The sequence below is a fragment of the Gobio gobio genome, assembly GCF_949357685.1.
Source record: "Gobio gobio genome assembly, chromosome: 23".
Lineage (NCBI taxonomy): Eukaryota > Metazoa > Chordata > Actinopteri > Cypriniformes > Gobionidae > Gobio > Gobio gobio.
Window position 1 is genome coordinate 34,605,742 of NC_137119.1, and position 144,179 is coordinate 34,749,920.

At 37.9% G+C, this 144,179-nt stretch overlaps 1 protein-coding gene across 2 annotated transcripts; it reads right to left on the reverse strand.

The window, feature by feature from the left end:
- Window positions 1-28,078: 28,078 nt before the first annotated feature.
- Window positions 28,079-106,172, reverse strand: mmp16a (matrix metallopeptidase 16a (membrane-inserted)). 2 transcript variants are annotated; one of them, XM_079805620.1, is made up of 10 exons: window positions 105,721-106,172; window positions 83,546-83,694; window positions 82,244-82,366; window positions 70,585-70,889; window positions 51,973-52,134; window positions 48,345-48,562; window positions 39,234-39,372; window positions 32,973-33,123; window positions 32,784-32,899; window positions 28,079-30,090 (listed from the first exon to the last, which is right to left on the reverse strand). In XM_079805620.1, the coding sequence occupies exons 1-10, from the start codon at window positions 105,829-105,831 to the stop codon at window positions 29,762-29,764; spliced, it is 1,803 nt and encodes a 600-aa protein (XP_079661746.1). In that variant the 5' UTR covers window positions 105,832-106,172; the 3' UTR covers window positions 28,079-29,761. The 2 variants fall into 2 exon arrangements, with proteins under 2 accessions (XP_079661746.1, XP_079661747.1); XM_079805621.1 differs by having other exon boundaries at window positions 83,536-83,694.
- Window positions 106,173-144,179: the final 38,007 nt, after the last annotated feature.

Consider the following 144,179-nt stretch of genomic DNA (forward strand, 5'->3'; position numbering starts at 1 on the left):
GCAGCGCACGTTCGTCGGCGGCAGCGCTGTTGCGCGGATATTCACCTTTTGCAGTTTCATGCGCCCAAATTTTTAAACAGCGCCTAATATGGACACAGTCTATGGAGGAGGGAAGGTCTCTCTCGCTTTGGCCTGTCAATTCAGAAGACAAACCAATGGGCCGCTGTCCCTGCATGATGGGCCAGTCCGTGGCAAAAAATAAAATAAATAAATAACCTTGTATTGTGTGCGTCGGCCCACCGGGAAAATGCCCGGTATGCCAGATTACCAGTCCAGCCCTGACCGTTTATCCCGCTCCTCAGATTGAGCCCTGCCAATGGTGAGTTCCCAGACCCAACAACTTGATGTGGGTCTGGTTTGTCAGGCTAGCATGAAATCCCTTTCCAGAACATTTTCATCCACCGTTCCTTGGTGGTGGAATGATCTTCCCACCTCCATCTGGAACGCAGAATCACTGACAACACTCAAAAGACAGCTGAAAACTCATCTCTTCCGTGAGCACTTAATCTCATCTTTAAATATATATATTTTCCTCTATTCCCTCCCTATTCTAGCTCTTACTATTCTGGAAAATGTCCAGAACCTAGTATTTCAGGCACTTTATGTGATTGTTCGCCTCTTCATGACGGATCGCTTCCTGTATTCCTCAGCTGTAAGGATAAAAGATAAAAAGCGTCAGCTAAATTAATAAGTGGAAAAAGTAAATGGAACAATAATAATATTTATTTTAATTGTATTATTAATATATTAAGCAATATCTTTTAGAATATATTTTTAATTAAAAAAAAACAGCAATCAGAAACACAAGAAATGTAAGTCACCTGAAATGTTAAATACACATTCATAACTCACAGTGCCATAAGTCCCTGCATTCGTTTTCTTGTTAACTTGAGTTTTGCTCTCATGAGCGGGTAAATCAATAATGATTGAACTTCCGAAAACTAGAAATCAGCAAACTGTCTGTGTGATAAACCGGCTCGTCAACTCTATTAATATATTTAATCAATGACTAATGAGGCGATGAGTCAATTCTTATTTATCGGACGTGCTGTCTTCACACAAACTGACAAATATGACAGGACAATCCCACACAGTTTACTAATATTTATCAGAACCGACAGGAGCCATAAAGGCGAGGACAATGTGCTGACGTATCACATCTGCTGGGAAGCAAACAGTTATTTAATCAAGTGTTTCCTGCTATCATCATTTCTTCTCTTGTCAGGTGTCTAATGTGTATCAAACACTTTCCTAATTTATTCTCCTTCCTCTCAGAAATTGCAATTGGTGTGTTTCCGATTAACAAGACGACCAGGAGTCAACTCAGCTGATGAAGAAGCCTTCAGAGACCGCAGCCAATCAGAGCGCAGCTCCTCAGTGCCTCCTCTGTGTGCTCTGATTTGCATGAGGTAACAGGTGGAGTCTGGCATATGTGATGCAAAATTACTTGTGACTTTATTTAGAAGTAGAGATCACCTACAGAGTGGAAAAATGAGATGGGAGAACAGTCACGCTATATTTTACAAATATATTGGCTATAAACGTCATACTGTGAGCAACAGGGGTGGGAACCATTCAGAACTCAATTGAAAATGCAATTTGATTTGGAATATAAGGAAGAAGAATTGAAATTTAAAGAAATTCATATAAGATGTAAAAGAATAGTCCACCCAAAAAAGAAAATTCTGTCATCATTGACTCACCCTCAAGTTGTTCCAAACCCCTTGTATGAATTTCTTTCTTCTGCTGAACACAAAAGAAGATATTTTGAAGGATGTTGGTAATTAAAATGCCATGCTTAAAGGTAGGGTAGGTAAGAATGATCTAAAACACTTTTGTCCAAATTTGTTTAAACTTTCTTTATATGTCAATACATAATTAAAATGTAAGTACTCTGAAAAAGAGAGTATGAAAATCGAGTGACTCTAGACTTTTTAATCTGCAATAAACACCGCTCATTATTTTCGTTCGGGCCAAAACAAGTGATTGGCTTGGGCGACTGTCACTCTCTCTGGCTACAATGGCTACCGCCGCTTTTGCTACAGGATCTGCCCACATGCGCGCACCCCAGTGTTGCCAAGTCGGGCTACTTTCAAAACTGTTGCCGCGGGCTGTTTTTCATGTCCGCGGGTTGAAGCGACCCCAATTATGTGATATTTTGCCCCGGGATTTGCGAATTTTAGCAGGCAGCCCTACCAAAAAGACATATTTTACCCCCCAAATGCGATTTTTACCGGAGAAAAACGATTGGGCTTGTTTTGGGCTAGTTTTGAGTAGCAATTGGGCGGATTTTGTTGTGAAAACCTGGCAACCCTGGCGCACCCGTTTGATTTGAGGAGTTCAAGAGGCTGTATTTCTGCTGGACAGGTAATCTTTCATTTTGATTATAAATTTTTTTGGTTTATGTTTTCATGAAGCATGTCTCACTAGCACACGTAGCTGCCTAATATAGCTAACATAACATTACTTAGCATAAAGTTACAATGTTATACACTTAGCGAGCCATTAGTAGAGATGATAAATACTCAATATGCTTAGATCAAGTTGATCGCTGTCGTGTTGAATTTCGCAAAATGTAACTTTAGATAACAAAATGCATGTGTAAAAGCTAGTACACCGCATCCAGGAACTTTTTTTAGAACTAAGTGAGCTTTAGCTACTACCCACTGTCTAAACTCTTTTACCATGTTCACCGGGAACTTTACCTGCACGTTTATTTCGGCCCTTGGTTTGTTTTTATATACTCTACCAATGTTAACTGATGATTTTATCTTGTATCTGTGTGTGTCGTAGACACTGTGTTGTGTGTGTATTTTAAACTTTACCAGTATCGTTATTCTAGCTTGATAGTGAGTACCAAAATACATCTTATTTGTTTATATCCATAATGATAAATTTAGATTTTTTATTACATGTGATTCTGACATGATGTCACTACATGCACTTCTTCTCCGCTCGTCTCAGGTAAATAATGCGTCTTTCAGCTGAGCTGATCGCGGTCGGCGTAGCGCGTTCATGTGTTTTGGGGACGTGGCTTTGGAAAGAGCCCAGAAGGGAGAAGGTGGAGTGAATGGAAATAATGAGCTGTCTTTAAAACAGTCGTGAGAGCTCTACAGACACTCAATTTGTATACAGTGCCTTGCGAAAGTATTCGGCCCCCTTGAACTTTGCGACCTTTTGCCACATTTCAGGCTTCAAACATAAAGATATGAAACTGTAATTTTTTGTGAAGAATCAACAACAAGTGGGACACAATCATGAAGTGGAACGAAATTTATTGGATATTTCAAACTTTTTTAACAGATCAAAAACTGAAAAATTGGGCGTGCAAAATTATTCGGCCCCCTTAAGTTAATACTTTTGTAGCGCCACCTTTTGCTGCGATTACAGCTGTAAGTCGCTTGGGGTATGTCTCTATCAGTTTTGCACATCGAGAGACTGAAATTTTTGCCCATTCCTCCTTGCAAAACAGCTTGAGCTCAGTGAGGTTGGATGGAGAGCGTTTGTGAACAGCAGTTTTCAGTTCTTTCCACAGATTCTCAATTGGATTCAGGTCTGGACTTTGACTTAGCCATCCTAACGCCTGGATATGTTTATTTTTTAACCATTCCATTGTAGATTTTGCTTTTGTTTGGATCATTGTCTTGTTGGAAGACAAATCTCCCTCCCAGTCTCAGGTCTTTTGCAGACTCCATCATGTTTTCTTCCAGAATGGTCCTGTATTTGGCTCCATCCATCTTCCCATCAATTTTAACCATCTTCCCTGTCTCTGCTGAAGAAAAGCAGGCCCAAACCATGATGCTGCCACCACCATGTTTGACAGTGGGGATGGTGTGTTCAGGGTGATGAGCTGTGTTGCTTTTACGCCAAACATAACGTTTTGCATTGTTGCCAAAAAGTTCAATTTTGGTTTCATCTGACCAGAGTACCTTCTTCCACATGTTTGGTGTGTCTCCCAGGTGGCTTGTGGCAAACTTTAAACGACACTTGAAATGGCTTTCTTCTTGCCACTCTTCCATAAAGGCCAGATTTGTGCAGTATACGACTGATTGTTGTCCTATGGACAGAGTCTCCCACCTCAGCTGTAGATCTCTGCAGTTCATCCAGAGTGATCATGGGCCTCTTGGCTGCATCTCTGATCAGTCTTCTCCTTGTATGAGCTGAAAGTTTAGTGGGACGGCCAGGTCTTGGTAGATTTGCAGTGGTCTGATACTCCTTCCATTTAAATATTATCGCTTGCACAGTGCACCTTGGGATGTTTAAAGCTTGGGAAATCTTTTTGTATCCAAATCCGGCTTTAAACTTCTCCACAACAGTATCTCGGACCTGCCTGGTGTGTTCCTTGTTCTTCATGATGCTCTCTGCGCTTTAAATGGACCTCTGAGACTATCACAGTGCAGGTGCATTTATACGGAGACTTGGTTACACACAGGTGGATTCTATTTATCATCATTAGTCATTTAGGTCAACATTGGATCATTCAGAGATCCTCACTGAACTTCTGGAGAGAGTTTGCTGCACTGAAAGTAAAGGGGCCGAATAATTTTGCACGCCCAATTTTTCAGTTTTTGATTTGTTAAAAAAGTTTGAAATATCCAATAAATTTCGTTCCACTTCATGATTGTGTCCCACTTGTTGTTGATTCTTCACAAATAATTACAGTTTCATATCTTTATGTTTGAAGCCTGAAATGTGGCAAAAGGTCGCCAAGTTCAAGGGGGCCGAATACTTTTGCAAGGCACTGTACTTTCTTTTTCAGAGTACTTACATTTTAATTATGTATTGATATATAAAGAAAGTTTAAACAAATTTGGAAAAAAAGTTTTTACCTACCCTACCTTTAATTCAATGTTACTTGCCGTTTCTTTGCAATTGTTTGTGAAATTATGAAATCCATACACCCACCCACCCATCCTTCCTTCCTTCCTTCCATCATCCATCCATCCATCCATCCATCCATCCAGCCAGCCATCATCTATCATTCTTCCTTCCATCCACCCACCCATCATCCTTCCATCTATACATCCATCCTTCATTCTTCCTTCCATCCACTCACCCACCCACCCACCCATCCTTCCATCCATCCTTCGTTCCATCCATCCATCCATTTATCCATCCTTCCATCCATCCACCCACCCATCTATCCTTCCTTCCAACATTCCATCCACCCACCACCCATCCATCCATCCATCCATTTATCATTCTTCCTTCCATCCATCCATCATCATCCATCCATCCATTCACCCATCCTTCCTTCTAAACTAAACTAAATTAACCATTTAAACTAAATTACTGATCAAATTATTGATCTAAAGCCCACACTGTCACTGTATGATACTTGAAATTTTTCCAGAATGGCTATACAGCTGAATAAAATTATGCTGCATTATTTTCCTGTTTAACACTGTAAAGCTGCTTTGAAACAATCTACATTGTTAAAAGCGCTATATAAATAAAGTTGACTTCTATCCATCCTTCCATACATCCATCCATTCACCCATCCTTCCTTCTATCCATCCTTCCATACATCCATCCACCCACCCATTCCTCTCTCCATCCACCCACCCATCCATCCATCCATCCATCCATCCATCCATCCATCCATCCATCCATCCATCCATCCATCCATCCATCCATCGTTCTTCCTTCCATCCAACCACCCACCCACCCACTCATTCATCCTTCCTTCCATTTATCCATCCATCCATTTATCCATCCTTCCATCCACCCACCCATCCATCCTTCCTTCCAACCTTCCATCCACCCACCCACCCCCCACCCATCCATCCATCCATCCATTCATCATTCTTCCTTCCATCTATCCAACCACCCATCCATCCATCCTTTCCTCCATCCATCCATCCACCCATCCATTCTTCCTTCCATCCATCCATCCATCGTTCTTCCTTCCATCAAACCACCCACCCATCCATCCACCCACCCATCAATTCATCCATCCATCCTTCCATAATTCTTCCTTCCATCCATCATCCATCCATCCATCCACCCATCCTTCCACCCACCCATCCATCCATCCATCCATCCATCCATCCATCCATCCTTCCATTCTTCCTTCCATCTGGCACCTTCAAGTCAACTTCATGACAAGTTATTGGAAAAAAAATACTATGGAAGTCAAAGGAGCTCATTAACTGTTTGGTTACCAACATTATTCAAATTACTCTTCTTTTGTGTTCGGCAGAAGAAAGAAATTCATACAGATTTGGGGAAATGATGATAGAATTTTTTGGCCCAACAAAAGCTTGTTTAAAAATTTTGATTTAAAAAAAAAAAAAAACATGAAGTTTGAAGGTTTATAGGCCTGATGAATAGATGGATAGATTTCGCAAACAAATGCAAATAAACAGCAAGTAAAATTGAATTAAACATGAAGTTTTCAAGTAAAAAAGTATGTTCTTGTAAATCGTAGTCCAATAATCAGTTTTATTTACAACTTTGAAAATATTTTCTTTACAGTGTATGTAGATGAAGATCGATAGAGCCAATTTTTCTGTTTTGAATTTTGTACAACCCTGATGTACAACAGTTCAGTTCTGTCATTTGAGTTTTGGAGTCTTGTTTACCAGTGAACACCAGGAATCGGTATAAAAACAATTACATTTGGCAGTAGTAATATTTCCGCATTTCTACTAAATACAAAGATGTTTAATCAGAATTATGTTAATGAAAAGTCCACAGTTGGATTTTGCAAACATCACAGCATGAAAATCAAACAGCGATATCATTTTCTCCTCATTTTACCCTCTGACCAGCTCTCATTTATTCCCCATCAGTGGCCCCTGTGCTCCAATCAACATAATCGGTTTCAGTTTGACCCACATCTACAGCCAAAGAATAAGACTTGACTGAGATTTTGTCTGTTTTTCTCCTGTTGTGAAACAAATTAGAAATAAATCAACCCGCTCGTCTGAACGTCTGGTGGCCCGGGTAGACATATTAACGTAATTTACATGAGCACCACAGGAGATTCCAGTCGACCGCTGGCCAGGTCTCATTAAATTAACGTGATAATGTCCCATTCTAATTTACAATTACTCCCTGCCTTCAAAATGATGCTATTGAGCCCCGGATCCACCCTGCTGTCATTGAAAATCAATGATGTAACGTTTGCTTGAGCTCACAAGAGGTACAATTAGCTGATCACATTATCCTAAAGAAAACTCATTCCAGCTAATACAGTGTTTATCTTGGTCCTCTGAATGATTCACAGTGAACTCAAATGGTACATGATCCGTGCACTATTGGGATAATCACTGTTATGGTTGAACAAACCCCTGGGATGATCTGGGATATGTTTAAAAAGTATCTGAATATATTCCAGATTGTGCAACTTGTTGCCATTAACCACATTCAACTATGCAACACGCAGTACACTATCATTAAAAGGTTTGGGTTTTTTGAAGAAATTAATACTTTTACTAAGCATGGATGCATTAAATTGAACGATAGTGGCATTAAAGGGATAGTTCACCCAAAAATGAAAATTAGCCCTCAAGCCATACTAGGTGTATATGACATTCTTCTTTCAGACGAATAAAATCGGAGTTATATTTAAAAAAGTCCTGGCTAATCCAAGCTTTATAATGGTTTTTGAAGTCCATAAAAGTGCACCTATCCATCATATAACTGCTCCACACGGCTCTGGGGGGTTGATAAAGGCCTTCTGAAGCGTGAAAAGTGGCGCGTTTGTGTAAGAAAAATATCCATATTTAAAACTTTATAGACTAAAATAATTGACTTTTGGCGGATTGCCGTACGCATCAATTTCACCCATCCAACCATCCAAAATTGTGTTTTATAGTCATTAACACATTTTAAACTCCGTTTCATCGCATTCTACACTGTAAAAAATACCTGGTTACCTGGTTGCCTTAAAATTTTGAGTTCATTGAAATTAAAAATTTTAGTTAATACAATGAACATTTGAGAATCGACATCACCCTTTATTCAAATATTTTTAAAAGATTTTGTAAGCATATTGCATAATTTGTAATAATGCAGTGAAACATGCCAAATAGTGCTATTTTTCATGATTTTCTTTCATTTATGTGGTTCAGGTACAATAATATTTTGAGTTTCTATTTATTAAACCAATTTCCTTCGTTGTATTAACTCAAATTTTTTATTTCAATGAACTCAAAATTTTAAGGCAACCAAGTTAAACCAACAATATTTTTTTACAGTGTAGGGTTACTATTATACATAAAAACCCATATACAGCACTGATAGAAATTCTGAGATAAAATAATAAAATACAGAAATAAAGAAGAAAATACTGAGATAAAGAAAAAATACAATCAACGTTTGATATCAATCAGTGCATTATTCACTGTACTTCTGTAATTGCAACATTGTAATTAGATAGTTCATTGTGAGTATATGCATACCTAAATGCAGTGTATTATCCCACCGGTCACTATTGCTGCCATCAGCATGTTTACTCATTCTATGACCACACTCAACAAAACTGAATAATTGTGAATTCACATATTAATACTAGACACCTTAAAGATAATATAAAATAATCTGTATGTTAACATACTTTTGTTGCTTTGATGCAGCCATCATCTTCTCAGTAAACTGCTCAGGTCATGTGAATATTTGCACTGACCATGTGAAACTGCACATTTAATTCATTTGCACTAGAAAATGCACTTTTTATAAATGAGCTTTATAAATGAAAACATTCTTTACAGTCACTATTGTGAACGGTGGGATTCATTTAATGCAATGTTTTATAATATATAAGTGTCGTTTTGCAGTTTTGTGTGGGCAATGTGGCTGTAAATGTAATTCAGCTCAAGATATGAAACAGAACATCCTAGAAACCACCCAGAATTTCCAAGCAACCACATAGCAACACCTTGGCATCATGGCAGTGAAATCTTGTTCATTTATTCAGTTGATTATGTACCATAATTAGCACTTCACCCTGTAAAAAAAAGTGCCATTAAACATTGTTAAAGCAAGATGTTAAAAAAACAAGAACACAGTCTTTCAAAAGCATTTCATCCATCTGTTCGCTCTCCTCTTTTATGCCATGATATATTTTATCCTTGCCTATTTACTTTATGTCCACATTCCAAGAATAAAGAGTTCACATGACTGTAAAATGAGATTTGCTCATTACGAGTTACAGCATAGTGCCCCACAGGTCTAAAACTGCTCATTTAGTTTCATCTCTATCATTTCTCTCTCTCTCTCTCTCTCTCTCTCTCTCTCTCTCTCTCTCTCTCTCTCTCTCTCTCTCTCTCTCTCTCTCTCTCTCTCTCTCTCTCTCTCTCTCTCTCTCTCTCTCTCTCTCTCTCTCTCTCTCTCTCTCTCTCTCTCTCTCTCTCTCTCTCTCTCTCTCTCTCTCTCTCTCCTATAATTGCTGTCTCTTCCAAGGTCCTCTCTCTGTATCTGCTCCCTTGACTCTAACTGGATGAATATTTGTGGCTACGGATTGCATCGAGTCTCTGTTAGCTTTGACTGCTATATTTCAGATGACTACAAAATGACCCGAATTGCAAATGTTTGCATTGAAGCAAAGCCTTTTCTCATTTTAATTCAGCGTTAGATGATTTCTGAAGTGCGTGTCAGTCTGTTGATGCGGATCTAGTGCTGCTTAGATCTATTTTATATTTTGGTTTGTGCGAGTTAAATGTAACTGATGTAACTGTTTTGCAGGATTGTGTCGTCTATATTCATGTTTTTTTTAAATGTATTTATTCGCTCGTATAACCCAAAACCCAAGGCCGGATTTACAATACATGGTTCAGGTGACCCAATTCCGATTTTTTTTTCCTCCCATGTGGCACAAATCGGATATGCACGTGTAAGCACATGGATTCCAATATACTCAGATCAGTTTCATGCCTCATGTATGTGAAAATAAATTTGATATGAATCGGATATGTGCATTTTCGTCTGCCATGCAAGCGGACAGATCGGATATTCCCCTGTCAATGCCAAGTCATGCGACTGGCAAATTACATCAACTCAGGTGGACACTAGTCTCAGCCTCAGGCGTCACACCCACGGACCGTTGGCTGAACGTCTGATGCATATGGTACACTTATCTGGGAACACTTCAGGAGTTTCAAAGTCGTCATCTGATTGGTTTAATTCTATAGGTTGTCCGCGAGATGTGTGTGTTGCGTTCCTTAACGGCCCGCCTGGAAACAAATGCCCCTGACGCCATACTCCCTCGTGGAAGAAGAACGCTGTCATATTTACAACTGTGACAATAAGGGTGCGTTCACACTTGTAGTTTGATTCGTTTGGTCCGGACCAAAAAACAAAAACAAAACATATAGTCCTGGTCCGCTTAGCGTTCACACAGGCATTTTTAACAGCGAAAATAAAGTTACCGAACCAAAGGCATAGGGATATGGTCACAACCTAATTGGTCGGCTTATGACGTATATTTCACGACGGAGCTTGTTTACCGAACATTCAAAACAATGCTGTATGCTGGATTAAACGCAATAATTTTATGTGTGTACATATGGTTTTATTTTTACCAGCTGAGAACTCACGAAGAGCTCTTAAAATGTTCAAAACAGCACCAGGATTTCCTCCGTTGTATGCAGAAACGAAGATCTGCATATATTGATGAGGCACTTTACCTCCTCGTTGCTCCACGTTTGCCCTCTACTCATTTTGGATACACCGATCTTTCCGCATCGTCAAATCAGCTGACTTGTAGCGGAATCTTGTGACAGCACGTCCTGTTTTTGGTTCGTTTATATGTCTTTCGTCCGTGTTGCGTTCATATATCAATCGAACCGCACCAGAGTTCGTTTGGAAGCGGACCGAGACCCATCTTTTTAGCGGTCTCGATCCGCTTGTTTGGTGCGCACCAGGGTTCGTATGGCAGCGTTCACATATGTTCAAATGAACCGCACTAACCAAGCAATCGCACCAGGGTTCGTTTTAATCGAACCAAACATGACAAGTGTGAACGCACCCTAAGTGCTTAACAGGATCAACTAAACGCTGGATTTTCAAAAGTATGTGAAGTTTGCTGCTCCATTGTTGCAGTAAACTTGCACAACGTTTTTGAATGAATAATTTATAGACACACGCCGTTCTGTTATTGCAGGGACATCGACTATTATAAATTTTTTACGCCCATAAACATGACGTGGAACAAAATAAACTGTGATTGGTTGCGTTACGTGTCCGTCAACCGTCCTCTTGGGCGGTCCTTGACCAATGAAAGCTGCGATAGAGTCCAGACCAAGCGGCAACCTCCTGCAGTTTCTCTTGAAGCCAATACGGAAGTGACATATACTGCAATTCATCGACTGGTAGAGAGCAGAATCTCATTGAGCTCCACGTTAAAATGCCCAACTTTACAGCAGAATAAAACATGTTTACAGCCTGGTACAAATTGTGGTTTTGGTCTATACGGCTAATTTTGCCCTTCATGACAACTGTGAGGGGGGTGAATTTTTTTATAACTCATTCGTTTACATTATATAAAGCATTAAAGTTCTGCATAATTAAGGGCGTGGCCACTTTGAGTGACAGGTGGATAGCCATTTATCTGCTGTCTGTTTGTCATCGCGTCACTTCAGCTCCGCCCATGTCCCGCCTTTTTGCCCATTTTCTGTTATCCGGGAGTGACGCACGATGAAGCGCTACCAAAATGGCAACGGCCAGCTCGACCCTACTTTACACTTCAAAACTGCTCATCAGGATCCTATGGGTGATGTCATGGACACTACGTCCATATTTTTTTACAGTCTATGGTCCAGACCTTCTGCCATCAGTCTGAAGGTCTGGCTACGCGAGACTAGGTGGACACCAAGCGCGATCACATGTCTCTTTTCAGTGGCACAATGGAGGACGAAGGCTTAACCCAATGTTTTGCTGACCTGGGTTGCGTTCCAGTTCGTTTTTAAAATGCCCTACACTCAATAACTTCCCTCCGTCTCGTTCACTCGGATGTGTGTCATTGCTTGGGTTGCATGAGTGCCCCCTACTGGCGGAACCGTTGCAATGGGCTGAATTGGAACGTCCTAAGCCCTTGATCACTTGAAATCCACTATGGAGTTGATTTTATTTCCCGTACGAAATTGTTTAATGCACGTTCTATATGTATATAGGTGTTTTTGAGTTTTTAATATATCATAGCAATGTTTGTGGTGGAGTAAATTAAACACGATATGTGGTGACGTCACATTCGTTTTGCATTGTGGTAGATGGAGCTGCCTGAAGTGTACATATGAAGTAGACTCCCTCAAGGGAACAAGGGTCTGCCTATATAAACTTCCCTCGTCCACGCACTTCAAAATGGCAACAGGGATTCCCCGTAGGGAAGTTCTCAAGTGCGTGTCTAAAAGTGGAGTGGAACGCCGCCTTTGTGCGGAAAGCAAAAGCTTGTGTGGCCCTGTCCCAAATGGCACACTTCATGTGCCCTTTCGGTCTTGTGGACTTTAAAATGGCCGCTGCGTGCGCGTGTCCGTTAAGTCCACGAGACCGCAGGGTGTCCCATTTGTCATTTTAAGTCTTAGAAGGGTGATCGGGAGGATTTAGGGTGCCATTTGGGACAGGGCCTCAGAGGAAGACTGTGAGAGTTTAGGGTGCCATTTGGGACAGGGTCTATTATTTTGTCTGCGTCCATTACAAATCACGCCGTTTTGCTTCCTTTTCAGCCTGAGCTTTTCCGGGTCAGTACGTCTACCTTGGGTTGTTTCGCTAAGTGTATAGCGTAAATGCATATCAGATATGGGTCACTTTTAAAAGAAGTTGTCAAAAAAGATTGAAATTGGGCATTAAAACTTGCAGTATAAATGCGGCCAAAGTCTTCATCATCTTCACAAAATGTCAGTACTGTTTGTTCCCTGCAGGTCATTGAAGTCACACCTTGAACTAATATGCTTAAAAGTCTCACCGCAGCCACACTTTTGAAGTGATGGTTCCTTCACAGAACATTGTGCATCAAGAGTGCCAGGTCAGCTTCAATAAATCCCTCGTACAGGAAATAAAAAAATATTTTATTTTTTACCCTTCATCAATGACTCCAAATATTTGAACACTCGAGCAACACTTGAAAATATACGAATGTAATTGCATTGGATAACAAGTATCTGCAAACAAATGATGCTAGAACTTCTCTGAGGCATTTATTTAATGACTTTTAACTGGTGTCAAGGTGATTTCATCACAATAAATCTGAACGTGTGTTTTAGGGAGAAAAAAAAATCAATACTTTAGTAAAATAGTACTTGTTTTGATATGTTATATCTAATGCAAGGACATTTATTAAAGCTATAAGCTCCAAGAAGCAGTGATTTTCAGTGAATTTAGAACAGAAAATGGCCGTTGTTAGGTAAAACGTGGAGCGGAGTTCACTGTACATCGTGGCTTCATGGGGCTTATTGATTTTATAACGGTTGGTCCATAAAAATATTCTAATGAGGTCACAGGTGTATGTTTAAAGAGTAATTTACAACAGCTTGTATCGCAGCTCAACCAATCAGAATGAAGGAATGGAACCATCTGTTTTATAAACAGTGTTTTAAGTGTTGCCTCCATGCCCAAACAATTTCCAGGGTATGAAGCTAACACACATACAGTTGTTAATGTTTTTTTATACCATGGTCTGTCTGAATCCTCAATTCTGATTGGCTGGAAGGTGTGCAATAAAACCGTTTAATGCACAGGTAGTTCCAAGTCAGTTTAATCACATTCTATATTAACTCTTTACCCACCAGCACTTTTAAAAAACAAGTTGCCAGCCACCACAAGCGTTTTTGATCATTTTAACAAAAATGTCATGGTCCCCAGAATATTTTGTTGTATGAATATCTGAACATGCAATATGTCAAAAGAAAGAACAGAGCCTCTGCTTTTAAACAACAAAAAAAAGACTTTTGTTGCAAAGACTACAACATGCATAATCAATGCTTTTATCGTTTTTTTTTGTGCCTGTTTTGATCCAGAGATTCTCTACTCTTCCAGAAGATGTGTAATAGCGCCCCCTACCGCATAACAGTGACAAAATTCCGTCAGAGTCACCAAAGCAGTTGCGTTTTAGACCAAACATATAATGGTGAGTGAGTGAGACCTGGATGCATCAGTGAAAGGTGAGATATTTTGCTTAATAAAATGATCCTGCCAGAAGAATTGTGTGTTAACCTGATAATCTCTTGTTCTGTCTGTCATCTCGGTGAGCTTTTATGAGGTAACGCATGCACAGTAAGGTGAATATAGCGCTTTCCGATGTTTCAGTGTGGACAAGAAACTTTTGGAAAACTCTTGATAACGCTAGTGTGGACGGAGAGCGTTTTAAAATGAAAACGCCTTTTTCAAATGTATCCGGATTAACGTAGATGTAGCCTTACTTAGCAAGGATGTTAACATTGCTGTTTTTGAAGTAATTAAACTCAGCTCATTGTTAGTAGAGAGACTGCACAGACACAGGTAATTTGCATGCATATATCTCTCTTTCTCCCGCTCTCTCTCGATAGGTTACATTAAAGGTGCACTATGTACAATTTTTTCAGTAAAATATCCAAAAACCACAAGGCCAGTGTTATATATTTTGTTCAGTTGAGTACTTACAATATCCCAAATGCTTCCAACTATCTGTAAATCATGAGAAATTGCTATTTTAACCAAGGAACCAGGAGGTTCAGACGTGTGAGAGAGTCGCCTGTCGATGACATCATATCTGTGTTCCCCTCGGTTTTCGGTTTTATTTTGCAGAAACTCTTTAATGGCCCTGTCCCAAATGGCACCCTAAACCCTTGCGGTCTTCCTCTGAGTACGCTCTTTCACAACATAATGCCGCTTTGACTGCAAGGAAGAAGTCCGCTGCGTAACCCGAGCAGCCTTCTGAGACCTAAAATGACAAATGGGACACCCTGCGGTCTCGTGGACTTAACGGACACGCGCACGCAGTGGCCATTGTAAGTTCACAAGACCGAAAGTGCACATGAAGTGTGCCATTTGGGACAGGGCCACTCTCACTGCAGTGTGAACAAGTGTCATAGCAGCCGCCGAGCGAACGCACAGAGTAACGTCATAACATAATTTTCAACACACTCATGTGTCTAATATGATAAACAGAGCTGCGTTACCTCATACTCATGACCGGAAAAACGGAAATGGTGCCGGTGACTGTGGCATAATAAAAGTCCTGCCGGCGACTATGCCATAATAAAGGTCCCGCTGCTCGCGTGGCGTGTGTTGCACTCTTCTTATTAACAATCGCTCCTGCTTCTGCTTCCTACTACAATAACATTAATAATCACATCCATGAACATGTTTTCTGCCCAAGTCCTATCCCGATTCTTTTCCACTGGCTGTGAGATGAAGACCACATGTCCCAAGATTCTGCTCTCAAACTTGGCGCCAGCAAACTACGCCTTTGTTTTGAATAGGCGACCTCTAGTGGATGGAAAAGTTACACAGTGTAGCTTTAATATGATTAAATTATACAATTTATTTGAATGAATTAGCCTAAGCGGACATATTGCTGGATCTAACCAGTGGTAGCTGACGAAAATTAACCGTTATTTTAACTTCCAGTCAAATAGCGCTGCAAACATCAAAGACAGCTTTAGCTGGTCAATGCTGGCAAATGACCATGGTATAAGTGGGATAATAAAGCGGCAACCTCCCTCAGTTTCGCTTGAAGCCAATACGGAAGGGACTTAAACTGCAATTTATCGACTGGCTCCAGAAGGGAGCGGAATCTCATTGACCCTGATGTTAAAATGCCCAACTTTACAGCAGAAAAAACATGTTTACATCCTGGTACAAATTGTGGTTTTGGTCTATACGGCTAATTTTGCCCTTCATGACAACTGTGAGGGGGTGAATGTTTTTATAACTCATTCGTTTACATTATATAAAGCCTTAAAGTTCTGTTTAATTATGGTCGTGGCCACTTTGAGTGACAGGTGGATAGCCATTTATCTGCTGTTTGTTAGTCATCACGTCACCTCAGCTCCACCCACGTCCCGCCTCTTTGCCCATTTTCTGTTATCCGGGAGTGACGCGCGATGATGCCAAGATGGCAACGGCCAGCTCGTCCCTACTTTATGCTTCAAAACTGCTCTTCAGAATCCTATATGTGACGTCACGGAAACTATGTCCATATTGCTTTACAGTCTATGGGGATAATCCATGTCTAGCTGTGCATTAAACAATATAAATGCATTCTGTTTCATGTCAGGGGATTCTTTGCCTCCACATCTTGCATTAAAAATTCAATTTTATAATGCATTGCACAGCTAGCTGGATTATCCTTTACATATAAACTTGAGTCACAGATTTGTCTTTGTTTTACAGATAGTTACTGTAGTTCAAGGAAAATATAAAAAAAACTATTTCAGTTTGGAAACATGTTTAATATTTAATTCCACAAAATTCTATTTAACACAATGCTTAATATTTTTCCACACTTCTCACTTAGTTGGGATATCCTGGTATCAAAATATCCGAAATGGCTGATAAAGTGTTATTTCAAGTTTGGATATCTATTTGTTCTTCGTTACAGTGTATGTTTTAGGGAAGCTATTTGTAAACTCCTTTTCCTTTTTTCTTATTCGGTTACAATAGCGTGCTAAATTGCTTCTCTGTTCTAAAAGTGAAAATATTCAGAAATGTATTCTACCCCGCCACAAACAAAAGGAAATGCTGACTCCATTGAGTGCTATTAATTGCTTTCCCTTTCGTTCTGCTGATCTCCTGAAGATTAGATTGTAACGCTTTGTCAAACGGACTTGTGTTATTAATTATCATTCCACTGCAATTTCGGTCAAGGAAATTATATTTCGGAGAGAATCATCTGAAATGCAATAAGAGCTCTGGCCTGGGCATATCGTGCATTAGACATAAAGTGCTTAGGGCCTCTTGTAGACACACTACAGCAGTTTTGCAAACTATAATTTTTAAAGATAATAATAATAAATATGAATGTGATGTGATTTTCCACAGTGCGGCCTCAGACACTAAACAGCTGTCTTGTTGCATTGTTCTTCAGGTTGGACATCACAGGAGGTCAGTCAGTTATTTCCAAAACACCTCTGACATGTTTGGGAAGTGTTTAGAGATCATGAACACAAGTGCATGAACACTTCATGTGTTTTTCCCCAGTTGGTTCAGAACCACCAGGGAAATATGGAGGAACACACCTGCTGTGAACATCAGTCAAACATGAAGCTATGACTCAGATATTTATATAAGGTACGTTTTTCAAATGTTTTAAATGTTGGTTACAGCTGGTCTGTTCAGATGACTTGGAATCTTACAAATAAAGGTTTCATGGTCATGAACTTTAATGGAAATAAGCTGTGTGAAGATTTTTCAAAATTCTCGTTTTGTGTGGAGGAAAAATAGCAATAGGTTTGGAAAACTTGAGGGTTCTTGATTTTTGCAGTACTTTGATCAGAAAGTTGTATTCACCTCATTGTTCCTGAAAGTCTTATTACTTAATTTTGAATTCTGTCCTTTCATTCATGCCTATGGAAGCTTGTTTCCATAATAAAATAAAAATAAAAAAGGTAGACTAATTGCAACTTTATCTCACAATTCTGACTTTTTCGGTTTTTATCTCAGTATTGCATGATATAAAGTTGCAATTGCGAGATGTAAACTCGCAATTACGAGTTATAAAGTCAGAATTGCGAGATATAAACACGCAATTACGAGTTATAAAGTCAGAATTGCGAGATATAAACACCCAATTACGAATTATAAAGTCAGAATTGCGAGATATAAACACGCAATTACGAGTTATAAAGTCAGAATTGCGAGATATAAACACGCAATTACGAATTATAAAGTCAGAATTGCGAGATATAAACACGCAATTACGAGTTATAAAGTCAGAATTGCGAGATATAAACACGCAATTATGAGTTATAAAGTCAGAATTGCGAGATATAAACACGCAATTACGAGTTATAAAGTCAGAATTGCGAGATATAAACACGCAATAATGAGTTATAAAGTTAGAATTGTGAGATATAAACAAGCAATTACGAATTATAAAGTCAGAATTGCAAGATATAAACACGCAATTATAAAGTCAGAATTGTGAGATATAAACACGCAATTACGAGTTATAAAGTCAGAATTGCGAGATATAAACACGCAATTATGAATTATAAAGTCAGAACTGCGAGATATAAACACGCAATTACAAATTATAAAGTCAGAATTGCGAGAAATAAACACGCAATTACGAGTTATAAATTCAGAATTGCGAGATATAAACACGCAATTACAAATTATAAAGTCAGAATTGCGAGAAATAAACACGCAATGAGTTATAAGGTCAGAATTGTGAGATATAAACACGCAATTACAAATTATAAAGTCAGAATTGCGAGAAATAAACACGCAATGAGTTATAAAGTCAGAATTGTGAGATATAAACATGCAATTACAAATTATAAAGTCAGAATTGCGAGAAATAAACACGCAATTACGAGTTATAAAGTCAGTATTGCGTCGATATAAACACGCAATTACGAGTTATAAAGTCAGAATTGCGAGATATAAACACGCAATTACGAGTTATAAAGTCAGAATTGTGAGATATAAACACGCAATTACAATTATAAAGTCAGAATTGCGAGATATAAACACGCAATTACAAATTATAAAGTCAGAATTGCAAGATATAAACACGCAATTACAAATTATAAAGTCAGAATTGCGAGAAATAAACACGCAATTATGAGTTATAAAGTCAGAATTGCGAGATATAAACACGCAATTACGAATTATAAAGTCAGAATTGTGAGATATAAACACGCAATAATGAGTTACATAGTCAGAATTGTGAGATATAAACACGCAATTACGAGTTTTAAAATCAGAATTGTGAGATATAAACACGCAATTACGAGTTATAAATTCAGAATTGCGAGATCTAAACAAGCAATTACGAGTCATAAATTCAGAATTGCAAGATATAAACACGCAATTACAAATTATAAAGTCAGAATTGCGAGAAATAAACACGCAATTATGAGTTATAAAGTCAGACTTGTGAGATATAAACACGCAATTACGAGTTATAAAGTCAGAATTGCGAGATATAAACACGCAATTACAAATTATAAAGTCAGAATTGCGAGATATAAACACGCAATTACAAATTATAAAGTCAGAATTGTGAGATATAAACACGCAATTACAAATTATAAAGTCAGAATTGTGAACTCAATTCTAAAAAAAATAAATAGGAAAAAGCCTTTTTTTCCTCAGAATTGGACTTTATAACAAACAATTGCAAGTTTATGTCTCACAATTCTAAGAAAAGTAGTCAAAATAGCAAGAAATAAACTCGCAATTGCATGTTATAAAGTCAGAATTGTGAGAAAAAATGTTGCAATTATCTTTTAAAATGTTTTATTCTGTGGCGAAAATATGCTTCCATACATCCCTATTTCTCACTATTACACCATTTCCCTCGTTCTCTATTCCAAGTAAGCTAAATGTTTCAGCAACTAGCGTCTCTGTGGCAGGTTAAATTAGGCAGAAATGATCGCTCCTGGGAGACGAGAGGATGCGGATGGATGTGTAAAACAGAAGGAGGAAGAATCCCAGTACCTGGAAACACATGCTCCGTTCTCTAGAAACACAGCTGACTTAGGTATTAAAAGTAGAATGAAAAACTCCTCCATTATATAGTATTTGTGTTTGGATGTGTGCCGCTGATTAATGTCTCGCGGTCAAGTGAACCATGCCGTGTATTGATTAGTTCCCACAGAACATGTTTCCAGCCTGCAGGCCTCCAGTTAAACGCTGATCATTAGAGCAACAACAAAGGTTAGAACCATTAGCAGGGCCACATGCAATATTGCACAAGTCCCTGAGTGGACTAATCAGTTACTTACTGGTTTAATCTGGTTTTCTTTTCTAATGCACTGAGTAAGTCACTAGATATTTAGGACTTTTGTAGAAGGTGTCGTGCAAAATGCATGATGTGTTTGGAGGTGGAAAAAGTGAGTGGAGTCTGCAGTTTATGCATGTGCTTATTTGGGAAACGCGAATAATGCCTGCAGAATGAATTAAACCGAAAAAAATATGCATTAGACTGATTATGCAACAAGCACATGGATACCCCTTGTATTTTAATAAATATATTTAAAATAACAACCCAAAGGTGGATCTGTAAAGCCGGTGTTAAATTGGATTCTGTGACCGACCGAATTATGTGAGCGTTCACACACTCTAAAAAAGTTGGGTTGAAAATGGACTAACCCAGCAATTGGGTTGTTTTAACCCAGCAATTGGGTTGTTTTAACCCAGCGTTTGGGTTGTTTTAAGCAAACATTTAACCCAACCGCTGGGTTAAAACGACCCATTCACTGGGTTAAAACATCCCAATTGCTGGGTTAAAACAACCCAATTGCTTGGGAAGTTTTTAACCCAGCATTTTTTAGAGTGCATGATGTAGTGATGGTAGGTTAGGATTAGGAGGATTGTGTTTAGGATTAATTCAATACCGTGTCTACGTGTAACGGAGGCCAGCTAGAGGCTGCGGTCTTTAGCGTCCTTGTTAGCGTGCCCACCTCCCACGCCAGGAACCAAGTGTGCCGCACAAGTCGCCCCCATACCCTCATTCACTATTCCCTATTACTCCTCTAATATAGTCTACTTGGAAGGAGTGATTGAAAATGAGTGAGCCGCTTTTAATCATCATTTGACACGTACACTGTAAAAAGTGATTCGTTGAGGAAACCCGTTGTATTAATTCAATTAAGTAAGCATAGTTGTTCTTACTTAAACCGTTTAAGTTTTGTCAACTTAATTCTATCTGTGATCTGATTAAGTGTACTCCCAGAGTGAATTGCGGCATGAATAAATGAATTGATTTGTTTGACTATTTTTGGCTTTTATATACAACCCCAAATCAGTTGTGGACAGTATGGAAAACGCTAATAAAAAAAAAGAAGAGATTTCTAAATTTACTTTGACTTGTATTTCATTGCAGACAATATGAACACAAAATATTTCATGTTTTGTCTGGTCAAATTCATGTCATTTGTAAATATGCATCCTTTCCTGTCATTCAGACCTGCAACACATTTAAAAAAAAGTTGGGACAGGAGCAATTTAGGGCTAGTAATGAGGTAAAATGGTTAAATAATGATGTGATTTGAAACAGGTGATGTCAACAGGTGATTGTAATTATGATTTGGTACAAAAGCAGCATCCAAGAAAGGTCTAATCCTTTAGGAGCAAAGATGGGCAGAGGATCGCCAGTTTGCCAACAAATACGTGAGAAAATTATTGAAATGTTTAAAAACAATGTTCCTCAAAGAAAGATAGGAAGAGATTTGGATATTTCACATTCAACAGTGCATAACATAATTAAAAGATTCAAGGAATCTGGAGGAATTTCAGTGCGCAAAGGACAAGGGCGCAAGCCTAAGCTGAACAACCGTGATCTCCGATCCCTCAGGCGGCACTGCATCAAGAATCGTCATTCATCTATAAGCGATATCACCACATGGGCTCAGGACTACTTTGGCAAACCAATTGTCAAGTACCACAATACGTAGTTACATCCACAAATGCCAGTTAAAACTGTACTGTGCCAAAAGGAAGCCCTATGTTAACAGTGTCCAGAAGCGCCGTCGACTTCTCTGGGCTCGGAGGCATCTGGGATGGACCATCACACAGTGGAAACGTGTACTGTGGTCAGATTAATCAGTATTTGAGGTATTTTTTGGGAGGAATGGACGCCGTGTGCTCCGGACCAAAGAAGAAAAGGATCATCCAGACTGTTACCAGCAACAAGTCCAAAAGCCAGGGTCTGTCATGGTATGGGGTTATGTCAGTGTCCTTGGCAAAGGTAACTTGCACTTCTGTGAAGGCACCATTAATGCTGAAAAGTACATAGAGATTTTGGAGAATAATATGCTGCCTTCAAGAAGACATCTTTTCCAGGGACGTCCATGCATATTTCAACAAGACAATGCAAAACCACATTCTGCACACATTACAAAGTCCTGGCTGCGGAGGAAGAGGGTACGGGTACTTGACTGGCCTGCCTGCAGTCCCGACCTGTCTCCAATAGAGAATGTGTGGCGCATTTTGAAGCGCAAAATGCGACGACGAAGACGCCGTACTGTTGCCCACCTTAAGACTTGTTTGCAGGAAGAATGGGACAAAATTACACCTGAAACACTTCATCACTTGGTGTCTTCAGTCCCTAAACATCTTTTAAGTGTTGTGAAAAGGAATGGCAACATTACAAAGTGGTAAATGCTTTACTGTCCCAACTTTTTTTGAAATGTGTTGCAGGTCTGAATGACAGGAAAGGATGCATATTTACAAATGACATGAAGTTGACCAGACAAAACATGACATATTTTTTGTTCATATTGTCTGCAATGAAATACAAGTCAAAGTAAATTTAGAAATCACTTCTTTTTTCTTTTTTTTTTGCGTTTTCCATACTGTCCCAACTTTTTCTGATTTGGAGTTGTAAAAGACCTTCATCTAATAAATTTTTGAAGCCAGCATGGATGTATCCTTTGCTGCCTTTGATATCCCACAATCCTATGCGTTCCAGTTGAGCTAGAAAAAGAAAGATGGCGTCTGAAAGTTGCGATTGCTGGTCAGTTTGTGTGTAAATGTACGTTTTTGACCAACTTTTTTCCACTTCTGATGTCATTTCTAGCGAGAAATTACTTCTGTTGTAATTAAATTTTTTTTTTGAAAGTAAATCAGTTTCGTAAGGTACCTTTGTGAGGTACTTTTTTGTCATTTTTGTAAAAATGTCTGAATCTATATATACAGAAATCTATATTAGGCCTACTTGTCAGGAAATTAAAGCGATTGAATGCATTGCATTGTTGGTTACAGTATTCCACACTATAATCTCTTTGTTTTATTGGACATTTTGGAAAAATTAGTAGTTCATGCCGTTATTCTAGTCATAAAAATGTAGTTCTAAGTGAGCATAGTATAAAAATATGCCGTTTATTGGTAGCTTGTGTGGTTGTGTGCTTTTTTGATATTTCAGAAAAGTCAGTAAGGCGTGGAGAGTAGAATTAATCCCACGAGCAAGTCAATATTCTGAGAAATGGAGCTAATTTCTTCCTGCAGTTGGAATCACTTTAACACAGTCCGACTAATGAGGATAATGAGCTCTCACTGCAGTTGTGGCTCCTAGCTGGGCTGCATCGATGCACGTCTGCCTGGAGACGCTCGTAAAGACATTATGTATCAATGTTTTCAGAATCTCATATATAAAAGAACACTAAGTGCTTTAATTAAAAAGACTTAGTAATTACGGCAATGCATTTATAGCCTATTTAAGCCTATCACTTACATTACGAAATAGAACGTTTTCATAAAAATACCCTGGAAATGGTGTAGGAGGAAAGATATGGCAACATCTTAAAAAGCCTATTTTTGGCATGAAAAACATGCCCGATAGGAACAATGTAAACGTAAACTATTTCATTCTAGAATTATTGTCTTCCATTTTTCTTTCAGGAGAATTAGGGGTATGAATATTTTTGATAAAATTGTGCAAATGTTTTATATTTTATACATTCTCATATCAAATCATTTTTTTCTATTTTATTTGTTTAGCTTTTTTATTTAGCTTAGTTTAGTTGTACGTTTTTACATTATTTTCTGATTTAGTTTAGTTAAATAGTTCATTTTTATGAGCAAATGTTTTAGACATATTTTATACCTTCTCAAATAAAATACTTTATAGTTTTTCTATCGTTTTTTTTATTTAGTTAGTTTTTAGAATTATATAGTTTAGATTTTTTTTTGTTTTTATTTCTATTTTTTATCAGTTTAGTTAGTAACTTTTTTAGTGTAGGTGGTTTTTATTTGGACAAAATTAGTTAAAAAAATTTATTTGTGGTGATTTTATTTTTGATGTAATTTTTGGGCAAATGTTTTATATTTGATACATTCTCATAAAATATATTTTTTTATATATTTTTTTCTATTTTATTCGTCAATTTGTTTTTTTTATGGTATATTTTTTAGTTTTTGTTTCAGAATTTTTTAGTTTTTGTATATTCAATGTTTTGGTGAATATTTTTGATGTAATTTTTGTGAGCAGGTGTTTTAGACATTTAATACGTTCTCTTTTTTAGTTTTTCAATTTTTTATTTTATTTTATTTAGTTGTTATTTTTCTTTTTTTAGAATTATATAGTTTTTTTATTTTTTTATTTCTGTTTTTAACAGTTTATTTAGTAACTTTTTTAGTGTAGGTGGTTTTTATTTGGACAAAAATTAGTTAATTTTTTTTTATTTGTGGTCATTTTATTTTTTTATGTAATTTTTGGGCAAATGTTTTATATTTGATACATTCTCATAAAATAATTTTTTAAATATATATTGTTCAATTTTATTTGTCAATTTGTTTTTTTATGGTATATTTTTTAGTTTGTTTTGTTTCAGAATTTTTTTGTTTCAGTATATTTAAAAAAAATTGTGAATATTTTTGATGCAATTTTTGTGAGCAGATGTTTTAGACATTTTATACGTTCTCTTTTTTAGTTTTTCAGTTGTATTATTTTTTATTGTTATTGTTCGTTTTTTAGAATTGTATAGTTTAGATTTTTTTATTGGTTTCATGTTTTTATTTTTAATTTGAACAGTTTCATAGTTTTTTACTAAAACTAAAATTTTACATTTCGACAAAAAATTGTTTATAAAAACGTCATTCATTTGTGGTGATTTTGATTATTTGGGGTCATGAAGTGAATATTTAGCTTAGTGCCAGTTTTTACCGGTTCACAGCTGAGGGTGAGGGATGTTTGGACTAGGAATGATCCATAATGAATCAAGCAATGAGGAAACATGATGATGGTTAAGGCAGATGGACACAAAAATGCTCTGGGGAAATATGTTCAAATGTGTTTATTGATCAATGAAATGGATCGTCAACAGATACATCACAAATACAGGGATACAGACAGAATGAAAAAGTATAAACATGTTTTTCAGACTTTGTTTCCTTCATTTGGAATCGTTTAACATAATCAGTATGGCAAGATGATAAACAGGACAATGAGGATGATTGAGAATAGCACAGATGCTGATGAGTTCGAGGAGTTGAGATCATGATATCATGTCGCAAAGCAAACAGAAAACCACATCCTTGCTAAAGTTACAGAAACTGTAAACATGGATCAGGGTCTAGCACCAACATGTAGCCGATGGGCGGCACGACCTTTGACACCTGACTTAGCTTAAGCTTAAGGCCTTCACAGAACACACAGGAAATATATACGCGAGGTTTTAACACACTAAACTAACGCACCATCACGGCTAGTGCTACATGAGCGCGGATACATTATTCCTGCACGGACCGTCGTCAAATCAAGTGTAAGTCCATAAGGTCTAAAATAATAACAGCACCAAAAGATTACAGGATGATGCTCACCAGTGTAGGTCCAGTTAGCACCACAAGTTCTGTCGGGTAGACAGAAAACGTTCAAAGAGAGAGCAGACTGTTCTTACACCAAACACACAGAACCACAGATTAGCTTCTTAGCGAATACACATAAGCCTTGCACGCTCGTCTGTTTGACATTTCTCACTAATGACGATCAACTAGTCGACTACACATGCAAAAACTAGTTTAATGAGTTGAAATAAAAACGTTTTATTTGTGAAAGTTTTATATTTTTTGTTGGCATTTCGTTTTAGCACACTGAGCTTTATGGTAACCGTTTAGATGCTAAAACATAGCTTCCATCGAAAAACAAATTCATCACCTTATACAACACATTCCAAGATATGATTGTCAGATGAATATATATTTTTACTAATATAATGTCATTCTTAATATTGTATTTTTTATATTTGATGTCCACGACCATAAAACGTTTGGGGTCATAACGTTTTTTTTGTGTGTTTTTTTTAAGAAATTAAGAAATGTATTCAGCAAGGACACATTCATTTGATAAAAAAAAAAAGATATTTATAATGTTATGTCATAAAATATTAATCAGCAGAACTGCTTTCACCAAATCGAAACCTATTAGAATGACTTTTGAAGGATCACGTGACACTGAAGACTGGCATAGTGATGCTCAAATGCTTTGACATCACAGGAATAAAATAAAATCTAAAATACACTGAACCAAATTATAAACGCAACACTTTTGTTTTTGCACATTTTGGAGTGGCTTTTTACTGTGGCCAGCCAAAGGCACTGCAATAATCATGCTGTCTAATCAGCATCTTGATATGCCACACCTGTGATGTGGATGGATTATCTTGGCAAAGGAGAAGTGCTCACTAACACAGATTTAGACAGATTTGTGAACAATATTTGAGAGAAATAGGCCTTTTGTGTACGTAGAAAAAGTTTAGCTCATGAAAAATAAGGACAATAAGGGCAAAATCAAAAGTGTTGCGTTTATAATTTAGTTCAGTGTATATTAAAACAGAAAACGTTTTTTACTCTGATGTTTATTAACAAATAAATGCAGCCTTTGTGAGCATAAGATAATAAAATAATAAAAAATCTTACCAACCCCAAACTTTTGAATTGTAGTGTACATGCAATTTTTTGGCCTTGCGATGTATCTCGCTGTTTTTTTCTGTCGTGTTTTAATGTGGCGTGTCACGTTAAAAAGTTTAAAAAGTGCATTTCGAGATCCTTGCATTGTTCCTGTTGCGCTCCATCTAGCCATTTTTTGAATGTGAACGCTTCCCATTATCTGATTGGTGTCTGGTGGACATAAACCCTCATTCCTAACTCTAACTAGTCGACTAGTCATTCAGACGACCCACAAAATAGTTGATTTTGAAAATACGTAGTTTTGCGAGACATCAACATTGCAGGTCGGTTTAGAGTGATTAACGTTTGAAAAGCAGTCAAAGTTTTCCACAGACAGTAATTCAGGTCACTTACTGCTTTAATCTCTCATCTTAGCCATTATGCCGCAGTCTATGGCCGCAGTGATTTTGCTGAGCTAGATTTGATTTGGAACATAGATGGCAGTTGGATGCCCGAGCTGAACTCATCCGCCATGCCAGCGCTCCGAATGCGCATGGGCCGTGTCTGTCTCTATTTACTTTAGTTCTAAATGCTTCTGCTCACCGCCGTCGCATATTTTATGCTCTGATTCTTATCATACTAGCTAAATATAACCACAGGATACACACCACCTTTACGATACTCGATTTTTGGTATTATTTAATGACTGCCTTTTCCTCTCAGTTGTTGACTTTTGTTTGATCGGCTGGGATTCTGGGAGATGCGATCATATACACACACACACACACACACACACACACACACACGCAGTGAAAAAGAGAGAAGATAGAACCCTTACAAAAATGACTGTAGTGGTATAATGGGATCAGACATGAATACTATGGTAATTTTGAGATATACCATGGTGCTGGGTTTTATGTGGAATTGTATTTACATAGTACTACCATAATACATATTTACATGTTCAGAATACCATGATACTACCATGATAAAACGATACGGTAGTACCATGGTACATATTAAAAGTACCATGTCAGATGTCCAGATGGCCATGCATGGTACCATGTTCAAAATACCATGGTAGTACCAGGGTAAAATGTTTCAAATATAGTAGTACTATGATGTCGTGTTCAAAATATGTCTAAAATTCCATAGTAGTACAATGGTACTATTTTCAAAATACCATAGTAGTACCATGGCAAAATGTGTAGAATGCCATGCATGGTACCATGTTCAAAATACCATGGTAGATACCATAGTAGTAGTTGTATTATGGTACCATGATCAAACGTCATAGTAAAAATTCCAAAATACCATGGTACAATGCTCAATACCATGTTAGTATCATGGGACAATGCGCAAAATACCTTTTCATGGTAATCATGTTCAAAATACCATGGTTCATTTTTGTAAGGGAAAGAAAGGAAGAAAAGAACTGTGACCGTACCATGGTAATACCAAAGTGCTTTGATATATACTGTGATACTGAATGAATACCATACTAAAATACTGTGGTATTACCCTGGTATTTTTGTAAGTTTAGAGAGTAGATATTTTCCCAGACTTATTATTTAGGCAAAGTAAATGTGAACAAATCGCTAAAAGGCATTTTAATCATATACTGATTAATTTATTAAGTCTGTCAGGACGATTTGTCCCAAACCGAGTCATGAAGTACATGAACTTGAAGAATGTCCCATTTTTTTCCATTTTTTTCTTCTTCTTAAAACAATGAAAACGGAAAGAAAAGAGAAAAAAAAAACACAACCTGAAAAAAATCTAGCATTGATACAGACACACATTCAAACACTGCTTGCCAGAAACACGCATATGGTTTCCTTTAGAAGAAATCGAAAGGAAACGTGCCGGATGACAGCTTAGCACTTTAAGTACCACTTTAAAGTTGAGGTTGAGACCATTCGGTTTGTTCAAATGTACCAAAAAACAAACAAACATATAAAATGTTAATGCAAGCAAATAACTGTATGTTCAAACATCCGTTCGATGCAGAGGACCGATCTAGAGTCAGACTGCGAAACATGAACCGAACTGAGAGTTCTGACTCATCGCCCGATCCAATTGCAGAAACTTCCGATCACAAAAACGTTACATGATATTTCCATGATTTTCTTCTCGGTTGATAATAAAGACACAGGACTGGATGTGAATGCTTGCATACACTTTTGAATCAAGCGCTGTCCTGAGTTGCTCTGGTGGTTCTGGTTCATACTTCAAGGTTCTAGGATCCCATCCAGACCCAAAAACAAGGCAGTCCGAAGGAGATGACATGCTTGAACAGCAACCTTTCGGAAAAAGGGAAGATACGAATTCTCAAATCTCGAACACGACCGAACAAGTGAAGCGAGATAACGGTTCAAGCGCTTCCTTTGCAGTTGAAATTCCACCGTCGGACGGAAAAAGCGTAATAAAATATTCGTCGTTGCAGTGGCTTGGTCTTCCCTCTGTTTTGACTGATATGCTTCATGTTAGGCAGAGGTTAAGGAGTCCCGCCCCTGCTCCAGCGGCCGGGGCGACCCTGCAGTGCAGCCCCTGGCGCAAATGAGGTTAACCACGATCTCAAAGGGAGCAAAGCAATATTGCACTGCCTTTCCGACAGACGAACAAAGCGGTGCTCGAAAACAAGTGAATAAACTAAGACAAAAGCAAACAACACAATCCATAATTAAGGCTGTTAAAAAATATTGCAGAATATTTTGGCCCCTGTTTTGAGACAGACTGCCACAACAGTCAAAACTTCCCCCACTACATATCACTGCAAAATATTAAGAGCAGGGAGGGAAAAAAAATACGTATAGAAAAAGAAAAGAAAAAAAGATCCTCTTTGGAGAGAAAGTCTTTATTTGGTTTGGGAGTGCTTTAAAGGGAATCGTAAATATCTCTGAAAATAAATTATAGACCGGAGCCAAGCAAAAATCGGAAAAGATGAAACAAAACGCGGACTCCTGCGACGTTTTCATTTTTTTTTTCTCGTGTTTTCAGCGTGCACTTGTAAAACCTAAAGGTATAGCAATCAGCGATTTCCACGTCGAACAGTGGCACTGGACGTCCCAATGCACCGTGGGATCCTTGCAGTCCTACAGCGGGTGCACCGGGGCCAATGAGAGAAGAGAAGGGGGTTTTAGGTGGGGGGAGGGAATGCGCCCCTCATCTCCTGGAGAGGGGAATCAAAGCAAAGACCCTCGCTGTTCTCCTTGAGCGAGACGCAGGTCAAGAGCCAAAGTCCGCAGGTTCGGGGTGTTTACACCACTGTGTCTTGTGGCTGTCGGACTCACACCCACTCCTGCATGGAGCGTTTACAGTACAGTATGTGTCGGGGCGTACCCTTCCTCTTGAACTGAAAGACGGTGTAGATCAACACCAGCAGGCAGAGCGCCAGGACGCAGGGAATGACGATAGCGATGGCTTTGACCGTGCTGGCTTCGTTGTCCAGTTTAATCACGACGTCCTCGTCATCCGTCGGCTGCAGGTCGGGGTCGATGGGCGTGAGGTCGCATCCCATGAAGTCTTTCAGGATAGAGCGAGGGTAGCCGGACTCAACCCGCAGCCTGTGGTTGTTGAACTTCCAATATTCTTTACCCTTGTAGAAGTACGTGAAACCTGCAAAGCATCCACACAGGAGACATTTGTAAGATGGTTTTATATTTATGTGCGTAATTCATGTAAATATAATTTTTAGTAAATCTCAAGGGGAATATCGTTGTTGTTTTTAACTGTACATAATATTGTGATGCCTAAATCCACTTGTAGCATTTAAATATATAAATATATTTATTTTTGTGTATATATATATATATATATATATATATATATATATATATATATATATATATATATATATATATATATATATATATATATATATTAGGGCTGTCAAAAGATTAATCACATCCAAAATAAAAGTTTGTGTTTACATAATATATGTGTGTGTACTCTGTTAATTATTATTTATATATAAATACACACACAAGCATGTATATATTTAAGAAAAAAATATTATTTTTATATATAAAACATTTATATTTATATAAATTATAGATTATATAAATGTATATACAGTATATACATGCTATAGTATGTAAACCAAAATCAATGGATCCATTAAAAAATGTAATTATTAAAAAAATATTAAATTATGAAATAAAAAATTACATACATGACAATTATCATTTATTTTAAACCACAAGCTCAAGCCTGCTGGAATAGACAAAATGTTTATTTTTATAGTGTATAGCATTTTTACTTTCCTTTTAAAAGTTAATAAACCTATTAATTTTGCTACCATTATGATACATATTTTATTTATTTTTTATTTGATCCAAAACCACAAGTTTCTATCATTATGATATTTATTTTATTTGACTTTATTTTATTTTCCAAAACCACAAGTTGCTACGATTATTTTATTTTATTGTTTTATTTTATATTTTATTTAATTTTATACCACAAGCTCAGGCCTGCTGGAATAGAAATTGAGCCATGGTGCAAATGTGGGTGATGCAAGTTCCAACCAGACATTTATCCTGATCCCATATCTCCCCAATAATTTCACGTCACTCTCCACTAAATCTGATTAATAAAGATTCTAAATCCTTGAAATAAAAATTTTCTATGCTGGAACAGGGGCTCGGTGTGATTTGAAAGACACTAAACCAAAGAAAAAGGCTTATCGTAAGACCACTGTGTTATCGTAAAATCTATACTTGCAATAAAACAGGACTAAAGCTAAAAAGAAAGCTGTCCTTTCCGATCTCCCCATGATCGGCTGGCCATGATGACACATAATTAGGGTCAATTTTCTCTCCTCTGTCTCGCCCACAGAGGCATTTTGGATAACGTGCAGAGACAGGGCTGAAAGAAAGCCCACAATCACTTTCAAAGTGTGGTTGGCCAAACAATTTCCCTGGAATATCAATCCACCCTTCACGCTCAGATGATCGCCTGCGTCCACGGGCAAACCTGGCACTGGGGCTGAGTACAGATGGCATGTGTCGACCTGCGAGAGCCTGCAGCTATGGACTGAACTCATGCAAGACGTACCCACCTCGAGAGCCCCTACAGAGATTCACACTTGCCCTGAAAGGCATAACCCTTCATAACTGAGTTCTTGTATACAGAATGAAAATAGGGCAGTGAAAATGAGAATTATAATGTTTTAAACTGCTTCATAATTGACAGAAAAGATTCTGAATCATATGCAGTATAATATCAGATGCTGTTTTCTGCATGGGCTGTTATTCATGGACTGCCTGCAAAGGGAGTTATTCTCTATTTTACGAAACACACTTGAAGCAGTTGACCAATCACAACGACTCCTTTTTCGAAAGGAGGGGCTTCATAGAGACCAGAACTGAACAGAGCGTTACTGCTAGACTGTAAAGCGCCTGCAACAATGTGAAAATATGTGAAGAATAATGTGTTTTTTAACATTCAAGTGTGAAAACCTATTCTAGTAGACCCCAAAAACAACATCAAGACTTTGAAAAACCTTTAAATTAGTTTTTATAGCATATCATTTTCTGATTTTTTTGAGCATATCAAATCATTGGGCCCTATCATACACCTGGTGTTTTTTGACAGTTTCAGCCTGACGCTGGTCTGAAAATGAGGTGTGTTCAGGCGCATTGTTGGCGTGTTGCTATTTTGAGGCAACTGAAAACGACTCTAAAGTCAATGGCGCAGTATTTTTTTGTTATTTAAAGGGCGCGTTAGTAATATGCATCTATAGGCGGGTGCACAACGCACGTACAAATATTAAAAATGAAAGGATTCCACTCTGGAGAAGTGTTCTTCCTCTCACAAATTCTGCCATGTAATTAGCGAATCAGCCGTGGTGAAAGCGCAAATGGCTTTTAAAGGGAATGGGAGATGAGACTCTGATTGGTTTATTGCACGTTACACCCAAAACACACCCATGACTCATTAAGAGAATACGGACAGTTTTTTCCGTCATTAAACTAGCAAAATTCGGACACACCCTTAGTGCACCTGCGCCATGCGCTCAGATCGTTAAAATAGAATCTTATTTTAAAGGGTTAGTTGACTTAAAATGATTATTTTGTGACTATAAAAGTGGTCTATACGAACATATGAGCTTTTTATGTCATTTTTGAAGCCCAACAAAATCCGTCCTTATAGAAGAAACACAGGTTTGGGACGACAACGAGGGTGAGTAAATCATTTGAATCATTTTGGCATTTTTAAGTTTCGCAGTAAAAGCCTTGTTAAAATGGCTAACGGCTAACTTAAAACTTGATTGCATTAAAGATTACATTATAAAAGATGAACCACACCGTTAGCTTTGTCCACAAATGCTCCCTGCGGAGAATCTGGAACACCCTTCCATACTGTGATGGGCTTGGGATAACCAGGATCCATCGTTCTCATGTCTTCGTTATATCTCCAATACCTGCATATAGGTAAGTAGAGAAAGTTACACACACTCACACACACAAACAGATGAACGCTCGCTGTGCACATACCTATCTCCTTTGAAGAAGTAGGTCTTGGCTACGTCCTCCCACCAGACGGCTGTCTCTATACTCTGCGCTGGCATGCCGTTTCCAAACATTGAGATGTCCTGGGGGTAGCCAGGCTGTAGCATTGTGTCCTTGAACACCCAGAACTGCTTCCCTAGAAAAAGCACAAGAACAAAGGAGAAATCATGAGATTACAGTGTTCAGCCCACGGTACATTTTCACTGGGCCAAATGAGAGTGCTCAGTGATTTAGCTCAGTCAAAGGAAGAAAATGTAAATCATAGTTTCTATAAATTCTCTTTGACTTGCTGATTTGTTCAAGTTTTGCTCCACTTACGGCTGAGGGATAAGTTGAATTTGGACTTGATATTGATTATATATAATGATGATTTGAATGTGCTTTTTAGTTGGCCGTTATATCTTTGTTATTGATGACATTTTGATTGTTTCTGTGACTTTAGTATATGAGTGACAAGAGCATTATATGTTCATTGTTTTAGTGACAAAATAGCATTATTCCTATTTAGTGAATAACAGTGACTAAAATATGCCTTGATTGATTTGTACTGCATTTGTTCCATATTTTCCACGCTGGACTGTATTTACTGTAATGGCTGTTTGTTTGAAATGTTATTTATACAGCAACGTGTAATATGTATTTTGTGTGTGTGCGTGTGTATATATATTATATTCCATTAAGAATATTACAGCAAAAATGCATTATTCACTGATCGTTTTTAAATTCTTCTACATTTTAAGGACAGTTAAAATGGCACCTGTTAGTGGGCGGGATATATTAGGCAGCAAATGAACATTTAGTTCTCAAAGTTGATGTGTCAGAAGTAGGAAAAATGAGCGAGTTTGACAAGGGCCAAATTTTGATGGCTAGACGACTGGATCAGAGCGTCTCCAAAACTGCAGCTCTTGTGGGGTGTTCCCGGTCTGCAGTGGTCAGTATCTATCAAAAGTGGTCTAAGGAAGGAACAGCGGTGGACAGGGTAATGGGTGGCTAAGGCTCATTGATGCACGTGGGGAGCTAAGGCTGGCCATGCCTCGACGGGTGAGGGCTGTTTTGGCAGCAAAAGGGGGACCAACACAATGGTTAGGAAGGTGGTCATAATGTTACGCCTGATCGGTGTATGTGTATATATATATATATATATATATATATATATATATATATATATATATATATATATATATATATATATATATATATATATATATATATATACACATATACATATACATATATACATACATATACATATATACACATATACATACATTATATATATATATATATATATATATATATATATAAACAAATTATTGTCATTTTAATTTGACTTTTTTATGATTAAAGTAGTAGACCGATTGTACCATAACGTATAAATACTTATAATATATATATATTTGTGTGTGTGTATACAGTATATCCTGTTTGTGACAGTAAAAATTTGACTCGAAACGCTGATAATCTGACACTGAGGTTATTGATACGGAATCCCCAATATTTACATCATTTCCAGACAAATGTCTGCTTCAGCAAAACTAAACATTCAATTTCACAGATCGGGCACTTCCTGTTTGCTTTTAATTACCGTGACGGGGCCTTTGACCGTGCGTCTGCCACTGTTACTCAGACCTGACATGTTAATGCCCTCACTTTAAAATGTCAGTGTGCTTTAGTGCCGGTTATGGAGGAGGGAGGCGAACCGGCGACCCTCTGAGCTCAGGAAACCGTCTGTGATGCATGTCCACAGTAAACGGGTTAAGGGTGTCATGGTTTGTTTGGAGTCCGAGGGGTCAGAGGAGGACAGGTCCGTCATTTTTCCCTCTGGAAGAGGAAATGCCTGTCACGTCACCTGGGTCTTTCTCATGACCCTCTCAGCGGGGTCAGCGTCTCTCTGTGCCAATCGGCACCGTCCGACAGGGCCGATGGGTGCGAGAGAGCTCTGGTATGTGCGTTGGTTCATTTCGTGTCTGTGTTTTGCCAGTGATTGTGTGAGTATGTTTGTGAAAGCGAAATTGCAGGATGATTTTATTGTAAATGTTGGCTTGAGGTCGATGTTATCCAGGGCAACAGATTTAAATTTCCAGATTTGGCCATGCTTTCTGACCTACTTAAATGCTGAGATGTCAGTGTAAGTGATCCTCGCTGTGTGCTGCTTTCTACCGGCAATGAGTGTGAAAAAATGTGTTTATTTGCTTCCACATGGACCACACACACTGTGTATGTACTATCCCATGGGAAGGAAAATCACAAATGTGATGACTTTATTCAAACATTTCTCATCAATACCATATTATTGGATTCACATACAGCCCTTTTATTTGTATTATAATATATATTTAGGTCATTATAGTACGTTTATTTATTTTATATTTATATTTAACAGCAGTTTTTATTCGGATAGCATTTTCCACAATCCTTGTAGTTTGCAAAGCAGCTCTATATCCTTAAGATGTAGTATGTCAAATATTGTCTCATTTGTGTCTCGTGTATAGAAAAACGAATAGAAAACTATTAACGTGTATTTCTGTCTCAGAGTAAAAAATCAAAAAGTAATTATTTCTTACAATTTTAGGAGAAAAATCTGGGACAAAATTGATTCGGAAAGCTTGCACAATCACACAGCAAAACGCAGAAACAACTGGTAAATGTTCCATCCATAATTCAATCCATCCCTCTCTTTTCCTTGCTCTCTGATCTGGTACTGGAGATGTGAAGTGTACAGGCAAATAAATAATTAAGATGACAGGCATGGTGGGCTAAAAAGGTTCATTAAGCTCTCTGAACACGGGAGACCATTTGTCTGGTTGTCGAGGAACAAATGTGTGTGGAAAACTGCTGTGTTTGTGTAGGTGTGTGTGTGTATTTGTCATTATCTCATTTGGCCCAGCCTCTTCTTTTCCTATTTGGCTATTCTCTCTCTCTCTCTCACTGTGAATGTACAGTACTTTACCTTTCAGCTAAATACATGCATTGTGCATAGGTTAGCATTTACAGACACAACTGAAACATAAATAAAGTCAAAAGTGAATATTTATATTGTTTCTGTACAATATAAATATTCACTTTTGATTCAACTTGAGAAAATGAAACCTAGTTTCATTTGCTTCTTAAATAAAGTCCAAAATACTGTAATACAATTTTATTTGTATTATTACTTCACGATTTAAATAAGCATTTATTGCTTTGCAGTTATAAGAAAGGGTCTCATATTTGTGCATGTTGTTTCAAATAATATATACAATTATTTAAATAATATAATCATTTAAGCAATTTATATGAACATATTATAAATTATATTAACATATATTATAAATATAAATAATGTACTAGTAGTAATAATAGTATTATCAATTATAATTATTAGTATATCATTATAATTATTTATATAATAATAATAAATCATCAATATAATAATACAAATAATTAAATAATAATAACAAATATAGCCGCAAGCAGCAATTATCGAGGCCAAGCACAACAGAAGCAAACTAGAAAGCTAGCCGCAGACCAACTGCAAAAATGAGTAAACACATTTGAAGACAGTTTTAAGCGAAAAGTTTGAAACCTCATGAATACCTTGAGTTGCATAGAGCCAATTTCATATTTTGTTTAATTATAGCGCCACCGAATGACACAGACCCACCACTTTATTTGTGTCCTCAAAGTGTCCCCATACATAAGTGTGTTAAATTTTGTGAAAATATCTCATTTCGTTTAGAAGTTATAGACATTTGTATTTATGTGCATATAAAAAATAACCCACACCTGACTTTGATTGCAATTTTCTGCCACTTACTATAAAATTTTTGACATTTGCCCACTTACATTTAGTCAACCCACTAGGATTTTGATTTTCCTAGGGTGGTTTCGTCTCGACCGGACTAGTGGTTTCAAAGATATTCATGAAAGTTGTTTAACTCCTTAAGCTTCATGAGCACGTGCATGGGTTGAAGCGCTATTTTTAGCACGAGTGTAATGTTTGTTAATCACAATGCTAAATCACAACGTTAAACAAATCATTTATCGAAACCTAGCATGTTTGGCATCGTTGGACTTGGCAAGGATTCAGAAATCTAAGGATATGACTCCCGTGAAAATAGGTCAACCATATCCAAAGTTATAAGCATTTGAATATTTGATTTTACCACTAGTTGGTGCTTGTTCGAAACTTCTCAGGCTCTTTCAGGGCATCGTGCCAATGACCCATACAGAGTTTCATAACGATATGCTAATGCCTTCATAAAATACAGCCTTTTACTACAAAATTTGCAGGTGCTATAAATTTGTGTGCGCGTTATACGAAAATATTTGATGAATCGACTTGAATTCCATAACTTTTTGTTGGCATTGTCTGAAGATGATCTGGTTACATTTTCGTGCAAATCGGATAAGTTGTTTTTTTGGCTGGAAAATTTGGTGGAGAAATTGGCCAAAACTACCGAAAATGACATGATAGGGTGCAATCGAATCGTCTTCAGCCAAGGAATCAGAGGAAAAAATATAAAATTTAGTTTCTAGCCCTTACAGTTAAAAAGTTATTAGTATAAACATGAGTGCAAATTTGGACAATTGTTGGCACTCGAGGGATTGAGTTGGAGACTCCAAAATTGGTGTAGATAATGTTGGGCCAGTCCTCTACCAGTGTGCCAAATTTTATACGTTTCACACTAGTGGTTCTACGGGCGGCCATAGACTCAAGAGCGGAAGAAGAAGAAGAAGAAAAGGAAGCAGAATAATAAGAACGTCAATGGATACAATTTGTGCCTACGCACCTTCGGTGCTTGGCCCCTAATAATTAATATTATTATGACTACTGTGGCAAGCAGCGAGGCGAGGGACCGTGAGAGCGGGCTGGTGTTGAGTGATAATGAGCGCCAGCTGCGCGCCACACCGGTCTCGTCTCACGGCGGAGTGACGGAAGTATAAAAGGAGGAGCGACGACAGTGAGGACCAGGCCTGGATTTTAAGTTGTTTTGTTTATGTTTTGTTATGTGTGTGTGCGCGGCAGTCGTCCGTGAGGGGCTGCCGCATTTACTTTCATTTTATTTATTTATTTTATTAAAAAGTTGTTGAACGTTCGCCGGTTCCCGCCTCCTTCTTCCCATACGAACAAACCCCGTTACAACTACTATTATTATTATTATCAATAAATAGTGCAACATTGGTACGTGATTATTAGTATTTGAGACCTAATGAGATATTGAACTGAAGTAAAATGTTCTTAATTGTCAAAAAAATTGTCACAATGCAAAAAAAAATCTTAAGGCGGTAAGTGCAAATAGCAACAAAAAGTACTTTCTTTACACTAAGTGTAAATAGTTGCTAGATGCTATTTATCCTTCCTAATTCCTAATTCCTAATGTTTTTTTTCAAATAAATGCCTCTCTGAGCTGATATGCGATGGGAAAATGGAGAAGAGTGAGTTTGGAAAAAAAGGCGGATTCGCGTCAAAAGTTAGTGTAAATAGCCTCTGCTAACAAGCTTCATTTTCTGTAAAAAAAAATTTAAATACAAGAATCTTTACTTTTTAATTTTGGGTAAAATAAGACCCATGCTCTTGACAGGTTTTGTGAGATTCGCTCTGACACATGCATTCTCCTAGCCTAGAAATCTAGACGCACCCTAGCGGCAGAACATTTATTTTGCCGCGAGTGTAGTCTAGCAACTCTCGGTAGACCTGAGAGCTGGAAAAAACAAACTCTGGTCAGGCCAATCACAGCGTGTGTAGAGTCGGTGGGCGGGCTTAACATAATGACGGCCCGTCACGGCAGAGTTGCGGAGGTTCTGCGTGCTACTCGTAAACAAAACTGACGAACTGAAACCCTTCAACTAACGTTAGCTCGACTTCACGTTCTTCTTCACTCTGGTTGGTTGTGGCGCTCATGGCCAATTACGTGCAGGGGGAATTTGAAAGACAACCGTTTATCCCGCCCCTCAGATTGAGCCCTGTCAATGGTGAGTTTCCAGACCCAACATCTTGATGTGGGTCTGGCTTGTCAGGCTAGCATTCTCCTGTATTCACTAGATGAACTCCTAATGTTGTTATATTTAAAGGCAAACTGCTTCCCTTTCCATAAAAGCGGTGTAGATAAACCCAGTGAGAGCCCTACAGCAGTTGACCTCTGTAGAAACGAGGTTAAGTCTCATCTTCACGCTGTTCCCTCACTATCTCTAAACACAACTTGCCTCTTACACTCGTAAACAAACTGCGCTGAGGGACGTTGCTCTGATGTGTAGAAACCTTACCTTTGAAAAACACAAATTTGCCCTTGCTGTTCTCATATACGGCGTCAATCTTGGGTGGAAGACCCCTCCAGAAGACATTGATGAGCATGGGGTAACCGGGCATCACGGCATTATCTCTGACCCTCCAAAACCAGTGGTCCTTCGTAGATGGAAGAGAAAAAATACACAAAGAACCATTAGTTGCACGACATGTTTCGGGGTTTACAGCTCCAGATGGATCCCATAAGGCTTTGCATGTTGTCTCTTTGGTCAATACAAGGCTTTGGAGGCTTTGTCTTGTAAACAACCGCTATTCCATCATTCATTTTAGGGCGAAAAAGTACATTTTATTAAATCAAACCCAAACAGGCATCTTCCTACATGGAATAGTTTTAGTTGTGGCATCCTGCCCTTCACCTACTGTGTGCCGGCCACAGCTGCTCTCACTTCCAGCTTTGGAAAATCCCCCGTCACACATCTACAGCTTTGATGTCACTGCTTTGATGTCTCCAAAGCTTGTTTAAACGTTGGTGGCAAAACAGACAATATCTCCGTCATCACTCTGTGGTGGCTGTAACAATCCTTGCCTCCTGGGAAGTTCCTACTTGTGAGTCCACAAATCAAGATTATGATGGGATGTGCGTTCAAGTGAATAGACGCAGTGGGCAATTTGATATTTCTTTCTCTGTTTCACAGTTCCAGACAGACGCAGGAGGCTTTTTAGTTCTAGTGAAGAGCAAAGGATGCACATTAGGTGTTTAATTGATGCTTATCTGTGTTTTATCACTCTGCCACAGAGGATGATGGGAAATCAAGCCTGTCGCCTCATAAACTGGATAAACATCTAGCATTTTCTTGCAAGCTTTATCTCTATTTGTTCCAAACCTGTACTTCCGTTGAACATGCACGCACTCACACATACATATACACTATATTGCCAAAAGTATTGGGACACTCCTCCAAATCATTGAATTCCATGGCCACGGGTGTATAAAATCAAGCACCTAGGCATGCTCAGTGAATTCAAGCATGGTACCACTGATAGGTTGTCCCATGTGCAATAAGTCCATTCTGGAAATTTCCTCACTACTAAATATTCCACGGCCAACTGTTAGTTATATTATAACAAAGTGGAGGCAATTGGGAACAACAGAAACTGAGCCACGAAGTGGTATTAATGGTATTAAACGCAACTGGAATGATGTTGTGCTGGAAATGCATGACTTATGGTGAATGTATTGTACCTTTTAAACTGGAGAGAGAGTGAAATGTGTGTATCTATGATACTATGAATGTGTAATCAGTTCCTTTTCCATTATCTGACACCATACACAACTACACGGACACTGTCAGAGCTGTCGTTCAACCAACCGCCCACAGCAGGAGACTTTTGAGTGTGAAAGTAGTATTCTGTGTCCTTGGAGAAAATACTGTAACTGAAAATGTATCATACAGATAAATAGCAGGCTTGTTGGTTATTAGTGGTGTTAACAAATCAAATATCACTAATACTTTGGCTTGTAGTTTGGGTTAAACCCAAATTAAACTTTGGTGTGTAACTTGTCACATATTGTTTGTGATACAGACTTGAATGATAGCTCAAATTTAAATAGGTTCAGCCACCTAGCATTTGCATACCAACATGCCAACAGCCACTCAGAACACATTAGGGGGCAGTTGTGGCCTAATGGTTATAGAGTCTGGCTTGTAACCCAAAGGTCGCGGGTAGGAACAAGGCACCTAACCCCCAATCGCTCCCCGGGTGCCGCAACGAATGGCTGCCTACAGCTCCGGGTGTGTGTGTCCACAGTTTGCATTGTGTGTGTGTGTGTGTGTGTTCACTACTCACTGCTCCTAATGTGTGTGCACTAACTTGGGTTAAATGCAGAGGATATAATCCAAGTATGGGTTGCCATACTTGGCCTTCACGTCACTTCACAATAGCAACTGCGCACAAAGACAACACTCCAGCACATTTCCATATAAACGTCTACTTTTTCTCATCTTCTTCTATCATGAAACCAAAGAAAGACACACAAATTAAACGTACTACGTAATCACAGGAAGGCCCACACAGACAACGGTGACCTATGCACAACTAGTAAACGCGTGTTCCCGGGAGGAGCAACATTCATCTGCGTTGTATTATTGTTTGGCTATGAGAGAGGCTATGAGAGTTGTTTCTGTGTTCAGGTCCAAATGACTTGAAAGAGTGAGAAATGACAGGCCACGGGACACGTTACATAGCTTCAGTATTATCCTGAGCAAGAGAAAATGTAGGACTGGACTTGATTTTGACCATCGGGAATTGATCGGTTGGTTGTGGTTTGCTATTGGTCGATCTCATGAGTGACAGGTTGCCCCGCCCTCGCGCCAAGTGATGTCTTTGTAAGAGGGAGGGGAAGATATTTTGATTAAAGATTATGACGCCACATGAATAAAAAAATAACGATGTGCACAGATAAATCCTTTATATTAAATATGAATGGTGCATTTTGATTTCATGGTGACTTTTCAACCTTTCTAATTAATTAAGAGTTGCCCGAATTATTTGCTATAATTCTTGTTAGGGCTGGGTAAAAATATGAATTTCTCGATTTTAATCGATTCTCATTTTTACCAAATGATATCGATTCTTAAATACCAAGAATCGATTAGTCATCCTGTTTTCAGAAATGAATGAACGAAACAATGTAGCGCTCCTCCCATCCAATAACTCGCAATAAGCTTTGTGCTTTGTTACCATTGATATGAAACAAAGTCTCTGATTTCAAATTACGTCCATTTTATTACGAAATTCAAAAACAAAAATACCATTTTGGCGCTATGGCGTGAGATTGCTCTGGCTCAGCTGAGCTCACCTCAAGAGAAGCGGCAGCATGCACCGTTAAAGTATGTTAAAAGATAGAGTACATCTTACCGAAATCCGTATAATGTCACATGGAATCGCTCAATCAGTGTTTCAACCGTGGAAAGGTGTCAGTAAAACAGCTTACACAATGTCATGTACGTCACATTTACCTCAAAACTCATATCCAGTGTCCATAAACTCCTTAGTCAGCAATAAAAATTAACTCTAGAGGAGCATTTTTACTAAATATATGCACCATATTAGTCTATTCATTATAATTTTTAAAGTTCTTCAATATTTAATGCATGTATATACGAATAAATATGGCAAGTTTTTATGACTGACACACAATTTAAATGTATATATTTCAAAAAACGAATTACTCCCATTGTTTACACCATCAGTTAAGAGATTTGTTTCCCTTGAGAAAATTTGCCATGTATTGTACCTGATATATATCCAAAATAATCGATATCGAATCGAATCACAAGCTTGTGAATCAAAATTGAATCAAATTGTGAAATGTGTCAATACCCAGCCCTAATTCCTGTTACTTAACAATAAAATAGATTAAATAGTAAGTATTAAATAGTAAATAGAAGGCAGTTAAACATTATATTGTATCAGGGATATCTTAAAATGTAGGGTTGCATGAATTTTGGAACTTAAAAAATGGGTCATGGACCAAAAATTTATTCTGCTTTGGCTAAGAAAGACTGCCTTATGTGACCCTCTGTACCTCATTTTGAGTAACAGTCACTCTCAGAGAGACCATTATCTGGTACAAGTTGGACTGTCTTCAATTTAAAATATCTTGAATATGGAGGAGTGAAATGTTAAATATAATGTTGTAGTACAGGAAGCAGCGGAAAGATTCGAGAAATTGAAGCACATGCTGTTCAGTTATTAGGATCAGATGCTCAGAACTTCTTGTGAAATCAGAATGGTTTAGTCTAGTGATCTTATAAAAGCTTCACTACATAGGGCTGGAATTGTGTTTAAGTTATGATACAAGTTTGATATTTAATCAGTGGCGGCTGGTGATAATTATTTTTTTTTGGGGGGGGGGGGGGGTGATCGGGGTGGACAGTGTCTTCACTTTTATTTTTTTACACATTCATTTACCACATATAATTGAATGAGAAAAAAAAAAAAAAAAAGCAACAACAGACTAGCATGTTGACTATTTGAACATAAATTTTGCTCTCCTTTCTTTCTGGCCAGCAAATTTCTCAATGACTCTCTGATTAAAGTCCGTCATCTCAGTAGTGTCATGACATTTGCATTGTTCAGTCAGATATTTGAGGTCTCTTACCCCTGTTTTTGTCCACAAAACTTCAGTACCGACACTTTGAAATAAAAGACAGGGAAAGCAATAAAGGGCATTGCTAACAACACATCCAGCCAGCCACCTAACTTACGTTTCTCATAAGCGCGTGAAGCTCCGAGTGCAGCTGCGTCCTGTCACTGGCCTGCTGCTGGATCTGTAAATTGCGTTGGTCCGGTTCGGGATCTTCCAACGAAGGCCTTGTGAAAGAATTTGGTTTAACTGCTGCCATCTCTATGAAGGTGATCATCCTAACAAGGTTTTGGCGGAGTCGGAGTAACTGTGTCGCCCACGCACTTTCGCTTTAGTGGCCAAGAGCGGAAAGTTGAATGACAGGTGACGAGAACCAATCAGATTGGATAAAATATAACACGCATCCAATTCTGATTCGCCAGGGACGCTGCGACCTGCGTCCGGAGGAGGATCTTTAAAGGGTTAGTTCACCCAAAATTGAAAATTCTGTCATTAATTACAGTCGTTCGACACCCGTAAGACCTCCGTTCATCTTCGGAACACAAATGAAGATATTTTAGTTGAAATCTGATGGCTCTGAAAGGCCTCCATTGACACAATGCACGGTACACTCTCAAGACCCTTAAAAGGTACTAAAGACGTCGTTACAAAGTCCATCTCACTACAGTGGTTCTACAATAACTTTATGGAGTGACGAGAATAGTTTTTGTGCGCAAAAAAACCCTAAATAACGACTTATATAGTGATGACGATTTCAAAACACGGCATCATGAAGCTTCGAAGCGTTATGAATCAGCGAGTCGATTCAGCAGTTTGGATCACCAAATTTCAGCAGTTTGGCGGTTTGACACGCAATCCGAATCATGATTCGACTCACTGATTCATAACGCTTCGAAGCTTCATGATGCCGTGTTTTGAAATCGTCATCACTATATAAGTCGTTATTTAGGGTTTTTTTGCGCACAAAAACTATTCTCGTCACTCCATAAAGTTATTTTAGAACCACTGTAGTGAGATGGACTTTGTAACGACGTCTTTAGTACCTTTTAAGGGTCTTGAGAGTGAACCGTGCATTGTGCCAATGGAGGCCTTTCAGAGCCATCAGATTTCAACTAAAATATCTTCATTTGTGTTCTGAAGATGAACGGAGGTCTTACTGGTGTCGAACGACATGAGGGTAAGTAATTAATGACAGAATTTTCATTTTTGGGTGAACTAACCCTTTAAGAACCAATTAGAGACCAGCTTCAGGTCACATGCTGCCCGTATATTTTTGGACTTAGACATCCATTTGTCCGGCGTCCCTCGCCCATGAAACCGCATGAAACATATTGAAGAACATATTAGTTAACCGATCAAAGCCAGTTTTTATTAAATGCTGAGGCTCTTTCTAACAGCCGGCATATCGTATGAGTAAACTATTTTATTTTTATATAATTTTTGTATACATGTATATTTTTTTTGGAATTTTGAATGGGGGCTGTGCCCCAGCGCCCTCCATTGACCAGCCGCCACTGTATTTAATATATAAGTTTGAAACCTCATGAGGGTCAAAAAAGAAACTTTGAATCAGAAATGTTCTGATTCAAATGGTCTTTAATAGTTTCAGAATCTCTAAATTTCTCATAATTCCCTACCCTACAGCTATAGGGGAACTCTGTCAATGAAATTTCACTAATATTTGAATTTGTCTGAATTTTTAGGATGAAACCTTAAGTTACAAGAGCTTGGCATTAGGAGGCGAAAATACGGATTCCACGCAGAGCGTTCATGTGGTGTGTGAGGTATAGCCTGTTGAAATGAAACAGACCGTAACAACCAGCCAATACTAAACACAGGGATGCGTGCAAGGAGATGGAGGGATGAGAGATGCATCGGAAAGATGAAAGCACCCCAAGCAGTGTGGTGCTGGGCAGGTTGAGAGCTTGCAGCTGGGAGATCGGCTGCTATCTCTCTGCCTCTCACTGTTTCAGTCTACAGATCTCTCACCGGACTGTGAAACTCTCCTCACAGGACTGGACGGAAGAGATCTGCCATCGGACACAGACTTAAACCGCATCAAACACCAGCGCTCAGGAGACGGGCTGTCAGATGAGTGAAACACTCTCTCGTACACTCACACACTTACAGCGAGAGCGAGAGGGAGGGAGGAGGAGGGAACTGACTGTTTATATTACTAGAGAAATAATAGAGAACAAAGTGTGCTTTTATTTACATTGGCAGTAATTGTAAGTACAGGGTTTATAGACATACATTTTTGACATTTAAAAAAGCGTATTAAATATATTGTATATTTATTATAAATAAAATATTGAATATATTTTGATTTATATATTTAATATAATGTGTGTATATATATATAATTGTATATCATTTTCATTATTTGATATATATTTTATTGCCTTTTTATAAACGTAATATAATGTACAAGATTTTAATGTAATATTAAAAAGCATATTAAATATATTTTTATTGTATATTTATTATAAATAAAATATTGAATATATTTTTATTTATATATTTAATATACTGTATATATATAATGTGTATATATATATATATATATATATATATATATATATATATATATATATATATATATATATATATATATATATATATATATATATATATATATATATATATATATATATATATATATATATATATATATATATATATATATATATATATATATATATATATATATATATATATATAATTGTATATAATTTTCATTATTTGATATATATTTTATTGGCTTTTTATAAACGTATTATACTGTACAAGATTTTAATGTAATATTAAAAATAAAACTTTATTAAATATATTTATATTTTATATTTATTATAAATAAATAAACATAAAATATGACAAATTTTATATATTTATTCATATATTTATCATGAATCATATAATATTTATTATAGAATATATATTTTTTTATTGTATTATTTTATAGACTTTAGTGTACAGACTTCATTTTGACATTTAAAAAATATTTTTAAGATTAGGAAATAAAAGTGTATTAAATATTATATTTATATTGTATATTTATTATAAATAAACAATATATTAAATATGTGTATATATTTATTCATATATTTTTCATGCATTATATAATATTTAATATAGATTATTTTTATTCCAATCTAATTTCCCTGTAGGTCAGTGATATATATATAATTTTGTCTTTTTTAATATTTAATCACCACAATAAAGCAGTATCAGATTTTTTTAGCAACTAAATGTGTAATTAATCAGCATATCATGTAATTCATTTGTTTTTATATATATATATATATATTTCACCTAGTAATTATTTTCAAGTGGTTGCAAGAAATGATCTCGTATCAAACTTTTCCTGATGATTATGGATCTGTCAGTGTAAGTCTGTTGTCTCCTCATCTTTCAGCCAATCAGGTCGTCTGTCCACAATTGTGTGCCGCCAACATGAGAAAGCTGACACCGATATTACTCTGGATACATCTCAGAACTTAGATGGCAGGCTTTGAGCGTTTTACTGCACAGAAATATGTTTGTGTTATTGTCTAGCCGCGATGATAGACTACTCCAGTTTACAGCGTGTGAGAGAGCGAGCGACTGAGTGAGTGAGGAAATGTAACAGCATTCATGATAGATTTTGTTTTCCCAGAGGCTTCTGCTGTGAAACTGGGAGTGGAGACCAAGTGACAAGATTAGAGCCCAACAAAAACCCTCTTCAAGTGGAATAAATCTACACGTCAGTATGAGTTCGGCTATTCGGAAAAAAAGAAACTTTCAGCAAAGTCTGACAAATGAATGCCATCTATTTTTAAACCGAGAAAAATATACACAAAAACACTGGCTGTGTGTTATGTGAGAGCACAGTAAATCTTTGCAGTGTCCTTCAGAGAGATCAGAGAACTACAACACTCGAGTTCAGCCTCTATTCATATGCATCTCCTCAAGATCCATAAGTGAGATGGCATACAACACCTTCAGAGAGAATCGACTTTTTAAAAAGAGTTTCCATTGTTAATCTGTTTTAAAAGTTGTATCTTCTGCAAACCTCTTTTAGTGCCCCTGTGTGCAGTTACTGGACATCAACTTTTCTTTGTGTGTTCTGATTTCAGACATTTTATAGACTTTGGCAGGTATGGATTTTGGAGTCATAGCCTTTCTGAAAGCCTAATGAGAACATAAGCTACAAATAAAAAAGCATAACATTATGACCACTGACAGGTGAAGTGAATAACACTGATTATCTCTTGTTGAATAAAAGTTTTTTTTTAAATTCTGACTGATCTATAGCATAAAACCAGTGTATTTGGCAATATATTGGTGATATGCAAATCTATAACAAATTGATAAATAATATTAATACTAATGTTTTGTCTGTGTACTTCAATAAAGAAAACACTCAAGTAGCCTTCTGTTCCTATGGTTACTTTACTCTGATTAACATGAGCTTATGATATGCAATTGCAAGACATGCTGTTCCCTACAGTATATGTAGATCTAAACAGTTCAGTTGATCATCTTTCCATGAGCCTCCCTTTATCTTTTTCCACCGGTGAGGTTCAAGCTTTCATTAGTAGGGTCAGAGCTTCATAATCCACACAGAGATTGCTAACGCTCAGCTCTTCTGATACACCGAACTATCACACTAGAGGTTTAAGGATTCATTGAAGGCAGCTCTCAGGTTCAGCGAGCAAAGAAAAGCTCATTGGCTCTGACTAATAGGTCACTGTCTTTCAGCACAAGCTCAAGAGAACAAAGAGAAAACACCCACACACTGAAACATTTCCTGCGGCCGCCACGTGTGTGTGTGTGTGTGTGTGTTTGTCAGCTGAGGCTGCCAGCGCTCTAAACACAGTGTTGAAGCGGCAGTTATGAGACCATAAGCTTGAAATGAGCTCATTTCGTGTAGTAATTAAGAATCTGTGTGTATGTTTTGTGCGTTTCAGACAGATACTGTTTGTCTCATTCGTTGGCTCACCTTAAACACGAACATCTCCCTCCTGAGGATGGCAAGCGTGTTGAAGCCGCCGTCACAGATGTCTGGCTTAGCGTTCGGGTGCAATGGTTTGTCGCCGGTCGGTATTCGTGGAGGCCGCGTCTGCCTGTCGTTTTTGCGTGGATCTACGGGAGGGTGCGAGCGGACGGGGGGAACTGTTGGTAGAGGTCTTGTGGGCTGAGGAAGTTTATCTGGAGGTCCTGAAAAGAGAGAGAGAGAGAGAGATGAGGGTCATCAAACACCAAATGTTTTCTAATTTCTAGATTTTTTTTTTGTTAATAGCCAAAAACCTCCTTATAAACGGCAATATTTGGTCTCATAAGAAGTTTGGCTAATGTAGTCAATTGTTTTGCTTGACGGAATTATTAAGAATAATACATTTAATGATTCATAGAGTATTGTGTTTTATCATGATGCAGTTTTATAAAAGTTTTAGAGGCTATATTCCATCTCACTGAACACTGCTATATGTTTATTATTATCAACATATTTCTGTTGCCGCTTTTATAAAGACATATAACAAAATTATTTAATAAATATTAAAATTCAATGATACATTTTTTTATTAATTAAATAAATAATAAAATGTATATGATTCACTAAATTATTTACGTTTTTAATAAATAATAATAAATAAAATAATAATAATATTAGAAAAAAATAATATTATAAATCTTACATTACAAAAATAATTCATTTGTGTATTTTTCTTAATTATACACTCTAAAAAAAAGGCTCGTAATCATAGGGGAACCTTTTTTAGTGCTATATAGCACCAATTTTGGTGCTTCAGTGGTTCTTCAGCGGTTCTTCAGAGGTGCTATATAGCACCTTAGTCAAAGAACCGGTGAAGAACCGCTGAAGAACCACTGAAGCACCACTGAAGCACCAAAATTGGTGCTATATAGCACTAAAAAAGGTTCCCCTATGATTACGAGCCAAGAACCATTTTTGGTGCAATATAGAACCTTTTTTTTTTTGAGTGTATTGTATTATATTTATTACAACTATTTAATTAAATATATATATTTTATTAGCCTATCTTTAATTCATTTTATGGTTTTTGTGTTATTATATTAATAATAATAATAATAAATAATTACTTTGAAAAATGTAATAGTATTATTATAATATTTAATATTTATAATAATTATTATACTGTTTTTATTTTTATGTGTTGTACAGTGTCCTCGAGTGCACAGAGAGGCGTCTTTAAATAAAATGTATTATTATTATTATTGTTATTATTATTATTATTATTATTATTATTATTATTATTATAAATCTTACATTACAAAAATAATTCAATTATATATTTTTCTTAATCATATTTTATTTATTACAATTATTTAATTAAATATATATATTTTATTAGCCTAACTTTAATTAATTTGATGGTTTTTGTGTTAAAATAATAATACTAATAAATAATTACTTTTAAAAAATATTTGTATTATTATAAATCTCACATTAAAAACAATAATTCATTTATATATTTTTCTTAATTATATATTTTTTATATTTATTACAATTATTTCATTAAATATATATTTTATTAGCCTAACTTTAATTCAGTTTATGGTTATCGTGTTATTATAAAAACGGATCACTTTTTTGATACACTATTTTTTACAACGTTTGAATGGTCATCCAAACACCAAAAAAAGATTATGTTTAAATTAAATGTATTTATACTGTATATTTAATATAAATAAAATATGTAATATATATATTTTATTTATCATGCATTGTATAATATAAAGTATATATAATTTATTTGAATTTATTTATTTAAATTATGAATTATTTAAAAAATAAAGGTAAAATAAGTTAGATAATGTAGTGGATTGAATAACTGGTTTCATAATATTCATCTGGAGTGTTGGTATAATAATGTGCTCTCGCATCAATTATAGTCCAGCATCCACCTCGATTATCTATGGACTCATTATCACAGCAGACGGCTGACCCGCGCTGAAGAGTTCAAGCTGTTAGCACAATGAACTAAGACGTCAGAATTTTTGGAAGAGCCGACAGAACGCTACGAGCTGATAGATCGAGAGGTCAAGAAGTCCTCTGTGAGAATGAAAGGATAGGTGATTAAATAGCGAAAATAATGAATGATTTTAAGCATGAATCAAGGAGGAGGGCCTCCTGACAGGATTACCCCTCTGGAGATGTGAGCGGCCCACAGGACCACAGACTGTCTGAAATCGAATCTCCTGAAATAGAGCGAGGATTACAGCCCTTCATGTTGTATAACACAGGACGAATGAAACAGACAGATATATAGAGAGAGATCTGGTCTCGTGAGAGTGATGGATATTGAGAGAATGTGGTTGGGAATGTGTGCGTGATACATAAGATGCACGAGTATCTCCACCCTCAGCCGTCTCTTCCTGTGTCGGGGAGGAAAGAGGAAGACCGAAGGGACGGATGTTGAATGGGATCCAGGAAAGAGGATCTGAACATCTCACCAACATGTTATTCTGGATTGGTGTGGAGGAACAGAGGGAAATATAGATTTTACGTTTTATGAGGAAAGTGTGTCCTGCTGGTTTGGAATGACATGAGGGTGAGTAAATGATGACAGAATTTTCATTTTCAGAGTGAACTATCCCTTTAAGCTTACATGCAACCCACCCAACAACTTAGCAATGCTGTAGTCACCTCAAAATCTTATGTATTTTTTTAAATATAAAAATTTAGTTAATTTATATTCTCTCCACAGGAAAAAAAATATAAAACCAGAGCAAGATGACATCTTGGTCACATATCGGGCAAAACAACACTTATATTGTTTCATAAAATGTAAAAATGTTGTTGATTTATGCTCTCTCCACAGGAAAAGCGAATAAAATCAGTGCGGTATAGACAGATGAATCAAAAACATATAGCATCAGTTAATTTGTGAATCAAAAACACACACACTGCTACTTCCCTACTGTATAGTATGCGAAAAACAGTACGCCAAAAGACTGTAGTATGTCTGAATACATAGTATTCGAAAAACAGTAGGCGAAAAGACCTACTACTTCCGCCGTGATTCTGAAGTGCGCATTCGATGGACACTTTACTATCCCATGAGGTCATGGGAGAGGATTTATGAATGTGTGAAGAGACGCAACTGACTCTGGTAGGTCACATGACACTAACAACATGGTGGCTGTAGTACGTCCAAATTTCATTCATACTACCCATATTCATACAAACATACTTCTTTAACGGTCTCAAAGTAAATTCAAATTCAAATGTGTTACCTACTCAGACAGTACACGATTTCGGACACAGCAACAGTGTGTCCCGATTGATTTGTGACTCAAAAGACTCTCATGAGTCAACAGTGTGACATTGTGGTTTGATTCACAAATGAAGGACTCTTTGATCCATTTGAATGTTGGATGGGATTCAGTTAAGTGGATCTCATGAACAGAGGAAAAAAATAAGGCACTAGATTTTTGCATTTTACAAGGAAAGTGTGAATGGATGCCAGAGTGTTGCTATGTGGTTTCTATGGAGTTCTGATTTGAGCTACACACTGAGGTTTAATATTCAGTGTTTGCTGAGAAAAGGTAAGTTGTGAATTTAGTGTGTTCTGTGTGAATGTTACCGTAGATCTTCTGGATGCCCTGCAGATCGTCGTGTGGCAGTCTGAAGTTCTCTGTGTCCATGTACTGGTAGAAGGGGGCCATGATGGCAGTGGGGTCGTTGGAGTGCTCCAGGCCTAACGCATGACCCAGCTCATGTACCGCCACCAGGAAGAGGTCGTTCCCTACACACACAAAAACAACATACTGTGAAATTGAGGCCGTTAAAACTCTCCGATGTCACTTTTTAGATTTGCTAACATCGATGAAGTCTGATTCCTGAATCAGTGACTCTTATGAGCCAGTTTGTAAAAGTAAATAAAAAACATTGAGCAAGATATCAAGATGGTCCGATTCCCAAAAAATGGCTTGATTCATTTGAGGGGGGAACACACCCAGCACAAATGGTTTAGTTTGATTTGTGAACAATTTGATTTGAGCCTTTTCTTATTTTATGAATCTAAAACATTCATCAACCTGGCTCCATTCTGTAACGTAAACTCCACTTTTCAGGACCCAATCAACTACAATTTGTTTTAAAGGTGCAGTATGCAATTTCTGAGAATCGTTGTTGAACACTGTTGATATTTGAACAGTTAAACACACCCCTGCTTTTATTGCTCTGCCCCCAAAATGCACACACACGCAATGCAAGGGTGGATGTTTCTTTATCATAGCAGAAGTGAAGCAAATAGTGCGTTGCAAAAAATAAAGAAAAAGAGAAAATCTGTATATTAATATCTGGTTCAGACAATATGATTATCACTGCGATAACATTAAATGACATGAAACACAACCCAGTCTCTTTTTGTTAAATGGAAGTTTATGTATGATCATTAATACAAAAGTATAAGTAAAATGTATAATAAGCTATACATGAAATAAAGCAAACAATTCAGTCCAACATTCAAAGTCAGTGCTAGTCGGCTACAACTGTAACGTAAAGTTATAACCTAAAAATAAAAAAGTAATGAAACTTCACTTTGCCCTCAGACTAAACGATTTGCCAGGGAACAAATTATAGATCCATGAGACCAAAGATCGCCCGTTACATATACACAAGACGAATTATAGCTCGAGACACACCACAGAGACATTAGAGCCAGCGGTAGACGTCAGAAGGACTAGCCGAGGAAAGGCTGCTCTCGCCGGGGTTAACGAGCGCGGAGCGCCGCTGATCCACTGGAGCTCACAACTCCGAAAATGCCAGATAAAATGTTCAAATAGGCACTCTTTTTATAAATAAACCACAGATTTGAGCTTTAAACAACTACATTATCGCCTGAAAAAGTCTTAAAACTACGTTTTGTCACACATTAACGGTAGATTTGAACAAAAAAGACGTGTAAACACAGCCCATGTCAGCCATTTCTCAACGAGACGAGCCGGCTGGCAGAAGCCCCTCCCATGACGCGAATTCGCGTCTGTTGTGAAGTGAATGTCACGCGCGAATGAAGCGAATTTCACGTGAAAATGAAGCAAATAAACTCAAAATGTTCAAGCGTCCAACTTTGCGTAATTCGCGTCCGGTGTGAACGCTACATAACTCACTCTCTCTCCTCCCCCATCATGAGTGGACACGCCCCCTACTGCTGATTGGCTACAAGTTTGTTTTGGTGCTCGGTCTGATCCACTTTCAACAGCGTTTCTCAGAAGTCGTTTAATGCACCTTTAAGCAGTTATAACGAGGATCTAATTATGATATTGTAATATGTAACACAAAATATTGAATCATGAGAAGTGTATATATGTTCTAAACGAAAGAAAATGCCACTAAATTCACAACAAAGTCTGTATGTGTCAGAGCACATAATGATATGTCAAAATCAAAGCTGCAGTCTGTATGTGTGCGTAATTGTTATCCATCTCTGTTTCCACTCCAGAATAACTCATCCAGAGTAACCACAGCTACTGCTGGGATTCATTACAGAATGAACAGTCACTACACACCCTCATATCAAACATCCACACTGAGCATCTTCCCTCTGTGCACAAATGGAAAACCCCGCCCTGATCGCTCCGTGATGGTTTGGAAGTGGGACTTTACGCCACAGGCCAGACACCAAAGTAAGGCAGACGTTATGCGATGGAAAACAAGGGCCGCAGAGAACAGCACACCCATGACGGCCACATCAGCAGCTACAAGCGGTCTATCATTTCTCTTCTCCTTCTCCTCCATCTTTTATTTGCTGACACAAATGAATATGACACATTTTAATTCAGTCAACTTGTGTTTTATTTAAACTGCTCTGCGCTGATCAAATTATGCGTTTTGCATTCCTGGGTATTTAGGTCTATTTCAGTGCACAGAACGTTCCCCCGGAGAATTCGGCAGCATCAAAGCCGATAACTGTGAAACACTCCAAAATACACAACTGACCAAATGCTACTGAGCGAACAAAACACATGAGACGAGTTATAGTTCTGTTATCAGAGAAAAATATTTGTTTGGTAGGATTTTAGAAGGAAACAAACATAGGCTACATAACACAGAAGAGTTATTAAGAATTTATGATTAACGGGATGGTGGGTGTGCAAGAACGTAATCAAGAGAGAGACTTTGTAGTATGATAGAAAGTGGGCCGCACTGTAACTGAACTGTCTGGAATTAGAGCGATCAGTTTTTCAAAACGCTGTTTATGCTACAGATGTGAATCGCATTTCAAAGACTTTTAAGGGGAAATTTAAAGACTTGGGTGAGCTCTTTTGAAATAAGGGATAGTTCACTCAAGAATGAATCTGTCCAACAGGTTTTGAATGAAATGAGGGTGAGTAAATGGGTGAACTATCCCTTTAAGGCAGAGTGTAACCACCCAGCAACCACATAGCAACCACTCAGAACATCATAGCAACTGCTAATCAACTCCTGGGCCACCCCAAAACTGGCAAAACATTAAACATAATTTTTCATAAAATGTAATTTAGTTAATTTGCACTCTCTCCACAAGGATAAAGGATAAAACCAGGATAGAGAAATGTATCAAAATCGTAGCGCAAGACCAGTATAGTTTGATTCTTAATTTAATTTGAGTTATTTAATTTGAGTTCATTTAAGAATCAAAAACACACAGCATGGCCAGTGTAGTTTGATTCGTGAACAAATTACTCTTATGAGCTCATTAATTTTAATTACTCAAAAACCAATGTGAGTGAAATGTGAAATGTGTAGTTTTTTTGTGAGTGAAAATTGACAAATGAATCAACAACAGAGCAAGCCCAGTACAATTTGATTCCCGAACAAATGACTCTTATGAGTCAATTTGTGAATCAAAAACACACATCATGGCCAGTGTAGTTTGATTTGTGACTGAATTACTTTTATGAGCCAGTTTGTTTGAGTGAATCAGAAACAGTGCAATCATTGTAGCTTGATTCACAAATGAACAAACAAATGACTCAAAATGAACAAATGTGAATCAAAACGATTCTTATGAGCCAGTACTTTTTCAGTGCATCAAAAAAAACAAATACCAAATAAACGAAACGAAGTCCTACGGGTTTTGAATGACATGAGGGTGAGTAAATGATGACAGAATTTTCATTTCGGGGTGAACTGTCCCGCCACCCACACAACATGATTTTGCCAAGTAAGACAAATGGAACCCTAAGACTGCACAGTCCACACTTTCGTCAGGTAATGCTACTTTGACTGTCAGGTAGAAGTCTGCAGTGGAGCTCGGCAAAAGTGCGTACTGAGGGTGCTCGAAAGCACCCTTCAGAAACCTAAAATGACAAATGAGACACCCTGCGGGCTTGTGGACTTAATGGACAACACGTATGTGGCGGCCATTGGATTTACAAGAATGCAAGTGCACATAAAGTGTGCTTTTTCCATAAAATATAAAAATGTATTTTAATTTTTGCTTCTACAGAGAGGAGGATATAACCAGTGGGGGATAGATCTGGTGATGAGTGGAGTGGAGTGAAGTGTGCGTGTCACACAGAATCAGCCGATTCGAGCTCAGGCCCAGTTCTCCCAAGATGCTCCTGGTGAAGTTCAATCAGGAACAGCTGTGTTTGAACCATCACATCTCTTATGTAAGACCAGAGACCCTGATTAATTAGCAGGCAGCTGAAAGGCAAGTTCACACATCAAAAAGAGGGGAAAGAAAAGCAATGTGATGGGAAACAAAAACGGGATATATACAGTGGTACTGAATGATTACCATATTCATATCCCATGGTTTTTACATGGTACTCCATATCATGGTACTTAAGGATTATATTATTCATATGTTCCATGGTATTTATTTATATGGTACTCTAATTTACTTGAACAACATGTGATTACTATGGTGCATTTCCAATAAAACATGCTAATAATACTATAGCATCTTGATATACTGTATACCATGTTACTGAATGATTACCCTATTTATTTGCCATGTTATTTGTTCAAAGAATAATATGGTTTTACCATGTTAAATGTCCAAAAAAAATGGTAACACCATGGTACATCAATATATACCATGTTACTGAATATCTGCCATATTTGCATACCATGATATTTACAAGGTACTTTAGAGTTCTTTAACAAATAATATGGTTTTACCATGGTAAAAAAACAAAAACATGATGATGCCATAATACATTGATATACAGTATACCATACTACTGAATGATGGCCATTCATATTTAACTACCGGTACCATGGTATTTATATGGTACCCCAAGTTACTTAAAAGAAGGACATTTTGGTAAATGTTAAATGTCCAATAAAACATGGCAATACAATGGTACATTGATATACACTCACCTAAAGGATTATTAGGAACACCTGTTCAATTTCTCATTAATGCAATTATCTAATCAACCAATCACATGGCAGTTGCTTCAATGCATTTAGGGGTGTGGTCCTGGTCAAGACAATCTCCTGAACTCCAAACTGAATGTCAGAATGGGAAAGAAAGGTGATTTAAGCAATTTTGAGCGTGGCATGGTGGCATGGGCGAAAATGCCTTGTTGATGCTAGAGGTCAGAGGAGAATGGGGCGACTGCAAGCTGATAGAAGAGCAACTTTGACTGAAATAACCACTCGTTACAACCAAGGTATGCAGCAAAGCATTTGTGAAGCCACAACACGCACAACCTTGAGGCGGATGGGCTACAACAGCAGAAGACCCCACCGGGTACCACTCATCTCCACTACAAACAGGAAAAAGAGGCTACAATTTGCACGAGCTCACCAAAATTGGACAGTTGAAGACTGGAAAAATGTTGCCTGGTCTGATGAGTCTCGATTTCTGTTGAGACATTCAGATGGTAGAGTCAGAATTTGGCGTAAACAGAATGAGAACATGGATCCATCATGTCTTGTTACCACTGTGCAGGCTGGTGGTGGTGGTGTAATGGTGTGGGGGATGTTTTCTTGGCACACTTTAGGCCCCTTAGTGCCAATTGGGCATCGTTTAAATGCCGAGGCCTACCTGAGCATTGTTTCTGACCATGTCCATCCCTTTATGACCACCATGTACCCATCCTCTGATGGCTACTTCCAGCAGGATAATACACCATGTCACAAAGCTCGAATAATTTCAAATTGGTTTCTTGAACATGACAATGAGTTCACTGTACTAAAATGGCCCCCACAGTCACCAGATCTCAACCCAATAGAGCATCTTTGGGATGTGGTGGAACGGGAGCTTCGTGCCCTGGATGTGCATCCCACAAATCTCCATCAACTGCAAGATGCTATCCTATCAATATGGGCAAACCTTTCTAAAGAATCTTTTCAGCACCTGTTGAATCAATGCCACGTAGAATTAAGGCAGTTCTAAAGGCAAAAGGGGGGTCAAACACAGTATTAGTAAGGTGTTCCTAATAATCCTTTAGGTGAGTGTATAGCATGGCACTGAATGATTTCCATATTAATATACCATGCTACTCTAAGGTACTTAGGGTACTTAGAATAAAACCCCAGTAAAACCTTCAAAAATGAAATACTACCATATTTTTGGGACATTTACCATATAGGACCATGGACCTTAAAAGTATCATGTAAATACCATAGTGTTTCAAAGTACCATAATATTACCATCTCTATACCATAATACTGCCATAGTACATTTTCGTAAGGGAATGAACAAACAAAACATGGCATTATAATAGCATGATGTCCATGGTAATACCCTGGTACACTTCTGTGTGGAACAGACACACAACAGTAGGTTCATGTACATGTATCCCATCACGCAGGAGGGAATTAGTAAAATGTTCCAATAGTCTTTTCTCTTTGTATCTCACCTTCTTTCTAATGTGAGTTTCGCTCGTTGCAAATCGCTTGAGCAATGCCTTTTTAAGCCGTATGATGAACATCCTACTCACACGGGCCAACACACACACACACACACACTAGGCTCCAGCGACCTAGGCTCTGATTACAGATGATGGATCCATCCGCTTAATTCCAAACACGAGATGGGAAATGTCAAAGTGGATCATCCCACACGCTGAATGATTGACAAGCCTTTCTGCAACATGCACTGCCAGGAAATGATTTTAATAACAGCGAATGGCTTGATGAACTTTCAGGGATTCATTAGCCTTCAAAGGATATGACATCACTCAGTGTTTCTCAGGGGAACAGGGAGCAATTCAGTAAGGCAAGATCTGTGTGGATGTTTGTGACATTGAGGAACAGGGCGTCTTTTAAATGAGAAGCTAAACACGCACACAAAGACATCAGTCAGGATACCCTTGGGGCACGTTACACCCTTTTTATAACCCATACGGATTTCCTCTCTGCTGGGGGACAAACTTCCTGTCAAACTAAAGACGGGAAGCACAGGTATTAGAGACTGAGCAAGAACCCCATTTCATTAATTTACCATTTGCCATACTGACGTCCTCTGTCTAGCAGAATGTTACATCTGTTTCTGCCACGCCGGCCCACACTTACAGCATTGTCAACAGGATTTCAGAGAAAACAGTAAATGCCCAAGGCCTAACTGAATGTCTTCCCCTCTTTTAAAGCGAACCATGTTTGATTTCCCCCTACGATTTCTTTCTTCGGAGTGCGCAAAGAGCTTCTGGGTAGTATCTAACATCACGTCACATGGAGATCATGAACAAAGCTGTGGGAAACAGCACTACAATATTCCACAGAGGATGTCAGAATGTCATCTAGATGTATGTACACCAACGGGCTGCTTCTGGAAGTAAAAATAGCATTCACTTTCTACATAGGGGACCAATAAACCTTTAAAGACAGACCTACTCTGTGAGCTACAAGGTTGTTAATTAAATGGTATATGCATTTGTTGAAGCCATTCATCTGCATGATGTCAACTTGTTTTTTGTATCACATGGTGGCAAGGGCCTGAAGTTGACTTAACATAGAGCGAGATATCAAGATGGTATAGATCGATTCCCAAACAAATGGCTCCTTACTATATATGTTTGATTGGACCACACGGGCCAGCCTTCGCTCCCCATGTGCATCAATGAGCCTTGGCCGACCATAACTTTTGCAAGTGCAATTTGGCAACCAAATGAAATATGCAATGCTAGCATTTGTTTTGCAGGTGTACTATTTTTATCAGCATATAAAGTAGGAAATCTGACTTGATATGACATCATGCACGCATCATCATACCTGTTTTGTCCTAATACCTGTTTCATGCTAATCACCACTCTGTTGCTCTATTTCTCTTTTGCTTTATACCATGCTAACACAAGTGATTACACCCTGCTAGCAAACCCTACAAATATACAAGCCTAATGCTAGCAAACCCTCAATTAATATTGCTAACGCAACCCACAAACAGACCCTTGCTGATTCATACTCAGTAAACAGACGCAGCTAAGAATACCATGCTAACAGTGAGAAAATCATTACAGTAAAAACAAAGTAGGCATAGCGGTTAGCTTCAACACAGCTCCCACACAGTGGAACTGCAAATCAGAGGAATCCCTTCTGAAATGCTAATTTTGGATGAGAAACATTATTAGTCTTCATTTCAACATGAGTGCTGATTAAAAACATGGGATAGCTGAGAACAAGAGGGCTTTTGTTAGCCCTCTGAGAAGGCCATCGCTGAGTAATTGGATCAGGAATGGAGAAAGAGGGAGACGAACAGAACGCTGAGTACTCGGATTCCTGGCGTTCTTCTGTTAGCCGTGGCTGATTCCAGGAGAGATCAGGTTCAGGTTCATTCTTGGGTGTGAAGAAATGAGCCGGTGCCCATGAACAGATGAAGCATTGTGGAGGGAACAGCTGCTCGGCCATCTTTCTCTTTTCTCTCTTCATCTGTCCAAAACCTCCTCTCCTGTTCAGTTCTCACGTCTAGACTAGACTTACGGCCTTTACTTTGGCTCTAACGCTGCTGTTTCAAATTCAGATCTTCATCCTTACTAATGTAAATCCTGACCTTGAACACAAACCATCTCAAAAACGCAGCACTCTTGTAGAATATTAAGTGCTTGCTCATGGTTAAGGGTTTTTAAAAACTTTTAACTAGGGCTGCACGATTAATCAAAATAAAACAGAAAATGCAATATGGCTTAGCATATCAAAGGCAGCGAAGGATACATCCATGCTGCCTTCAAAAATCGATCAGATGAAGGTCTCTCAAGAGACAAGAAGAGAAGCTAACATTGAATTTGGACGTGCCTTGATGCCTTATCTTCTTGGAATGCGTCCTTTGAAGGTACCATTTTTAAGCTTTTGGACGCAGCCAATGTCTTCTTTCACACGTTATCGGCTCACGATCCAGCGTTTTGAGTTTCCCAGAGTGGCTCGATTCACAGTAAATGTTACTCCACACAAACTCGATTTCTGCTTCTGATCTGAGTCTAGCTGTGAGGTTGCGAATTGCAACCGCCCACCGTTCACCCCTCACTTTCGAAGCAAATAGAGAAGCTACGGTGACTGACACAGGACAAAGATGTCGTCATCTGAGACAGCAGAGAATAGCTAGTGCTCTGTAGAGCAGTTTGTCCGTTTAGGGCAACTGTAGAAACATGGCGGCGCAAAATGGCGACTTCAGTGTAAGGGGACCCGCGGTGTATGTAGATAGAAATGGCTCATTCTAAGGTAGCTAATAAATACATAACGGTTCATTATGTAAGGTCTAACACCACTGAAACTATATTATAATACATTTCTGTCAATAGATCCTCATAAATATTACACACTGCACTATAGTGTTGTCAAAAGTACCGACTTTGGTACCAAGTCGGTCATGAAATGTAAAAAATGTGCAGCTTTGAGCACTGTTGAGCAGAATCGTAAACACCGCTGATTGGCCATTGTGCTCACACGCTCTCATTTTCACAGAGCGCTTACTCAGATACACACAGGAGCGTTTGAATGCAGGCATCTATCAGTGGACCGGTCCGCTCGACACCTGCTTGTGCTTTTAAATTCTCCCGCTTTCAAAAAACGTTCAAGCGCTCCCGTGCTTTGATCGTTGTAGCCAATACAAACCGCCATATCCGATGGCCAAGCCCAACCCCTAAAAAACAACCCCACCCCATAATCCCCCCTCCACCAAACTTTACACTTGGCACGATGCAGCGTGAGCACAATGGACAATCAGAGGTGTTATCAATTCTGCTCAACAGCGCTCAAAGCGCCACATTTTTTTAATTTTAGTACCGAAGTCGGTACTTTTGACAACACTACACTGCACCTTTAATGAAATTTGAAAACGGTTTAATGAACCTATAAAAAATAAAACAGCCATAAATATTAGTATTGTATTTTTACAGTTGTGCGGCAAAACAAAAATACTATTATTATATTATTTTTTTAAATACTTTTTTTTTTTTTAGAAATATAGTAATATTTCTTGTTTTGTTTAATAATTTATTTAGTAATAATAATAATTTATTATTATTACTATTAGTATAATTCATAAATAATCACAAATTTTTGACCAGATTGTGCAACAACTACAAACATGCACAGCTTTTCTTTTAAATTACAATTTTTTTCAGAAAATTTTAATTCGTGCAAACATATTAAACTTTGTTGCACGACTTATTTTTGCTACGAACAGACATGAATGTGACCTCAAAAGACGCTGCTTGTTGAGTACATGTGTTCAGTAGTTACCGTACTTTTGTAAGCGATCACAAGTATGATTTTGAACTATATTGAATGGACTTTAGTTCGTTTGTTAGTGTCAATTTACATATAGCATTATTTCCAATACAACTTAAAGAGAATCCACATTTATGAGCACACTTTTATACAAAATTCACTATAAAACTGCTTTATAAGAAGGGAGGCAGCATTTAACAACTCCTTTGACTTCGGTAACAGGGCATGAATAAAAACAGTCTGGTACTGAATGCAGAGGAAGTGGCCTTGAGACAGACACTCGCAAGAGTGAGGAGAGATTAAGGACAGTATTTAAACACTCACACACGTCAGGTTATCCAAGCCTTACTCACAATGCTGTGCGAGGCAAGTTTTGAATGGGAAGAGAGGGACAAAGTGAGAGATGGAGAGAGAGAGGCAGGCTGTGCCGGCGGAAGGTGCTGCTGCTCCCCACATGGAATGCTAATGCTCCAGTCGGTGGGTGAGAGCCTATTTTGAGAGCAGGCCTGGTGTGTAGCAGCGTGAGTCGCTCTCCTTACACATACAGGATATGGATCACATACAGTACAACGCAGTGTCTGCAGGCCATTCAAATCACATATTAGTTATTCATAAATGCTAATTCTGCCATATACTGTATTTTATTAAGTGTGTACTGTGTGCACAGTCTCTTTAGCTGCAATTTATGATTTTTTTTGAGCATGCAATCACATCACAGACTGGTCACACGACAGATGTTGCATTCGCAATGTTGTAAAAACCATTCCAAATAGTTAAAAAAACATTCATGTTTTTGTTGAACTACTAAAGCGCAGACTTCTCTGTCATGTTTCTGTCATTTTTTGTTTTGATGTCATCGAGAACAGAGCCGCGCATACATCTGTTTTGCCGTTATAAGAGTTGCCATAGAAATGCATAATTTCTGAGTCTGAGGACGTGCTCAGACTCAGAGTTGTCATCCCATAATTACAGTAATTCTGACACGACGTGAATGCAGCAATGGTTTTAACAAGACAACATAAAACCGCATTTGCAATTAACTTCTATAATGTGTTGACTCTATCAGGTTTTGATTGGATTTTGAATCTTCTGCAATGATTGGTTGATTTTATTTTTGACTGCCGCCATCGTGTTGATTATATTGATTCTGTCTATATGTTTATCTGTCTATTTTATTTGGAAAAAAAGAAGAGAAAAATATAGTATACACTACCTATACTATTCACTATAGATAGATAGATAGATATACACTCTATCTATCTATCTATCTATCTATCTATCTATCTATCTATCTATCTATCTATCTATCTATCTATCTATCTATCTATCTATCTATCTATCTATCTATCTATCTATCTATCTATCTATCTATCTATCTATCTATCTATCTATCTATCTATCTATCTATCTATCTATCTATCTATCTATCTATCTATCTATCTATCTATCTATCTATCTATCTATCTATCTATCTATCTATCTATCTATCTATCTATCTATCTATCTATCATTATTTTCAAAGTTGAATATAGTCAGTCAGTCAGTCTGTCCGTCCGTCCGTCCGTCCGTCCGTCCGTCCGTCCATCTGTATATTTTATTAAAGGTGCCATTAACTGGCTTTTTAAATTTTTTTATACTGTTGTCTGAGGTCAACTTATAACGTTTGCGTGGTTTTTACGTTCAAAAATATCATAATGAATAAGTAATAGGCTATTTTCTACCCTGGTTTTGAGGTGGTTTTGATGGGCGTGCCGCACTGAAGACTTGGAAGTAAAGCCCACGGCTAGGATTGGATAAAATTTGGGAAAATTTCAGCTCCCATGTCAGTACATGTGGGATTTGTTTTCAAAGCGTGTGGGAAACGGCAACCGGAGTGAATATATATATATAAAAAAAAGATTATGTCTCATCCACCCGCGATTGATTGGAATGCTATTTTTTTTATTACTTGGCCCGCCCGATCGGTGAATATAACGGCAAACTTCGCCCGCTCTTCAAATATCAAGTCAAGAGAGTGAACAACGCACATCAAGAAAGGAATGTTATTTCACTTCTTAAGAAAGTTTTGGTAGCCCATCTGAAAAACACATAGGACGTTTGGCTTTGCGAGCACTGGCCCATACATGTCCGAGTCTAATGCCGAATCGCAATGAACCAACAACACCACAAGTAAAGGATTCTTCAGCCTTTAAAGCGAACAAATGCACAATGTCAAAATAAAGTTACACCACTCATTCCTAATATTAGAATCCGAAGGAAGCTTATGCAGGGACTGTGTTCTTCCACAACCAGGCACAGCACAATATACGACTATCTTCGGCATGTTTATTGCTCGGTATCGCGATCCGTTTAGCTCGACGCGTCGGTGGTCGGGGCTACAGAAGCAGGTGTACACGTCTATCTGTTGAGGCGGCGTTTCAGCATACGATGACGTCAAGGGTCGACATATTCTGAGATCGAGCGTTTTCTGGGCCTGGTGTCAATCAAAGCTTTTGTTTGACTAACAAGGAAGTTTTCAGCTCCGAAACTTACAGGATATTCTTATATCACAATGAACTTTTATATATCAAAGGCTCAAGGGAAAGTTGATTTCTCAATTCATCACCCCTTTAAGGGTTTTCTTACGCCGCTGACTGGTCGGTTTTGAAAATATGTAACTTTGCACATCTGTATTCAATATTCACACATACACATACCGTTTACTCTATGTTGATAGCCAACTGAACCCATGTGTACATGCAATATAAAAGTTCATCTTCCTCTGTGCATTTATTGTATCATCCACACTTATCTTGCCAGTTATTCTCTTCCAACAGAGCTTGTTCTTTCCACAGCTTTTCACAGTTCCTCCAACATCCAGCACACTGCTCTGACATGAGCTACGATTCCTGCCTGCTCTTGTGGACAGCCCAACACGTGTGACTAACTGTTCATCAGAAATGTAGGTGAAATTCTTGAATTATTTAAGCATGTCTCCTGATTCAGGAAACATTCAGGGCATTCCTCACTCACAGCAGACCCTGTCTCACCCTGATTTGGGTGAGGGAGAGAAAATATCACTCTGGAATTTTAATTTCCTGCATGAATGCAGCCACATGAATGTTCCATATTTTCCACTGTAGCCGATGTTATCGCATCAACTTAAGAGTGCGGGAAACTTCAGAATCCGTCGGAATCCGCGTTTGGCTGTGTGTACCCCTTCCCCGGGGACATTTTGGTGAAAAACAAAACACATGCTTATCTTTTCAAAAGTATAATGGTGCCTGTACAAGCAGTTGGAAATATTACAGGTTTTCTTGTTACATACAGGTTCTTGTTTGCTTAAGGCTGATTTGAATTAGATGTTAGATTTAAAACTACCGGTGCAGTCTGTAAAAATATGGCATAATGTACTGTGTTAATATAAAGGAATTCTATATTGATTTTTCACAGGTATTTTACCCTATTTTGAATTACATGCTTCATTTTGTTATGTTTTAGGGTTGACAGGAATGTCCGGAAACTTAACTGAAAAGGTACTGGTAATTTTTTTTTCTTACATTGTAGATTTTTGCTGAACTTAATGCCATTGAGTGAAATTATTATTATTTTTTTTTTAAATAAGCATGTTATGGTATATTAATAAATAAATGTTTTAAATCTAGCCATTTTAAATACACTTTTTAATGCAAATATTTTTAACGCATTTACAGAATTTGAGTTGAAAATTCAAAAATCTGAAATCATAAAAAAACCAAGATGTGCTCCCAATTTAATAAAGCAAATATTGTCCATTAAATATTGTTATATATTTTTTTACATAAATTTTTTTTTTTTGAAGTGTTGTCTTTATAATTCCACACTTAACATTTAATTTATATTATATTAAAGGGATAGTTCACCCAAAAATTTAAATTAGCCAATGATTTATTTGCCCTCAAGTCATCAGGTGTATGTCATTCTTCTTTCAGACTAATAAAATTGGAGTTATATTAAAAAAGTCCAGGCTAATCCAAGCATTATTATAGCAGTAATAGTTGCTCTGTTTTTGAAGTCCATAAAAAGTGCATCTGTCCGTCGAATAACGTGCTCCACACGTGTTAATAAAGGCCTTCTGAAGCGAATCGATGCGTTTGTGTATGAAAAATATCCATATTTAAAACTTTATCAAGTAAAGTTCCAGCCGATCGCCTTCTGTGGAAAAGTGTTGAAAGTGCCATCTCGCAATTCAAGATGCGTACGTGACGTCATGACGAGCGGACCTGGTTGCGTTCGTCTTTCGATCGGCAGAGGCACTTTCAACACTTTTTCCATAAATTGAATACGGAAGGCGGTCGGCCGAAACTTTACTTTATAAAGTTTTAAATATGGATATTTTTCTTACACAAACGCATCGATTTGCTTCAGAAGGCCTTTATTAACATCCCAGAGCCGTGTGGAGCACACTATTCGACGGACAGATGCATTTTTTATGGACTTCAAAAACAGAGCAACAATAATACAACTAATATTTTTACTCACACAGTGTAAAAGTAGATGCTTTTATATTTTAGGAAGAGGATCCCTTCATTATATCATAATGCCATCATTATATTTGAGCATCCCTGCCATTAAAACGTTTGAAAACCATTGTGCTCCAGTTCAAATAAGCAATAATAATAGTGACACTTAATGTTGGATGTATGCAACTACTCTTTGAATGGTTGTTAATGGAGCATAACGTAGTTGTGGCATTTACTAGAACAGGCTAATGGGACAATGCTAGCCAATCAAACCTTGGCATGATGATTTGAACCTCCAACCTTTTGGTTACCACCCCAGATCTTCAACCACTGCACCACAACACCCATAGCAGAAGCTACACTGCTTCATCTGTTCACAGTTTTGGTGCTAAACTGTAGCTGCAGTTGTTCAAGTAAACAAATGGTTTTATCGCTTTATCGTCACAGACAAATCTCTCTTTCTCTCAGCCTAGAATGAGACCAGGAGATTGTTCCTGCTGTGAGGTCTAACTGCTTTCCTTCACACACACACATACACACTCACAGTTCTACAGCCCAGCCGTAATGTTCCTTGTGTCTGCTTCAGGCAGAGCGATAAAATTGAAAGAGAAGGTAAGAATTCGAAATAGCGACCACGCAAGAGAGAAAATTGCATTTTTCTGTGTAGTTTGTCCCCCTAACCCAGACTAAACATCTTGTGAGCTTTGTCCTGGGTATTATTATACTCCCAGAATCCTTGTCACTTACTGCTTTACACACAGGCTGACCTACTTACGGCTGAACTCTCTGACAATACAGTGAGACGGTGGAGAGGTAGAGAGGATGTCCACAACCAGAGAGTGGAAGTGTCGGCCCACGCGAGGGAGGATGTGGCGGTCTCAGAGAGCTGTAATCTCTCACTGCACGTCAACAAAACAAACACAACAACTGTGCCCGGCAACAGGCAGGGGATTGATTTGACAGAGGCGCAGAAGTGTCGTCTCCTGTTGACCACGTGCTTTGTGGGTGTTTGAGTGTATATACGCAAATAGGCCAATTATATAGATAGATGGCAGAAATGGCAACAATTTGAAATGATGTGAATGAGATACAGACACCTAAAGGTTTCCTATAATAGCAGGATGACAAGTGTAGGAAATGGAGAAAATAGAGAGAGAGAGAGAAAGAGCTGGGAATGAGTGCAGGGGAAATGGAGGATGAGAGGGCAGTTAGATTTGAAGGAGAGGATATTGAAGTATGGAGGCTTGTTTCTGCCTTAGGGTAAAAAAACTTTATATGTCGTAATTGACATTGTATTTCTCGTAATTGTGACTTTATATCTCACAAATTATATCGTATATCATTTTAAAAACTGACTTTGTCTCCCAATTGAATTTTTTTTAAATAGTTATATGGTAAAATGTGACTTTATATCTCACAATTGCAACTTTTATGTCTCGCAATGATATTTATATCTCAAAATCTGACTTTATATCAGCCAGTTGTGACGGCTTATAATTTCATCTTTATATCTCACTTAATAGATCTTACGTAGCCCTGCTCCTTTTCAGTGCTGTGCTCGTTGTGTTCCGTCTTCGGGTTAGTATTTCCACTAGCCTGACAAGCCAGACCCACATCAAGATGTTGGGTCTGGGAACTCACCATTGGCAGGGCTCAATCTTTCAAATTCCCTCTGCACGTAATAGGATAGCGCTACAACCAACCAGAGCAACCTTTCGCTGTATCCGGTCGTCAAAACTCAGAACACATCTTCCTTTCTAAAGGATGACTTCAGTGCCGTTCTTTGTTCTTTTCTCAAAGAAAAACTTAACTCCAAGTCTTCCAGAGTCACGCCCAAAGCCGATTTGAAAGACTGCTGTTCGCCAGCTTCTTTGTTTACAAGTAGCACGCGGAACCGCCGCAACTCTGCCATCATTACGTTAAGCCCGCCCACCGACTCTATACATGATGTGATTGGCCTGACCAGAGTTAGTTTTTTCCAGCTCGCAAGCCAACGGAGAGTTGCTAGACTACCCTGGCTGCAAATTAGATTTGCTAACGCTAGGGTGCGTCTAGATTTCTAGGCTATATTTCCACAACATGAAGGTAAGATCTTTTGGAATTATGAATGAACCGCTCGAAATAAATAAATTGTTGGCGCGTTGATATTTTGAGGCAACTGAAAAGGACTGCGGCAATATTTTTTTTGTTATTTAAAGAGCGCTTTAGTAATATGCACCTATAGGCGGCTGGCTGCACAACGCGTGTACACTTATTACACACACAGGGATGCGAAGCAGCACACAAACATTTTTAAATATTAAAAATAAAAGGATTCCTCTCTGCTCACAAATTCAACTGCGTAACTGGCTTTTAAAGGGAATGGGAGATGATTGGTTAATTGCACGTTACACCCAAAACACACCCATTATTCATTAAGAGAATAGGTACAACCCTTTTAGACCATGCGCCAGGCGCGCCGACCATTTTTCCGGTCGTTAAACTAGCAAAAATGGATTCGGACACGCCACTAAGTGCACTTGCGCTGTGCGCTTTAGACCATGTGCTTAGATCGTTAAAACAGGGCCCATATCTGTCAGATGTGACTTTGTTTCTCATAATCTCAACTTTATATCTCACAATTGTGACATTTCATATCACAACTATATATTTTAAAATGTGACTTTATATCTCACCATATTTTATGTCTCACATTTAAATGTGAATCAATATCTCTTAATTGTAACTTTATATCTCATAACTGCAACTCTATGTTTCAATGTGACTTTATATCTCACAATATGACTTTTTTTCTTATTTTATATGTCACAATATGACTTTACCTCACAATGATCTTTTTTAATGTTTAATCTGATGTGGAAATGGATTCCATATTGATGTGTTAAGGAAGGTTAGTAGTACGTTGTGTGTGTTATTGCAGCTGGATGAGCTGGTCCAAATGCTTGCTAAGACTTTGGAATTATGTGAAACGAGTTTGGGTCTGTGTTCATCATAGTTAGAAAAGGTTCAGAACTGGTCATGATATAGCATGCTGCGTGGTTCCCATTGTTATGCTGTGAAGTCCCTGAAGTGTCACACTGAGTTTCAAGCCAAGTTTATTATTGCTTTGTGGCATAGGTATAAAAATATATATATTTTCTGGTAGAAAAGTTGATGTGTAATATTGCAGTGTAAAACATCTGAGGAAATGGATGCAATTGTCGAATGATTGACAGCTCTCTGGCTCTGCCCCCACAATGTGCATTCTGCGCAAATGATACTTTCTTATTCCGAAAATTGTCAGAACCCGTGTTGCCATGTCTGCATAGTTTAAATGACTTTTATGTTCTTTTTTTTCCATAAAGTCACAGTTTGCACAGGTTCATTTACAGTTGTGAATTTGGGCTTGTTAGATTTTCACCAACCCAAAATGTTCAGATGACATCCCACACAACAATTAGCACCATCAACCCACACAAATGTGTGGTGTATTTTGGTGAACTGAGTTGCTTACTTTCAGCTTATTTCGTCTTAATTTTTTGGTGTGTTTGCTTGTTTTTTTCTAGAGAGATCTGGCAACAATTGTCAGAGACAATCTGGTCTTGCAGAGACAGACTTTGGCTTGGCGTCCTATTTACGCTGCAGTTTATTCTGGTCAAGAAATGCCCACCTAGACAGGAAGAGACCATTTGACCGGTATGTACAGCAACCACAGTTTGTCATAGTTTGTTGTATGAGATGTTTAGGGGTAAATCTGAAATCGCTATAAACCAATAATAGACCTGTGTAGAAAAACTAAACAAATAGCAGAACATTTATACAAAAGTAATAAATACTGATTATTTCACAGACAGAAAAAAGCAGAATATTAAGTTCTGCTGTTGAACTTTTACAACTTCAGCAAATCTACAGATTTGTTGTTCTCAAAAAGCTCTCAAAATATCATTTGCTTTTCATTTTAAAGGAATGTAAACTCAAACTGCCTATAGATATATTGTACGATTTTCTAGAGCCGTCCAGAAAAGCAGGGGCAATACAACAAAGTTATTCGCTTTAATAGAGAGAGAACTGGGATTTATTCTCCAATAAAGCTGGGTTTATATGCGACCAATATAAACAGGTTTACATACCGTCATGGTTAGGGTTCCCTAGTGTCCAGGGCTCATCCGAATCAAAATGTGTATCTCCTCCGATCCCTGGACCAGGAAAGTAGGCATGCGCAAGGAAACCCCCTTCTCCATCAAAGGGGGAGCTGTCGCCATGGAAACCTGAGGCGAAAATTATAGTAATATCCACATCTTTCTTGCTGCGCTCCAGGTCACTATAGGGCACTGCCTCGAAACGCAGCGGCGTGACGTTCTGCCACACGTCGAACGCCCGGCGAATGGCGTTGTGGGTCTCCTCCGCTCCCACCTTAGGCGTGACGTTTTTTATGCTGGAAAGAGTAGATGACAGCAATCAGAAAGTGTGAATTTTACATGCAATGATCAAACATCTCTGTGTTGCACATAATTATAAAGCATAAAGGAAACTCTATTTGTATGCTTCTATGAGGCATCATTAATTTTATTAAATATTTTTTATTCATACATGGTGTTGAATTATACTATTTATATTACTTTTTTTATATTTTTTCTACTGAGCTCATTGCAGTGCATTTTGGGATTGCGTTCTCTTGGAGGCAGTGTTGTTATTGTTAACTAAAACTTAATATGCTGCCTTACTAAAACTTTCAAAAAATGAAAACTACTATAAATAATATATATATATATATAATACTAAAATAACACTGAACTGAGGGTATACATGTGGCTGCATTGGAATTTGACCATGTTCATATATATTTACATAGTTATTTCAATGAAAATACATCAAATGTGTCATGCAGGGGATTCTGGAAAAAAGTCAATTTATGTGTTTTCACTGTAAATTATACAATGATTTGTTCTTTTTCACTTCCAAAAGCTGTACATTTAACAGTATTTTTCAGTAAAATTACATTAAATGTAAAGGTCAATTACAGTTATTCATATAGTGGGAAACTTACGGTTAATCAACTAACAGCAGTTTCTTTTAACACTGATCGACGCACATACATAAGATCCTATCGTTTAAATATAATGAGATCTCCAGCGTTCGTTTCAACCAATTAGATTTCATAATATTTGCATGCATAGGCCTACTATTGCACTATTTACATTCACGTAAAACATAACCGACTGCGTTTATGTGACTACTCACTAAAGATGGACCTTTTTTACAGCATTTTGTGTGTATTTGACTAAGGAACAACAACTTAATTTGGAATGTGCGAGCTCTTTATGCTTGTGTGTGCTTTGTTGGTATGAGTGCAAAGAAAGCTCTCTCTTAAAGAGCTCCCATCCCATGTATTACAAAATGCTATAAAATCGCTTGCATGTTCAAATTTGCAAGGTTTAAAAATACGTGGGCAGTGATTTCCGTCAGCTGTCCCGAAACGAAAGCGAAAGTGTTGAATCTGAGCGTGCAGATTGCTTTTATAGTGCATGTGCGATGTCTTTAGAAGCCCGAATTCAATTAGCTCATTTTGAGAGCTAGGGAAGGGAGACACGTAGTATTGCTGAAATTACTTCTCACAAGAAAGTTTTTAAATGACTGATTTGATGTGATAATCTTTGTTGATTCATTTAATAATAAACATTTGCGTTAATTTCCCGCTTTATAAACCCCAAACTTACGAGAATGAGTAAAATTATTTGCAATATCTGCGCCAAAATTCAGACCCTGTATGGTATCGATTTAATATCGGTACTTCGGTATTAGATTGTGGTACTGTACCGAAGCCAAAATTGTGGTATCGAGCCATTCATACAAGTACATGAAATTCCTGGAAAACCCATACTACCGGATGTTTTGACTACATCTTCACTTTCTGAGAAAAGTGTGAAAATGGCAGCATGACTGGCTTCAATATGCTGTCTGTCAGAGATGATAACATATGTAATTGTCACATCTGCCAGCTAGAGTACCCATAATCTTCCCCAGAGGGCACTCCTCCCGACTCATGGCATGAACTGCATTTCCCATAACCCATTGCCTGCACATGTGTTTGATTAATTACAACTGCATCTCATTTTCTTGTAAATGGCTACCTATTTAAGCCCTGTGTTTTCACTCATTTTTTGCGAAGTCTTGTAAGTGTCACACTGCATTTCTGAGCGCTCTCTCTGGTTTCCTGTGTCATGGCTTTGATCTCCTGCCTGGTTTTGTGGTTTTCCCTGTGTGTTTCTGTCCTGTTGTCTTTTTGGATTATCTGCCCTGTGTTTTGACCTATTGCTTGTTTTATGGATTACGATTCTGGATTGCCCCAATAAAAGCTGCATTTGGATCCTCAACCCGTGTTTCAGAGCAGTTTGTGACAGCACGAGAGTACATTTGTTCTTCACTCGCTGAAATTGAATCGGAATGATCAGGGAACTGAGTGAAATACTTCACACTGCATACTAAAGAGAATAAACACCAATCCAACTGAAGAACTTCACCAGGTTAGTGAACACTGTTCAACGTGTTGGTTTTGACAGACATTTTTTATGCACAAACTACACATTCTGATATTCCTGTTTTGAATATTTTCAATAATTCTATTCTTGACTGATCTTTTTTCATATTCTTGGCAATATATGAACTGTTAAATGAGTGATATTGAAATGAGCGCCTGTAGTCGTCCAATTTGACTCTCATATGCTGGTTTAATATATTTTTTAAACTTGACAGGAGTTGAATCACTATCTTCTAAGTCTAAGGCAATTATCAAAGTTTGGTTTACATGATTTTTTACATTGAATTACCCTTTTAAGTATAACATTGGGTACTTTGTGCTAGTGTCTGTGTATTAGCCAAAACTCTCAATCAACTCAGTAGCATCTGTTTTCTGAAATGTGCTGAGGAATTTAAACTGTATTAAAGCTGTGCCTCTTAAAATATTTACAAGGCATAATATCTCAGGGAAACCTAAGCTCTCTATCTCTATTTCTCTCTCATTCCCTCCAGGTGGTGCAGGATGGGGGTTTGGATATCATCCTCGTACAGTTGTTCTGTCTGTGAGAGCAAACTATTAGATCAACATCTGGCTTCCACCGTTCATGTATTTTTCTTTCTCAGCTGTATTTCCCAGAAATCATAATCCTGTCTTTGAACTTCATGACCCTTCAGATATATTTATTTTTGTCTCCAGGCTTATATTTTCAGCTTCGCTGCCGTGATGGCTGCTTGTTAGCTGTATGGAGTGTGAGGTGTCTTACAAAACTTCCAGCGGTGCTTCTCATCTGCTATATGCAATTGATTCAGTAGATGTTAAAGAATCACTGAGAAAGGAGCATAAATTTGCATCAAGTCTGGATGCCAAAAAGCACTTGGTTGATGAACAGAGCCGGTGGAAATCGTTCCCACAATCTAACCGCGTTAAATCATAACGTCAGGTAGGGGTTAAGTGTTTGTCATAAGGGCACAATGGTTATAATTCATATATCACCCCTTTTGGGGTTTGAACCTGTAACTGTCTGGCTATTGGCCCAGCTCTTTAACCACTAGACTACACCACCACCACCACCACCAGAAGGAAGTCTTTCCACTAGGAAAATTGAACAGCAAGGATATTGTCCACTATACAACGCAGGGTTGTGTGCCTTTCAGAATTAAATAGAGAATATAGAAGTTTGCTTGTTTGAAGGCCTTGTTTGAAAGTTTTGAGAGTTACACACACACACACACACACACACACACACACACACACATATATATTAGTGCTGTCAAATTGATTAATTGCGATTAATCGCATCCAAAATAAAAGTTTGTGTTAACACAATATATGTGTGTGTACTATGTATAGTTATGTATATTTGAATACACACACATGCATGTATATATATTTAAGGAATATTTGCATGTATATACTGTATACAAAATTTATATTATATAAATATTGTATAAATATAAAACAATGTCTTAAATATATACATGCATGTGTGTGTAATTATATATACATAATAATTATACAAAGTACACACACATATATTATGTAAACACAAACTTTTATTTTGGATTAAATTAATCGTGATTAATCGATTTAATGGTTAAATGTAAACATTTAAAAACATAAAAAACATTTTAAAATGACAATTTAGTAAATTAAGTAGATTTTAGACTTTAAAGATCAAAGCAAACACAGTTTTACTGAATGATCAATGCCAGCCCAGGACAGTGCTTAAAATTGAAAAAACAAAAAAACATTTTAATTTTTGATTTTAAATTCACTGGCCTTATTTACTTCCACTGAAATGAATTTTTTTTTTTTTTTTTGTAAAAAATCTAGTCATATTGTTATTTGGTATACAGCTGGTATACAGCTAATGAAAGTTACAGTATCCATTTAAACAAAACCAAAAAACAAGCTTTTTTCTGTGATAATCAACATTATGCCACAAACGCTGTCCACAGAGCTTGTACTGAATCCTAAATATCCTAAAGTGTTCGTTTGGTGTATAAAATGTTCTACCTAGCCCAGACGAGCTTCTGCCAAATCAAAAGGCAACAACAGTGTTCATTACACATGCTGTTACTATGAAAACTGTGGCATTATGCCGTCTAAACCCATGTAAACACAAGGGCTCACACGAAAGAGTCCCCTGGACACTGAATACACAACCCTGCGCTTTGTTCTTCCAAGTCTTTTGCTGGCGATACTGAAACCATGTCAGTTACGTGAATGACTGTGTGTGTCAGTGGTTATGAGAACACAGACTGCTTTGAGACCAACTCAATTAGCACACACACTAGGGCTGCACGATTAACCTTTATCGCATCGATATTGAGGTTTTAACTCCCGCAATAACCTAACCTCAGGAGTCGGAGGTTTTTTCCCCCGCCTCTGACATTTGAGTGACAAACCTATTAGCCAATCAAAATGGTCGAATCTCGCGTTCGTGGCTTGCTGGCCAATTAGAAATGGCAATGGAAACAAGGTTGTATGATGCGATGCACCGGGCGTGGCAGGCGGCTTTCTGTCAGCAGCAAAGCAGCTAACACACAACGTGTCGTGTAGTTACCTCGAATTGTGCCTCAAATTGTGAAAAAGCTTGTAACTAGGGTAGGTAGATAATAGGTAAATAGGTAGATAATATACTATCTTTACATAAATAGCTACTATTCTCTTAAAACTATAATTTCGTTATTTTTACTAACCCAAATAATGATTCATCCGCTAGTTTGCACGTGAGGGGGAAAATAGGTTCCTTCCACTTAAGAGTTGAGCTCTTTTTATTTTAATATAACTCTTTACATAAATTCTATTTTCTACTTTTTAAAAAATTACTTCGTTATTTTACTAACCCAGTGTTTTGTATGTGAATGCTGTTTGACGTGAATATTACCACAGGAGTGAAGCACAAAGCTTAGCCTAGAAAGGAAATAATGGTCAGATTGCACTTTCATTCTGTTTTGCGATCTGGATCACTCGACTTTCCGTGAATTTTAACAATAGGCCTAGTCCATTTTATCCCAATGGACATGGACATCTAGTTTCTTTTCCCAAGTCTTCACTCGCGTCGCACCCATGTTAACGGGATTATAAACGTTTCTTCCTTTCGTTTGCTTATAATTAAGTCTATTATAACTATTCACATCCTTTACTGTGGTAAAGTATAAAAAACACTGTAGGACGAATACCTTATTACTTCAATTTTTATTTAACACAGTTTGTTATTAAACTTGGTAAGGCGCGTCAAGTTTGGTTTATTTGAATAGCGCATTTCACACACACACACACACACACACACGCGCGCGCGCGCGCCGGTGATTTTAGTTTCGTTTTCTCTGGCAGTGAATAATCAAAGATTGCCTAAATGTCTTGACCCCGTGGAAGATAAAATCCGCTCTTCAGACCTTTTACAACAAGTGTTGCTTTGCAACATCAGTAGAACATATGAAGATGAAGATATTCGAAAAAGTGTCTATCCAGCTTGTGTCCCATTCCTCTCAAAGCGCAGAGCGGTAGGCCTATATGACGCATCTTTGCGGGGAAATAGTATGAATCAAATATTTTTCTAACTAATATTTAATTCTCTTATATTCTTGAGGTTACCATTATTTACTGAAAATCGTTTAAATGTTTTATAGGCTGTGTTGTTTCACTGACGGAAGTGCTTAAATAAACAGGCATTATGGATGTTTCAGCCTCAAATGATTTCAAAATGTAGGCTATATATATATATATATCTTATATATATCTGGCATAGACTACAGTATTTAAAATTGCATATATGCATTAGTTACATTCTCAATTTAATTTACAGAGCAATCCCTGCTAAGTTTTTAGTTTAACTAATACTAGAAGAGGATTTGTGTCTGTCGGCACTCACAACAGACTCGCAACGGGGGCGTGGCATCACGATGGTTGCGCTCCATCGTGATGTCGGTCAGCCATCCATCGGCACAACCCTACTTGTAACTGCGCAGAAATGGCCGAAGGCACTTCTTCGGTGACGGGAGAGGAAGCGGAGCACTTGGTTAACAAGAAGGGTGGTTCAGCTGTTTGGACTTATTTTGGATTCGCGAAGAATGACGTGGAGCAAAAGAGTGCTAAATGTAAAATATGTCGACGTGCCGTGGCCAGATCCAGAGGAAACACTACCAATCTATACCAGCATCTTAAAAATGTTGGTGTTTTATAGTAAAAAACCTTTAATGTAGCACTCTGACACAGTTTCTGATTTTGCACTTTCTTATCTTGCAGAAGGCTGGATAAGGTGTTGTTTTTAATTGTCATTGTCATTTATTTTAAAATGTCTGCAATATAACAGTTTCATGTTCAGTAAATTGCAGTGGACTACAGAATTATTTTGTTTTTCTAATTGTAAATCTAATAATAATTCATTTTCTATTTTTCAGTGTTTAAGATTGTTAAATTTAAAAACAAAATAAATGACCAAGTGGTTAAGTTAATTTCCATTATGTCGTCTTTTTCTTTGGTATTTAGGTTCAGGTATTTAATAATCACGAAGCATCAAACAATCTCATTACCTCAATCACTATGTATGTAGTTTATTTAACCCTCTGTGCCGTAAAAGTAACAACATATTTTATTCATAATTTTAGGTTTTATGCACTTAAAAGTATCGAACGCAAAAATCGAAAATCGCACCGCAATCGCAATATTTGTCAGAAAAACCGCAATTAGGTTTTTTCTCAAAATCGTGCAGCCCTAACACACACACACACACACACGCACACAGTGATGCTATTTTTGAGGATGAGGAGAGGGCTCTGTGTGTGTAAGTTCACATGGTATGATCCAGGGTTGGGGGAAGGTGAAGGGTGGTACAGTCTGGATCAAGACAGAGAGCAGGGAGTGCTGAAGGGAACATCTGCCTACCCATCTGCTCAGCCTGGCTACACAAACACACGCACACACACACACACACACACACACACACACACACACACACACACACACACACACACACACACACACACACACACACACACACACACACACACACACACACACACACACACACACGCACGAACTCCTGCCTAAAGCCACCAAGCTGCATTCCATTACATAATCATAATCTCTCTCTGTCTCTCTCTCTTCCTCAGTAGACCATATTGTTTGATTTGCATCATATCAAAGTATGCTGGTACACTGGAATGGTCTTTTGTAATTTTGTCATGTCCATCAGTTTGCGAAAACTCTTTTAGATTAACACGCGTACAGTCAAAACGGTCCGTAGAGTTTAAAAGCAGAAATGTGGAGCTTATTGGAAAGGAATTATGGAATTATTCAGTAAGAATGGTTGTTATTTGAGCTGTTACACTGTAAAATATATATATATTTCAACTTAAAAAAAAGTAAGTGTTCGTGGTGCCTTGTATTAGGTGAAGTTGTATTAAGTGACAACTTGGATATTTGAGTTGACTAAACTTAAAATGTTAAGGCAGCATGAACACTTACTTTTTTAAGTTTAAGTAAAAAAATTTTTTTGTACACATCCTTTTCAGGTGGGACTACTTTTATAGGTGGATAAACTTCTGATTATGTTCTAGGAGTATCGGACTGCTTTTCGGGCACTTTTTTCCCCACGCGCTACTCAGATTATTTTGAGGCATATGTAATGCAGTTATATTTGGATATAGGTCATACATACATGAGCTGTGGGATTATCAAAGAAATCTTGCATTTAGGATCAAGAGCATAATGTATTATACATCTCTCAATAATACTGTACAAATCACAATGTTGTTGATGTCATATAAGAACAACTCAAATTGTAACAATGTAGGTCAAAAACAATGCAACAAGTGATTCTTATTATTCGTGTGCTGCAAAGCTGAATTTTTCAGTCTTCTATTCCAGTGTCACATGATCCTTCAGAAATCATGCTGATTTGGTGCTCAAGAAACAATTCTGCGTATTATCAAATTTGAAAAACAGTGCTGCTTTTACAGGACTCTTCGATGAAAGTTAAAAAGAACAGCATTCGCTTGAAAAAGGAATCTTACCTCAAACTTTTAAATGGTAGTGTATATAATGTATACATCGATCAGGCATAACATTATGACCTATATTGTGTAGGTATAATATTGTGACTAATATTGTGTTGGTCCCCCTTTTGCTTAGTTAGGTGGTACGCATCAAAGTAACATCCACATGGATGGCAGGACCCAAGGTTTCCCAGCAGAACATTGCCCAAAGCATCACTGCCTCTGCCTACTTGCCTTCTTCCCATTGTGCATCCTGGTGCCATGTGTTCCCCAGGTAAGCAACGCACACACACCCGGCCATCCACGTGAGGTAAAAGAAAACGTGATTCATCAGACCAAGCCACCTTAAAGAGCACCTATCATGGAATTTTGAAATTTACCTTTCATGTAGTGTGTAACATAGATCTAAGTGAACAAAAACATCCTGTGATAGCTTGAAATATGACAGTGCACCGTATATATAGTTATTTTCTTTCAAAAGTAAGAGTCGACTCGGAGTCATTTTTAAGAATCGTTAGAAGACCGAAGCTTTTTCTCTGACTAGATGACGTCAACTTGTCAAGTTATTTGAATACGATACGCCCACTTATTGCGCTCCAAGACGCCAGTGAAAACTAGAAAACATCATGGCGACGAGACGCTGTGTTCTGAAGTGCCACTCAAAAGCAAACTTCTTTCATCTGCCCAAGGATGAGCATTTGAAGACTAAGTGGCTTGAAGACAAACCATACATCGTCGCGATTGTGTGTTTATTAGTCGTCAAATGTATGTTTCGCGATCTCAGGAAGCTTTTATTATGGACTTCTATTATGGCACATGGTTCTTCTTCGTCTGTCTGTACCATACATGGACTACATGTGCACAGAGCGCCCTCCGGCTGCCAGTATGAATTGAAAACAACACATAAGAGACTCAATCGCTCATGATTAGGCTATAACTGCCCATTTTGAGGAAGTATTGAATAAAAAATACTCCTCTGTTTAGAAATTTGACACAGACATATGAGAGTCTATCAATATGTCTCCTCATCTGCACACTTTTGAACTAAAAGCCCTGAGGGATGTTGATTTGTCGCGAGTCTTTGTGAGGAGAATAGAGGAGTTTTTTTATGAATGAGATCAGCTGAGGCTCATATTACAATCAAACAGTACCGACGCGGTTTTCATATTCATAACTCCTGACACATATTAACAAATTACTGTCACTATAAGACTTTGATGGGCGTTCCGTTTCCGAAAATATCTGCACAGACTAAACCAATCACAACTGACTGGGTCATCGGACCAATCACCGCAGATTAGCGTCACGTAAAGGCGGGGTTTTGAAAAGTGAATCACTAAAGGAATCATTTGAGAATCGCTGTCAAAACAGGTAAAAAAATAAATGCATATTATAAGAAAACTAAAGTCTTTTTTGTCATTGCATGCATGCAAAACTGTTGTTGGGGACTTCTAAAACAATATTTGGAACATTTTAAATGCCATGATAGGTGCTCTTTAAGGCCCGGGTATACTTCACTTACCGCGCCTGGACGCGTCACGCGCGCAGCCCTGTCCGCGCGTCTTTTAAAGTATACTACACAACGGATGCGCGCGGAGGATCGCGTTCGACACATGCGCAGTAAAAAAGTGTCTATGCTCTACCAGACATCGGAGGGCAGCACTGAGTCCTGTCATCAAAGGGACATTTGCTGGGCATGATCGGAGAAGAACTGTAGTGGATCCACCATTGCAACATAGTTTGGAAGAAACACTGAAGAATCAAAAATTCTCTCTTTTTTTTCAAGCGTGTTGTTTTTAAACCGGTCTTTGCACACTCTTCTTCGACGGCTGAACACTGTGCTCAATACTGTGTGTATTGCCACCTAGTGGACTCTTCTGTACTGCTGGCGCATGCGCTGTTGCACGCGGACCGTCCGCGCGGTCTCAAAATTTGAGGCCCGGGTATACTTCGGCCGTCCGCGTTCGTGCACCGCCCGCATGACGTAATTTTCGTCATTCGGAGGGCTCGCGGCCGGCCGCACACCCCGTCCGCGCGCAGCCCAAATTTTGAGACCGCGCGGACGGTAGTATACCCGGGCCTTTATTCCATTGCTCCGTGGTCCAGTTCTGATGCTCACGTGCACATTGTGTATTCTGACACCTTTCTATCAGAACCAGCATTAACTTCTAGAGCAATTTGAGCTACAGTAGCTCGTCTGTTTGATCGGACCACAAGGTCCAGCCTTCGCTCCCCACGTGCATCAATGAGCCTTGGCCGTCCATGACCCTGTCGGCCGGTTCACCTCTGTTCCTTCCTTGGAGCACTTTTGATAGACACTGACCACTGCAGACCCGTAACACCCCACAAGAGCTGCAGTTTTGGAGATGCTCTGACCCATTCGTCTAGCCATCACAATTTGGCGCTTGTCAAACTCGCTCAAATCCTTATGCTTGCCTATTTTTCCTGCTTCTAACACAACAACTTTGAGGACAAAATGTTCACTTGCTGCCTAATATATCCCACCCACTAACAGGTGCCGTGATGAAGAGATAATCAGTGATATTCACTTCATATGGTCATAATTCTTCATATGGTCATAACTTCACCTGATCATAATGTTATGCCTGATTGGTGTATAGTCTTTAAATTATTTGGATAATAATTTGGCTTGAATAATTTAGTGAAACTTGATTCTTTACAGTCATTTTTGTACACAGTCAGGTTTGTAAATACAGAGGGAGTGAGTGCCGCTGGGAGAGGGGAAGAGATGAGAAATTTGGACAGAGTGATTTAGGACGAGTGAAGGGAGTTTGGCAGTGAGGTGAGGGAGAAGAATCGTACAGCCTAATTATCTCAGCACTGCTTCTGGCATGGCAAAAATCATTTTCTTAATCAGTATCAGTGTCCTTTTTTCAGTAAACTTATTTAAACATCCTTAAAACAAGACACATTTATACTTGAGAAGCAAAATTCCATAAAATATTAAGACTTATTATGAATTAAGTGTGTTTTTCTTACCCCATGGCAAATAGTTTTTTTCTTGATCCTCACTAAATGTTGTTAGATTTAAGCTTAAAAGAAAAGCAAGAAAAATAAACTTTCTCTGAAATCAAGTCTTAGTATCTTTTGCAATTTTGCTTCTGAAGTAAATGTATCTTGTTTTAAAGATGTTTACTGGAAAACGAGACAAAAATACTGATTAAGAAAAATATTTTTATTATCTCCGGACAATAAATGCATTTCATATCACGCACATGCACACAAAGGAAGTGTGCTTTTGTAACTCACCTGTATGTGATATGTTTATGTTGCCATTTCTGCCCTGTGAGGGCGTAACGTCTTTTTCGGACGCTAAATTTCGAGGCACCACCGAACTGGTCTGGCACCCCACACCGTGGCTTCTTCATCCAGCTGAGAGAGAGAAAGAAGTAGATTCATTAATATTGCATCGCTCCACACTCATGACATTCAGCCTGTCTGGGCCTTGATAAATTAGCATTCCAGAACAAAGTCTCACATTCCATGAGGTTTCTCAAATGTAAAGCTTCTATACCTCATGTCAAACTATACTTGTGGTATAATTAACTTAGCATTTTTGCATTTAGTGGTAGTAGGACCACCATGTTTTTTAAAAATCCAATTCCAATACCAATATCTAGACAGGCCAAATATCAGCTAATGAATGAATGCTTTCCACTATCACTAATAAATTTCATGATACTGTAAATCAGCTACCTCTCATTCTGATCTGATCTTGCTAAGAGCAACTTCAATAGATTTCACAGAGAGAGAGAGAGAGAGAGAGAGAGAGCGAGAGAGAAACACAAGAGAAGAATCAGCCTCACCTTATGGTGATATCACTATACCGAAGCAAAAAGGAAACAAAAAGAATACATAAGAGTTATGAAAACACCATTATCCTAGCGGCCAGATGTTGTACATCAATGTTTCCCAACATTTCCAGTCAAATGTAGCCCTTCATCCTTGTCAGAATGGCTCAAGTACCTTTTAATAACAGTAAACTAGAAAAATGTCTTCTACAACTGGTTGGGAATCACTGCTGTACATCATATTCAGTGTGCAGGAGACACAGATCTATACATTTCATTTTTATTAATACATTTATCATGTTGTGTTTTGGGCTTAGAGCAGTTTGTGCAGACGCTTCTGATTTCCCCATCCCTTTACCCTACTGAAATGATCAAATTAGGCCAACGTAAGTTTTCAAGTTGGTCCAGACTGGTTTACTCTGATCTAGCTGGTGGTATAGCATACTCAGATTTATATTTATGCATTTGGCAGATGATAACCCATTCATTGTATTAGTTCATGCATTCCCTGGGAATTGAACCCGTGACCTTGGTATTGCTAGCGCCACTGCTGGTAAAAACACATCATGATGGGGAACCAAACTGGCATCCATTTTTATTGGTGTTTTAGAACAGGGTCAGTCACTTTAAGGGCACTTTTGTTGTGCATGTAAACACAGTCATCAATGTTAAAGAGTCTCTGAGAAGAACAACATCGTCTTAAACTTCTGACCCAGAATCAGTCACTATGGGAGCTATAGTGAGTGTAACTGCTACTCACTCAATGGTGTTCTTATCCAGTTCACCGGTGACATTAAGGCCGTAGAGGCGCTGCATGGCAGCGATAGCAGACTGCATGGTCTGTTCTGACCGCAGGACGGACATTCTGGGGTCTGTGGGAGGGAGGTAGCCATACTTCTGCAGCCAAGACTTTAAGAGAGAGAGAGAGAGAGAGAGAGACTTTTGTTTAGTCATTACACATTACCTCCATAAAGATTTCACAGCAAAATCCCAGAATCAGAATTGTGTATAATAAGAATGTGTAATGAGAATGACTAATTTAATTTGTACGCATCTAAACTGAAAACTATGGAAGCTCGTTTCCACCACAGAATAAAAAATAAAAAGGTAATGGCGACTTTTTATCTCACAATTCTGACTTTTTTTTCCTCGCAATTGCGAGTTTACATCTCGCAATTCTGAATTGTTTTCTCAGAATTGCGTGATATAAAGTCAGAATTGCGTGATATAAAGTCAGAATTGAGAGATATAAACTCGCAATTCTGAGATTATAACTTGCAATTCTGACTTTACATCACGCAATTCTGACTTTATAACATGCAATTCTGAGAAAAAAAGTCACAAATGTGAGATGTAACAATAATAAATTATAATAATAATAATTTGTTACATTTATATAGCGCTTTTCTAGGCACTCAAAAAAAGCGCTTTACATAGACGAGGGAATCTCCTCAACCACCACCAATGTGCAGCATCCACCTGGATGATGCGATGGCAGCCATGTTGCGCTAGAACGCCCACCACACACCAGCTGATTGGTGGAGAGGAGACATATATATATATATATGTATGGGGATGAATAGGAGGCCATGATAGACAGGGGCCAATGGACAAATTTGGCCAAGATGCCGGGGTTACACCCTTACTCTTTATCGAAGGACATCCTGGGACTTTTAATGACCACAGAGAGTCAGGACCTCGGTTTAAAGTCTCATCCGAAGGACGGATGTAAACACAATTGTGAGATTAAAAGTCGCAATTATCTTTTAAAATGTTTTATTCTGTAGCGGAAACAAGCTTCCATAGAAAACACATTGGCAATGTAAACAATTAGCTAATATCAGAATATTTTATTGCATGAATATCTGAACATGCAATATATCACAAGAAAGATCCTCTGTTTAAAAAGAAAAGAAAAATAAAAGCTTAATGCATTTTTATCAACACTTGAATTTGGGCAAGTTTCATTAAGAAAAATCAACATTTTGAGCAAAAACCCGAGAACATCACATTTTTGTCAAAGACTACAGATTGTCCTACCAGGGCTCACAACAGGTGCATAGTCAAAACACAGTAACTTTTTAAATATTTTTTATATTTGCATTGTTTTAAAGCTGCACATTTTGGAAAATTGATTAATTTTGTACATTCTCATTATATAATTTTTGTAAATCTTACTTTTGTAATCTTAAAAGTTACAGACAGCAGCTTTATGGTAGTGATAAGTATGGATGTTAATAAAGCCGGAAACCATATGAATATGATGCTGGTAGCACAATCTGATAGGTAGCATTTTTCGCATTGTGCTACCTACTGAACTGAACGATGATAAAAACAGATGGAGTAGATTAAGTCCATCAACACCCCCAAAGCTTCACAGTCCTATAGCACGTCCTGGTTCGAAATTTCATTCATGTTTGGCAGTTTTGATTTATGCTGTTTAATGTTGATGAACGCGTTATTTTGCATATACATCTGCTTACATATGCTATCGATTTTTGCTGATTTTTCACCTGTGATTTGATCCGGAGATTCTGTACTCTTTCAGAAAATGTGTCATTGCGTCTCCTACCATATAACAGTGGAACGCCAGAAAATTCCGTCAATGCCGGGGAAGCGTTGTCTCATAAATGACGGAAATGTATGTCAATAGCGATAATATAATATAATATAACTGTATATATCATTTAATATAGTTGAAATATAATTTTTTTCTTAGCATAGCAAAAATAACTCATTCTGACAGTTTCTTGTGAATGAATATGAAATTAAGAAAAAACACACTAATATAGGTCTACCCAGTTAAATCCAGAATTATATTATCTTAGCATAGCTGAACTAACTCATACTGACAGAGTTTTCTGTAGAAACATGGCCGCTGCTACCGCTACTGCCATTAGCAGATTAAAAAGAATGTTGAGTTTGTTTTGAAGTGGTTTTCTCATTAATGCCAGAGAGAAGCAGTAGGAAGTGCTTACACGGATCCTCTGCTGACCCATCTGCTGCCTTCAGCCAACAGCCAAATGCATCACAGCTCTACAACACTCATCATGACACTGTGAGTATGTGTGTGTGGTCCTGGTAAACTCTACATTGATAGTAATACCAGACATTTTTGACCTTGTGGAGACATTTTTTTGTTCCCCATGAGGAAAACAGCTTATAAATCGAACCAAATAATGTTTTTTGAAAATGTAAAAATGCAGAAAGTTTTCTGTGAGGGTTGTGTTTAGGGGTACAGTTAGTCTAGGGGGATAGAATATACGGGTTGTACAGTATAAAAACCATTACGCCTATGGAGAGTCCTTGTAAACCATCGTATACCAACGTGTGTGTGTCACCTCTCAATCATCACTTCTCTAGTTTTGCTCAGACCTCTCCTCTAGCTATAAGAACAGCCCTGTCCTAATGTGCCCTTTACTAAAGTAACTGTGGTAGTGTTAAAGAGAAGTCCACTTTATAGACATCTGCACAAAACAGAGGTTGAATCACTGCTGTACATTAAGGTCATCTGGCCTTTAAAAAGGTATTTGGGTGTGAGTCTTAAAAAAACTCTCAAGAAAGTCATATTTCACCCCAAAACCATGAAAAAATGAAAATACAGCTAAATGCAGCATTTATTCTGGTCCAAGATTATGTGGAGAACAGGACCAAAATGATTATTATTTCACAACGAATAGATCCTGTAGCCTTCAGGAGTTCTCTAAACTCAGTCCTGGAGGGCCGCTGTTAGACACTGATTAGCTGGTTCAGGTGTGTTTATTTGGGGTTGGAGCTAAATTCTGCAGGACAGTGGCCCTCCCGGACCGAGTTTTGAGATCCTTGCTGTAGCTGTTTTTGGTGTTAAATTTCAACTGGTGAATTTTCATTGGCTGTTGACGGTCATTTGGTGTTATGGTGTTTTTGCTTGTAGCGTCCCCTATGAGCAGAAGGTCCCTTTCAGGGAAGTAATTTCACTCGGTAGCCATCTTTGAAACACCTCTCGGGCAGCTATTTCTGTCACGCAAGTACAGCATATCTCTATGAATGGGGAAACATACAATTCTCCAAAGCTGTTCACCAAGCTTACGATTAAAATTTGTATTTGAAATCACCAATGAAATCTGCATAAAGTTTCTAAACGCTCATTTTTCAGACTGGACCAGCTAATTCAAAAGCACAGTCCTAAGCGCGCATCTCGGAACACTGACTGTTTTCTAACTTTCATAAAACTTTGCATTTAAACAAAATGTTAAATTGGTCATTGTAGCCCATATGCAACTTGCTATATATTTTATGTTATATCTTAAAGGTCCTGTTCTTCGTGATCCCATTTTTCAAACTTTAGTTAGTGTGTAATGTTGCTGTTAGAGCATAAATAATACCTGTAAAATTATAAAGCTCAAAGTTCAATGCCAAGCGAGATATTTTATTTAACAGAAGTTCCCTTTCAAAGCCTACAGCGAACGGCCGGTTTAGACTACATCCTTGTACTTCCTGCTTTAATTACGTCAGTAGAACAGTTTGTTGACTAACCTCCGCCTACAAGAATACGCGAAAAAAGGGGCCGTGGTCTTGGTGCTCCCGCGTTGAGAAGAGGTTGCGTTTGTATAGTGTTTGTCGCCATGTCGTCGAGACGCTGTTATTTTCATCCCGGAGTCAAATCACCTTTGTTTGGCTTTCCCAGGGACGCTGTACTTAGAGATCATTGAGCGCATGCATCCCCGTTATGGTAAGAGGCGTGACCTTTCCGGGCAACGTGCGCTAAGCTGCTGTCGAATCACAACACGGGAACCGCTGGCACAATCAGAACTCGTTACGTATTTCTGAAGGAGGGACTTCATAGAACAGGGAAATCTTTCAAGCCGTTTTGAGGACAGTGAAAACAGCAGTATACAGATAAGTAAATTGTGTGAAAAATACTGTTTTTTTACACGTGAAACATGAACACATGTTATATTGCACACTGTAAACACAATCAAAGCTTCAAAAAAACACGAAAAACGGGACCTTTAAACTGAGCAAATACAACTGAGTTCCTATGCCTGTGCTTGGACATCTAATTATAATATTTGCATAAAGAAAATGAAGCCGATTTCTCCATTGTGGATCATTTTCAGTAATGAGAATTTATTTATTTATTTTTCATTACTGTAATGAGGATGATATTTATGCAAAATATGCCAAGTATAATTTCCATTTTTTTCTTTTAATTTTGGGGTGAAATATGATCTAGACATTTCTTTGGGAGATTCAGGATTGTAGTTGTTTTTTAAAGGTCCTGCAGCTGGCAAACTTAATGTGATGACATTCTTAACTAAAATGCATAACACGATTTACCCAAGTACGACATGTTCCTGGATCATCATTGTTTATTTGTGATAACTTTCCTAGCAAACAATCATAAGCCAAACCATGTCCCTAAAGTTAAGCCTAATTCTAACCCACCCCTAAAAACAATGGGAATGATAGCCCAAACAATGTTGTTGATCTACTTTGGTAAATCATGTTAAGGAGTTTAATACACAACAAGTATGTATGTATACGTACTGAGTTGCATAAACTTAGCCTCTTAATAACTAGTTTGACCAACTAGCAAGAGGTAATCATTCTTACTTTCATATTCAGATTAGACCAAACTACCTTTTAATGTAACTGACTCGTTGAAAAAAAAAAATAGGATACTAACTTTTAAAATTAGTCAAAGATGTTTATGCAACCGGCCACTGAATGTTGTTTAAGGCATTCAAAGACGTCCTTCAACACAACGCCACAGTTTTTTTATGTTATTGACCAGGAATGTTGAGAATTCATCAAGCCCAAGTAAAAATTAAGAACAAATTCAGGTTGTTCTGTGAGGTACATGACAGAAAGCTTAATATATAACAGGTCACATAAATAGATGTCCATTACACACTCAGTAATGAGAGGACTTGATTCACTTAAGTTGTTTTATGTGTTATGCATCACAAGGATAATTAGCTGTGGTGTGTTATTCTGAGTACATGCAATAGTCTCAAGATGACAACACGTGATGTTCTATTTGGAGCTGTTCACTGGGAATTATGCATTTCTATGACACCACTATAAACGCTTAAATGAACCTGTAGCGGTCAGGTGACTGCAGAACCGCAGAACCACACGTCACAGCAGTCTGAGGACAGCAGCGCCAGGCCAGCAGCATCAGACCGAGAGCCCAACCCTACTCTTCCCTGCTTCTGAAATCGCATACTTTCCTACTGCTTTATTATTATTTTTTATCGGCCAAAAAAAAAATTCGCTGTTTGGATTTAAATAGGCAAATACTTAAGAGTCAATGATTGGATCATCATTTCAGTTATTATTATGTTTCTGCATGTTATATGTTTGGCAACAGTTCTTCTAACCCTAACTGATGGAGTGTGTAGCTTTTCCTTTCTCAAACAACCATGTATGAAGACACATGGCCGTATTTCAGGATGACAATGTCAAGATTCATCAGGCTCAAACTGTGAAAGAATGGTTAGGCGGGATCATGAAGAATCATTTTCACACATGAATTGGCTCCTCTGAATCCAGGCCTTAAATTCATTGAAAGTCTTTGGGATGTGCTGGAGGAGACTTTACAGAGTGCTGGACTCTTGCTTTGTCAATACAAGATCTTGCCCAAAAATTGATGTTAAAAATAAATGTTGTGTTGTTATTTTCATCAAGAGGTGCATACATTTTTGGTCAAGATCTTGTATTCACAAGGACGTGAACACTTTTTACAAGTTGAAATCTCGTAATTATGGCATTTTGAACATGGTGTGGACGCACCTACAGAATGAAGAACAGAAATGAACGACAAATCACAAATGTGTCTCTTTCTTACTCTTCAGATTTTTCTAGTAAAACGAGCCTAGTCAATGTTACTTTAGTAGCGTTTATAAACTATTGTTTATTGAAATTTCATGTGCTTTTTTATATTTCTGTGTAGCTTTAAATAATTTTTATTTCGGTTTTAGTCATTTTGGTACTTTAACTTATTTATTTCAAATTAGCTGCCAAGGCAACCTTTCTAATTTTCATGAATATTTGAAGTTTGTTGTCTAATATTTATATTTTAATGTTTTATTTCCATTACCGAAAACGATTATTAATAGTTTTAGTTTTGATTAACCATAACAACACTCACCCTAGTAAATGTGTCTAGAATGTCAGAAAAGATCTCAAAAATGTCACAAACTGTGCTCAGATTCACCAAGATACTTGGGGCCAGATTTACTAACAGCTTGTGCCATCGCAAATCCTCTTTTGGCATTGGCCGTGTCAGAATTTACTTAAGACAATCAGGGAAAAATTTGCGCTGAAAATAGGCGTGGACAGGGTTATTTTTGTGGCTGACCATATTGCATATGCATTTGTAGGAGTTTCCCTTTCAGATGCTAAATTCATGGGAGGAGAGTATTTAAATAAATCATACTAGGTAATTTACTAAGGTTTGCACTCGTCAATTTACTGGTGTTTGCCCCATTATTTACTGCCCCCAAAAAGCATGTTTTAAACCAGACGCTAACGGGTAGATTATGTTGGTCATTATGGAAATTATCCGCCTTCCAAGTTTAATCACTGTATGTCACCAACTGTCTCATTTGTTTCATTTTTTTTTTCACTCCACAAACAAATTTTTGTAGAAATATCTGACAGTGGTGTTGCTGGAATTTAGAATTCCATTAGATCTACTGAGATATGGAAGAGCAACATCTGTGCATTAAAATGTTCTCCTGATATGATCTAGGGGTCAGCTAAAATTTGTACAGTAAATACAGAGACCTGCCAACTAGACAATTACATTCAGAATTTCCTCACAGAATTCCCTCTGCCTACTGGTTGACCTTCGCCCCAGGCTGATGGCAAAGTCTGGCCAGGAAAGTGTAACACTCGGCTAATGTATCCTGTATTTGCATTCACTCACAGCATGCTGTAGCTAAACAGTGATCTGTTATCTTCAGATGTTTTTCCCCCTGCACAGGAATCATGCTTTTACCTGGCACAGGGATTTGGCACTGAAAGTCTGACTTCATGAATAAAAATCATTACCTAATTTGATGTTGGAACGGGATCCAAGGGGATCTATGGTAGTATAGGTTCACAAGCACATAGTGATAAGGTGTTGCATAATGTACAGACCTGAAGTGAGTGAGGAAACAAAACCAGAGCAGCAAATGTGTCACATTTTCATGGGCGGCATTGTGCAGAGGTGCTATTATTTGATTACACAACGCAACACAGCTATTGCTGCCCAGCATCTACGCCCAACACTTCACATTCCTCTATTTGTTTAGTGTGCTGAGGGACATTTTCCAGAAAAACAGAATGACAAACTATTTTCAGGCTTTGTTTCAAAACCCTCAATCAAACCCCAAAGGTTACAAAAAAACTCAAATCCTGGCAAAAACCTTGAGTATAAATAAACACAGTGAACCTCAACTTAATCTGTGGGAGGTATGGTGCGTTATTGCGTTCAGAATTGGCACGGTTTTAGAAAGGCTGTATTATTTGCACCAGTAACCTTAAAAGTGAAGTGTGCCATTTCTGGCACCAAACGGAATTGCAATCTGTTTGTCTGAAAGGCCTGACCGGTTTAAGCATAACAGCATTGGCTTAACCCCTGTTGTGGGATTATTTGTCCGTCCAAACCAATGGAAACTAGTTTGAAATCATTACTTTTGCGATTCTGTTGCCAGTAGTGGAGCATAAATTATAAACTTCACCTTTAAACAATGGCTAAATAGCTCATTTAGGTTGACATTGTTCCCGACACGTGGTCTAGGGCAGGGATATTCAAACAGACACAGACGAGTTTAGAAAAATAGTGTAAAAATGAATAATAATAATAATTTTGTTTTTGTTTTGAAGCAGCATTTAATTCATTTATCAAAGTCATGTGATTAATTGAGTGCTCTCAAAATCGATGAATCGCAAGTAATCGCATCTAACATAAAAGTTTGTGTTTATATAATATGTGTGTGTGTATATATATATATATACACTGATCAAGCATAACATTATGACCACTGACAGGTGAAATGAATAACACTGATTATCTCTTCATCACGGCATCTGTTAGTGGGTGGGATATATTAGGCAGCAAGTGAACATTTTGTCCTCAAAGTTGAGGTGTTAGAAGCAGCAAAAATGGGCAAGCATAAGGATTTGAGCGAGTTTGACAAGGGCCAAATTGTAATGGCTAGACGACTGGGTCAGAGCATCTCCAAAACTGCAGCTCTTGTGGGGTGTTCCCGGTCTGCAGTGGTCAGAATCTATCAAAAGTGGTCCAAGGAAGGAACAGTGGTGACCCGGTGACAGGGTCATGGGCGGGCAGGGCGGCCAAATCTCATTGATGCACGTGGGGAGTGAAGGCTGGCCCGTGTGGTCTGATCAAACAGACGAGCTACTGTAGCTCAAATTGCTCAAGAAGTTAATGCTGGTTCTGATAGAAAGGTGTCAGAATACACAGTGTATCGCAGTTTGTTGAGTATGGGGCTGCATAGCCGCAGACCAGTCAGGGTGCCCATGCTGACCCCTGTCCACCGCCGAAAGCGCCAGCAGTGGGCACGTGAGCATCAGAACTGGAGCAATGGAAGGAGGTGGCCTGGTCTGATGAATCACGTTTTCGTTTACATCACGTGGATGGCCAGGTGTGTGGTCTCGACGGGTCAGGGCTGATTTGGCAGCAAAAAGGGGACCAACACGATATTAGGAAGTCATAATGTTATGCCTGATCGGTGTATGTGTGTGTGTGTGTAAATATACATATATTATGGGTTTAGATTAAGCCAGGATTAGGTCTTAGTTCAATTAGGGCATTTATGTAGCATTTATAAACGTGCTTTAGGAAAGAAAAAAAACATTGCCGTGTGCATCTTGAGACAAAACAATGGCAATGACATATAAGATATGTCAGTGCAAGCTGCTTCCAGTTCAAACAGCTCAAGCATGCACTTTAGTCTGAGACTAGACTTAAGCCTTGTCTTTGAAACCGGTATTGAGTCATCAGCATTTCATTCGTCCTAAAATGTACTACACCGCTCTCCTGACTGAATAGGAGATTTATCGTATGCTAGCTGGCATTCAAACATTCACATACTGTGCACTTGCTTTGTCATACCACATATAATTAGCAAGGGAAAAGAAACAAGTGGAGGAGTGAAGGTAAAGAGACGGATAATTCAAGGTGTTTGTTTGGCTCTTTAGGTTCATCCTTCACTGCTGAGTAAACTCATTTATTCTTTCAGTTTTCCTGTGATATATGCCCTCTTTTATCTGCTCACGATAGACAGTGGAGCTCCACACGGCAGGTCAATGTTTTCTTACACCTCTCTGTCAATCACTTTATATCATAGCAGAAACACATTTTTTACAGTGAAGGCTGATGAATTCATGTTATGTTAGTAGAGAAATTATCAGGAGAGACCTCTTTTATGCTATGGATTATTCAGTCAGTGATATGGTAAGGTGTATGACATACATTTGGCCATATTAAATAAGTTACTGTGTCTTTAAGACAGGGAAGAGGTTTTGTGAGGACTGTTACCCCAGGGGACCTCTAGAGGGAGGGAGAGTGTTCTGGGGTGGTTTTGGATTTGGGAACACTTAGCATGTTTGGTGCAGCTTCAAGAAGATTTGGGCCATTAAAAACCACAACCAGGACACAAGATACGTTGGCTCCTTGGATGTGGATTGTGTGCCAAATGAACAAAGAGCTTTGGGCCTACAGGTAGCCTATATATTTAGGTGAGATTGACATTTATTTACTTGGCAGATGCTGTTGTCAAAAGCACTTTACTGTACATTTTTTTTACTAAAACTTGAGCTGAAAGACACGTTTGGGGTTTAATCCTACAAACTTTCAGTTATTAGCCAGAATCTTAAACCTTTTACAATTAAAGGCAAGATAGGTGATTTGTTCCAGAAATATTCTTTGTTATGCCGGTTGAAAGTCTCTTCACATCCTGATGGCAATCACTAAGTTAAGTGCCAATGTTTGTTCAATCATTGAAATGGGATCTTATGCTTTTAAAACTAGCTTGCTATTGCTAATTTGCTCCGAAAATTGACTACCCTACCTTTAAATCTCTTGACCCATTCATTCCCTGTTTATTATTGTCCCTGGAAACTGTTGTTTCTGAATGCATTTTCATTTTTGTAAGCAATCAGTGTTCATGTCATTCTGTGTTTGGAATAGCAAACTAGTCAAACTAGTTCATTAACATCTCAATGACAGATACTCGGCTATTGCAGGACTTTCTGCAAGTATGTGAGATGCTTGTTGCATCTTTGCTCATAGGCACTTTTTTGTGGACATTTTTTTTTAGCCAATCACCTGAGCCGTAAATGCCATGTGACTAATCACCAGGGTCATTTTTGTAATTTTTGTTTAATTTTAAAGGGATAGTTCATCCAAAAATGAAAATGTTGTAATCATTTGCTCACCCTCATGTTGTTGAAAAAAATACTATGGAAGTCAATGGGTGCCGTCGACTTTCTGGTTACCAACACTTTTCAAAATATCTTCTTTTGTTTTCAGCAGAAGAAAGAAACTTATACAGGCTTGGAACAACTTCAGGTTGAGTAAGCAATGACAAATATATTCATTTTTGGGTGAACTATCCCTTTAAGTTTTTATCTAATGTCTATATTTTGTTTTATTTTGGCTTTATTTCAGCTGAAATAATTATTTATATGATAAACAATCTCAACAGGAACATAGCCATTGTTGAACTCCAAAAAGGTCAACCAACATCACGTGATATGATTTAGGCCGGAGCGGACCTGACGCAGTACTCTGATCGCTGAACTGCGCCAGTGAACTTTCAGAGCTGATGTGTCTCATGGATCACTAGCTAATAAGACAAACAAGGCCTAATTAGCCTCATAGAAACATCAAAGCTGAACCCTAAAGGCCGTTCTAACGCTTCATTAGCAATGAGACACCCTCAGAGAGAGGATGTGACCATGGCAACATGTACAGATGTAATATAGATAACACATAAATAAGTGACTGTTGTTTGGGTGGTCAAAAATACTTCCGATTCCAGCCTGTGAAACCCTTTGTGTATTAAAAAGCGTAAATGCTTGGCTCTGTGGTGATTTCAAAATAGTGTTTGTTTGAGCATTCCGACCAGCCCGGCAACACTGGCTCAACCACTGGGGTGAGTTTGGGGCGGGAGTGTGACCAATGGCAGACGAGAGGAGTGTTTGAAGAAACCTGTGTGAAAACCGTCACTAATTTAGCAATTCCTAGTTAAGCTAGTTGCTCATAACTTTTCTTAGATTTGATCATTATGGGCGTTTGGAAAGCTTCGGCTCATTCATTTTAATGTGTGATTTAACCTTTATCCCAGCATGCAATTTGAGTCACCATAACTGCTTTGCTGCCTCTATACATGCATATGTGTTGCGTGTTTCCAAGAACATAGTGTGGCTTATTAAAAACGGACCTTATCACACAATGTCTGTTTTAGCTGAGCCGTGACACCAGTAACATCGGCTTTCTTGCGTCACTTGTGCTTAAGTGAGTGTAAGTGTGTGTGGGTAAGGGCTATCGCTCTCTGGTATCCGTTTTCACATGCACTAAATTATTAATCCGGACACATACCAAACCGTCATATCGCACATGGGATCTCCATGGCTACCCCCTTCGTCTCATGCCCTCCGTCAACCGCTGCCGACTGTTTTGGCCAAATGTCAGAGAATGTCACAGTTCTATAACGGGTCTAGCACGCTTTTAACCTCTCGACCCAGTTCCAAACAAAACATTTTCATTCATTCGCAGTTCATTCCCTCCAGGGAGAGGTTTGCGTCTGTTGCTACATGTTCAGAATTGAATACTAGCCTACTGCTCAGTATGTACTGTATATGGCCTAATATTTTATAGTTTATGTGAAGCAGTATGCATCAAATCTTGTGGTATGCTAAAATTGTTGTATTATATTGCATGTTTAGTTCATTTTTAATCCAGTTTTGTATGAAATGTCTTATGTTTTGACTTCTTAATTAAACATGAATTAGATGTTAACATTGTGGCCTTTGCTTCCATTCGAAACGGAAGGTCAAGTTCAGTTCAGTGCACTGAGGAAAACAGTATTTCACACATTGTGCTCCTGCTGTACCGCACACTTTGGCAAATGTAGTAAATCATTCAGATAATCCACACATACAGAACCTCATGAAATCTAAAAGAACATATTTCTCCCCAAAAATAAATAAATAAATACGAAATAAATGTAGCTTAAAGAAAATAATACTTGTTTCTTATTTCCATTACAGTTACTATAAAAACAGGGCACAGCTGATTGGTTCCGGCTGATTGGTTCAAATACTTGGTCAGCATTTGCTGTAGCAGTCACTTTCAGAAACCCTCCACCTTCCCCAGCTCCACCTGTATAGATCTGCTACAGGTTTTTCATGTATGCTATATAGTACAGCAGCATGTCTTACTTGCTCACAACAGTGTGTCGTGTATTGGCAGTAGCAAGTCCCGTACAGCAGTAACCGCAGCAGCGTAGCAGATCTATTCTGCCAAGACTAAACATATCTACGTAGTCATATCCATTACCATGCCAAACACTTTGAGAGTTGTCATGACAGAAATGTATAATTCAGGTTGCGATTTGTAGGGGAGGGGTGGCAGGTATTTCCCCCCGTCTGATCTATATATCCCTGCCTCTGCTGAATTATTTTTATAATATACAAAATATCCCCCGCCATGGGATGCTACTCCACAAACCACCAACAGAGCATATAAAATACCAAAAATCCAAATATTTTTTTAAAACATCGCCAAGTAAAATGCTGCAACATGACAATACAAACAACAATAAAATCAGAAATGCACTTTAACTGTTAGTGCTCCCGCTTGGAGACCGCCTGAGATTCGTGATCCTGTTTCACGCGCCTCAGTCCATGCAGAGCTTTTCAGAAAGTCAGCGTGCCGCATTCATCTATTTCAGAGTGACAGTATGACATTAATACACTCTATTGTGACCTAATGCAGATATTATATATAATAAACTGACGCTAAATGTATTATGAGACAGAACGCAGAAATTTACCAGGGAATTATTATCACGCAATATTGACTGATGGATCGGCAGAGAATCGTCTTTCTGTGAGTCATCAAGAAATTATGGTTCTATCCTATCTAAAGAAATATGAGGTAAAGGTGTGAATACACATTTCTCCAAATGTGTGCAATTTTGGACTAGTTTTTAGCCTATATTGTGCACCAAAACACTGATCAAAAATAAATGGGAGCAAACATGATTGAATATGTACAGGTTTGTGTCTCATTATTCTATTCAAAATATCAATAACTACTGATTGATTTTGCATTCCTATAAGAAATGTAAAATTATTAGCGTCATTGTAAATGGTTGTATAGGCTATATAGCTCCATTTTTTAAATGATTTTAATAATTTGCTACTCATTGTCATGGATCACAAGATGGCCACAACAATATAATATTTTCTGTAAAAAGTGTCTTATATAGCTGAAAATCATGAGTTCTTGTTTCGATTAGTCACTCCCCCTGAAATTGCCTCATCGACACGGCATCCTCAATAAACCCGTCTTCGGTGTGATGACTCCGAATATTCCTATTTAATAATTGTTAAATCGATATGTCATCCAAAATAAAACCTGTCTCCGGCGTGTTGCCTCCGATCTTTCGAATATTGCACTTTAATAATTGTTTATCAATACGGCATCCTCAATAAACCCGTCTCCGGCATGATAACTCCGATATTTCGATTATTCCTATTTAATAATTGTTTAATCGACACATCATCCTCAATAAACCCGTCTCCGGCGGTGTTGCCTCCGATCTTTCGAATATTCCGATCTATTATGACCTCTGACCTGTAAAGTTGTCAGAATAATAATCATACGCTGTTTGTTAATTGGCCAGAGGCCCCGACTGAGCCTGGTTTCTCCCAAGGTTTATTTTTCTCCATTAGGTCACCTAATGGAGTTTTGGTTCCTTGCCACTGTTGCCTCTGGCTTGGCTTGCTCAGTTGGGGACACTAAATTTTCAACTAAATATCCAAATAAATCGAATTATTAAACTAAATTAACCATATAAACTAAATTACTGATCTAATTACTGATCTAAAGCCCACTTTGTCACTGTATGAGCTGATGACATCACCGTTTTCTCCAGAACGGCTATACGGCTGAAAAAAATTCTGTTGCATTATTTTCCTGTTTAACACTGTGAATCTGCTTTGAAACAATCTGCATTGTTAAAAGCGCTATATAAATGAGTGTATTTTTTCCCCATTATGTATCATTGTGTAATCAAAACATTTATTTATCTTTTTTTTTTATAAAATAGTTTTCCTAATTTGTTTTCCTAATTTTTCTCTACAAAATGAAATTGTTTAAAAATAACTTGTATCTTATAAAAATGTGTCCATAAATCCTGCGTCAGTTCTGTTACCGTACCATACTTTGCCTTTATCAATCTATTGCCTTTATATTGATCTAAAAAAATCTTATATCAAGAGTTATTTTGTAAAACGAAAAAATTGTTACCACAATATCAAAAGGAAAACAGATTTTTATCAATTTTTCTCTACAAAATGAAATTGTTTAAAAATAACTTGTATCTTATAAAAATGTGTCCATAAATCCTGCGTCAGTTCTGTTACCGTACCATACTTTGCCTTTATCAATCTATTGCCTTTATATTGATCTAAAAAAATCTTATACCAAGAGTTATTTTGTAAAACGAAAAAATTGTTACCACAATATCAAAAGGAAAACAGATTTTTATCACTGATCACACAGTGGGCTATTTTAAATATACACTACACTGTAAAACGTGAATGGTTTTGAATGATTTTGACTTATTTCAAGTAAAACAAATCTGATTTAATATGACTGAATTAACCTGACTACCTTCGGTTACACCAACAAAAGTCATTTTCAAGGGTCAGGTCATGTCGAAATACCGCAATGTTAGTTTTTACAGTGAGTGGCTGTGCTATGTAGAAGTGAGCTTGGCATCAAGTCGTCACTGGATTGAGCTTCAAGAACATTTTTTCCAGGTCCCTACGGTGTCAATAGAAAACCCCAAACATCTCGAGAGGGCCGATAGTGTCATTTGTGTCTGTTCAACACCAGCAATCACCCGTGCCATTAAAGATTGAAGAGCAACAGTCTCTTTCAACACATAAACACTACGCCAAGGAAAACAGCAAGAGACGGCGCGAGCGAGAGAGGAAAGAAAGTAAATAACGTCCGGGGAGTAAGAAAGCCAGAAATAGGCATTGCATACAGACAGAATCGCGCGCTAGGTTTGCGACTGTGTTTGGGTTGTACTGGTGCGCTTTGGTTCTCACAAGACTCTGACAGATAAACAGACGGATGTGTCGTCCCCTCCACGGAGAAAATCTGCTCACCGTATAGAGCCAAACTGACATCAGAGAGACCATGTGTGAACGCAACATGCTACATGAAACAGAGCACTACAATCTTTCCTGGAAATGCACACGATGACACAATGCAGGAATAGAAAGCATGCATGCATTGACGCATAGATAAACATGCAAACGCATAGATTGACTTTATGTATGAATGCAACAACTGTTAACAAATAAGCGCTGATGAAAGGTCAGCAGTCTACTCATGTCCTTAGTAGGCCTCAAGACGGAAAGTGCTGCTCATAAACACTGCAAGTATAAACACAGATGGAAGGATGAAGGGAACGATCTAATAAACATTTGAGCTTCTGTTCATTCATGAGCCTTCAAAAGAGACTTTAATGTTGTACTCGGGAACAAAACCGACCAAGTCAAATGGCTCCATTATTCAAAGGATTCTTGTGATCGGATCTGTCGGGCAGTGAAAAAGACAGAACTGAACCTGTGCAGTTGGGCCGCCACGGACTCTCCGCTCAGCAGGACGCAACCTCAATGCCACTACTACACATATAAAGTTAAGGCGAAGGGCTTATGGGATGAGTTGTGCATTGTGTATTCTCTTTGAAGCTGTGTGTTGCATTGAGAGCCGAGCATGAGAGAATATGTGTGTGTATTATATGCGCAAGTGGCTTGTATGAGTGTGGCAAAATCCAAAGCGTGGCTCTGAATAATGATACAGAGATTATCTAAATATAGACCTATAATCTGATTTATTCAACCCAAAACACTGGCATACTATTAGAGCAAGGGGATATTTTGAATATTTTTTAAATATTCTATTCTGTTTTGATATGTTCGTTGTCGGAATAAGTGTTAATTGTGTTTTTTAATTCAAAGAATGAATAGCATTAGAATTGGTTTAATTAATTTACATGAATCACTTCAAACTGTCCATTTAAATGAATGAATTCAACTCAAATTGAATGTTTCGTTTTACAACCCTAAAACAATAGGGCTGGCTAATTATTTCTGAAATATCTGAAATGACAGGCCTTCCTTACTCGAAGGTATAAGCGTATTTTAATAGTGTTTTTGATTAAAAATTCATTATTGTCAAAATAGATTTACATGAATCAATTCAAATCTGTCCGTTTAAATGAATCGATTCAACTCTAATTCACCGTTTTATTTGTGTCATCACATGCACGTCATGAATATTATAGTTATTATTGAATATTATAGTTAATATATATATATATATATCTCATATTATTGTTCAACCCCTATGTACAATTATGGCTGGGTGATATACATTATAGAATGTTTGTGAAATATTTGAGATGACAATATTTCCTTGTCTTATGACTCTCAGGTATGAGAGCTTTTACACAGCTTTTTCTTGATTTTTCAAAGTAGCATCAGTTTGTTCAATTCATCTACATTAATCAGCATTTATATGAATCAGTTCAGCTCAGATTCAATGATCTGTTTGCATCATCACTCAAAAATGTTCATGAAAGTCTCTACATAATGTTTTACCCCCAAAACACTGGCATACAATTAGGGCTAGACAATATATTAAATATTTACGAATTATCTGTTTGATTTGACTTATATAGTGATGACCGATTTCAAAACACTGCATCATGAAGCTTCGAAGCGTTATGAATCAGCGAGTCGAGTCATGATTCGGATCGCGTGTCAAACCGCCAAACTGCTGAAATCACGTGACTTTGGCGATCCAAACTGCTGAATCGACTCACTGATTCATAACGCTTCGAAGCTTCATGATGCAGTGTTTTGAAATCGGTCATCACTATATAAGTCGTTATTTAGGGGGTTTTTTTGTGCACAAAAACTATTCTCGTCGCTTCATAAAGTTATTGTAGAACCACTGTAGTGAGATGGACTTTGTACCTTTTAAGGATCTTGAGAGTGTACGGTACATTGTGCCAATGGAGGCCTTTCTGAGCCATCGGATTTCAACTAAAATATCTTCATTTGTGTTCCGAAGATGAACGGAGGTCTTACGGGTGTCGAACGACATGAGGGGAAGTAATTAATGACAGAATTTTCATTTTTGGGTGAACTAACCCCTTTAAGCCGAGCAGAGCGTGTTAATGGGCGAGCGTTTGCTCTCTCGCTCTAGTCGCGCTTTTTATTTTTATTGTAACTTTGTCCATGTTTAGGATGGGAATGCAGGTCTTTAACAGTGTAAAAAGCTCAGTATGCATGAAACAGCATCCCCCCACCCCCCCCCCCCCCTTCAAAAAAACAGATTCGAACATCATAGAACGTTAGTGGAAAAAAGCATATAGTTCATCATAACATCATAGTATACAGAATTCACCTGCATTATTGCTAAATATACACGCATTTTCATTTCAACAGAAAAATATACCGGGATAACCTGGCTTCTCTTGAGACTATTTTGGGCCGATTTGGTATAAAAAAAAAATGTTGGTCGCTTTTGGGTCATTTCAGAGCAAATACATAAAATTGTGATATAATATCACCAATATTCTGGAAAATATCACCAGGCCCAATACATCCAGTGCATATGCATCCCTGTGGCTATGGCAGCAGAAATAACATTCGCCCTGGTTTTAACGTAACATTAGAAAAATGAAAGACGCCGCAATGGAAAGGTGGAGGGTGAACTTTATCTGAACTCTTTTCACACACACATCATGTTATACGAAGTGACAAACATCATCCAAACATGTCATTCTGCAGAGAATACGCCTTTGTTGGAGAGGTGTGATAGAGCTTTATCTGTTCCCAGTAACGCTTTTTGTAGATTGACAGCCCTGGCGCTATTTTACAGCTTTTCGTAAGACATGATGACTTAAATCTATACAATGAATGAAATAACGCCGCGTAATCTAAACGATTTATATGAATACAATTTTTTCCATTTAATAATTCTTTCTTTTTAATTAAAAAATAAATCAGTTGTGTCCCCGGGAGATAACTTCTCGGCTGTTTCTGGGAGGCCATTCTTCAACTGAAAGCCTCGTATAAAGACCTCCAGAGAGCAATACGTATGGAGAGCGCGAGAACTGCCAAGAAAAGATTACATGTCCATTGTCAGCTCTTAATAATTTGGCTTTCTGAAAGACCAAATAGTTTGTCAATGGCTTCTTTTATAACACACCTCACTGCCTTTGCTGCACACTAGTTAAATCCCTCTTTTGTCTGTCTGTCACACTATTAATAATGTCTCTCTCCAAAACACACACACACAGACAGAAAGCGAGCAAGCGAGAGAGAGAGAGAGACCTTTTCTACTGTACTGGGAGTGTGTACATTGTACATTTGAATAGATAATGAACCGTAACACAATAAAACTAGTTCAATGTGTCTGGTAAAAAAGAGTTAATCGTGTGGAACACAAGCAGGCAGGAAATTGAGGTGATGCTGCGGCCCAGTGACCAATCAGCTCCTGACCTCAGTCCCACAGACACGGTCATAATGTCAGCCGACCGCTGCTCTGCCATCAAAACCTGGACAGATTTAGGTTCAACTCTGGCTAACGCACAGATCCGTCATTTAGAAAGACAGAAACTCGTCTTATCCCTGTATTTGTGTGTGTGTGCCCAGGAAGCTACCAATATAAACCTCTGCCACTGCCACACCAGTAGAGCATACAAGCCAAACCGCGCCAATAAACTTCAATGTTTTTACATCGGCGTCCGTTTATAACATCAGACAAGTGGAAAATGCATTCTGTCTGTCTGCCCTATGTTCTTTTACCCTGGCAGATTCACACAAGGCTTTCTTAAAGGGATAGTTCACCTAAAAAATGGATGTTCTGTCATCATTTACTCACCCTAATGTCTTTCCAAACCGGTATGACTCTGCAGAACACAAAATAATATACTTTGAAGAATGTTGGCGTCCAAACAACATTGGACCCCATTGACTTTTTATTGTATGAGACATTTTCAAAATATCTTTTTTTGTGTTCTGCAGGAGACAAAAGTCATACGGGTTTGGAACGACATGAAGGTGAGGAAATGATGGCAGCATTTTAATTTGAGTGAACTATCCTTTACTCTCTTAAAAATAAAGGGTTCCGAAAGGGTCGTTTTTCCAAGGATAAGAACCGTTTGGGTTCCAAAAAGAACTTTTGAGGGGAGAGTTCTTAAAGGGATAGTTCACCAAAAAATGAAAATGAGCCCATGATTTACTCACCCTCAAGCTATCCTAGGTGTATATGAAAGTCTTCTTTCAGACGAATACAATTATATTAAAAAATGTCTTGGCTAATCCACTCTAAAAAATGCTGGGTTAAAAACAACCCAAGTTGGGTTGAAAATTGACTAACCCAGCGATTGGGTTGTTTTAAGCAAACATTTAACCCAACCGCTGGGTTAAAACAACCCAATTGCTGGGTTAAAACAACCCATTCACTGGATTAGTCCATTTTCAACCCAACTTGGTTTGTTTTTAACACAGCATTTTTTTTTCCAAGCCTTAAGGATAAATTTTATAATGGATGGATGCACTTTTTGGGGTTTCATATTTTGCTGCCATTCTAATGCATTTTTTTATATAACTCCGATTGTATTCGTCTGAAAGAAGAATGTCACATACACCTAGGGTGGCTTGAGTAAATCCTGGGGTAATTTTAATTTTTAGGTGAACTATCCTTTTAAAAAGAACCATTTTTTTTCTTAAGGCAGGAATACACTACACAACTTTTAAAATCTGAAGAGATTTTTAAACAGCAGGCATCATACACTTGCCAACTTTGTATTATAGCGAAACGCTGGGCATCATACACTCTTTTTTTCTCTCTCTCTGTGAATTCAGTCAACTCCAAACACACAAAATCTGCAGATTGGCGCAGACTTTTGTCAACTATTGCCGATCCAGATTGAAAATTGGGGCAAAAATCTGCGCAAAAGTCGTGTAGTGTTTTCCAGCCTTTAGTTTGAAGAGCATTTTAATAATCTGAAGAACACTTTTCCACTACACTCTTAAAAATAAAAGATTATTTATTTGCATCGATGTTTATATGAAGAACCTTTAACATCCATGGAACCTTTCAACTGCACAAAAGGTTGTTTATAGTGGAAAATTGTTCTTTAAAATGTATTTTTATGGTTCTTTTAAGAATTGTTCACTGAAAGGTTCTTTGGAAAACCACAAAAAACGGTTCTTCTATGACATCGCTGACACCCTCTTTTAGAACCTTTAATTTTAGGAGTGATCCTTTTGCGCAATTGAAAGGTTCCATGGATGTTAAAGGTTCTTCGTGGAACCATAGAAGAACTTTTATTGCTATGAAGTCCAGTGAAGAAGTCTGTATCGAGTTGTTTTCCGCTTCGCTTCTCATTGGGTTCTCTCAAAATGCTAATTTATATGATGGGATGCTTAAATACATGGTGACTGGAGACTTCAAAGTACACGGTACTGTAAAATGTAACAGAATTGCTGCTGTCCTGAGAAAGCCTCTAATCTCAAAGGATCTGAAATAGCAATCTTCCAAGAGAGACAGAAAGAATAACAGTTGTCAGAATGAAAATTTAAGGCGTCTCAAAGCTATTGTTTGCTTTGCCGCAGATTTTAGGCTCCTCAAAGACACAAAGGGCATCTGACCCAGCTGTCAAGCTCATAAACAGGCGGTCTGCCTCTGAAACACCATCCAGCGCTTGAGTCATTATAAGCTATGGAGAAAAACTTTGCCCTGGACACACTTCCCTATTCCAAACAACACAAACAGCTGTCTCATTTGAGCATAACTTCTGACCGACTGTAAATTCACAGCAGACTTTTATAATGTTGGCACGTTTCGAAGGCGAAAGCTTTCTTTGCTGCTTTGCATGAAACGCATGCTGCACTTCTAATAAAAATAAGAAGTCGAACTGTAACAGCATGTTTACCGTTACAATATTTAGGCTGTAATGACAGGTTGACTTCTTTTGGTCACTGGCCGGATATCAAGACATGTCGAGTTGATTTATTCCGCCCTTTTGAGAATCAGATTGTGCCAATAGAACAAACCTCAATGTATGTGTGTGTGTTTGTGGGTCCAGAGCAGCAGGAAAAGAGAATATACAAGCTGCTGGACTGGAATTAAGGAAGTGTGCCATTCAATAAGTCAGAGGTGTAACTAAACAAGCACTTCAGAATACAGAATATATGTTATGCATGCATTACAAAATGCTTCACAACATAAGCTGCATGCTGCTTTTTAATTACTACCCCTAACTAGACTGCACGTGACCCCTTATTTTCATGAGTGCTTGACACATATTTTAACAAACTGATTTCATTAAGATGTTAAATGAAGTTGCTTCGGGCTTGTCTGTTACTATTATAGTAAGCATTCATCAACAAGTCTCAGAAATGACAAGACAATCCATCCCTGCTGCGTTCTAGGCTAGTGTTGTTGTCGTTTAATAAACTTTGAATTGGTGTGTTATGGGGAGATGGACGTGCAAAGCTTAGCCGTTTTCATGCAAAATGCTCAATCCAGCGCAGGGTTTGTTATGTAGGCTACATAGCTCGTGAAGGACATCAGCATCATCACCATCAGCTCCTCTGTGGATCTCTTACCTCCACACTGAATTGCTGCTCCTCTCCGTCCACAGCACATAAAATCCACAGCAAGAACTGCGCGCACAAGCAATTCAACCCTCTTCTATTATTCAGTGTTAACAAAACCATAATGACCCGTATTTATTCGTTTTGGCTGCTTTTATTAATAGTCAATAAAAAAAAGCTAAGAACAAAAGAAGGAATAAATCCCTCTGGTCTCAGTGGGTTGGAAACATTAGAGGCAGGCAAACAGTCGTCACGTCGAGAGATATAATAATAATAATAATATCACATCACTCCGGGAGGCTCTGCTGATCGCGTTGTTTGTTCCTTTAGAGTTCGTCTCGTCTTGGTCTCCCGGAGGCGCAGATGTGATGATGATGATGCTCAGATAAGTCACATTTAGTTGTGCTGCTCCTCTTCTGCTCAGCGCGATGGACTGCGAGTTTTCAACCATACCTCTCCCTTCTGAGCATGCGCGCTGAGCTCCGCTCTGAATCCCACCTCAGCGGAGAACCCACGGAGAGCAACGTCACGGAATCCTAGATCAGAAACCCAACACCGAACTGGAGTAAATAACAGCAACTGTAGTATAATGCTAATTATTATGAACAATAATAATATTTAATCATATTTTTATTAATTATATTTTAGTAGTAGTAGTAGCTAGTAGTAGCAGTCACTAAAAATAATAGTAGCCTACATGTAACCTATATTTTTTTATTTATAGTTACATTTATAGTTATACATTTATATATATATAATGTTTAATTTCATATAGCCTATGTTATACAATATGTAATACAGTTAATAGCCTACACAATGTTTACATTTATTCTTTATTCTTTTGTGTTTACAATACATCTTGGCTACCCTTACTACTTGGATGCCCTTTAACATGCAGTGTACCGTTCATGTCCACTAGAGGGCATCTCTCGTGCTTTCTTACTGCATACAAAAAATGGGACAATCACAATATCCCCACTTTTAATGTAGGGTACAACGGGGCCAAACACACACACACAAAAAAAAGAAACAAAAAAGAAATATGCTTTTCACTTCTCTCATAGTGTATGATTGCAGAAAACATATATGTTTGTATTGAATATTTATAGAGCAACATGTTCTGTGGGAAAATAAATCATTTAAAGTGCTTTTTTAATATAGTTTAAAAAATATATATATTATATGAGTCTCAGCAGCATCTGATACAAATACTTCAGGTAAAGCAATATGTTTTTAACAATGTGTAAGTTAATACTTGTTCAAAACAATCACTTTAACAAAGTTTGTCATTAATGTTAATATAAAAATACATTTTTAAAACACAGAAACAATTATTTTAAAAAGTAAAGATTCTGAAAGCACAGGAGGCTAGTAACAATAAATTATATTTTATTATATGATATGATTAATATCATATTTTAAATATAGTTTCATTATAAATATGGCGATTATCTCAACCAACTTAATAATATTTACCATCTCAATCTCACCATGTAATGTCAACAAATGTAAAAGTCAGCCAGCTATTTATTATCATGTTTATTATTGTGCCTTTTGTCCCAAATGCCATAGCTACTTTTATATATTCTTCCGTTATTTAAAAACGGTTGTTTTATTTAGCTTAAAGGGGTCCTATAATGCCCCTTTTTACAAGATATGATTTTTATTGCATGTTCAAATTGTCACTTTTTGAGGGTGAGCAAAAACGTGCATTTTGGTGTGTGCCCCTTTAAATGCAAATGAACTGCTTTCAAGAAGAGGGCGGAGCTTCAAGAGCTTGTGTTAGCAGCTCCTATTACCTCACATCAGAAACGGTTCAGCCTTTTATGTTCAAACTGGAGTCGGACAATGATGGAAAGACAACATGTAGAATGCAACAGGACGTTTCTGAATGGTTATTTGATGAATTTATATAGCTAATGTGCAGTTAACTATCTTCAAGTCATTGATTAGCATATTATAATCTATAAAGGCTTATGTGGGAACTGTTGTAAGACGCACAGAGCCAGAGAATATATGCTGCATGAAGACAGAACAGGGATAGTTCAGTGTCATCTTGCTTTTATGACATGCTATTGCATTTGTGTTTCGTACAGTATTGCAATAAATGTGAAAAGACGGATGCGACAGCTTGAGCAGACTCCCAAATGTGCTCTATTACAAAACTCTTCCTCTTCTCAACATGGCCTTTGTTGCGTGTTCCCGGGGCAGGGTTTACGTACGTTTTAGGGTTAGTGTTGTCACTAACAACAGATAAAAAACGGATAACAGAAAATAGAGACAGAGCGACACGCGTCATAATCTGAAGACCACGCCCACCGGGGGAGGGAAACAATCAAACCGTCTCCATTGACTTTGCATTGCGTGTAGCGGCCTTTTTGTCATTTCGGACTTATAACAAAAAACTGAACAATGTATAAAAGCTGATATGTGACAAGGTGTACAGCAAACAAGCTAAACAAAACCCAGAAGCAAAAACCCAGACGTTTTATGACCCAAAAAACGAGCGTTTAAGTACAAAAAAGTGGATTCAGGCCATTGAGACAGAGCGCGCGGGTCATATTACACTGATAACTACGACGACTAGAGGGGAACATAATCAGCGACAGTAAATATAATATATAAAATGGACATTTGGATATTTGACTTAACAGTGACAAAATGTTTACTGCACACATAGACATATTGAGGCATACTGAGTGTCAGGATCCCAAAATTGACCCATTCTTCCTGCTGAAGCTTCACTTCGTATTGCCTGTATCCACTTTTATCTTCTTAAACGCTAGTTTTTTTGGGTCGACAGCTTATAAAAACTTATTTCTGTGTTTTTTAGCTTGTTTGCTGTACACCTTGTCACATATCAGCTTTTAGACATTGTTCTGTTTTTTGTTATAAGTCCGAAATGACAATGAGGCAGCCTCCCGCAATGCAAAGTCAATGGAGAGTGTTTGATTGTTTTCCCCCCCGGTGTGGGCGTGGCCTAAATACGCTCTGTCTCTATGGGCAAAGAGGTGGGATGTGGGTGGAGCTGAGGTGACGTGATGACTAACAGACAGCAGATAAATGGCAATCCACCTTTCACTCAAAGTGGCCACGCCCTTAATTATGCAGAACTTAAAGGCTTTATATAATGTAAACGAATGAGTTATAAAAAAAAATTCACCCCCTCACAGTTGTCATGAAGGGGGAAATTAGCTGTATAGACCAAAACCACAATTTGTACCAGGCCGTAAACATGTTTTTTATCATGTAAAGTTGGGCATTTTAACATGGGGCTCAATGAGATTCTGCTCCCTTCTGGAGCCTGTCCCTAGTGGCCAGTCGATGAATTACAGTTTAAGTCACTTCCGTATTGGCTTCAAAGACAAACTGGGGGAGGTTGCCTTTTGGAATAAGCTTGCTGTATTCACTACCAGCCGTTTGTTGTAGTCCTTAAAAAGCAATTTCTTTCAAATAAAATATCTCCCTTCGTGTTGAACTTTGAGCATCGTAACTTTGCAGATGTTGTTTATGCTCAAACAGCAACATTACACACTAACTAAAGTTAAAAAAGTAAAATAATGAACCACCCCTTTAAACAAAACTGAAAATCATTAAGAAGACCTTTATCTCAAAATATATTCAATATTTTTTATGATTCTCATTTTCTACTTAAATCGACAACATTTTTAGCCTGGATGCCAGCCGAGGTTAGCCCCGCCCACAACATTTGAGGTCGAGAAATTCGGTCTGGACTTGATCCGTTGTGGAGCAACTATGCTCGAACCAGAGCTGTTCGGACCAATCAAATTATCAGGACGAGCTTTATACAATGATGGACAGACGATCAACAGTAACGTAATCATCCACGTCACCAAAGAGCGCTTGGGTTGAATTCGTTCTAATCCTAAACGGAGAACTTGTTCGTATATGCATTCACCTTTACTATTTCTATCAAAAATGATGATCGTGTTGGTAAGTACTCGTGTATCCTTAAATTCTTCTTACAACACCGGCAAAGATCGTTTACACTCCTCTTCTTCTTCTACTTCTTCCAGCGTGCGTGCAGTTGAGTTCTGTTGACAACTATGCGTCGCTCAACACGTCCCTTACTCCGTTGCTCTGATTGGTTGTAGGTCTATCCAATTGAGTGCAGAGGCATTTTCTTTCCTGGTTCGGTTGAAACACGCCCCATAATCACAGCTAGTAGTGGGAAGTTCGGATCATTTTACTGACTCGGATCTTTGAGTCTCGTTCAGCAAAATGAACAAATCTTTTTTCGAGTCATTTCGAGTCATTTCGTTCATTTCAGAAAAATATAATTAAAATTACATGTTAAATATCCCAACCCATCTAGTACTTATGAAAATGTTGATTACATTTGTAAAACTAAAAAAAATAAACTATAGGGTACTGCAACCAAAGCCAAATGATAAGAAACTGAAACGTTTAATTAATTGATTAGTTGTTGGGTCAGGCTATTGCAGTCTAACTCTGTTAGTTCATCTCACCTCCTGATCCAAGACATTCTTTCTTTTGCAACTTCATATTTATCACGTTTGTTCTCCGCCTTTCGTGTCTTCGAACTCCTCGAGACGTTAGTTGTCGACTCGTCTGTGTCTGACTCTGATCTGGGGCTGGGCCGGGCCATGTGACACAGGTCCGGGAACAGAATGATTAGTTCATCTTTCGAGTGTCGAGTCTCGAGTTCGGGTTTGAGTCTTTCGTTCTTCCTGTCAGTCCCATAGAGTCTATGCTGTCAGTAGCGGAAACAGAAAAGATTCGTTCTTTCGAGTTAGACTTGAATAGTCAACATATTTCCCATATTTGTATATGTCTGATATTAACTGAGAATTATATATAAAAAAATAAAAATAAAATAAAAAAATAACTACGTGCTTGTTAGTAAAAAGGTTGTGAACTAGTGTTCAATACAGTGACAAGTCACGTGGCAAAAGAACGAATGACTCAAACGTCAAACCCGAAAGACTCATAAGAACTAATCTTTTCTGTTTCCGTTACTGACAGCATAGACTCTATGGAACTGACAGGAAGAACGAAAGACTCAAACCCGAACTCGAAAGAACGAATCTTTTCTGTTTCCGTTACTGACAGCATAGAGTCTATGGGACTGACAGGAAGAACGAAAGACTCAAACCCGAACTCGAAAGAACGAATCTTTTCTGTTTCCGCTACTGACAGCATAGACTCTATGGGACTGACAGGAAGAACGAAAGACTCAAACCCGAACTCGAAAGAACGAATCTTTTCTGTTTCCGCTACTGACAGCATAGAGTCTATGCATGGGACTGACAGGAAGAACGAAAGACTCAAACCCGAACTCGAAAGAACGAATCTTTTCTGTTTCCGCTACTGACAGCATAGACTCTATGGGACTGACAGGAAGAACGAAAGACTCAAACCCGAACTCGAGACTCGAAAGATGAACTAATAATTTTTGTTCTTTCCAGTACAGATTCAGCGTAATGCGCATGCGCGGTCAACACAAAATTAACGAATCACTCTCTGAGACAACTCGGTAGTCCCGAGTAGTCCCATATTAAAGAATGAACGAATCGTTCTTGAACGACACATCACTAATCACAGCCCAATGGAGCATTATCAGACTCATATTCTGACTAGAATCTAAGTATGAAGACGTCAGGCTACAACATTTTAAAAATATTAGATCAAATTAGCACAGAATCAACTTTTGTGCCATCTAGTGGTTTAGAGGAAAATAAAATCAAAGGCGCCTTTTACCCCGGTGTGCCTTTAGCCCCGTTCCAACAGTCAGCCGTCTCTGACTGAATCATCCAGATCCTGAACAGTGCAAACTTTTGCTTGTGTGTTACATTTATTAGTTACTTGACACAATTTATTTCAACACTCTTACAAAGGTGCAATGTGTCGAGTGTGTGTTCCTCTCTTACAGGAAACATTCCAAAGATATGAGAGCAAAACAAGCCCATCTCCATCTCAGTGTGAACACGCACATCAAGGGCGAAAAAGAAAAGAAAATCAGATTAAATGTCGCAGATCAATGATTTTCTACTTAGAGGCAAATGCGATGGGGGAAAAAAGCCGAGCAGCGGGGTACAGCCATGGACATCTGATGAGGTTTCAATTTGCATGGGGCTGCAGGGAATAAGCTGTTCTCTGTAAACAGACGAGATGGGAATGCACCACTAACATCTGTGAAACTACAACCGTTGATCTTACACGTCACTGACCGCAGGAAACATGGCAGGTTTCCACTGACCAATAACAGCTAAAGCATATTGGTGCTTGCTAAGTCTAGCATGAGCGTCACTCAAAAACATTCCGAATGTACATTCCAAATAATCACAGCACTTTTGCACTGTTAGTCTGAACAGTAAAGTGCAACAGCATGCATTAGGGTTCAGATACAATCAGAATTTGGTTTTGTGCTGCTTTTGATTTAGTGTTTTGCTGTGCAGTGGATAATTGCTCTGTTGATTTAGTTTTCAAATCCATAAACTCTGCCAATGACTCTCAGTTTGGATCTATGTAACCGTCACATTTCAGCCACATGAGTGGAGATCAGCCAATGAAGATGAACATGGCGTGCTCATCAAAGTGGTCGTGCAAAAGGTCTTTTGAGGTAAACTGAGAACTCACCCAGCAAGCAAACCATGTTGCCATAATGAAATCTTACAGATGTTTGTTTTTTTTACCTTAAGAAATACATGTTTATTAATTATATAATATATTATATATATATGTACACACACATGCACGCACAACATATATATATATATATATATATATGTATATATATAAATAATAATAATAATAAAATAATAAAAAAATAATATATATATATAAAAAAAAGAAAAGAAAAAAAAACACATATATATATAAACACATATATATATAAAATGTTTTAGTACTTTTTATGTGCTTTTGTCATTTTTATTAGCTTTTGATTTTTTTATATTTGTAATTAATGTATTATGTTGTGGTTATTATTATTATTTTTTAATGTTATTTATTTTATTTCAGTTTTAGAACTTCAACCTAAAACTATTTTTTATATTAGACCTAATATTTATATTGATATTTTTATTATATTCATATATCTTAGTAATATTTCTTTTAATCTTTTAATTTAAGCTTTATTTCAATGAACAAAATGTTTTATTTTTGTTTTGTTTTAGTTAACAATAACAACACGGACAAAGACAAATAACGTTGCAATATGGCTTGGTTGTATTTAGATTTGATTATGTTTTTTGTAAATACATTAAAACCTAAATAAAACATTCCAGAAACGTTGTAGTTTAGTTCCGCTTTTGTTAAGCTTTTATAGTAAGAGTACGTTTTAGAAGCATCCTATGCAAATCCAACCAGGCGTCTATTTGCAGTGCACTTCAAAAACATGTTCATTTGGTTGTATGTTTTTTAATGATTATTTTAGCTGTTTATAGAATGTTTTTAAAATGTTCCACAATGTTGCTTACTGTACTATAACTGCAACCAATATGCAAAGCTGTGGAAGCGTTTTACGCTTGCTGGGCAGTTGTTGGAGAAAGAGAAATGAGCAGGTGCCATAATTTCATTTCTGGCATTTATCGTTGTCGACACGCAATAATGATGACATCCTAAACTAGAGCGCTCACACATTTCAGCAACCATCTGTGCCTCTTTCTCTTTCTCTGACCATCTTTCATTCTGTTTTTGCTCGTTCTGTTTGTAGTCTCTCTCGCTCTCGTGCGCAGTACTTCTCAGAGTGAGATGGAAGACTTTGTGGTTCCTCTATTCCAGCTGCCCTATATATCCTTCCCTCTCAATCTCACTTCTAGTGTTGTAACTGCATCTGCTCCCTCCATTCAGAACACTCCTCTTGGACTGCCTGGATCGAAACGCTGCTTCTGCTTCAGCCAAAAATGCTTTGAACAGATTCAGGCTTTACATTTGTGGGTTAAGCGTTTGGCCATTTCTCCTGGTGACCCATCATGCATCACTTTCTCCCTCTCTCGCCATCCTATTCTTCTTTTCTCTCTCCATCTTTACATCTTTTTTTCCTCAGTATGTCTCTTGTAATCTCCTTTTGCACTTCTTTTGTCTTAGAAAAAATCTAGATTTCTACTAGGACTCTAGACACTATAAACAGTCCATCTGTCCATCTGACAATTACATCCATCTGTCCATCTGTCCATCTGTCAATTACATCCATCTGTCCATCTGTCAATTATATCCATCTGTCCATCTGTCCATCTGTCAATTACATCCATCTGTCCATCTGTCAATTACATCCATCTGTCCATCTGTCAATTACATCCATCTTTCCATCTGTCAATTACATCCATCTGTCCATCTGTCAATTACATCCATCTGTCCATCTGTCAATTACATCCATCTGTCCATCTGTCAATTACATCCATCTGTCAATTACATCCATCTGTCCATCTGTCAATTACATCCATCTGTCCATCTGTCCATCTGTCAATTACATCCATCTGTCCATCTGTCAATTACATCCATCTGTCAATTACATCCATCTGTCCATCTGTCAATTACATCCATCTGTCCATCTGTCCATCTGTCAATTACATCCATCTGTCCATCTGTCAATTACATCCATCCATCTGTCCATCTGTCAATTAAATCCATCCATCTCTCCATCTGTCAATTCCATCCATCTGTCAATTACATCCATCCATCCATCCATCCTTCAATTACATCAATCCATCCATCCATCTGTCAATTACATCCATCCATCTCTCCATCTGTCAATAACATCCATCTGTCAATTACACCCATCCATCCATCCATCTGTCAATAACATTCATCTGTCAATTACACCCATCCATCCATCCATCCATCCATCTGTCAATTACATCCATCCATCTCTTCATCTGTCAATTGCATCCATCCATTCATCCATCTGTCAATTACATCCATCCATTCATCCATCTGTTCATTACACCCATCCATCTCTCCATCTGTCAATTACATCCATCCATCCATCTGTTAATTACACCCATCCATCTCTCCATCTGTCAATTACATCCATCTGTCCATCTGTCAATTACATCCATCTGTCCATCTGTCAATTACATTCATCCATCTATCTGTCAATTACTTCCATCTATCCATCTGTTAATTACACCCATCCATCTCTCCATCTGTCAATTACATCCATTCATCCATCTGTCAATTACTTCCATTCATCCATCTGTTAATTACACCCATTCATCTCTCCATCTGTCAATTACATCCATCCATCCATCTCTCAATTACATCCATCCATCCACCCATCCATCTGTCAAATACTTCCATCCATCCATCTGTCAAATACTTCCATCCATCCATCTGTTAATTACACCCATCCATCTCTCCATCTGTCAATTACATCCATCCATCTGTCAATTACATCCATCCATCCATCCATCCATCCATACATCCATCTGTCAATTACATTCATCCATCCATCTGTCCATTACTTCCATCCATCCATCTGTTAATTACACCCATCCATCTCTCCATCTGTCAATTACATCCATCCATCCATTCCTCAATCTGTCAATTACATTCATCCATCCATCTGTCAATTACTTCCATCCATCCATCTGTTAATTACACCCATCCATCTCTCCATCTGTCAATTACATCCATCCATCCATCCATCTGTCAATTACTTCCATTTATCCATCCATCCATCCATCCATCCATCCATCCATCCATCCATCCATCCATCTGTCAATTACATTCATCCATCCATCTGTCAATTACATTCATCCATCCATCTGTCAATTACATTCATCCATCCATCCATCCATCCATCCATCCATCCATCCATCCATCCATCCATCCATCCATCCATCCATCCATCCATCCATCCATCCATCCATCCATCCATCCATCCATCCATCCATCCATCCATCCATCCATCCATCCATCCATCCATCCATCTGTCAATTACATTCATCCATCCATCTGTCAATTACTTCCATTCATCCATCTGTTAATTACACCCATCCATCTCTCCATCTGTCAATTACATCCATCCATCTGTCAATTACATCCATCCATCGATCCATCCATCTGTCAATTACTTCCATCCATCCATCTGTTAATTACACCCACCCATCTCTCCATCTGTCAATTACATCCATCTGTCAATTACATCCATCCATCTGTCAATTACTTCCATTCATCCATCTGTTAATTACACCAATCCATCTCTCCATCTGTCAATTACATTCATCCATCTGTCAATTACATCCATCCATTTGTCAATTACATCCATCTATTTGTCAATTACATCCATCTATTTGTCAATTACATCCATTCATCCATCTGTCAATTACTTCCATCCATCAATTTTTTTCAATTACATCCATCCATCCATCTGTCAATTACATCCATCTAGCATCCATTTATCCATCTATTTGTCAATTAAATCCATCCATCCATCCATCCATCCATCCATTTATCTGTCTATTTGTCAATTACATCCATCCATCATCCAATTATCTATCTATTTGTCAATTACATCCATCCATCCATTTGTCAATAACATCCATCCATTTTATCTATCTATTGGTCAATTTCATCCATCCATCCATCCATCCATTTGTCAATTACATGCATCCATTTCATACACACATCCATCCATGCATTTATCTATCTATTTGTCAATGACCTCCATCCATTTATCTATCTATTTGTCAATTACCTCCATCCATTAATCTATCTATTTGTCAATTACATCCATCCATCCATCCATTTATACTTTACAATAAGGTTTCATTCGTTAACATTAGTTAATGTATTAACTAACATGAACTAACCATGAGCAGTACATTTGTTACTGTATTTGTTCATCTTTGTTAACATTAGTGGCCCCACTTTATATTAGGTGGCCTTAAGTACTATGTACTTACATCAAAAAATAAGTACAATGTACTTACTGTGTTCAAATTGTATTGCAAAACACCATTGCTGATATTAAGGTGGGATATGTTTAGTGTTATGGACAGGTGTGGTGGTATGGGTAAGTTTAAGGGTAGGGTTAGGTGTAAGGGAAGTGTCAACTGTGTAATTACAAATGTAACTACAGAAATTAATTACAGATGTAATTACATGCAGGTATTTTTTAAAATGTAAGTACAATGTAAAAACATGTATGTACACAATAAGTGCATTGTATCACATGATTAATTAAAATGTTAGTACATAGTAGTTAAAGCCACCTAATATAAAGTGGGTCCACATTAGTTAATAGAAATCCAGCTGTTCGTGGTTTGTTCATCTTAGTTCACGTTGCATTAACTAATGTTATCAAGATTTGAATAAAGCATTAGTAAATGTTGAAATTAACATTAACAAAGATTAATAAATGCTTTAAGGGCAGTTCATTATTAGTTCATGTTAACTAATGTAGTTTACTAATGAACCTTATTGTAAAGTGTTACAATTTATCTATCTATATGTCAGTTACATCCATCCATTTTTTTATCCATCCATCCGCCCATCCATTTCTATTCAAAAGTTCACCTTTTTAAAAAAAAATGATGGCAGGCAGGCTTAAGGTTTAGAAGCATGTAATTTTGTCAGAGATTTATGTAGATCCAGCAATGGCACAGACTCGCTGACAGTTATAAAATGCAGTCTGACCACAGGGTCAGATTGAGGTCACCCCTTACAGACGCTTAAGAAAGCCAGGGCTCACTCACGGCTCCAGTACGGGTGCCTTAAACATCAGTGTAGAGATAATGTCCCCCTTGAAATCACAATACAGCCTCTGGTTTTAATTGGCTGGAAAAAAAAAATGTCTGGATTTTTTCCATGAAAGTCTGGTTTTAAGTCCAGCTGTGGTTATAGGACAACTCTAGAGGACAGATGGAGCATAAAAACAACCTAATACCAGCGAACATGTGCACACTAGCACGACAAACACGATATTTACATAATGTGATTAAACATGCAAGCGGGGTCGCACATGACATCCGGCCAAGAAGTCTATAGGGTGTCTGTCATCTGTTATTGAAACGGGGTTGAGTGTGCGGGATGTATCCATGTGTCGCTATGCATATGTCAGTGGGAGAGCATGGTTTGTTGTCATGACCGCAGACGTCAAAAGACGGATGGTCAGAGTTCCGGAAGCTGACACTGCCTCGGTCATTCTGGTGCTTGTGGACGTCGTCCAGGTTCCCGAACCATCTGTGAGGGGGCAAGATGCCCTCCTGCTGGGGTAAGTGAGGGTAATGAGACGCATTGTCCCCAGGGCCTGTCAGGTTCCTGCTGGAAGTGCCATGGTGGGTTTGGACGAAATATCAATTGCGTGCCATCGTTCTAAATGTTAAATGCGTAATCAGAGCTGTTGAAAACAGGACAAAGGATGACACACATTTTCCCGCTGTGGCCCAGGGGATTGGCTCTGTCTATGCTAGACAAAAAGTACACTCTTAAAAGAAAAGGTTCTATATAGAACCTTATAGAAGGGTTCTGTCGGGCACTTCATATACAATATGACCTTTTAGTTGTTCCAATCATTTTATGGATTTTTATAATTATTTTTTTTATTTTGATTAAATGAAACGGGTTGTAAATGATTCATCACTAGGACAATTTGAAATAATCTGTTAAAAATGAAAGTATTATGTAATCATTTAAAGGTGAACTATGTAGGATTTTTGCAGTAAAATATCCAGAAACCACTAGGCCAGTGTTATATATTTTGTTCAGTTGAGTACTTAGAATATCCCAAATGTTTTAAACTATTTGTAAATCGTGAGAAAATTGCTATTTTAACCAAGGAACCGGGACGTGTGAGCTATGCGTGTGAGGGAGTCGCCTGTCGATTGCGTCATATCTGCGTCACCCTCGGTCTCCGGTTTTATTCAGTGAAACACTTTACTCTCACTGCATTGTGAACAAGTGTCATAGCAGCCGCCGAGCGAACGTCATAACTTCCTTTTCAACACACTCAGATATATCTAATACGATAAACAGAGTTGGGTTACCTCAGACTCATGACTAGAAAAGAGGAAGTAGCGCCGGCAACCGTGTCATAATAAAAGTCCCGCCAGCGACTATGCCATAATAACAGTCCCGCTCTTCAATCGCTCCTGCGGCCTTGCTCAGCTCCACAACACTCGCTCCTGCTCTACTTCAGACTACAGTAATGTTAATAATCGCATCCATCAACATGATTTCTGCCCGAGTCCTATCCTGACTGTTTTCCACCGGCTGTGAGGTGAAGACCACATGTCCCGAGATTCTGCGCTCAAACGTGCCGTCATCAAACTACGCCTTTGTTTTGAACAGGCGACCTCTAGTGGACGGAAAAGTTACATAGTGTAGCTTTAAGACATTTCTCCTTATATTTTGGTATATAAATAAAGGTTTCTTAATTTAGTCGTTCATTATAAAACCCTATTGAACCTTTTTTTCTAAGAGTGAACACTTCTCATCCAGTTCTAGAACCCAAGTGAACTTTAATATTGTTTATTGGATTGGACTGAAAGCATTTTAAGGGGTCGTTCACCCTGAAAAGTCATCTTTTACTCATCCTGCAGTTGTTCTAATGCCCTATGTCCTTCTATCTTTTTCGGACCTCAAAAGCAGAAATTGTAAAAAACATCCTACACACCCTCCTCCATATAATGGTGGTGAATGGCGATCAGCTAAATCTTTACAAAAATGATACAAAAGTATCACGCAATGCGCTCCATATATGGAAAGTATTCAGGAGACATACTATAAGGTTTTGCGAGAACGAAAATGTATTATTCAGTCAAAATACTGAGCTTGGCTGTTACTCTGTGCACGTTCCTGTGAGTGCGTGTAACCACACACACGCACCATTTTGAGAAACCAGGCTAAATAGAAACAAACATGACTCTCGTCTCTTCTATAAGTTAAATAATAAGAAATAATATAATAATACTAATAATGAGGTAAACCTCCTTAAGTGAATGTTATGTATCGGTTGTCATAACATTGAGTGAGTGGCTGATGACGGCTCGCACGCACTCACAGGAACGCGCTCCGAGTAATGGCTGAGTTCAGTATTTTGACTGAATAATACGGTTTCTCGCAAAACCATATATTATGCCTCCTGAACACTTTCCAAGAATGGCGCGTGTCTCCCTGTATCATTGCTTGATACTTTTGTATCCTTTTTGTAAAGTTTTAGCTAATCGCCATTCACTGCCCTTATATGGAGGAGCACGTGCAGGACATTTTTCTTCAATACTTTTTTGAGCAACTAGATAGATACATGTATATTGATTAAAGAGCCATAAAGGCACCTACTGGGTAATGTCATTACAAATGAAAATTATTTTTCTTGCCACAAAATGACTCTAATTTGCCTCTTTGAATTGGAATTCTCAATTTTAACCTTAATTACTACACTAATTCTAATATAAATAATAAAAATATTAGAAGAAAAATGTTTTAAGTGGTCATTATTATTGCACAAATAGTATTTAGTACCAAAAGATCTCCTCAAAATATTCAATAAATATTATTGTACTAAAATATAGAAAATGTATTTAATTGAAAAGTAGTTAAGGTGTATGGTCACATTTGACCACCAATGAGTGTGAGTGTGACCAATTAGTAAGGATACCTGAGGGCTAAAAACATTAACATGAATGTTAACAATGTTGCATCTTCATCACTCTCTATTATAAAACGATACTGTAAATATAGTTGTTGTAACAATCAATGCACACTATGCTGTACTGTTTACCAAAACTTGCTGCAAACATCTGTATAGTGAAGCTGTTGTGTATCCGCTTAAGCCATTCAAATGTATTGACACCGCGCTAGAAGTATTGAGCGCTCCATGAACCACGTGACCGCGAGCGCCGCTGCGAGATGAAAGCATGTCGCAACTCCTTTTTTCAACGCCTTTGGCTTTAACTATGTCACATTAGCGCCAAAACGCTATTCATTGTTTGAATTTCGCATTAAAACTTAAAAAAAACGTAAAAGCTTAGACTTTGTTTAATTACAACAGCAGGTTTGACAATTTGGCTTTAGATTAAGTTGGGCAGAGTGAGACAGAGCCTGAACGCGTGTGTATCACGCCAAATGAGTGAGAGTTGGCAACCCTGGTAAAGGATATTTTTATGAATACTTTATTTTCATTTCAGGGTGAACTATACCTTTAAAGTGTGTAGCGGCAACAATTATACCAAGCCTTTGCAAATGTATACTATAACTTAAAGGGTTAGTTCACCCAAAAATGAAAATTATGTCATTAATTACTTACCCTCATGTCGTTCGACACCCGTAAGACCTCCGTTCATCTTCGGAACAGAAATGAAGATATTTTAGTTGAAATCTGATGGCTCTGAAAGGCCTCCATTGGCACAATGGCACGGTTCACTCTCAAGACCCTTAAAAGGTACTAAAGACGTCTTTACAAAGTCCATCTCATCAACAGTGGTTCTAAAATAACTTTATAAATCGGCGAGAATAGTTTTTGTGCGCAAAAAAACCCTAAATAACGACTTACATAGTGATGACGATTTCAAAACAAGGCATCATGAAGCTTCGTACCTTTTAAGGGTCTTGAGAGTGTACGGTGCATTGTGCCAATGGAGGCCTTTCAGAGCCATCAGATTTCAACTAAAATATCTTCATTTCTGTTCCGAAGATGAACGGAGGTCTTACGGGTGTCGAACGACATGAGGGTAAGTAATTAATGACAGAATTTTCATTTTTGGGTGAACTAACCCTTTAAGGTGCAGTGAGTAACACCTCTGACTCTAGTGGCACCAAATGGTATTGCAGTCTGTTTCAGCAATCTGACATTGACTCAACCAATGGTGTGATTTTTGGGTCATGTCAGTACAGAGTAGATGCAATTATATTTCAATGCTTTTGCGTTCACTTGCAACTTGTAATTGCACTGAAATATAGTTTTCCATTTGCTTTCATTTTCTTTCCATCACTAGTTTTGTGTTTGCTCGGGTTTTGCAAGCGAATGCAAACTTTTTGCCAGTGAACACAATAGCATTGAAATATATTGTCATTTTTTTTATCCTATTTTTTTTAAATTATCCCCAACATAGCCAACTGTGTGAGACTGTGTTTGTTAAGCTTGGTTTATTTAGTTATTTATTTATTTGCAATTCCATTTGATGTTGCTATAGATTTAAATTTGCAGTTTCAGGGACAAATTAAGACTTTATCACATTTTAAACATGTTTGGAGAAGTCTATGAATTTATTTAAGTATAAAACATTTTTTCAAGTGGAAAAAAATACTTGGTGCAACCTTCAAAGGGTAAAAATGATTTGGCCTGTAACTCTTCCACTAAATTGCTGAGTGATTAAAGATTAAATATGGTCTGCAGATTCAATAGCCTTGCAATGTTTGCAAACTCAGGCTTTTAATAAGTAGAGCGAGCTTGTTATATTACAGCTACACGCTTATTGAACTGAAATACCCGGTCTTGTAAATCACAAGCCACCATTTAACGGCAACCAATGTGATTATACTGTACATTAGTGTCATAGCTCATGATATCTGATTTGAGTGGAGAGGAAATCAAAGCCGAGGTGTGATGGACAGTCTGACCCGCGTGTTTGCAGAATCTATCCTCGCCGATCAATAATTCAGTCAGAGTTTCATGTTTGCATTCAAAATCCAGCAGAACTCAACTGGATTATTACAAAATCTCTGCTAGCAGTGCTTATGAAAATGAACAGTTCCCAACAGTTGCAAGATAACGAAGTTATGCAGAAATTTGATCTGATGTCAACAGCCATTTACCAAATAAACTGCTTACATTAACAGTACACAAACAATACATTTTGTGCATTTATTAAACAGTGTGTGGAAATGAGTGTAAAACGAACATAAACTTGATTGGATTCAGTAATATACTGCATTATTTTTCACATACTTTTTCGTGCAACTTTAAAGTAAAAGCGTATCAGGTTGACCTAGTTCTGGTTTTGTGAGCTTGACCATTTGACTGAGATTGTGTATTGAGATCTAAACTTCAACTTGAAGCCAAACGCTCCCACGCTTATGCTGTTGTTTTTAAAGAGTGTGTTGATGTATTGTTTGTCTTGCTCACTAGTGAAATAAAGGAGTTTCCTGTACGTTATTAAATGACAAGGATGATGTCATATTGATAGATATGAATCATCAATGAGCAAACTTTTCCCAAAGTAAAATGTTATTGCACAGTGGTTGCTCTTTTATAGTTAACTATACCTTAATGGTATTCTTAGTTTGTTACATTTTACTTTATCTTAGATGTTGACTGTCTTAGATGAGACACATTTCAGACAATTCTTGATGAATGTACAGAGTATAATGTTAAAGCTCAGGGGCCATATTCACAAAACATCTTAAAGGCCCCCTGAAATCAAAATGGAAGTTTTTTAGCTTTTAGTCTGACTATATTAGCCTCAAGGTTAGGAATAAGCTGGTGTGCTCCAAAACAATGACAAAATTCGCATTTAGGAGATATAAGCATTCAAAACTTACAGTCTCTCACTTCCGTTAAAACGGATCACAGATTTTAATGACATCATCGCAGACTTCATCTTCTCATCACATCTTCTGTCCAATCAAATGGTCACTAGAATCTGAACACCCGCCCCCATAAATAGACGCTGAAGCAGCGTCTGAAATCAGTCAGCTGTTCACACCTTTACTATTTTCTACATGGTGAATGGCACATAGCGCACTATACATCCGATAGGAAACGATTCAGACAGTGTAAATATGCTTTCAGTTGAGACGAATGAAGTCTGGTTTAACGTTAGTTTCACGCTCACCGCCACAGCGCACACACATAGTCTAGACCAGAGCCGTTGACTACAGACGGATCATATGCGTGAGTTGCCGCATACAACAAAACATATCGGACCCATTTAAATTCTGCACAGAATGCTGTATTTCAAAGCGATATGGAGGAGATTATGATGATAAACGGTTGCAGATTAGGAGGAAACTCTGGCTTTACCAAACAGAAAGGTTCTAATCAAACTGTGATATTAATGAAACGCTATTGGATGTTTCAAAAAAGGGGAGGAACTGCTAACAGCTTGAGCCATTTCAGGAGAGATTATGTCAACCCATTGAATAATGCTGCGCGTTTCAAGGCACTTCAGTGGGCCTAAAAGTAACTCCTAACTTGCCGATTTAGGAGAAACTCTTAAAAATCATGGGCGTGTCAGTCCTAATTTTAGAACTCCTACATTTTTGCTCTAAGAGTATTTCACAAAGCATTTTAGCACCAAAACTAGCTCCTAAATCCATGAAACACTAGGAGTAGTCAAGAGGACTCCTAAGTCACTAAGACCAAATCACTAAACAATCTTACTGGCTGTTGCCGCAATCCGCCCAAAGACACTATAGCCTACAACATTTTTATTTAAGTTTATTTGAATAGGGACAGATACAAAAGACATAGATAAACTTGAACATTCATCTGATGTATGCATTATAGTGTTTTTAGCTAAAGATAATTCACAACACAACACCCAATTGAGGCAATAGTGATAATAAATGTATCTTTAATTAAAAAAAATATGTCAGATTACATGTGGCAGTTGTTTTTATGAGTTCACACTTACAAATGGAATAGAATAGAATAGAATAGAATAGAATAGAATAGAATAGAATAGAATAGAATAGAATAGAATAGAATAGAATAGAATAGAATAGAATAGAATAGAATAGAATAGAATAGAGTAAAAAATATAAGCATATTAGGGGCACTGTCCAAGGGGATCAAGGGCTCCGAGCTTGGAATTTAGCCCAAACCCAGAGTTCTGCCCTGCATTGCAGACCGTGAGTGAGGAACGGGGTGGCGGAGGGATGCAGAAAACTGTTGAGGTAACTAGGTGAGTCGGCTCTCAGCTGTATTCCTCCTCTCGTGCTGATTTGAACGTGCTCCTCACGAACTTTGTTTATAAAACATAATTTTCGCTTGAATTCTGGAAGCTCTCGATATGCATACATGCAAGAGGCTGACAATTAGCTGAACATATACTAGTTTAATTAGTGACACTTGGCTTACTTTTTAAAATCTTTATTTGAATATGGCAACATTTTTATTTTGAAGATTTTATTTGAATATAGCAACATGAAACCTCCAACAAAATTTTTCTATAATTAAATCACTGACAGAGACCCCTCCCCTATCAGCCAATCACTGTGGTCAAAGTTAGTAAGCGTGTTGACATCATCCATAGCAACGATGGCAACCCCGTCCTTACTCTTAGCTTAAAGGGATAGTTCACCCCAAAATGAAATTTAGCCCATGATTTACTCACCCTCAAGTCATCCTAGGTGTATATGGCATTCTTCTTTCATACGAATACAATCTGAGATATATTAAAAACGTCCAGGCTAATCCAAGCATTATAATAGCAGTAATAGTTGCTCTGTTACAGGGCAACTATCAAAAAATGCATCTGTCCGTCGAATAACGTGCTCCACACGGCTCTGGGGTGTTAATAAAGGCCTTCTGAAGTGAATCGATACGTTTGTGTGAGAAAAATATCCATATTTAAAACTTTATCAAGTAAAGTTCCAGCCGATCGCCTTCCGTGGAAAAGTGTTGAAAGTGCCATCTCGCGATTCAAGATGCGTACGTGACGTCATGACGAGCGGACCTGGTCGCGTTTGTCTTTCGATCAGCAATTTTTTTCCATAAATTGAATACGGAAGGCAGTAGGCCGAAACTTTACTTGATAAAGTTTTAAATATGGATATTTTTAGTACACAAACGCATCGATTCGCTTCAGAAGGCCTTTATTAACACCCCAGAGCCGCGTGGAGCACGTTATTTGACGGACAGATGCATTTTTTTATGGACTTCAAAAACAGAGCAACTATTACTGCTATTCTAATGCTTGGATTATCCTGGACTTTTGTAATATATCTCAGATTTTATTCGTCTGAAAGAAGAATGTCATATACACCTCGGATGACTTTTATTGCTATTTAGGAGAACTCTTAGTGGTAAGATAAAATGTTTTGGGAATAACAATTGGGAATACTGGGAATACTGGGAATACTGCGTGAGATGGTGGTCCAGTGGGTTAAACCATGGAACTGATACGCAGAAGGTTGCTGGTTCGATCCCAGCAGTCACCAACAGTGTGTCCTTGAGCAAGGCACTTTACTCCACGTTGCTCCAGGGGGATTGTCCCTGTAATAAGGGCACTGTAAGTCGCTTTGGATAAAAGCGTCTGTCAAATATGTAAATGTAAATTTCCAAATTGTGGCTAGTAAATACGGCCCCAGATAATTTGATTTTGGACGATTTTGAGAACTTAATAGCAGATTTAGGTCATCTGAAAGTATTTACTGGCAGGTAAAAAAAAAAAATCTAATATTTGACACATTTTAAATATTTTTCACAGTATAAATTAAATTATACACAGTAGCTGCCTTTTATTTTAGGAAGGGGGTCACTTGCAAATGGATCATCTTATCTGATGATCCATGGCAACAACATTTTTAAATCCGCAATAGGAGAATTTTATTTTGTTTATTTTCAATAATTTTTTTAAACTAATTTTTTATTTTATTTTATTTGAATTTTTTATTTTAATTAAAAAAAATTATTTATTTATTTTGTATTATTATTATTTTTTTTTAAATATATTTTTTATTTTATTAAATTTTTTAAATCCCGAAAGACCACAGACACCATCAAAAAAAAAAAGATTCTTATGATCTTACTCCCATGACAAATGTAATGGTTTGGGCTTTTGTCACAGTTCACATCTCAGCGAGGCTGATTATGGCCTGGAAGCAGCATGACGGAGCCATGCGACCTGAGGGATGCCAGTTCCCGTGTGCGCACACGAGGAAGATATTTGGGGAGGTATTTCAGCTCTCTTACATAAACACAGACAGGTTGCAGGATTATACAGGATTCAAGAGGCAAACCTGTCTCTACTGGAGATTTCCACGGCGCAGGATTGTTTAATGCCGTATCTGTTTGGTGATGATTACAGCATCAGTGATATAACTACAAATCCTGGCACACAATGTCACACAAGATTTTTAATAAAAGGGTTCAACACAATGTTAGGTAGATGGTAAATCTCTTGTGTGGATGGGATTAATGATATCATGCTTTAAATGTTGTAAATGCATACAATTTATTAATTACAATATTTATTGGACAAAACAATGCGTTTCCGTTTCCATTGTGACAACATGCCCTAGTATTGGTATTCACTGGAGTAAAAAGTGTGATAACTAGCCTTGGGTTCCCCTATTAGAAGCATACATAACCAAAATGTCATTGGGTTCATTAAAAATAACGTATGACAGGTCCATTAATGTGCACAGTCTACCCGCTAATGGTGACCCTGAGGATTCTGGGACATTGCCAGATGAAACAGAATATTAAGCTATTGTTGCTCTCATGATTGAATCTCAAATGAGATTTTGAGAACCCCCGGTGATAAATTCTGCCCTTTAATATCGTCATCCACCATGTGACAAGAAACGTGAGAGAGCTGATTGGAAATCTCCATTGCCATGACAACTCACTCTAATATGGTTATGAGTGGTGAGCAAGAGGTAATAATTGGATTGTTCGGAGTGAGGGGGAAATATGATATAAATGTTATCGCTCACCCCTCTATCTTCTGTGTTCCCTGAGGAACTTCCATTGTGAGTCATATAACCACATGTTTTGCCATGTGGACTGTGTTGTATAGACTTTCTACCGTGTGATGACTGTTGTAAGGCATAAAATATATGGATAAACGCATAAATATAATTTGGTAACACTTTACAGTAAGGTTCATTAGTTAACATTAGTTAACAACATTAGTTAACATGAACTAATAATGAACAGCACTTTTAAAGCATTTATCAATCTTTGTTAATGATAATTTCAACATTTACTAATGTATTATTAAAATCTTGTTAACATTAGTTAATGCACCGTGAACTAACATGAACAGCTGGATTTTTATGAACTAGCGTTAACAAAGATTAACTAATGCTGAACAGAGGTGTTGTTCATGGTTCATGTTAACTAATGCATTAACTAATGTTAACTACTACAACCTTATTGTAAAGTTTTACCTATTATTTCTACTCATTTATGCTTCAAAAGATGGAATAGTCTAGTAGAGTGTCATCATTTGCTCACCCTCATGTCAAGGTTTGGTTGGTTAGCAAAATTTTTCTAACAGAATTTTTCTCCATTCACAGCCATTAAAAATGTAATGTATCAATATTTATCATATATATCACTTATTTATTGTTTGGGTTTGTCCTTTTTTGACGTGTGATTCTCGTATGTGCATTATTCATACAGTAAATTATGTATAATTTCAAGTAACTAACCCTAAAACAAACTCTAACGATAACATTATAGTAAGTACACTCTAAAAAAATGGTGCTATATGGCACTTAAAGTGGTTCTTGGCTCGTAATCATAGGGGAACCTCTTTTACCCCTTTTCCACAGAGGCAGTGCTGGTGCTGGTTTGGAGCCAGAGCCTAGTTTCAAATCGGTTCTTTGTCTTTCCACACCTAAAGCACCAGCGCTGAACCAGGAAAAGTGGTTCTTAAGTAGCACCAAAACATTGCTGGTCTAGAAGTAAGAACCGCTTGCATCAGGGGCTGGGGGCGGGGTTACCCTGACCAACAAGACAAACCATTTTTGAAATGGCAGCTAATGGAGCTAATAGCTGCTCGATTGTAATCTCTGTCTATACACATTACGGCGAGCAGCACGATTGCGTTGGATTCGCTGTGTTTTTATGGCGATGTAGGATCGTAAAGCCATGAGCATCAGCGCAACATTTGCCATTGTTGATGGAAGGCTTGTTCGAGATGCATTGGCGCAGTCCAGACTGATCGCCGTATAACATCAGAGTACAGCGAGAGCACACAACTTCTTATGCTTTTGAATCGTTCATGCGGTGTTTTGATATCATGTGCTGATCGTCTGCGCAGCGCCGATACATCTCCAACAAGCCTGGTGTGTTTGTGTTTCCCGCTGCTTTGCTAGCATTGCTGAGAAAGATGAGATGTATTCAGTGACGTAAGACCCGGCTCTGTGGAGGCTCTCTAGCATGTGGAAAGACAAACCGGTTCTTACAAGGTTTTTCAGTCGAACCAACTCCGAACTGGCACTAGCACTAGCTCTGAACTAGCACCCAGTTAATTCTGGTGGTAAAGGGGTAATAGGGGAACCTCTTTAAGTGCTGTATAGCACCAATCTTGGTCCTTCAGTGGTTCTTCAGCGGTTCTTTGGCTGAGGTGCTATATAGCACCGCTACCATATAAGAAGCACCAAAAGTGGTTCCCCAATGATTACGACCAAGAACCACTTTTAGTGCCATATAGTACCATTTTTTTTAGAGTGTACATGCAGCTACTTAATATTATTCAGTATACTTACTAGAGTAAGTACAATATGTCACCTTAAATAAATTGTAACCGTGCCAAATGCTGACGGAATACCACATAAAGTTCCCTGTAGTAGCCTAACAGCTCGAAATTGTCCGATTCACAAGTGGGTGATTCTTATGAGTCTGTTCTTCAGTCACAAATGGCACCCTAAACACTTGTGGTCTTCCTACGAGTCTGCACTTTTGTGACATAACACTACTTTGACTGCCGGGGAGAAACCTGATGCGGGCTCGGCAAAAGTGCACATTGAGGGGGCATCCCTTCTGAAACCTAAAATAACAAATGGCAAACCCTACGGTCTTGTGACACCTTCAAGGACATGCACATACGGAAGCCATTGTAAGTCCTCAAAACCGCAAGTGCATATAAAGTGTGCCGATTGGGACAGTCTGACCACCGCAGTCGGATTCTCAAACGAATTGCTCTTACGAGTTGGTTCTTTTTAGTAATTTAGAAACGGTGCAATCTGATTCCCAAACTAATGACTCTTATGAACTGTTCTTTATAGTGAATCAAAAACATACAGCACGACTAGTGCAGTCCGATGTCCCTACAAATGACTCTTGAGGCGATTTTTTTTTTTAGGTAATCAAACACATGTAGTTTACAATGTACAGATGTTGTAGTTAAATCATTGTAGTTATTGACTGATTGTTCAAACAAGTGAAGTGACATGATATGTCAGCCAAGTATGGCAACCCATACTCGGAATTTGTCCAATTTGTCCCATCCAAGTTAGTGCACACACAGTGGGATTAGTGAACACACACACACCGGGAGCAGTATGGCAGCCTTTCACTGCGCCACCCAGGGAGAATCGAATCGAACCTGTGACCTTATGGTTACAAGTCTGACTCTCTAACCATTGGGCCACAACTGCTAGTCCGTGAAGACTTTTATATTGAAAGGACTGAAACTTGTTGTGAACACGGAACAAGATGCAACTGACAAATGCTTTGACTAGTGCTGTCAGTGTGTCAGGACACGGAAAACCCCTTAACTGTTAAAAGACAAGATATCGCAGCGGACTTTCATACTGATTTTTTTTATTATGAACATAGGACTGACCTGAAGGAAAAAACTATATCTGAATGCAGGTAATACACTCGGTGACTCAATCTCTCTCACACAATACTCTTCTACATAATACAGTAGGCTTCAATGAACAATATCAATTGAGAACAAACATATGTTTATGTTGATAAGAGTGCTACGGGTGTTGTGTAGTGAGGGAGGGGGGGGGGGGGGGGTACAGCAGAAGGAAGGCTTTTAGTGATTTTACGTCATGAAAGCTGCATTGATATATATTTTTTTGGCTTTAATATTTGTATTGCGTGGTAACCGTTTTATAAAAGCAGTAAGGTACCTGAGGCTAGTGCTGTGTGAATGAATCATAGCTGAAGTATCATAAATGAGACAGTTAAGGAATCAAATTCTTTATGTATTCTTTATTTTTGTCTTTTCATCTCCATTGTTTGTTTGTTTACTGTTTTGCTCCACTTTTTAAGCATTTCACATCTTCCCATGAGACATAATGATTTTGGATGTGAGTTTATGCCACTGCATTCTGTTGTTGTTGTTGTTGTTGTGAATGCGTATGTGTGTGCTATCAGATGTCTAAGTATTACTCAGAAATTAATCAGAAATGGCACACATCTACTCCCACTGCAGTCTGTACTCGGTCCGCTGCTGCTGTCCTAACACATCTCACGCTAAAAGCTCCACCCACACTGAGCCTTTGCTGTCCAGATGGAGTTTTAGTTCAGCACAAACCACATACGAACCACACAAGGAAAACTCAGAGCTTCTTGTGCCTGGCAGGAGAGAGGTGTCCCTGAAAAAATACTTGATTGATTGATTTTAAGCAGTAGCCTACTTTTAGGGTTAGAGGTCGGCCTGACTTCTAGTGATCCGAGTAAATTTCATGAACATGTAGGAGTGTATGAATGTATAAGATATGAGAAAATGGGAGGTAGTGGTACTTTTTGTTTATGTTTTATTGGCTGATATGACCAAGGGGTCAATGTTTGGCTAGTCTCAGCCTCAGACGGCACACCCACAGACCGCCCACAGTACGTTTCGCTGATGCATGTTGCACGCAAAAATGTTAAGCTCTGTCTGAAATCACCAGGTCTAATCTGATTGGCTGGTTTATGGTGTCTGTCAATAGAACAAATTTAGTTGTGATTAATCTCATGACTTTCGACTAATAAGTAAGTTGTGCACTTCGTATGAGGTTACTTCTAAAAGTAATGCGTTACAATAAAAGTAACTAATTGCGTTAGTTACTTTTTATGGAAAGTAATGCATTGTTACTTTTGCCTTACATTTTCTCTCCTGGGCTGGGCTTGCTTGTTTTTAATAATAATTAAAAAAAAATTGACAAATGTAAGGGCCCTTGCACCAAAAGTTAAAGCTAGATTGCAGAAGAATAGGACGTATAGAATAAGTCATCAGCATAAGTGCACGCTCACATTTAGTCTAGAACAGTGGTTCTCAAACTTTTTATACCAAGTACCACCTCAGAAAATATTTGGCTCTCCAAGTACCACCATAATGACCAACATTAAAATACAGTTGCGTAGTAGGCCTAACTATTCAGCTACAGCTCTACACAGTTCAAAAAGGAGGCATTTTATTCCTAAGAATATTTATTGTTGTCAGGCACTTTAACATTGCAAATACACAGTTTGTACATTAACACTGCATTGTGCTTACATACAGGTAAATCAAATAATTAAATAAAGATTTAATTAAAATGTATTGTTTTAACATTCATTTATTTTTTAAAATCCCTGTACTGTCAAAATTAAATATTTGTTGAGTTTTTGTCACAACACAGAAAAAGGTGTTACTAACCACCCAGACAAATTTGAATGATAAAAAAAGACCAAACAAAATCTTTAAAATCACTAGTGGGTGTGGTTTCAGCGCAGACCCCCTAGTGGGAAAGTTGCAGTAAGCATACAAGACAACTGGGCAGTGGCACGTACTGCAACGATGGCACCAGATGTTGGCGGGACGGGCGGATGAAGGCCGGGGCGGGAGATAGTCGGTTCGGCCCCATTCTGCAGTGGATTATCAATAAATCCCAGTTGTCTCTGATGAACGTTTGTAAATGTCTCCGATGAACCTCTTCTTGATATCATCGATTTTGTTATAAGCTTTTTATACGTTTTACAACTAGGCAATATACATTTACGTGATGAAGGCATAACTAGCTAGCTAACTGTAGGTTGTAGTAACTGATGCGAATGCACTCTAACATTAGTTGTATAATGTTAGGGGAGGGGCCAGGCTCAGTGGGTCCAGTGCATCATCGAGCCACCGTTTTAGTACAACACAATTCACAGTCTTTGTTTCAGCAATACATTTCTAACATTTATGATGTGTTTAGAAACAAATTTTAGAATCGCCTTTACAGCTACTTTAATTTAGTGATTCCTCTGCGTACCACTAGAGGGAGCCTGAGGATCACTAGTGGTACGTGTACCACACTTTGAGAACCACTGGTCAAGAACTACAAAAACTATCATGTTTACACAGCACACAGGTGTCAGTCACTTAAATGGGAAAACTAAGTAACTTGCGTGAAAAAAACCTCAGACATTTTGTTGTAAATGTAAATGTGCAGTGTGTGATTTTTGGCGACATCTAGCGGTGAGATTGCACCCCCCTCCCTTTCGGAGCACATAGAGAAGCTACGGTGGCCGACACAGGACAAAAATTTGTCGTCTGAGACAGCAGAGAGTAGCTAGCGCTCTGTAGAGAAGTTTGTCCATTTAGGGCTACTGTAGAAACATGATGACGCAAAATGGCGATTTCACTGTAAGGGGACCCGCGGCGTATATTGATAGAAACGGCTCATTCTAACGTAATAAAAACATAACGGTACATTATGTAAGGTCCCTATACTCCACTGAAAACATAGTTATGTATATTAAATTGCATTTCTGTCAATAGATCTTCATAAATACTATACACTGAGCCTTTAAAAGTAGTTACTGTACTAGTTACTTGAAAAAAGTAATCTGATAACGTAACTCACATTACTTGTAATGCATTATGCGTTACTTATTTGAAAAAGTTACAGATATTTTGTTGTAAATTTAAAAGTAATGGTACTTTACTAGTTGCTTGAAAAAAGTAATCCGATTAGGTAACTCACATTACCTGTGCATTCTGCGTTACTTATTTGAAAAAGGTTAGATATTTTGTTGTACATTTAAAAGTAATGGTACTTTACTATTAACTTGAAAAAAGTAATCTGATTACATTACTCGCATTACTTGGAATGCATTATGTGTTACTTATTAGAAAAAGTAACAGATATTTTGTTGTAAATTTAATAGTAATGGTACTTTACTAGTTACTTGAAAAAAGTAATCCAATTAAGTAACTCACATTACCTGGGCATATTATGCGTTACTTATTTGAAAAAGTTACAGATATTTTGTTGTAAATTTAAATGTAATGGTACTTTACTATTTACTTGAAAAAAGTAATCTGATTACATTACTCGCATTAAGGTCCTTTCACACTGGACGCGATTTTGACGCGCAAATAATTCGCGCGATGGTTTTATTTTTTGATCAGCAGTTTGTGTAATGAGTGCTTCCACACCGAATGCGAATGTGCTGCGGCGAAAAAAACGATATTTATTTTTTTAGTTTCAATGTCGATTTTTTTTAACATTCGCAGCGACAGAAAAGGCTTAAACCAATCACATACAAGAAAACAAAGGTCACGAAATGTCCAGTTGATGTCATTAGCTATTCAATCAACATTAACCTTTGCCAGGTATCGCATTTCTCATGAGATTACAGCTGTTTGCCCACTGTAGGCTACAGACAACGATAACATCCCCTTTTGAGTTAAAACTTGTTGATTTTTTTCTAACCTAATTGTGTCTGCGACTATGGAAAGTGAATGTGTTTCTGTCAAGTACGACTGTGGCACTGAAATGTTTACATTGTGACTCAACTGGAAACAGCTGCTCCTGATCGATTGGTTCCTGAAGTGTGCGTTTGTCTCGTCAGATGCGCTACTACTGTCTCTAGAGGAGCTCCACAAATTGTCCCACGGACATTTGAAGTAAGTGCGGAACTGGCCATGATAAAGCTTTAGCTCCTGTAGATTAGCATACCCCCCTTCAGACAGTTCTTTAAGACTGGGTGCACCCAAAACCTTCTTCTCTGTCTTTTAAATAAAATGAAAAGCTCATCTTCACTGGATCTATGTTTTCTCAGCTGTCGTTGCGAATGTTTTGTAATGTTGGAGCTCTGAAACGTCACAGACGTCGCAAACTCGCGTTGCGGCTGATGTGAATGGTTTTGACGCAAACTATTCGCACACGAAATATTCTTTTTTTCGCTTCGCTTTTTCGTTACGCGTGCGGTGTGAAAGGGCCTTTACTTGGAATGCATTATGTGTTACTTATTTGAAAAAGTTACAGATATTTTGTTGTAAATTTAAATGTAATGGTACTTTACTATTTACTTGAAAAAAGTAATCTGATTACATTACTTGGAATGCATTATGTGTTACTTATTTGAAAAAGTAACAGATATTTTGTTGTAAATTTAAAAGTAATGTTACTTTACAAGTTACTTGAATAAAAGTAATCCGATTAGGTAACTCACATTACCTGTGCATTATGCGTTACTTATTTGAAAAAGTTACAGATATTTTGTAATATTTACTTTACTAGTTACTTAAAGTAATCTGAGTAATTACGTCTGACTAGTTAAAAGTAATCTGATTACGTAAATCACATTACTTGTAATGCATTATCCCCATCACTGAGTAGAACTTGTAAGTAAAGATTCTAAATCAGTTACTTGAGAATCCATTTCAGTAAGCATTCTGTTGGATGTTGCCTATGTAGGTAGTAGGCTAGGCAGCTTACTAGGTTTTGGAACAGAGCCATTGTATTCTATCTTCTGTGGCAGGGTGAACAGGGCAAAAGTAGGTGGGGTCAGGCTGACTCCACTGCATCTGTAATGGGCTCTGGGACTGGTTTGGTGCCTAGTGAAACTGGCAGGATTTGGGAGCATCAGTGCCAAAGCGTTTCTCAGCAGGTTGGCTTACTTACACAGCAGAAGAGTTCAGCTAGCACAGAAAACACATACACACCTGAGATACACCACACACATACTGTATCTACGCACACCCAGAGACAACCTTAAGATAAACCTAAACAAACATGGCCCAAAAATTAGTACTGACAGCTCGACAGAGCCCAAAAAGACTGAGAAAAGGGATATTTGGATAAATACAGCTGGGCACTTTTAGCTCAATGTTCCGCTCTGTCATTCAGAGAAATATAACCGTTGGAGGATCAAAGTCTCAGAAGTAATGAAGGAAAAAGAAACAAGGTGACTTCGCAGAAGTCTCTTTTGTTTTACGAAACTAAAAATGGTCCAAAATCAGAACAGAATCGTAACCTGATGGACCACACAGATTTAGCCAAAGTTGATGTTACAAAGGATTACAAATACTGTGTTGCTGAAAAATGGACGCTGCTGAAATGTCATTGTCTGAAGGAAATGCGTTATTTGCAGGACTCATGTTCCCTTGGTAAAAGAAAGCAAGCATTTGTCTTAAAAGTAATAAACACACAATAAAAACTTTGAGTTTAGAGAAATGGTTTGTGAAACTGAGAGATAATCACACAGATGCCCTGGAGTGCTCTTGCATTGGTTGTAAAATACGCTTCGATGTGAATTATTCCCCACAAATTCGAACCAAAGCAGATGAAGCATGTTTCAGTTGCTCACTATTTTGGTTTGGTTTCTTGGGTCTTAAAATGTAGCAGACTGACATAGCTGAATGTACTTAATTATATAAAACGATTGATGAGGAGAGCTGAAATGGAAACTACTTTTGTAGAAAGTGTTGTGTTAGATGATAAATGTGAACAGTGCATCAAAAAGTTTACTTTCTCCATATAGTGTCTTTTTATATATTTTTTCTCTTGCATTTGATTTATTCAGGCTCTTATTTCTGCATCACAAACCTGAAACCTCTTCTCATATCCGTTAAGGACTCCAGACAGTGATCCGGTGATCATAAAGCTTAGATGCGTCCATGAAAATACAACCATTTAATCGAGCAGTTACTGTCCTGCACCCCTGGCAATTTCTGCAGAGACAGTAAGAAGTGCATCACAATCTTTCACCATTAATAAAAAATACTCTGACTATCCTGCTGATGCTTTGCTCTGGGAGGATGTGAAGGTTTATAGATGCTGACTCAATTTGTAATAAAAAAGAAATCTCAAACTATTGCCTGCAGTGCTGGTCTGATAGAGGGAAACAAATGCACATTCTGAAAGTTATCTCAAGACGTGTAACACACAGAGATTTTTTCGACTTGTATTTTACAAACACCGAATTAAAGGTGCTTGCAGGTGCAGTTAGATGGTGTGCAGGTGTCAGGTGTTGTCGTCCAAGGTAAAGTGGTGAGTATCCCCTGAAATTACTAGGCAGGATGAGAGAGAAATATTAGTGATTTCCTCGCAAGGCCACTGATCTCCTGTTTTACACCGTTTCCACTGATGATGGACATCATGTGGCAGAAGGTGTATGCGGTTTTCTGGCCCTGCATGCCTGATGAACATGATTATTTTGAACCCCCTTCACGTGTGCATGAGAAAAGATTATTATATTGTATATCTTACCTTTAATATTATGGTAAACTACAGGGTTGGACAATATAAGCAAAAATTAGTGCACAAATTAGTATTAAAAATGTTGGCTGATAATATATATCACTACTTATTATTTTGGTATTAATATACTGTATATACTGTATTTTTTTTATTAATTTTACGTTTTTATATTTTTATATATATATTTATATTTGTTATACTTTTTTATTTTTCATTAAAATTTTTGTGCTTTTGTAATGTGCTTTTGTCATTTTTATTAGTTAAAAAAAATACTATTTATAAATTAGATTTAATTTATTTTTATTTCAGTTAAAATTTCTATAAATTTCCTGTTATAAGCCTAATTTTAGTGCTTCTCCTTAAACTTATTTCAGTTATTTGCCAAAACAACATTTCTCATTTTTGTTTAGTTTAAAGGAACACTCCACTTTTTTTGAAAATAGGCTAATTTTCCAACTACCCTTAAACAGTTGAGTTTTACTGTTTTCGAATCCATTCAGCCGATATCCGGATCTGGCGGTTGCACTTTTAGCATAGCTTAGCATAGATCATTGAATCTGATTAGACCGTTATCATCCCACTCAAAACTGACTAAAGACTTTAGATTTTTGTTGGTTTTAGTACACGATGTAACTAGTTTTAAAGCTGCTGTCCGTAACTTTTTGCGCTCTAGCGGTTAATAAACAGAACTGCATGCGTCTTGCGGAAGAACATTGCAGCCGGAGCTACTTCTCTCTGTTTATGTCTATGGCGAGTCACGCAGGGACTGCGCTCCTCCGCAGCCGTTCCTACCAGACCGGTCTGAAATAGTCCCGATATAAACACTTATTATAAGTGTACCATAATGATTCAGGGTAAGACAAAAACAGGGTTTGGGAAATGGATTCATGTTGTACATTCTCGTTATATAATTTTTGTAAATCTCACAAAAAAAAGTTACGGACAGCAGCTTTAAATAGGAAAAATATTGAAAATCTTTGGTCATTTTTGAGCGAGATGCTAACAGTCTAATCAGATTCAATGATCTATGCTAAAAGTTCTACCACCAGATCCGGAGATCGGCTGAATGGATTCGAAAACGGTAAAACTCAAATGTTTAACTCTAGGGGAGTTGGAAAATTTGCCTATTTTTTTTAAAAAGTGGAGTGTTCCTTTAAGTTTTTAATTTAATATTTATATTAATAACTTCCCATTTCAACAAAATGTATTTAAGGGTGCTGCATGTACGTTTTCACTTTACTAAAGCATAAAAATACCATAATATGCTTGCAGATATATAGGAAACATGCTAAATTCACCTAGTTGTTTCTCAGAAAAACAATGCTACAGCCAGTTAGCCTATTCTACTTTGAAATGTGCGCCAATTTACCCAATAGTATTTCAATACCCCAGGTTGCCAGTTGGTTGAAAACACTGTGTATTTCAGCCAAGGAAGCCAGCAAACAAACTGGGTCAGAGATTGTAGATTCTACCCGACCTAAAAAGCCTCAGCATCCATCTAAAAATCTCTATGAACAAAGCCATATTAAAACGCGAATAAATCAACTCATCAACTTAAAGTGTGGCTTTCACTGTCAATTGCGCTCGCTCCTGTTTCGTGTCCTCAAGCTGGTAACCCGCGTGAGCGTCGAGTCTGAGGAGGAGGGGCGGGGGAAACAATGCTCTCCAATATTTCAAATTTGGACTGCAGTGTCCATTTCAACCACAACCAGTCTTGAATAATAGTTTTTGTTTTATTTAATGATAATAACCCTGTAATTTTAAAAGTAATTCAATGTTTTGAACTCTTTATTTAAAACAATAATTCTCTACAATGTTAGAGAAGATGCTGACAGCATAAAGGCTCCTCTTATTAACAAAACTGACCAATCAGAATGCTTATTCAAATGACACAACATTGTTTGCTTCAGTCCCCCAAAAAAAAATGATCGAAAAGTTACAAGCGTGAGGCTGAATCCGAAAGCGCCCCCTATACCCTTAAAATTGTGCACTATTTGAGGGGACAGCCATTTGTAGTGGTGTCCGAAACAATAGTGGACATTATCGAGTGCACTCATTCAGTCCCACATTGCACCGCAATAACGAGTGTACAGCCGATGTACACTCAACGACTGTCCGAATTCATTCACTTGTTTTCATTCACTCTTTCAAGTGAACTGCATTAGTGGATTAACGTAGGGAATAATGATTGAGGGTTTAGGGGACGATTTCGGATTCAGCCAAAATGAAATTTCCCTCCTTTCTAATCTGCATAGGCTATATAGCCAATCATTTGTCAGAGGTAATCATTCAAGCCAATCAGCTTTCAGTATCACCAGTATCAAGCCTGCTCGTTGTGGAGACAACAGGTGAAACTTTAGAAAAGGGCTGTATCCAAAATCGCCCCCTAAACCCTCATTCACTATTCCCTACGTTAGTCCACTAATACACTTGAAGGAGTGAATGAAAACTATTCGGACAGCCGCTGTGTGTATATCGGCTGTACACTCGTTATTGCGGTGCAATGTGGGATTGAATGAGTGCACTCAATAATGTCCACTATTGTTTCGGACACCACTACAAATGGCTGTCCCCTCAAATAATCCCCTATTTGGGGGTATAGGGGGGCGATTTCGGGTTCAGCCGAGATAGAATCCCAATTATAAAGCGACTTTAAAACACAGTTGAGACCTAACTACACGGATATAGGCTACATTTGGGATAATGAGGGATTGGATGATGAAGTTCCTCTACGCACAGGTTAGTAGTATTATTATGATAGATGAAACTTGAATGAATGCTGCAGTCCTCAATCGTTTGCTGCATGTAGCAAGACAGCTGTTTATCTGTTTCAATGAAAGATTGCTCTGTGATTTATGACAGGTTTAGAGATGACCCACATGTCCTGCTTTCTCATTAGCACATATTATACCTGCTAATGAAGCAAGACCTTACAAGATGTTGCAGTGGTTCTTCTTGTCTAAACCCCGCCCATATGCACTCGGCACGTTTACGGTCAACAGATGAATAATTAGTGCCGTTTTATATGCTGACTTAGCAAATAAGGTGAAGTCAACTGCATACTCAGGTGTTTGTGTAGATGCTAATTGCTAATTTGCCATTTAGTTGATGCTTTCATCCAAAGCGACTTACAGAGAATTGAAATTATAGGCCTTGCTTGAGCCTTGAGCCTTGCTGTTGCTAGCACCATGCTCTAGCAATAATATGCAAACTTCCCTGCTACACACACAGTAGACAAAAAGCAGGGCTCGACATTAACGCTTGTCCGCGTGTCTGGGACAAGTGGATTTTTTGAAGGGGCCAGTGAAAGAAAATGTTACTTGCCCAACCGGACAAGTAGCCTCATTAAAACATCCATAGGCTACCAAAAAATAACGTGGGAATCACCAAAATACAAGATTGATTCTACATTCATTTAGTGTAAGTGGCGAACAATAGTGGATAATAATGTATAATGAACTGATGGTAACAAGGTTGCGCTTTTGATGTTCGCGCAACCTCTCAAGGACAAAAAACGAAACACATGAGCACAGCTCACACAGAGAAACATACTGCGGTAAAAATTCAAAATGTGGAGTTTTTATATTTATAACATATGATACAGTTAAGCAACATCACACGGACAGGAGCCCTTCCTGAATACCACCATGATTGAAAATGTGACACTGATTTCATATAACAGTTCCATTAACAATGAATTAACATTAAGTCACTTACATTTTAGATGCAATATTGACTGTTTTTGTTCAATTTCAGCAGCGAAAATAGTTCCAAACAAAGATCACAGCAGAACCATAACACGTCTCACAGCAACAGATTATTCAGTGTTTTGAATGAATCAGTTGAATCAAAGATTCAATGACCTATTCATAAACGACTACTTCATTCTTGAACGAATCAGCCGTTTCAACGAATCGATTCAATGACTCGCTCATTAAGACGGTCACCTGCTGCCACCTACTGGCAGTTTAGTTTCATGTTTAAACATTCTTTACAACATTTCTTATTTGTATATTCAAAAAATATTTAAAACAATCTCATAACATTATGTAATGCAGTTGTAATTTTCAGTGTAAATTATTTAATTTGATTGGTAACAGCCCAATAGTGTCTTATTCTAATTTAATTTATTGATCAAATTTAAGAATATAAAATGAAAGCTGAAGCATTGCCTATATTTAATAAGATTATGGAAAATGCCTTTATAAAAAGGTAAAAATATCACAAATATGCAAATTTAAATATGTCAAAGCTGATTGAACACTGGTGAGAATATTGCTTCAGAATAAATTATATTTACAACACAAAAAAATTCCCGACAAGCACATAACTCTGACAAGTGAGTGACAGATTTACTTGTCCGAAGAACAAGCACATGAACAGGCTTAATTTCGAGCCCTGCAAAAAGCATGTCAAACACTCATTTGACGCTCAAACACACACAAACACACACTCATTTGACGTTCATGATTCAGCAGTCGAACAATGTCAAATTTCATCGGCCGCATAAGAAGTGTGGAACATAGTGTTATTTTAGTATAATTGAAATATTATAGTTTCTATTAATATTTGAAAATGGGTTTTTATGGTTTTAGTTAACTATAACGCTTGTGGAACTGGTGGACACCTTGTTATTCAAAAGCCTCACACACAAATGGTCAATAGTACGGGCTGTGTCCTAAATCGCATACTCTCTTGAATAGGTACTTATGTTGAATAAGTAATTACTTCACGGCCTCTAAAAAGTATGTTCTATATATGAATGTGTGTATGAATGTAATCTGGAAATACTACATTCGCCATGTTGTCATTATCATTTGACCAGCGTCAGTTACACTTCGCCATTCACAAATCCTCTCCCGTGGCCTCATGGGATAGTAAAGTGTCCATCATATGCACACTTCAGAATCTCAGTGGAAGTAGTAGGTCATCTGGGTACTTTTTGCCTACTGTTTTATGAGCACTGTGAATTTGAACATACTACTTTTGTCACATACTGTTTTTCTCCTACTATATAGTAGGAGAGTATGCGATTTCGGATGCAGCCGTGGACTGTGGATGCTAAAGAGGAAGTCTTGGCTGCTTCCCAATAGATGAATTTATCAGAATGACCAATAGCACTGCAATAAAGCCCTCCAGACAAGAGCAGACGTAGAGTTTGCATTTTCATGCGATGCTAAATGCTGCATTGGGAACTCGATTACTAGATACCCTTACGGCAGATTAAAAGAGCCCATTCAGTCCCGCCTGCACTAGATTATTGACTGCTAGTGATCAGTCATCAGCTTTCAATGAAGCCCATAGGGTTTGTGGCACTAGACAGCTGGGCTCAGAGTCAAAGGCAGTTTGGATAGAGTCCATCAGGAGTGCTGAACATGTAATATCCATTTCTAAACACTACATTCCTGGAATGGAACAGATTAGCGTTGTTCTTCCCTTGTTCTTCCTTTCAGAGCAGCAGGAAAGCCTGTGTTCGCAAGACTTTGGAAGCCTTCTATAAAACTGTCTGTATGTGTAAAGGGGGAGATTGCACGTATACTGCTAATTTAGGACTTGGTGTGCTGTAGTTATTTTGCTAATAATCGGTTTTAACTGTCAGTTAAAACGTACAAGCACATCATTGCAGCTAATCGGCTTAAATGGAAGGCGAAAGTCCATCAGGAGTCATTCGTTAAAGTCTATCGTGGTAGACGTATCTGAGTGCTGGCATCTGCCCAATCCTGAGACTTTAGTCCAAATCGATCCATCTCGTTCTGCAGATCTTTCATCAACGCTTGAACTCTGTCTCTCTCCACCCACTCTCGGATCTTCTCCACCTCTTTCTATCATTTTCCGACCATCTGTAGCTCCTGGCATGACTCTGCATGATAATAAATAGAATTAAGACGGTACATTACTGTGACTTAAAGGAATAGTTCATCTACAAAAAGAAAATGTTATCATTATTTATTCACCCTCTTATGCAACCCATACGATTTTCTTTCTACTCTGGAAGACTAAATTATAAATTATACTGCCTGGCCAAAAAATTGAAAAAGAGTCAATGACTGGATCATTATTGCAGTGATTATTATGTTTCTGCATGTTATATGTTTGGCAACAGTTCTTCTAACTCTAATTGATGGAGTGTGTAGCTTTTGATTTCTTAAACAACCACATGGGAAGACACATCATGGCCATATTCCAGGATGACAATAACCGATTCATCAGGCTCAAATTGTGATATAATGGTTGTGAGGGAGCATGAAGAATCATTTTCACACATGAATTGGCTCCTCTGAGTCCAGACCTTAAATTCATTGAAAGTATTTGGGATGTGCTGGAGGAGACTTTACAGAGTGCTGGACTCTTGCTTTGTCAATACAAGATCTTGCCCAAAAATTGACGCACCTCTTGATGGAAATAACATCACAACATTTATTTCTCTAACTGTTGCCAAACATATAATAATCACTGCAATTATGATCCAATCATAGACTCTTAACCTTTTAAGCTCTGGGACCATTTTTGGGATTCCCCCTGGATTTGGCCTACCCAAATTGAGAAGCTGCCCATAACCACATAAAGTGGTCTAAATACACAATTTTGGTGTCATTTTAAAGGAAACCCTTTGAAGTTTCATAAACCACTGCTAAGAGTGATAAATATGTAAGCATATGTTGTCTAAGCTGTAACACCCCCCCCCCCCCCCCCCCCCCAAAAAAAAGAGACGCGTTTAGATTTTTTGGTTATAAATTCCATTTTGAAAGTGTGTATCGCAGGCCCTGTGTGCTCTAGCACCCTGCAGACAGTTTGGGCTGTTTCCAGTAGATTCCAGAAAATAGTGGAAAAAAATATTTTGGTAGTTTTGGGTGGTATTACAGCTCAGACAACATTTACTTACATGTTTATCACTTTTATCAGTGGTTTATGAAACTTCAAAGGGTTTCCAGTAATATGACACCAAAATTTAGAATTTAGATGTGGGTACGGGACGCTTTTCCATTTGGGCAGGCCAAATCCAGGCGGAAATGGTACCAGAGAAATTTAGTGTAAATAATTTACTTTGTGTAAAACAAATGCCAAAGTGATGCATGTCTCCAGAAAGTAGAGACTCTAAGCTTTCAAATGGTACCACATATGAGGTCAGAGCTCCTCCACAGACATTTAAAATTGAAAGTATGATGATGTCATTCCGGACCCTGTACAGGGTCCGCATTTGCCTATGTAAATCCAAACAGTGAATTTTTTATTTTGGCTGGGTAGTGTATGAAAAAGGTGTTGGTTGATATTACTATTATAATATATCACTGTAAAATAAAAAAAAATTGAGTACTTATGAATAATAATATAATAATTATTTTACAGTACAACTATATGTTTATGGCTGTCTTAATTGAATCATTTTTAAACGTTAAATCATCAAGGTTTTATTT

Coding starts and splice junctions, on each gene's coding strand:
- mmp16a (XM_079805620.1), bottom strand. CDS start 105,831: ATGGTTTTGTTAACACTGAATAATAGAAGAGGGTTGAATTGCTTGTGC. Junction 83,695..105,720: donor AGCAGCAATTCAGTGTGGAG/GTAAGAGATCCA, acceptor TCTCTCTTAAAG/TCTTGGCTGCAGAAGTATGG. Junction 39,373..48,344: donor GGGAGATGTTCGTGTTTAAG/GTGAGCCAACGA, acceptor CCATCTACGAAG/GACCACTGGTTTTGGAGGGT.